We start from the raw sequence: 144179 nt of genomic DNA, 5'->3' as shown, positions 1-144179 counted from the left end.
TGCAGTATTCTGTTATACTCGATGGATTAAATTTTGTCTGGAAACTCTTCCCTCTAGGGCCTCCAACTTCCGCCTTGCTCACTTGGTTTAGATGTCATCATTCCCAAGAAGTGTTTCCAGGTCAGGTCCCCAAAGATATAGTCAGTTGCCCTTTTTTCTAACATCCTGTCCATACTCAGTGGTTACCTCCATTATTGCATTTATTACACTGTATTGTAATTGCCTGTTAATTTGTGCATCTCTGTCCCTCTTCCCTAAAAGACCAACTTCCTAGGACAAAAGACAACCTAAAGTATTCCAGAGACTAGCACAGTGCTTACCAAAAAGTATCTGCTATGCATTTATTAAATTAAGGGACATTCTTCAAAACAATTGCCCTATATTCCATAAAAAAAAAATCATGGTCATAAAAGACTGAGACACTGTCCCCAGAGTAGAGGAGATTAAGAAGGCATGACTCTGATCCTATATTGGATCCTAGACCAGAAAAATAACCTTATTGGGACAGATGCCAAAATTTGAGTAAGTTTGTTAGGTTAGGGGCACCTGAGTGGCTCAGTCAGTTAAGCATCCCACTCTTAATTTTGGCTCAGGTTGTGGCTTCAGGGTCGTGGGATCGAGCCCCATCTTGAGCTACCTGTCTGACTCCATGCTCAGCAGGGAGTCTGCTTCTCTCCTTCTTCCTCTCCCTCTACCCTTTCTGCCCCTGCTCCCACGTGTGCTGTCTCTTTCTCTAAATTAAAGAAATACTTTTTTAAAAAAGTTGGTAGGTTAGTTAATAGTATCATACAAAAACTAATTTCTTGGTTTTGACCACTGTATTTTGGTTTCATAAAATGTTGATGTTTGGGAAGCTGGATGAAGGGCATATGAGAATTCTTTGAATGATTTTTGCAATCCTTTTTTGTAAGCTGAAATTATCTCAAACTGGAAAGTTAAAAAAATTTTAATAGGAAAAACATGAATAGGTAGACTCATAAGTAAAAAGGGATGGAGGGACTGGGGAGAGGAGGAGGAAAAAGGGTATGAAAGCTAAAAGGTAGCTGGCTTTTGAAAGTATAAGTAGAGTAATAAAGGAATATATTTGAGAGCTTTTATAACTGTAGGTGCATCAAATGCCATTTATGACCACACATGCTTAGCATTCTAACTAGGAGATGCTGCTCATGACCACAACTTTTGCAATCTTTTCTTTGCTGTTTATTCCTAAGCTTTGTTCCATATGCTTTCAATTGGATTCAGTTGGATTTAGCAAGCCCTGAGAGCCTGCTATGTGCCAGGCACAGTGATAAGCACTACGGATAGAGACATTGTGATAAGATGCCCATGTTTCTCATCCTCAGAGAGAAACACAATCTACAGGGGAAATAGAAGCAAAAAGAAAACTGAGGGGCAGTACAGTGAGAAATGCACAACTATTCCGAGGACCAACAAGAGGCAACACCATGAGGGCATTATGCTAAGGGATATAAGTCAGGCGACTACTGTATGATCTCCTTCCATGTGGAATCTAAAATGAACAATGCATACATACAGAGAACAGACTGGTGGTTGCCAGGGGCAGCGAGTAGGGAGGTGGGAAAATGGGTGAAGGTAGTCAATAGGTACAAACCTCCAGTTATAAAATAAATAACTCCTGGGGGTGCTCTGGTTAATAATACTGTATTGTATATTTGAAAGTTCCTAAGAGGGGATCCTGGGTGGCTCAGTCGGTTGAACCATCTCACTCTTGATTTTGGCTCAGGCCATGATCTCAGGGTCATGGAATTGAGCCCCAAATCAAGCCTCGGGTCTGACTCCATTCTCAGCAGGGAGTATGCTTGAGATTCTCTCTCGCCCCCTGCCCCTCCCCCTACTCCCGCATGTATACATGCACTCTGTCTCCCTCTCTAAAATAAATAAGTCTTTTTTAAATAATTGCTGAGAGTAAATGTTTTTTATTCTTTAAGTTTTTACATAAATTCCAATTAGTTGATATACAGTGTATATTCATTACAGTGTACAATATAATAATTCCTCACTTCTATAAAATACCTGGTGCTCATCACAAGTCCCCTCCTTAAACCCCTTCACCTATTTCACCCATCCCCCGCTTCTTCCCTCTGGGAACCATCAGTTTGTTCTCTATAGTTAAGAGTCTGTTTCTTGGATTGCCTCTCTCTCTCTCTCTCTTCCCCTTTGCTTATTTGTTGCATTTCTTAAATTCCACATATGAGTGAAATCACATGGTATTTGTCTTTTTCTGACTGACTTATTTCACTTAGCAGATAATGAGAGTAGATCTTAAAACTCATCATGAGAAAAAAAAATATGTAACCACAGGTGATAATGGATGTTAACTAGACTTTGTGGTGATCATTTTGCTACATATACAAATACTGAATCATTATGTTGTACCCTTGAAGCTCATATAATGTTAAATGTCAATCGTATATCAATTAAAATCAGGAAGAGGTCATACAGAGAGGTGCTTACTTTCCTGAGAGGCTACACGGAAGAGGGGATGCACAAGCTGGGTTTTGAAAAATAAACAGGGATTTGCCAGTAGATAAAATTGGAAAGAACATTCCAGGCACAGCATGCCTTAGATCTCAGACTCAGAAAAGTGAGTTCAGCACAGCTAAAATGAAAAGCACCCATAGAACAGATTTTTTTTTTTTAGTAGCTTTATTAGGGTATAATTCACATATCATAAAATTCCCCCATTTAAAGGGTACACTTGAGTGGGTTTTAGTACAGTCACAAAGTTGTACAACCATTATTACTATCTAATTTTAGAACATTTCATCACCGTCCAGTGAAACACCATACCCCGTAGCAGTCACTCCCCATTCCCCACACCCAGCCCTAAGTAACCATTAGTCTACTTTCTGTCTCCACAGATTTGCCTATTCTGGACATTTCATATTAAAGGAATCATAAGGTCTATGGTCTTTTGTGATTCTTTCATTTGGCCTAATATTTTCAGGTTTCACCCATTTTGTAGCATGGCTCAGTACTTCATTCCTTTTCATTGCCAAATAACATTCCAGTACATGAATACTTTGCATTTTGTTAATCTAATCAACTGTTGATGGACATTTAGATTATTCCCACTTTGTGGCTATTATTAAGGATGCTCCTATAAACATTCACATCCAAGTGTTTCTGTGGACATAGGTTTTCATTTCTCTTGGATACATACTTAGAAGTGGAATCACTGGGTTAAACAGTAACTCTATATGGTTGTTTTTTGAAGAACCATAAACTGTCTTCTACAGTGTTGCTCCATTTTACATAGCCACTAGCAATATATGAGGGTTCCAGTTTCTTCCCAACTCCACAATACTTATATTGTCTATTTTTTTTTGTTGTAGCCATCCTAGTGGGAGTAAAGGAGTATATTGGCTTTCTAGGGCTGCTGCAACAAATTACCGTAAACTGAGGGATCTAAAATAACATATTTTTTTAAGATTTTATTTATTTATTTGACAGACAGAGATCACAAGTAGGCAGCGAGGCAGGCAGAGAGAGAGGAAGGGAAGCAGGCTCCCTGCTGAGCAGAGAGCCTGATGTGGGGCTCCATCCCAGGACCCTGGGATCATGACCTGAGCCGAAGGCAGAGGCTTTAACCCACTGGGCCACCCAGGCGCCCCTAAAATAACATATTTATTCTTTTCCAGTTTGGGGGGCTGGCAGTTTGAAATCAAAATGTCAGCAAGGCCATGCTTTCTCTAAAAGTTTTAAGAGAAAGCTATTCCATGCCTTTTCTTGGTTTCTTGTGTTGCCAGCCATCCTTAGCATTACTTGACTTAATAGATGCATCACTTCAATCTCTGACTCTGTCATCACATGAAATTCTCCACTGTATCTCTATGTCTCTTCTCCAGTCTTATAGGAACCTACCCTAATCCAGTGTGACCTCATTCTGACTTGACTACATGTTCAAAGACTCTATTTCCAAATAAAGTCATATTCCTAGGTGTCAGAGTTAGGACTTCAGCACGTCTTTTCGGGGGACACAATTCAACCCATAACAAGTGGTTATCTCACCGTGGTTTGGATTCATATTGCCCTAATGGCTAATGATGTTTTGCATCTTTTCATGTACTTATTAGTCATTTGCATATCTTCTTTGGAGAAATGTCTATTCAGATCCTTTGCCAATTCTTTTTTTTTTAAGATTTTATTTATTTATTTATTTATTTATTTGACAGAGAGAGAGAGAGATCACAAGTAGGCAGAGAGGCAGGCAGAGAGAGAGGAGGACACAGGCTCCCTGCTGAGCAGAAAGCCCCATGTGGGGCTCGATCCCAGGCCACTGAGAACATGGCCTGAGCCGAAGGCAGAGGCTTAACCACACTGAGCCAATTCTTAATTGAACTATTTGTCTTTTTATTCTTGAGTTGCAAAAGTTCTTTATATATATTCTGGACCCTTATCAGATAGATAATTTGCAAATATGTTCTTCCATTCTGTGGGCTATCTTTTCACTTTTTGATAGTGCCCTTTGAAATACAAAAAATTTTAACTTTGATAAAGTCCAATTTATCTATTTTTTTCTTTGGTTCCTTGGGCCATTATAATAGCTAAGAAACTGTTGACTAATTCAAAGTCATGAAGATCTATGACTATGTTTTCTTCTAAGAGTTTTATAATTTTATTGCTTACATTATGTTTTTTATCTAATTAGAGCAAAACTGTGTGTATGGCACAAGATATGCATCCAAATTCATTCTTTTGCGTGTGAATATCCAGTTGTCCCAGCACCATTTGTTGAAAATAATATTCTTCCCCACTGAATTGTCTGGGCACCCTTGCCAAAACATGAAATGACCATAAACATATAAATTTGCTTCTGGATCCTCAATTCTATTCTATTGATCTATAATCTACCCTTCTGTTAGCAATACACTGGCTTGATTGCTGTAGCTTTTGAAATCAGGAAGTGTGAATTGTCCAACCTTATTCCTATTTTTTTAAAGATTTTTTTTTAATTTATTTGACAGAGAGAGATCACAAGTAGATAGAGAGGCAGGCAGAGAGAGAGAGAGAGGGAAGCAGGCTCCCCGCTGAGCAGAGAGCCCAATGCGGGACTTGATCCCAGGACCCTGGGATCATGACCTGAGCCGAAGGCAGCGGCTTAACCCACTGAGCCACCCAGGCACCCCAACCTTATTCCTATTTTTAAAAATTACTTTGGTTATTCTGAGTCTCTTTCATTTTCATATATATCTTGGGATTAGATTATCAGTTACTGCAAAAAGTTGGCTAGAATTTTTATAGGGATTGTGTTGAATCCAGAGATTAATTTGGGGGGGGGAGGGGTATTGTCATCTTAACAATACTAAGTCTTTCAATTCATGTGTATGGATGTCTTCCTATCTATTGCAATATTCTTTCATTTCTTTCAACAATATTTTGTTGTTTTCAATGTGCAAATTTAACATTTATTTTGTTAAACTTATTTTAGGTATTTTAATTTTTGAGGCCATTAAAAATGAGAATGTTGGGCACCTGGGTGGCTTAGTCAGTTAAGCATCTGTCTTTGGCTCAGGTCATGATCTCAGGGTCCTGGGATGGACCCCTGCATGGCAATGGGCTCCCTGCTCAGCGGGGAGTCTGCTTCTCCGGATTCCTCTACTCCTGCCCCTTCTCCTGCTCTCACTTGCTCACTCTCTCTCTCTCTCTCAAATAAATATGATTAAAAAAACATAGGGTACCTGGGTGGCTCAGTGGGCTAAACCTCTGCCTTCAGCTCAGGTCATGGTCTCAGGGTCCTGGGATCCAGACCCACATCAGGATCTCTACTCAGCCGAGAGCCTTCTTTCCCTTCTCTGCCTAATTGTGATCTCTCTCTCTGTCAAATAAATAAATAAAATCTTTTAAAAAAATAAAAAATAAAATGAAAAAGGTTTCTTAATTTTGTTTTCAGATTGTTCATTGCTAGTATATAAAATTAAATTGATTTGTATATTAATCTCGTGTCTTGCAACTTTCTGAATTCATTTGTTATCCTTTTAGTGAATCCCATAGCATTTTCTATATACAAGTTCATACCACCTGCAAATTAAGATATTTTTGCCTTTTCCTTTCCAGACTGGATGTCTTTTATATCTTAGTCTTGCCTAATTCCCTTATGTAGAGCTTCGAGTACAATGTTAAGTAGAAGTGGAAAGAGTAGACATCTTTGTCTTGTGTCTGCTCATAGGAGATAGCATTCAGTCTTTCACCAAGGGTGACATAATTGTGGATTTTTCATGGATTCCCTTTAATAGATTGAGGAAGTTTTCTTCTATTCTTAATTTATTGAGTATTTTTATCATGAAAGATTGTCACATTTTGTCAAATGCTTTTTTATGACTATTGAGATAGTCTTGTGGGTTTTGTCTTTTATTCTATTAATACAGAATATTATATTCATTGATTTTTCTATGTTAAGCCAACCTTGCATCCCTGGGGTGCAACCATCAAACAAGGTTACCCCACCCTCATCTACCAATGAGATCAAGAGGAGGAAGAATCAGATCCAAACTGGGCCAATCAAGGTCCTGCCTCCTGGAATTTGAATCTTAAGCCATGAAATTCAAATCAGTGAGGACTGACCCACACTTATGCCACATCCCCAGGAAATTGTCCTCCTACCTAAAACCCAGACCTGTCCCAGTTTTTATCCAAACAGAGCCACACTGGGCCTAGAGTGAAATAAGTGAGGCATTCACCTGGAGTACAAAATTTAAGAGCCCTCTAAAAGACTCAGTGATCTATTTTTAACTTTCTGTGGAGGGTCTGTACTGTTTTCCAGAGTGGCTGCACCAGTTTGCATTCTCACCAACAGTGCATGAGTGTTCCTTTTTCTCCACATCCTCACTAATACCTGCTAATTCTTCTGTTGTTGATTTTAGACATTCTGACAGGTGTGAGATGATATCTCATTGTGGTTTTGATTTGCATTTCCCTGATGATCAGTGATGCTGAGCATCTTTTCATGTGTCTGTTGGCCATCTGTATGTCTTCTTTGGAAAAATGTCTATTCATGTCTTCTGACCATTTTTTAATTGGATTGTTTCTTAGGTGTCGAATTGTAGAAGTTCTTTATATATTTTGGATACTAACCCTTTATCAGGTATGTCATTTGCAAACATCTTTTCCCATTCAGTAAGTTGCCTTTTGGTTTTGTTGATTATTTCGTTCACTGTGCAGAAGATTTTATTTTGATGAAATCCTAATAGTTTATTTTTGCTTTTGTTTCCCTTGCCTTAGGAGACATATCTAGAAAGATGCTACTGCTGATGTCAAAGAAATTACTGCCTGTTTTCTCCTCTAGGATTTCTATGGTTTTCTTTTTCACATTTAGGTCTTTAATCCATTTTTAGTTTACTTTTGTGTGTGGTGTAAGACATTGATCCAGTTTCATTCTTTTGCATGTGTCTGTCCAGTTTTCCCAGCACCATTTGTTGAACAGACTGTCTTTTTCCTACCAGATACTTTTTCCTACTTTGTCAGCGATTGATTGACCATATAGTCATGAGTTCATTTCTGGGGCTTCTATTCTGTTCTACTTATCTATAGTGTTTAGTTTTGTACCAGTACCATACTGTTTTGATCACTATAGCTTTGTAATATAACATAAAGTCTCAAATTTTGTTGCCTCTAGCTTTGCTTTTCTTTTTCAAGATTGCTTTGGCTATTTGGGGTCTTTTGTGGTTCCATACAAATTTTAGGATTTTTTTTCTAGCTGTGTGAAAAATGTTCTTCGTGTTTTTATAGGGATTACATTAAATGTGTAGATTGCTTTGTGTAGTATAAACATTTTAACTATACCTCTTCTTCCAATCCATGAGCCTGGAATGTCTTTCCATTTCTTGGCATCATCTTCAATTCTTCCATCAGTGTTTTCTTGTTGTTGTTTGTTTATTTTTTAAGTGGGCTCCATGTCCAGCATTGGGCCTAAGGTGGTATATGAATCGTAACTCTGAGATCAAGACCTGAACTGAAATCAAGAGTTGGACACTTAACCAATTGAGCCATCCAGGTGCTCCTCATCATTGTTTTACAGTTTTCAGAGTACAGGTTTTTCACCCCTGTAGTTAGTATTATTCCTGGGTATCTTATTGGTTTTGGTGCAATTATAAATAGGATTGATTCCTTAATTTTTCCTTCTGTTACTTCATTATTAGTGTATAGAAATGCAACAGATTTCTGTACATTGATTTTTGTATCAGGAGACTTCACTGGATTCATTTATCAGTTATAGCAGTTTTTTAATGGAGTTTTTTGGGTTTTCTGTATAGAGTATCATGTGGTATTTACATACAATAGAGTAGTATTCAGCCATTAAAAAAAAAGAATGAAATCTTGCCATTTACAATGACATGGTTGGAACTAGAGCATGTCATGCTGAGTAAAATCACTCAGAGAAAGACATATGGAAAACCATAAATCATACCACATGATTTCACTCATTTGTGGAATTTAAGAAACAGAGCAAATGAGCAAAGGGAAAAAAGAGAGAGAGAGGCCATCCAAGAAACAGACTCTTAACTATGAACTTTCTGTATACAAGGTGGATTTATTCAGATAATTAGAAATTGTTCCAAGAGAATGTTTCTTTAAGGTTGGCATGGAATAGTAATTTAGTCTATGAACTGCATGCTATCTTAACTAAGAAGTGTATGGAAAATGTACCTAGCATGCTGATTTCCTACTCATAAAACTCATGTGCAGATGATTCACAAGTTTTGAATAAATTGCCTTCCCAAGTTCTTCGTCCATTTCTGAGGTGTGTGCTGGACTCTTGGGTCATCATTTCTCAAAGGAATGATGTTGTGTATGCTAGATGAGTCCATAGGCTCATTCCCCAAATCCTATTTGAAAATGGCCACAAATCCAACCTTGAAGATATAAAGAAATAAAAAAATTTTTCTTGAAAAATAATTATTACTAATAAAGTAAATAACAGTTATAAAAAGTTTTTCTTTTTCTTTTTTTTTTAAGATTTTTATTTATTTATTTAACAGAGAAAGACACACCAAGAGATGGAACACAAGCAGGGAGAGTGGGAGAGGGAGAAGCAGACTTCCTGCCGAGCAGGGAGCCCGACGCGGTACTCAATCCAAGACCCTAGGACCACGACCTGAGCCGAAGCCAGACACCCAACGACTGAGCCACCCAGGCGCCTTTAATTTAATTACAAAACTTGCCTTTGAGAGAAAGTATTTATATACAGAAGCTGGGGAAATGGTTGATGTGGAATTCCTTTGGAAATTGTGAAGGATATTTCTAGACACTTTCATGAGCTTTAGAGGCTATTGAGGAATTAAGCTGATTCTCTCATTTCTGAGTTCACTTTTTTTTTAAAGATTTTATTTATTCATTTGACAGAGAGAGATCACAAGTAGGCAGAGAGGCAGGCAAAGAGAGTGAGAGGGAAGCAGGCTCCCTGCCAAGCAGAGAGCCGGATGCGGGACTCGATCCCAAGACTCTGAGATCATGACCTGAGCTGAAGGCAGCGGCTTAAACCACTGAGCCACTCAGGCGCCCCTGAGTTCACTTTTACCTGTGATTTCTTCGTCCAGCCAAGTGGAGATAACTGATAAAATGGTTTTCCATCATCACAATTTAGCTTTGCTTTAGTTCTTACAGCTACAGGTTCTTTTCCCTGGAATTTGGGGTACATAATGCTTCAGACCTCTGACTTTCCTTTTAAGCCCACTTAACACAGTATAAAATCCAACCATAGTAAAGAGAGAAGGCTATCTCTCCTTTTTTGTTGCCTTTTCATTCTCTCAGCCATAGGTTCCCATGTCCAATCTCAGCATAATCAGTATGCTTTCTTAAAAGAAAATAATAGTTTTGCGGTTCTTATAAATCAATGAGTTTCTTTCTCATGAGTCAGTGGATTTCTTTCTTAGTGTTTTATTTTTTTATTTTTGTTTTAAAAAGCACAAACAAAGGCTTCCTGGTTGGTTCAGTCGGGTAGCATCTGCCCATCAGGTCATGATCCCAGAGTCTGGAGTCCAGAGCCCCTGAGTCCCAGGATTGAGCCCCACATCCATCTCCCTGCTGAGCAGAGAGCCTGCTTCTTTTCCTTCTGCCCCTCATTCCACTCATGCTTTCTCTCTCTCTCTCTCTCTCTCTCTCTCGCACACACACACAAATAAGTAAATAAAATCTTTTTTTAAAAAGCTCAATTTTTAACCTAAAAACCAATGTTTTCATCTAAAAGCACTCAAAGATCTCATAGCCCAGGCTTGATGATGGGACAAATAAAATAATATATACACTTAGATTTAGAATTGCTGAAATTGATTTACAATGTAACTAGAATTCCATAGAAGCAACTTCCCCAGTACCAACCTAACTTTATGAGGACTCTTCTATATTTCAAAAATCAAATCAAATTCCTCAGAAAACTGGTGATTAAAGAGGAAGGGAGGGAGGAACCGAGCTCAGAAATCATGAAAACTTAAAGAAAAACAAAGGGGGAAAAAAACTAAAAAGAAATAAATTTGAAAATTTAAGTAAAGAAAAATTTAAATAAAGAAAAATTTAAATAAATTAATGTAAAGACCGCAAAAAAAGATCATGACATCTACAAACAAAGGCAGCTGACCCACACCTTCCAGTTGTAAAGCCCTGCATACTTAGAGTCCTTAGGAAAGGTTTCCAGCTCACCGAAGAGAGAGCGCCTGACTACGTGCCAGAGTACAAGGCAGATTGAGGGAGAAACATAAGCAACCATTTGTTGATTATTTATTTTTTAATCATGCCCTCAAGCATCTACAGATGTAAGGAAGCATGTGGCCTCAGGCTGGAGCTGTTTGCAAACAGCAGGATTGCCTGGCCCAAGAAATGGCACTTGCTGTGGGGTAAAAGCTGCCTCCCTACAACCATGTTTGGTTCGCACCTATGCCCTGCTGAAGTTGGCATAGCACATTCTTCATGGGCATGCTGCCAGCCTAACAGATGGGCACGAATGTAACCCTGCCAAAAAACCAGTGTGTGCAGTGAGCTCACAACTGTGGTTAGATTCCTTTCCAAGGATGTTGCATCTACTTAAGCTGCCCAGCAAAAAAATTTACGACTTACAGGTCTTCCAATGGCATTAATGAATATGTAAATTAATTTTCCAAATTAGTAGCTCTCCGAGTGTGGTTCCCTGGACCAGCAGCATTGGCACCATTTGGCGGACTCCTGGAAATTCAAGTTCTAGGGCTCTACCCTAGCCTTGTTGAATCAGAAACTCTGGGGGTGGAACCAGCTATCTGGGATTTAACAAGCCCCCCAGGGGATTCTAACACACAGCTCAAGTTTGAGAACTGCTGCTCTAAACTGTGTTCTCAAGTGTTTGAATTACTTGAGATTTTTTTTTTTTAATATCAATGCCTAGGGGCACCTGGGTGGCTCAGTGGATTAAAGCCTCTGCCTTCGGCTCAGGTCATGATCCCAGAGTCCTGGGATCGAGCCCCGCATCAGGCTCTCTGCTGGGCAGGGAGCCTACTTCCTCCTCTCTCTCTGCCTGCCTCTCTGCCTACTTGTAATCTCTGTCAAATAAAAAAAAAAAAAAAATACCAATGCCTATGTCTTAGGCCCAGAGATTCTGATTTAATTGGGATGGGGTGCAGCCTGGGCCTCGAGAGTTTTTAAATCTCCCCCAGGTGGTTCTAATGTGCAGCAAGTTTAAGAAGAGTTGTTCTAAGCACTCAGAATATCTCACTCAAGCTTTGAGGAGAAGTTCTTCAGACCTTCACAATCAGAGGTAAGTCTTTATCAAAAGAACGCTCTGTATATCTCTGCTTAAATAATTCTTTGATTGGTCTGTCACTTTATTTTTTAAGCCCCAAGGTAAAATAAAGTTTATGTAATCTGTGGTTTTAGGTAAAGCCCTATCTGCTCTGTGAGTCACTTTCCCGACGACCCTCCCTCACAGCGCCATATTTTAGTTTGCTCTGGATTTCAGATTTCAGGGTGCTCTTTCAATCTCGTTGACATTGACATCTTCTAATGGAGTGTCTCAAAATTCTCATCTACTGGTACTTCACGCCTCTGTCTCTCTCAAATATGGAAACCTCTCCTTCTTCCCAAAGAGGAAGAGATCTGATATCCTAAAGTGTAAGCTTCATCTAAATTGAGATTTTTTTTAAAAAGCCCCTTTAAGCTTCAAACTGACCCAGCATAACTGTAATACTGTAAGTATTTGAGTAAGAAGGGAAGAGTAGAAAAACTTGAAATAAATACCAATTGTCTATACTTTCACTCCCTGTTTCACGTGAAGGTGCACGTGGACACGATCATATTTGCACATCCTGGCAGGGCGAATGGGAGAGGCTGCTGACTACCTGGCCACTCTGAGGGCGAGGGATCGGGATCTCACACACACCAGATTCACTGTTGGGAAGCTCTGAACTGATGACAATTTGATGTCATCGATGAAATCTTAATATACTGAGTGGAAAATGAGACAAGTGTTTGGTCTCCCTTCAATTTTTTAGCCATTAGTCTATTGTAAGATGACGATGATGACCCTTTCCACTACTCCTGACTTTGTTGAGGTACAACTTAACACTGAAAAGAAACAAAGGGAGGTGATAGGTTGAGGGCACTCAGCTTCCTGGGGCGGCATCTCAGTTCTGCCCCCTACCAGCTGCAGGACCTGGGCCAGTAACTCCATCATGTTGTACTTCAGTTTCCTGCCCATCAAATGGAGAAATGATAGTTCCTAACTCATGGGGTGGTTATGAAAATTAAATGGGCAATGTATGAAAGCCCAGGGTAAGCTGTCATTAAGTGGTCACTATTCGTATTAAGAATTCTTATTTGTATTACAGTAATGTTGTGTGGACTTAATACTAGCCTTCGTCTTCATCTTCCTTGCCTTGGTCTCACCTGACTCCAACAGATGGACCTGGTGAAGGACTGGTCATTCAACCATTATAGCAGAGGAGTACAACAGGGCATACCAAGTCCAGGGACATGGTGAGGTATGCTTTGCCCTTAGAGAACAAGGTTCCAGGCTGGATTCAGCACAAAGTCCCTGTGCCATGGGTGGTTTTCTGACTTGGTGGTTCTTAGTTCAGGTGTCTCAACAAGCTAGAAGGTGTTTGGAAATATTTGGAAACATTTCTGGCTGTACATAGCTCAAGAATGCTACTAGCATTGGTACATCTGGGGGCTCAGTGGATTAAGCCTCTGCCTTTGGCTCAGGTCATGATCTCAGGGTCCTGGAATCAAGCCCCGCATTGGGCTTTTTGCTCAACAGGGAGCCTGCATCCCCCTCTCTCTCTGCCTGTCTCTCTGCCTACTTGTGATCTCTCTCTCTGTCAAATAAATAAATAAAATCTTTTAAAGAAAAAAGAATGCTACTAGCATTTAGCCAGTGTTGCTACATTTCCTCAAATGAAGGCAAATCAAAATGGCAGTAGCACCCACACTGAGAAGAAAGTTAGAATAGGACCAGTTAGGCCCCGGTGTGATGACTGGGGCATAAGTCAGGTCACCAGGAGACCTAAAAACAAGAACTAAGAATGAGCAGGCCCATGGCAAGGTTGTTTATAAAGGAATACCCTTCAGATGAACATCTGTGGATGCCTTTACCCTCATGACCTAGTCACCTCCTGAATACCCCCCTACGGACACCATCATCTTTGGGGGTTAGAATTTCAACAGATAAATTTGGAGGAGACACAAACATTCAGACCACTGGAGATTGAAGCAAAATTAGGCAGGAATCAAGCTGCCTCACCTGACTCTGTGGGAGCATTGGATCTAGAATGGTCCTTCAAAGTTGTCTCAAGTTGAGCTGAGATGTCAGTGTCTTTATATTCCTCACTAATCAACCACTGGACACGGGCTGCCCTGGAAAGGGTATAACCTTGGGCAAGGCCATTGTCCTTGTAAGGTTATTGCTGAAGGGGATGACAACTGAAGGCTGTCTGCTAAGAACACTCCTAACAGCTGGGCTAATAGGTTCCATTAAAAGAGGATCTGAATGGCATGTAACAGGGATACTCAACGTATGTAGAGTAACATGGAACCCAGCATAAGTGCCGCAATGCTCTCTTCCAGGTCAGCTTTCAACGTGAGTTCCCTGAGCGAACATACATACCACAAACAAACATAGTCCCACGTTCAGTCTCTGAAACAGGGGAGTTGCATTTTCTCAGAACAATACCCACTTAGCCTTACTTGGAATGGTCTGAAAGAGGGGATTGGACAAAAACCCATGGAACTTTTTCAGACGCTCCAGCAAAACACTGGTTATGACATTCCCTGTTCCTGCATGCTCAAGGCCAGAGTTGGGAAGTTAGTATGTTCAAATTTCTGGTTTAGTTCCATCCCACTGGAATGCTAAAGAGAACCTAACCTGGCTACATTTAAGTCCTGCTGCTCTTTCCTCTCGTCGGTCTTGCCTAAAAGGGACAAAACGCAGCCTCCATGTAAATCCCTGTCATCGAAATTCAGTTGGTAGAAATGGGCTTTGGACACCAGTTTTGGTTTATTCAGTGGTCCAGGCCTCTCTTGAATGCATTTGTTTGGCCTGGACTCTGTGAATCCACCCAGTCTTGGTCAGTCTATTTTTTGCAGGGTCTGGACCATGTCCCTGATCCCCACATGCTCTCTGGGATCCTGTTTTCACCTGAACCGAAATGGTTTCACCCATTGAGTTTCACCAGTATAGCTATTGCCCAGAGACTCTTACTATAGGATCCCGGCTCACCTTATCTAATGCCTTAACTTAGGTTTTGTGATTTGGACTTCCAGTCCAGCTTCCTTGGAAACTGGTCAGGCCAGTCCCCCAAACCCTTAAAAGCTTAAGCTTACTCTCATCTCCTCATAGACCCACTGTTAAGGTCCAGGATGAATGACCACTGGCAAGTTATATATTCTACGAAGCTTTGAAGCCTCTTAGAAGGATGTTTCCAAAGTATTAAGTTTCAGGGGTCATAGTGCTACAATAATTCTATTTTAGCTATATACACATGACAGAACTGAACCAACAACTTCCTTGGCTTCCTTTCATTCCAGATCTTCATCTTTCCCCCCACAGATAGGGTCATTTTCCTTCATACATGAAGGAAGTATTCCTCTAGACATAGCAACCCCTTTGCTAGAATATGGCAAAAGACACAGCTCAACATCTCAGACCCCCCTGGGAACCTCCCACTCGAGTTTGGCTTCCCATCTGGTTTGTGTTCCTTGGGCTGTTGATTGACTACACACTATAAATAGTTTACACTTTCCAGGCTCTTTGGGGTACCTCTAGCTCTCCCAAAACTCTGGACAGTCATTTTGTCACTTACAGGTTTGCTATATACATAATATTCTAATCATTTAATACTAATACTATCCATTCAAAAAAAAAAAAAAAGAACTCTGCACACATTCATACAGACAGAAGGTAGAATAGTGGCCACCAAGGGTTGCAAAGAGGGGATGGTGAGCAGTTATTTTTTTAATGGGTACTGGGGTACCTGGCTGGTTCAGTTGATAGAACATGGGACTCCTGATCTTAGGGTTGTGAGCTCAAGCCCCACATTGGCCATAGAGCTTAGTTTTAAAAAACAAAATGGGTATAGACTTAGGAAGATGATAAAGTTCTCGAGGTGGATAGTGGTGATAGTTGCACAACAATGCAAATGGTCTTAGTTCTCCTTACTCTACACTCAAAAATGGTTAAAGCAGTAAATCTTATGTTATGTATATTTGACCACAATTTTTAAAGACTCAAAGCAGCACTATTATTCTCATATTATTCGTATTCTAGTTAGTTTGGTTGCAGGGGGACAAATATTCCCTCAAGTTTCCGTAAGTAATGGCTGTTTATCATAAGAGTCAGAATGGGTCCAAGATCGCAGAGTAATCAGTGAACAGGGACCCAACTGGAACAGAAGCCCAAAGGGCCCTCAGGGGCAAGAGCTAGGACTCTTCTCTCAAGTGCTCCATCACAAACATGCCTCAGCCTCCCCGTCCCCAGCTTCCCCTCACATGACTTGCTACTCCTTGCACTAAAACCTGGATCCTTCTCCTCTGTCTTTTCTCCTTCTCAAGGCTGCTGCTTCATTATTGCCTCACTTTCTTCACAGTGCACCTTCCTTTTACCCAGATTTGACCTTGGCCTCTATTCTACATTATATCCCATAATCCTTTCTTATCAGTTCCTTTTGATACCCTCCTCACATTTTGTTTCCCAGGTGAGGTTTCCATGAGTAAGCCTGTGATTAGTCTGGTTGTCCTTCATCGAAGAGAGCTTTTTGAGCCAGGCCGCCCCACAAGCTGTTCTCAGTTTATACTGTGGCTCTTTCCTAATACATATGGGAAACAGACTTATCTGGGACAGAATACGGCCACCTTCAACTCCCTCTTTGGCAGAGGTGATAGGCATAAAAAGGCACTGTGACAGCCATGTCCAGTACAACCTCATTTTCTATACTTTCTTTCCTTATGCTCTAGAATAATAACCACTTCCAGGCCGAATCACAGCAACTGCATCTGGGTCAGTGACATCTCCGGTGTCTATTTCAGGGACATCTCTACTACGTGGTGCAGCTACAGGCCACATGACTGACCTAGAGATTACATCAGCAGCAATACCGGCAGAGGCCTCCCTTGCTCTACAGATCACCGGTCATACCCATATCAGAGCGCCCACCCTAGTTGAGTACGCATGCAAGATCAAGTTAAAGTACTTAGTCTGATTTTTGTGGCACATTTTTTACCCCTGCTCGTTAATTATTATGTCCCTAATTTTGGCATAGCAATAATCCAAGAAATTTTTTAGACAAATATTTTTAGACAAATATTTTTTAATTATAAAAACAAATAAGTTTTTAAAAAAACTTTATTAGACAAAAAATTTTTTTAAAGATTTTATTTATTTGACACACAGAGATCACAAGTAGCCAGAGAGGCAGACTGAGGGGGGGGGACTCCCTGCCGAGCAGAGAGCACAATGCAGAGCTCAATTCCAGGACCCTGAGATCATGACCCGAGCCCAAGACAGAGGCTTGACCTGCTGAGGCACCCAGGTGCCCCAAATAAATCATTTTTAATCAGCAAATTATTTTTAGTTCTTGGTTATTAAATCTTATTAACCTATCTGGCACATTTGGCCCATAGCAAGTACCCTAATTATTAATGTTTTCAAAAGCACATAATCGTTTATTGTGCAGGCAACATGGTAAGTAAGATATCTCCAAATTTGGAGATAAAGAAGGCTATTTCTTGAGACATCAGATCTGGCTGGCTGAGTCCTGGAGAGCAGAGGAAATTCATCAGCTGGCTCAACTCCAAGCTCTGCAGGGCTTGAAGCTTCTGGACAAGAAAACAGGCAGAAATGCTGCATTGTGGGTGCCCCCAAGTGGGTATACTTTGATGTGCACGCTGAGAATTTTCTGGTCAGCTCCTTCCGCATTAGGTTGTGACTGTGAAATATTTTTAAAGGTGAAGAAAGCTACCATAGTAGGTATGTTTTTCAGCATCCATCTCTTATTACATGTTTCAACTGAAGCAATACTTAATGATTCAGATTATCACAAATCGTTTATTTTTGAGCAAATATCTTATAGGAAAGTTTTCAAGTTATGCTGCATTTAAAAGTGTGGAACAGAAAAAGGGTGGACCTTAGTGTCAGATAAAACTTCACTTTGAACTCTTAGCCCCTAATGAATTGTGTATCATGGGCAACCCACTTGACATTTATAATCCACAATTGTCTCATTATTAAAATGGGAATTAAGAGTATTTGAGAGAGTACTTCCCTAATAAAGCTGTGTTTTAGATAAGACAATACATGTAATGTGATAAGGACAGTGTCCAGCATATTATTAAGCCCTTAATAAAGTATCATTTATCATTCTTTCTTATAAACAATATTGTTTGATTTACATATGCAAAGTATAATATTTTTTTTTAAAGATTTTATTTATATATTTGACAGATAGAGATTTCAAGCAGGCAGAGAGGCAGGCAGAGAGAGAGAGGAGGAAGCAGGCTCCCCACAGAGCAGAGAGCCCGATGCGGGGCTCGATCCCAGGACCCCGAGATCATGACCTGAGCCGAAGACAGCGGCTTAATCCACTGAGCCACCCAGGTGCCCCAAAGTATAATATTTTTATTGAGATTATTTAAAATTCTAAGAGCTCCCCAATACCTTTTTGATTAAATTAATCTCTTGCTTAAATCAGTAATTTGTGACTTACAGTTGAGAACTGAACAATGTGTATGATTATGGCAGTGAAGAAGGGTGAGGTTGACCTGTATTTCTCAAAACTGTCAATGTTGTAACAGACAAAAAAGGACTAAGGAAATGTTCTAGATTATAACAGGCTATGAGACACAACAACTGAATTCAATGTGCAATTTTAGACTGGATCCTGTATTACAGGGAGAAAATTCTATAAAGACCTTATTAGGACAACTGATGAAATTGGAATGAGGACTGTAGATTGAATAGAAACATTTTATCAGAGTTAAATTTCCTGAAATTGGTAAATAAACTCTGATTATATAAGAATCTATTTTCATGGTTGTATAATTGACATATAACAATATATTAGCTTCAGTTGTATAGCATAATGATTCAGTATTTGTATACAGAGCATCCATCGTCTTGCTCTTAAGAAATACACATAGAAAAATTAAGGGGTATGATGCATGTAACATGTAACCTACTCTCAAATGGTTTAGAAAAAATGTGTAATACATCTGTGTGTATGTGTGTATAGATGATAGATGTCCATGAATATAGATAACTCTACACATACGCTCTGCATGTGTGTGAGTATCTACAGACAGAATAAGAAAGAGAATATTAAAAAGTATAGAAAATGGTAAAAATCAGTGAATCAGGACAAAAAGTCAAGAGTAGTTCCTTGCACTCTAAATTTAGCTTAAAATTTTTTATATAAAATTTTGAGAAGAAGGGCATGTCGGTGGCTCAGTTGGCTGAGTCTGCCTTTGGTTCAGGTCATGATCCCAGGGTCTGGGATTGAGCCCTGCATCAAGTTCTCTGCTCAGTGGGGAGTCTGCTTCTCCTCCTTCCCTTATCCCCCCACCCCCCTGCTCATGCTCTCTCTTCCTCTCTCTCTCTCTCTCAGATAAATAAATAAAATCCTTAAAAAAAATTTGAGAAGATAGTGAAGTAGTCCTCTCAAAAAAATGACTGGTAGGGGCACCTGGGTGTTTAAGTCAGTTAAGCATCTGACTCTTGTTTTCAGCTCAGGTCATGGTCCCAGGGTCATGATCTCAGGGTCATGATATTGAGCCCCAGTCAGGCTTGGTACTGAGCATGGAGCTTGCTTAAGAATCTCTCTCTCTCCCTCTCCCCCTTCTGTCCCTCCTCTCTCCCGCCACCCTCCCTCTTGAAAAAAAAGAATCTGGTAACTATCTAGTACTTTGATACAAACCCACAAAATTATTGCAAATTATTTGGCAAGTTATGCTACATGTTAAGGGAATATCTACTCTCTAAAGATCATTGGACTATATTAACTAATTCTTTTTGAAATTGAGAATTAAGGCATAAATGTTTTACATGAGGAAGAAAAATTATGGGCTTTAAGATTTCAAAGGGACCTTAGAAATCACCTAGTCCAGACTTCTTTCAAAGACAGAAAACCATTCAAATTTCCTTAAAGATACATCACTCACTCTTTTTTTTTTCATTGTCATGGTAGCTAATTTTATTTGTTTTGTTTTGTTTTGTTTATTTTTTTATTTATTTTTATTTTTTGTAAACATATAATGCATTTTTATCCCCAGGGGTACAGGTCTGTGAATCGCCAGGTTTACATACTTCACAGCACTCACCATAGCACATACCCTCCCCAATGTCCATAACCCCACTCCCCCTCTCCCAACCCCCCCCTCCCCCCAGCAACCCTCCGTTTGTTTTGTGAGATTAAGAGTCACTTATGGTTTGTCTCCATCTTGTTTTATTTATTCTTCTCCCCCCATGTTGCATCTCCACTTCCTCATATCAGGGAGATCATATGATAGTTGTCTTTCTCCGATTGACTTATTTCACTAAGCGTAATACCCTCAAGTTCCATCCACATCATCGCAAATGGCAAGATTTCATTTCTTTTGATGGCTGCATAGTATTCCATTGTGTGTGTGTGTGTGTGTATATATATATATATATATATATATATATATATATATATATACCACATCTTCTTTATCCATTCATCTGTTGATGGACATCTAGGTTCTTTCCATAGTTTGACTATTATAGACATTGCTGCTATAAACATTCGGGTGCACATGCCCCTTCGGATCACTACGTTTGTATCTTTTTTTTTAAAGATTTTATTTATTTATTTGACAGAGAGAGATCACAAGTAGATAGGCAGGCAGAGAGAGAGAGAGGGAAGCAGGCTCCCTGCTGAGCAGAGAACCCGATGCAGGGCTTGATCCCAGGACCCTGGGATCATGACCTGAGCCGAAGGCAGCAGCTTAACCCACTGAGTCACCCAAGTGCCCCCACTACATTTGTATCTTTAGGGTAAATACCCAGTAGTGCAATTGCTGGGTCATAGGGTAGTTCTATTTTCAACATTTTGAGGAACCTCCATGCTGTTTTCCAGAGTGGTTGCACCAGCTTGCATTCCCACCAACAGTGTAGGAGGGTTCCCCTTTCTCCGCATCCTCGCCAGCATCTGTCATTTCCTGACTTGTTAATTTTAGCCATTCTGACTGGTGTGAGGTGATATCTCATTGTGGTTTTGATTTGTACTTCCCTGATGCCGAGTGATGTGGAGCACTTTTTCATGTGTCTGTTGGCCATCTGGATGTCTTCTTTGCAGAAATGTCTGTTCATGTCCTCTGCCCATTTCTTGATTGGACATCACTCACTCTTAATTTACAGGTTAAATCACTTGGTCTTCATTTCCTGATGGTTTAAATTATATATAATTCATTATTCTGAAACCTGTAAATAAAGAGAAAGAATCAACTATTTATTCTATCTTTTCTGTCCTAACCATGATATAAGGTGACAAAAATAGATGATATGGGAAAGTTCTTCTTTGTAGAATAATTCCAGCTACTAAATGAATAAGAAATGACAGAAAAAGATTATCACTGTACTTCAATCCTAAGAAATAACAGAGCTCAGAAATAATCATCAATGACTGCTAAAATCATCAAGTAAAAAGCTAATGGTGGGGGGGGGGGTGCCTGGGTGGCTCAGTGGGTTAAAGCCTCTGCCTTCGGCTCAGGTCATGATCCCAGGGTCCTGGGATCAAGTCCTGCATCAGGCTCTCTGCCCAGTGGGGAGCCTGCTTCCTCCTCTCTCTCTCTCTGTTTCTGTCTCCCTCTCCACCTGCTTGTGATCTCTGTCTGTCAAATAAATAAATAAAATCTTAAAAAAATAAAAAGCTGATGGGGAACTTTATAATAGATAAATCAGGCTGACTTCACTGATCGATTTTAATATCAGAAAAAAGAGAGCCAATGTTTATTCTTCCGATCCAAGAGCATGGAATGTTTTTCCACCTTTTTTGGTCTTCTTTGATTTCTTTCATGAGTGCTTTGTAGTTTCTAGAGTATAGATCCTTTACCTCTTTGGTTAGGTTTATTCCAAGGTATCTTATGGTTTTTGGTGCTACTGTAAATGGAATCGATTCTCTAATTTCTCTTTCTACAGTTTCATTGTTAGTGTATAAGAAAGCAACTGATTTCTGTGCATTGATTTTGTATCCTGCCACATTACTGAATTGCTGTATGAGTTCTAGTAATTGCACTACTGGGTGTTTACCCCAAAGATACAGATGTAGTGAAAAGAAGGGCCATATGCCCTCAATTGTTCATAGCAGTAATGTCCACAAATAGCCAAACTGTGGAAAGAGCTGAGATACCCTTCAACACATGAATGGATAAAGAAGATGTGGTCTATGTGTACCATGGAATATTTCTCAGCCATCAGAAAGGATGAATAACCAACTTTTGCATCAATCTGGATGGGACTGGAGAAGATTATACTAAGTGAAATAAGTAAGTCAAGCAGGGAAAGTCGATTATCATAGAGTTTCACTTATTTGTGGAACATAAAGAATAGCATGGAGGACATTGGATAATGAAGGGGAAAATGAAGGGGGTGAATCAAAAGAGGAGATGAACCATGAGAGACTGTGGACTCTGGGAAACAAACTGAGGGTTTCAGAGGGGACGGGAAGGGGGTATGGGTTAGCCTGGTGATGGGTATTAAGGAGGGCATGTATTACATGGAGCACTGGGTGTTATATGCAAACAATGAATCATGGAACGCTACATCAAAAACTAATGGTGTACTGTAGGGTGACTAACATAACATAATAAAAAAATAATTAATTAATTAAAAAAGAAAAAAGACAGCCAGACATATGTATCTCCTAAATGGTGCATATAGAAAGAACCTGACACTACCTATAAAGGCTATTTTAAGAAGAAAAAAAGCTGACCAAGCCTCTAGATCCATCTACCAATTTACAAGAAACATGTTAAATGACACTGTGAGGATAAAATTAGCAAAATCCATAATGCGGAAAATCCCATGTGATAAGCAACCAAGTTTCTTCAACTAATAAATTTAAAAGAAGAGTGAAGGAGAATCCACACGTTAAAACAGACTTAAAAGACATAGTATAACTAATTACAATGCATAGAACTTGTATAGATTCTTCATTTAAGTCAACCAAATGTTAATATTATGAGACAATCAGGGATATCTGAACACTGACTGCGTATTTGGTGATATTAAGATATTATTGTTCAATACTTTAGATATGATAATGGCATTGTGCCTCTATTTTTCAGGAAAGAGTCCTTATAGAAACTTATACTTAAACATTCATAATTTAAATGTTATGACTTCTGAAATTTGTTTCAAAATAATATGGAGCAGATGGGGAAAGAAGTGGTTGAGAGGAAGAACAGAAGAAATGAAATTGACCATGTGCTGATAACTGTTGAAGCTGGGTGATGGGAAGGAATCAATATACCATTTTCTTTACTTAAGAATGTGGTAAAAATTTCTATTACAAAATTTTAAACATTACTTTTAAAAGATTGAAGTAGCTATGTGTTTACTGAAATTGAAATACTACTGATACATACATTCATTGAAAAATCAAAGTACAACCTGTTTGGTTTTTATTATGGAAAAATATATACGTAATGTACCATTTTAATCATTTTATAAGGATTTTTTAATTTATTTGAGAGAGAGAAAGAACACAAGTGGGGGAGGAGGGATAGAAGGAGAGGGGGGAACAGGCTCCCTGCTCTATCCCAGGATCCCAGAATCATGACCTGAGCCAAAGGCAGACACTTAACTGACTGAGCCACCCCTGTGCCCCCATTTTAATCATTTTTAAGTAGCAGTGAGTACATTCACATGTGCAGCCATCATCACTATCCATTTCCAGAACTTTTCAGCATCCCAAACAGAAACTCTATACCCATTAAATGATAATTCCCCATTTCCCCTCCCCTCAGCTCCTGGTAGCCTCTATTCTATTTTCTGTTTCTATAAATTTGCCTATACTAAATACAGCATATGGTTGCCTGTGTGGCTCAGTTGGCTAAGCATCTGCCTTCAGTGCAGGTCATGATCCCAGGGTCCTGGGATTGAGCCCTGAGTCAGGCTCTCGCTCAGCAGAGAGTCTGCTTCTCCCTCTCCCTCTGTGATCTCTCTCACTCTTGCTCTCTCTCAAATAAACAGATAAAATGTTAAAAAAAAATAAGTAAAGCATATAAGTAGAAGCATATAATATTTATCCTTTTGCATTATTTTACTTAGCGTGTTTCCAAGATTCATCCATGTTATAGCATGTATCAGACTTCCATTCTGTCTTAAGGCTGAAAATATTCCAGTGTGTGTATATACTATATTTTGCTTAACCATTCACTTATTGGTGGACATTTGTGTTGTTTCCTCCTTTGGCTATGGTGAGTAGTGCTGCTGTGAACACTAGTGTACAAGCGTCTGCCTGAGTACCTGCTTTCAATTCTTTCGAGCATATACCTAGAAGTGGAATTGCTGATCATACAGTAATTCTATGTTTAACTTTGAGGGTCCATTACACTGTCTTCAGTAGGAGCTACACCAGGTCACTTTCCTACCAACAATGCACAAGGAGTCTGGTTTTTCTACATCTTCACCAATAGTTGTTATTTTCCTTTTTTAAAATAATAGCCATTCCAATGGGTATAAAATAGTATCTCATTTGTTTGCATTTCCCTCATGACTGGTGGTGTTGCATATCTTTTCATGCGCTTATTGACCATTTGTATATCTTGTTTAGAGAAATGTCAATTTCTTTGTCCATTTTTTAATTGGGTTGTTTGGGTTTTTCATTGTGCAGTTGTAAGAGTTCTTTACATATTCTGGATATTAATTCCTTACCAAATGTGTGATTTGTAAATATTTTCTTCCATTCTGTGGGGTATCTTTTCACTCTCTTGACATTGTCCTTTGATGCACAAAATTTTTAATTTTGATGAAGTCCAATTTATCTATTTTTTCTCTTATTGCCTGTGCTGTTGGTGTCATATCCAAGAAATCATTGCCAAATCTAGTGTCATAAAGATTTTCCCTTATGTTTTCTCCTAAAAGTTTTATAGTTTTAGATCTTACATTTAGGTCTTCAATCCACTTTGGGCTAATTTTTATATATGATATAAGGTTGAGTCCAACTATTTTGCATGTAGTTATTCAATTTTCCTAGCACTCTTTGTTAAAAAAAGAAGATACAAGTTTTTATTAAAGAAGTTTTTAAACTATATTCATACACTTCCATGTAAAAACGTTTTTATTAAAGAAGTTTTTAAACTATATTCATACACTTCCATGTAAAAACGTAGTGAAAGGTCTGGCAAAACATACACTATACTCTTTTTTTTTTTTAAGTAGGCTCCACACCCAATGTGGGGCTCAAACTCATTACCCTCAGATCAAGAATCACATGTTCTACCAGCTTAGCCAGCCAGGCACCCCTATACTATAGTGTTAGTAATGATTCCTTCTGGAGAGGAAAATAATTGGGGGAGGACAATATACAAGAGCTACAGTTTTTGCTTTATATGATTTGCTATTGTTTAGATTATTTATAAGCCTATGTTCATATATTACTTATATAACTTTTAAAAGGTAGTTCTGGTGTGGTATTTTTCCTGTTTGTCTTTAAGAGAAAGTTGATTGGATGTTGAAGCATGGGATGAGTAGGCCAAGGGTTGATATTCTGGCAAGCTAAAGGTCCAAATTAAATAAAAGAACGCTGAAGCAGAATTACATCCTGGGAAGGAATTAGCATATCTCAAGGGTAAAGCTGTTTTATCTAGATAATCTGGCAGTAGCAATAGCACACAAAGACAGTTAAGAAGGCTTGGTCTTAATCTTAACCTTCCACCTACCCCACAACCTCTCACCCTGATTTATTTTGTTTTTAAGCTCCAGCTGTATTTGGATAGCATATATTTTGCTGATATACATAGGATGTAACTGAAGACTTCAGACTTTGCCAGAGCAAAGCAACCAGAGGTACAAAGAGGATTTTATGTGGGGTTTTTGAAGGCTGGGAAGTAGACAATTCGGGCAAGACCAAAGGGTTTTAGTAGCCGACTGGCAAGGAGATGGGGGGGGGGGGGCTGAAGGGGGGAGAAAGACTTTTAATTTTACATTAACTAGTGTGTATTTTATTCTAGGGTTTTCACCAAAGAAATATCTTTGGAGAACAGTCCCACAATTGTGTTTAATGAATGAATAAAATGTTTGTTGAATGAATGACACATAAATCTGAAGAAGAGATGAAGACAAGTAGACTAGATAAGAGTAGACTCACACTAGCAAGACAGTGGGGAAAGGAAAGAGAGGACTACATGGAGACTTGCTGCTCATTAAGTCCCTGGACAAGACCCCTGAATGGTCAAGAGGTGTGAATACAGAAGTTTGTGACTTTTACCCTCTAGTAAGCTATCAGTGAAACTAACTTAAAATTGGACTAACACTGCCTCCTCACATTTCCTGGCCCTCCCTCTTCTCCCATTCTGGCCAACACCCTATCATTGATGACTCTCTTCTAGCTGCCCTCTTCCTGTAGGGTTTTATATACCCTAAGAGCAACGTGGAAGCCAACCTAGAGAGAAATTCCTGGCTCTTCTAAAAGTTAGTGTGGTTTCAAAAGTGTTCTGTTACTTTATGCTCAACAGCATCTCAGCAACATTACATACCAACTTCCTGTATCTGCCTGTCTAGAGATACCAATCTTCCATCTGATACAGTTCTGTCCATTTCTTGGGTACCTGGCTCTTTTCTTATCCTCCAAAATTTTAGGTGCTCAGGATGGGCCTGGTCCTATGACCTCGCCAGCTAGCTGGTATACCTTCTGTGCTCTCAGAGATCATGCCATCATCTGTCAGAGCACACCCCTTATGCTCATCTCCCTGACTTTGTTCTAAATTAAGATCTATAATGAATGACCCTTCCCCTACAATCCCAGGCAGTTCAGCTGCCTGAATTCCAAAATTAAGTCCCCACCCCATCTTTGATTTGTCTCTCCAGAACTGATAACCTGTGCCTGGAATCAGACAAGAATCTGACTATATTAGTTTCCTGTGGTTGTCGTAACAAACTACCTCTAACACAAATTAATTATTTTCTGTTTTGGAGGACAGAACTCTGAAGTGGTTCTTACCAGGCTCCACAGAGTCATGATAATCCAAAAGTAAAAAGAAAATAAAGTATTACTTACCATGGTGCACTTCTACCATATAAGACACTATATATATCACATGGCACTAAGGCTGGGAATATGGCCCTTAAAGACCTCACTAGGGCTAGAATAGCGGAAAAGTTTGATAAGCAAGAGTCCTCCCATTTTGTTAGTGTTGTGAAACTTCTTATCTCTTATCCCTAAGCTGAATATCTGGGTCCGTTGAATATAGATGGGTTTAACTTCTTGAAGGAGAATAGGACATATAATTATAATTGATTATCTTTAAAAATAGCTGAAAGTGACATAATGCCTTACAATCACATGCAATAAACTCCATCCAAGATATAAATAAGGTATATATACATGCACACACACACAGTGCTTTAAAGCAAGGATAGCTTGGGGCATCTGGGCGCCTCAGTCGGTTAAGCGCCCAGCTGGTGATTTTGGCTCTGGTCATGATCTCAAGGGTTGGGATATTGAGCCCCAGGCTCAGCGGAAAGTCTGCTTGAGATTCTCTCCCTCTACTCTTCCCCTCACTCACACTTGCACTCTCTCTCTCTAAAATATATAAGTAAATCCTTTTTAAAAATAAAAAATAAAACATGGATAGCTTTCCACAGGCAGATTAAAGTTCGAGTATAATTTAAAAAAGCATTGTGTAAAGCTACATCCAAGCCCATCACTGAGAACTGAAATTCAGCATTTAATAATGCTTCCTTGGGGCACCTGGCTGGCTCAGTCAATAGAGCATACAACTCTTGATCTTGGGATTGTAGGTTCAAGTTCCCCGTTAAGTGTGGAGAACTTAAAAAATAAAATCTTTTAAAAATAGTAATTATGTTGAGACACCTGGGTGGCTCTGTTGGTTGAGCGTCCGCCTTTGGTTCAGGTCATGATCCCAAGGTACTGGGATCCAGTACCACATCCGGCTCCTTGCTCAGCAGGGAGCCTGCTTCTGCCTCTGCCTGCTGCTTCCCCTGCTGGTGTGATCTCTCTCTCTCTAACAAATGAATAAATAAAATCTTTAAAAAATATTACTAGTAATGCTTCCCTTCAGTTTAATTAATTCCAGTACCACAGAGGGAATAATGCATAAATTTTATCAATGATTGTGAATTACTAAAGCTTTCATAATGTACTGGTTTTAAAATATTAAAGTAATTCACACTAATAGTAACCTATCAAATAATACAGTGGTATGTGAATAAAAAGTTAACAGTCTCTCCCTTCTCCAACCATTCTGCTCAAAATTTACTGAGTGCCTATTAATGGGCCAAGCATATTCTAGACTCTGTGTGTGCGACAATGAACAAAACAAAGTCCTTGCCACCATGAACTTACAGTCTAATGAGAGAGTCTAATTATTTACCAAACAAATAATGGCAGGTAGCTATAAGTATTAGGGAGATATAAAAAGATATGTAAGGGATTCAGGAAGGCCTCTCTTAAGAAGAGACTTGAGCAAAGACTTGAACAAAGTGGAGCTGTAAACCAAGTGACTACCCGGCAGAAAGGTGGTCCAAGCTGAAGGAACAAATGTGCAGCTCTGTGAGCTGGAATATGGTTGGGATGCTGAAGGAATAGCAAAGAGACCAGTGCACATGAAGCAGGGTGATGAAGGAGCTATCTTTTTATCCACCTATAGAAACTCTCTGAATCTACCCAGTGTAGTTATGATACCAGCTAGATGCAGTTAAATTCATTTGTTTCATTTACTTTCCCTTTTTAGGGATTTTTGTTTAAATTTTTTTAAAACTTTGCTCATAAATGGTTTGCATCTTTCCAAAAGTGAGATATATTTAAAGAAGTCTAGCTTCTATTTTTATTCCCTCCAAACTGTTTCTTTTCCCATGGGTAACCATCTATGAACCCTCTAGCTTTTAAATACAGGAAATACATTTGTAATTCCTTCCATTTCTTTTTTTTTTAAAGATTTTATTTATTTATTTGACAGAGATCACAAGTAGGCAGAGAGGCAGGCGGGGGGGGGGGAGGGGGCGCGGAGCAGGATCCACTGCTGAGCAGAGAGCCCAATGTGGGGCTTGATCCCAGGACCCTGAGATCATAACCTGAGCTGAAGGCAGAGGCTTAACCCACTGAACCACTCAGGTGCCCCACTATTTCTTTTTTTTTTTTTTAAGATTTTATTTATTTATTTACTTGAGAGAGAGAGCTCAAGCAGGGCGAGGGGCAGACAGTGGGAGAAGCAGGTTCCCTGCTGAGCAAGGAGCCCAATGTGGGACTCCATCCCAAGACCCTGGGATCATGACCTGAGCTGCAGGCAGACTCTTAACGGGCTGAGCCACCCAGGCGCCCCTCCTTCCATTTCTTAGACGCATTAACATCCACCACCCCCACCTGCCTTCTGAGGTAAATGGTAGCATAGTATAAAACTACTGAATGTCTGAGTTTGTGTGTTGTCCTTGCACGGGGACCACGTTAATCTTCTCTGTCTTTATAATGCCATTATAGAGATGTGCTGCGGGAGCAACACTAAGAGATGAATATCTTACATGGGTAAGAGTTCAGAAGCTGGGCTCTGCTGGGAGAGAGATGGCTTCAGTAAGTGCACCATGGGGAAACTTGCAGGGTCAGTAGTCACCATGAAGATACCAGGTACCCACAGAAAGAGCAGGTGGCTCAGGATGGACCAAAGGCCTTGAAAAAAGAAGTGAAAGGAGAACTGCAGACATTGCCTCCCTCACAGCTCCAACTTGGGCTGCTCCAGTTGATGAACTATTCCTGCAAAATTATATTGTCTCAGAGAATGGATCAAAAGAGGGCTCTAATGTTTTGGCTTTTCACTGAATTCGTTAAGCACGTGAAGGTATAAACCCAGGATCCTTCATAAGCACACAAATGTGTTTGAACAAACTCATGTCACAAACCAAAAAATGTTCTTCATTTTCTCTTAGTTGGAATTTTGCAATACTCGAAAGCAAAAGGCATTCTAGAGGTCATTCTAATTTGTCCAAAGAGCCAAAGAGATTATATCTTAGTCAAAAGAGAACAAAAAAATTATTGCAAATTATTTTGTATATACTGAGCCCCTTATATATTATCGAGCAAAAATGTATTGAGTGACTACTATGTATAACACTCTCTTAGGTGCTGTAGAAGACCTAAATATGAATTAAACCTAACCCTTGCCCTTGAGAATCTTACCATCTGTGTCATTTATTAACTTATGACTTCTCAGCTATAAATCCATCCTTTTGCTTTGTTATTTCTAGAGCTAGACTCTGCAAGCATTTCTGCTTTGACAACTGGCAAAGTGTTAGGCTTTGCCAGAAGAGGGCAATGGAAAGACCCTGTGAGGCCAGAGCTGGAGGAAATGACTTTTTTTTCTTCCTGTGTGGAGCCCATGGATTGGTTCCCAAGAGGGGCCTGGTTTTGTGGACCTCAGCAGTCTTCCTGGTTCACTTGTGGCTGGTGCCTCCAGCAAGTTCCTTCACCACAGGGGGGCTATACATCCCTGAGACAGCCATGCCCTCTTCTTTAAATTTCTAAGTTCTTCCTTCCGGTTCACTCATCCTTAGCCAAGGGTAGTAGCTCTTCCGACAGTTGATACTTCTGCACCTCTTAGAAACCACTCTATTCTTCTTAGAGTACCTATTATTGGTTAACAATCTTTATATTACATTTTCTTTGTTCAAATTGCTAAAATGGTTCTGTCTCCTTGCTGGTCCTATGGAACATGGAAAATAGATCTAAATTAACATAAATTCTGTGGGAAGAGGGCTATTTCTGCTGTAATCACAGACGAAAGATCAAAAAGGGTCAAAGATGTAGACCCTCAGTTTGTGTTGTGTTCAGCTGCGTATAAAAGAAGGTTGACCTCAGGGGCTTCAGCAAATAGAAGTTTTTTTCTTGTATATCATGAAGTCCATAAATAGATAATAGCCGCTCTAGCTACTTAAAAAAAAAAAAAAGTTAAGAACTCAATCTCCTTTCCACTTCCAACTTCTCCATCCTTAACGTTCAGTTTCTGTATTCATGGTTGCAAGATTGTTGCTTCACCTCCAGACACTGGATCCATATTCCAAGCAGCAAAAAAAAAAAAAAAAGAGGGAAGGAAAAAAAGAAACAAGACGGTTGAATCTATATCCTTTGTATGCATTCTTAGAGCCAATAACCAAGTAACTTTATCTCACATATCACTGACCATTCTTAACTATAAGGAAACCTGGGAAGTTGAGTATTTTTAAACTGTGAACAGAGTTCTATAACCGAGAAAGAAAGGTAGAACATACGTTGGATAGGCAACTAGCCATATACAAATTAAGTGAAAAATGGGTAACTTATTTACTTTTTTTTATCTATTATTGAAGTATGGTTGACAATGTCATATTAGGTTCAGATGTACAACATAGTGATTCAACAAGTCCATACATTCCTCAGGGCTCACCATGATAAGTGTAAGTCACCATATGTTATTAAGATACTATTGACTATATTCCCTATGCTGTGCCTGATGGATAAGAGGCAAAAGATAGACCTCATCTCATATCCACATACTTTCTCATTTTCTTCCAATGTAACTAGTCTTTCTATATTAATTATAAACTGTGCATAAAATTGTTTTCTTCCTCAATAACTAGCATATCTTACCAGGAAAAAGGATGGAATAATATTTATTATATTAGTATATTGTTTTCATGTAACTCTTCAATATAAATTTTAGCCTGGACCATCTGGACCTCTGAAAGGCCATAAAGTGATACATTTACTTTTAATTCCTTACTAAATCTTTGGAGTTATTTATTTATTATTCTTTTTTTTTTTAAGATTATTTATTTATTTATTTATTTGACGGAGAAAGAAATCACAAGTAGGCAGAAGCAGGCTCCCTACTGAGCAGCAAGCCCAATGTGGGGCTCGATCCCAGGACCCTGGGATCATGACCTGAGCTGGAGGCAGAGGCTTAACCCACTGAGCCACCCAGGTGCCCCTATTATTCATTTATTTTATTCCACTATACTAGATGGCATGAAAAATGGGGAAATAATTTGTAAAGGAATCAAAAATGAAGATTAAGGCAGAAAATTTCTGCACTAGAAAGTTTAAATTATCTGCTTTATTAGTATCCTAATTAGTATCCTAGACAGTGTTAGGTTTTATATAAAGGATACCAAGAAATACTTTCTTCCTTTTTTTTAATTAAAATAACTTATTTATTTATTTGAAAAAGAGAGAGAGAGCAAAAGAGCATGAGTGCAGAGGGTTGAGGGGGTATAGAGGGAGAGGGTGAGGGAGAAGCAGGCTCCTCCATGCAGGGCTCAATCCCAGGAGCCTGGGATTATGACCTGAGGTGAAGGCAGATGCTCAACCAACTGAACAACCCAGGCGTCCTGCAAGAAACATTTTCTAAATGAATCAGCCCATCTCTCTCAGCTGAGCTCAAGTCTGTCTCAACGAGGCACATTTTAAACAAGCCAGTCTCAGGGCACCTGGGTGGCTCAGTGGGTTAAACCTCTCCCTTCAGTTCAGGTCATGATCTCCGGGTCCTGGGATTGAGCCCCACATAGGGCTCTCTGCTCAGCGGGGAGCCTGCTTCCCCCTCTCTCTCTGCCTGCTGCTCTGCCTACTTGTGATATCTCTCTCTGTGTATCAAATAAATAAATAAAAATCTTTTAAATAAATAAATAAAAATAAACAAGCCAGTCTCTTTTCTGAAGGTGTTTCCCTTACCACACACTATAAAACAGAGTTCTAAAATTGTTACTAATTTGTGTTTTTCTCCAATTTTTTATATATCAGTTCAATTTTTCATATACCCCAATTATAATGTAAACTCTTACATTTTCCTGTATGCTCACTATGCTCAAAGAGGGGACACAGTATTTATTTGGAGCTCACCTTGATAGAATGATCCTATAGCATTAGCATAGGTTTAGACATTCATTTTCCTAAAAAAAAAAAAAAAAGATAAATTGGTAACAAATTCAGGCCAATAATATGAAACAAAAATTTTCATAAGAAAAGCAAAATAGTTTTATAACAAAGCCCAGAATATTTTAAACTTACATTTCTGGTTTTCATTTGCACAAATAATATATATATTTTTTAAATCCCACTAATGTGAGCAGGCTGGTGAAAACTTTACAGACTATCAAAATGAAAACCTTCTGGTGTACCTGAGTGGCTCAGTCGTTGGGTGTCTGCCTTCAGCTCAGGTCATGATCCCAGGGTACTGGGACTGAACCCCACGTCAGGCTCCCTGCTCAGTGAGAACCCTGCTTCTTCCTCTCCCACTCCCCCTGCTTGTATTCCCTTTCTCATTGTCTGTCTCTCTCTGTCAAATAAATAAAATCTTTTTTTAAAAATGAAAACTTTCAAAAGCAGATAATTTAAGCATCTTTCCATGTGTCCAGGTTAGAACTACCTTACATAGTTTTGTTTTGTTTTGTTTTTACCTTACATGTTGTTTTAACAACAACAACCCTACTTCACCCCAGAATTTCAAGGAAATGGGAGTCAGTGTACAAGACATGTGCTTCTATCTGATTTGCTCTGAGTTATGCCTGGAATTCTGAACTCAAATTGCCCACATTAAGATGCTGCTGCCTCCTGATTACTTAAAATTTTTTTTCTTTTTTATTTAAAAAGGGACACCTGGCTGGCATAGTGGATACAGTATGCAGTTCTTAATCTCAGGGTCCTGGGTTCGAGCCCCAGTTGGGTGTAGAGATTACTTAAAAAAAAAAAAAAGAAAAGAAAAGAAAGAAAGAAAAGATGCTGCTGCCCCCACATGGATTTCAAAGGAGCGCATACTTTGGAAAACAGTATCTTCTCTTTCAGTTATCTCTTGCTATGTAACAAACCACCCCAAAGTTCACAGCTTCTAACAATAACCTTTTCACTGCTCTTGATTCTGTGGATCAGGAATTTAGGCAAGGCTCATTTCTCTTCCATGTGGTTTTGGCTGGGAAGGCTTGATTAAAACTCGAGAACTCAACATAGCCTCAGTCACATGTCTGGGACACCTCAGCTCTCTCTCTTTTTTTTTTTTTTTAAGATTTTATTTATTTATTTGACGGACAGAGATCACAGGTAGGCAGAGAGGCAGCCGGAGAGAGAGAGGAGGGGAAGCAGGCTCCCTGCTGAGCAGAGAGCCCCATGCGGGGCTCGATCCCAGGACCCTGGGACCATGACCTGGGCTGAAGGCAGAGGCTTTAACCCACTGAGCCACCCAGGTGCCCCCTCAGCTCTCTTTTATGAGGCTTTTTTTTTTCTGTCAAGAAGGTTTCTTAGCACTCAGTAGTCTAACCCATGTTTTCTTGATGGATGGTTGACTTCCAAGGAGAAAATGAAAGCTATGAGACCTCTTTCTAGTCCAGAAGTCACACAGTGTCACTCTCTGGGTCAAAGCAAGTCATAAGATGAGCCCAGATTTAAGGAGAAGGCAAACAGACTTCATTGCTTGATGAGTGGCAACGTCACATTGCAAAGGGGCACAAAGTAAAGGAGGGATTATCACACTTATATTGGGAAAGGATTTTCTATACTTCTCTTTACCACCCCATTCCTTTCTTCTCCATGCCATCTTCACTCAGGTGTTCACATAATACCAAACTGTGATTCATTACTTAACACGATCATCTCTAGGGTGCCTGGGTGGCTGAGTTGGTTAAGCACCCAACTGATTTTGGCTCAGGTTGTGATCGATCTCGGCTCAACTTGTGATCTCAGGGTGGTGAGATCCAGCCCCCCAGTAGGATCCCAGCTGAGTGCAGAGTCTGCTTGCCCCTCTCCTTCTGCTCCTCCCCCCACTCACCCTCCTGCTGGCATGTGCGCACATCTATTCTTTCTTTCTCGCTCTCAAATAAATGAATAAATAAAATCTTTGAAAAACAAAAAACAAAAGACGATCTCCACTATTTAAGAAAAAAATACAGAGAGACTTGAATACTTCAAAAGAAGTCCCCCACGCATCTTTACAGTCTCACTTTACTCCTCTCAGAAGGCACCATTTTTCTTCAAACTTCCTCAGTGCAAATATTCACCCTCTGTCAACATGGGCTGGTATCACGCAAGACCCACTTTGTTAGACACACACACAAACACAGGTAGCACTATCTGTTCTTTGAACACCTAATATTCTTCATAAATATTTAAACTCTAACTGGTTGAACCCACCAAGGACACATTGTCTCCTCTTCTAGAGCAGTTGACCTGCTTATTGACATATTGACAGTCAGAGCCTAGACTTAGACTGAACCTCTCCCTGTCATAGGCACCTAGCCCATGTGCACCCTGGAAGTGATCCTGTTAGGGATCCCAGCTTCCCTCCTGCCTCCTCTTCCTCTCCAACAGTTACTGCTACTGATTTATGGCTGAAGAAACTGAACTTCCCTTAAACCATCTCTGTACACAATTCCATTTAAGATAGCTATTCCTTTACAAAGATCTTTATTAAAGTATAGGATATGTGATGATTAATTTTGGGTCAACTTGATGGCCATGGGGTGCCTAAATTAAATATTATCTCCAGGTATGTCTGCGAAGGTGTTTCTGGATGAGATTAGCCTTTGAATCAGTGGGCTGGTTAAAGTAGACTCAGACTTTCTTTAGTCCCTTGAATTACATTACATCCCTTAATCTTTACAAGCATAGAGCTGGAAGAAAAATTACCTCCCTCACTTCATTACCAAGATGCAACTTTGTGCCCAAAGTCACAAAACTCTTTGATCTCTTCATGTGCTCATTCCCTTGTCCCTGTACTTTAGGTCAGGTCCTCTGCCACTCAAAGGATTAGCCATACTTCTGGAATACTTCTGCAGATTCCTTTAAAGTAATGTGTTCCCGTTGCTGGGGACCCTCATTTCTTCTGTCAAGCAGTGCATGAACTCCTTCCCCACGCGCACACACAGTTCTATTTCACGGAGGAGGAGAATGAACAGGAAGGGGGGTCCCTCTAGGAAGGAGACAGTAACAACTGATTAAAAGGCCAAATCTCGGGGCGCCTGGATGGCTCAGTGGATTAAAGCCTCTACCTTCGGCTCAGGTCATGATCCCAGGGTCCTGGGATTGAGCCCCATATCGGGCTCTCTGCTCCGTGGGGAGCCTGCTTCCTCCTCTCTCTCTGCCTGCCTCTCTGCCTAGTTGTGATTTCTCTCTGTCAAATAAATAAAATATTTTAAAAAAAGGCTAAATCTCACAAGATGTCGACTGGAAGTAAAAGTCGCACTATCCTCTGGCCAGCTCAGATCAAGAGAGAAACAATCTGTTCCGTTCTCTCTGCCAGAGAGAATTTCTTCTTTTTGCATCTCCCTTACCAGCTGTGGCTGTCCTTGTCCTTCCCAACTAGTTGCCAATAAAGTTGTTACAAAGTGACCTTGAGCGTCTTCGCTACTGCCCCCTTTTCCCCGCCTTCTCCATCCGGGTGCCGCCGCGCGGATAAGAGGCGGACCGCGCCTGCGCGTCCAGCGCCACTCCTTCGACCTCTGCCGCCGTCGTTGCCGCCGCCACCTCCCGGGAAGGTAAGTGGAGGGCGCGAGAGCCAGGCCTGGTCGGGGTGGAGCAGCGTCCCGCCAGGGCCCATTCATTCTGCTGGCGCCTAGATGGACGAGGGCCCAGGCCGACGGCGTGCACGGGAGCCCGAGGGACCTGGGTGGGAAGGACAGGCCCGGGAGGGCACTTGACCTTAAGCCCCTTTACCTCCGCAGAAGGGAAGCGGGAGAGGAGCCCACGTCGGCCGTCACCCAGGTCCTCCAGCCGCGCCGCCCCGAAGAGTGTAAGATGTTCGCCTGCGCCAAGCTCGCCTGCACCCCCGCTCTGGTGCGTAGCCCAGGCTGGGCCGGGACGCTGAGGGCGGACCTCTGGGCCTGGAGCGTCCACGTTGTTGAATGGGGCACCTTTGGGCGGGGCACACCAACCTGTGGGGACCGCTCATTCCTCACCCTCTGTGTCCTCTTCTTCCATTTCTGCTAATCTTGGGGCACCTCACTCGGCTCCTCCCGTCCACGAGTGCCGTGGAGAGCAGCCAAGGCCTAGTTGTCAGGCCCCACTCGCTGTAGGTCAAACACTCCCTGCTCCTAGTGCCGGAGCGGCCCCCATCCCCACCTCCTCGCGTACTGTGGGGTTGGGGGTCGGCGCGAAGGTTGGGGTCTCTTAAGGATGTAGGGGGCCTCTGAGGCCTAGTTCACCGCCTCAGCGTTCTCCCTTGCCTATCTGTAGGTCAAACTCGCTGCTGCAAAGGGAGGGACTTTGCCTTACCCTGTGTGGGCGGAGGAACGTGGTGGAGTCGTGGAAAGTCTTTCATCCAGCCTCTGGCTGTTATTTCCATAACCATTTCGGAAGCTTTAGGTGAAGTCAGGATGTGGGGGATTTGTCTTAGAGAATCAGGTCTTGGTTCTGAAGGGATTTTCTGTGACCTAGTGTAGTGGACACTCCAAGGGCAGAGACGCTGAACTGCAATACGTCCGTAGGGTCGAGTATTTCACCGGTTGCCCTGACATTGATACAGAATTGTTTAAGCTGCTTTTTTATTTTATAATTAATGGACATACAGGAATATTTTGGAAGTTTTGGCCCCATATTAACTTATGGGATAATTTAAATGACAAGCGTTTATAGTAACCATTAACTTGTTGGTCCACTTCAAGTTAGCAAAGAATGTGGGATGTTTATTGCTGTTTTTCTGATCTAAATCGTGGCACTACAGTAATTGAAATTTTAAAAACAGTGCTTTGTTTTCAAGCATGTACAAGTTTTATTCAGATTATTACAAATAGGTTATGTAGCACACTTCAAACTCAATTAGCAACTTTAAAATAAAATTCCTTCATGGATTGAAAATAACCAAACAGCAAGATAAGACACAATACAGAAAAGTCATAAGCTTTCTGATAAACTTTTGCTGATGGCTTTTTTAGAACTCAGGGTACAAGAAGGGTCATTGAAGTCTTAACCTACTCTTAACTTAATATTTGGATTTTTTTTTCCTTAATAGATCCGAGCTGGATCCAGAGTTGCATACAGACCAATTTCTGCATCAGTGTTATCTCGACCAGAGGCTAGGACTGGAGAGGTAATAGCAGTAATAATAGAAATTAAATAACCCCACCAAGTAAGTCTTATGATTTTAATTAAAGGGGGGTTAAAAAGAACCTCATTAGTGAATGGTTTGAGGGCAGTCTTTTTCCACCCTTGTATCCAAAAAATAGTGCCGAGGATAAGCCAATGAAAGAAACTTCGCTGAGTTGGCTAAGAAATAGTTAGTATGTGTGTGTGTGTGTCTTGAGTTGCCTGTTTTTAAGATTATACTAGCCAGTTACTGAAAAGCCTACCCTATTAAAAAGCATATTCAAATACACTGTTTCATAATTTTCAACAACTTTACGAAGTATAGATACTGTTATCCCTATTCCACTACATTGGAATTACTCTAAGCTCTTGATTTTCCACTGTGCCACACAAAATCTCCTGTTCAAAAAATCACAAAGAAGTAGTTATCATTTGACAGTGTAGCAATGAAAATAGCTAATTGTGATTACTAATTTAACCCTTGCTTTTTATTTCCTTTTCTCTAGGGCTCTACAGTATTTAATGGGGCCCAGAATGGTGTGTCTCAACTAATCCAGAGGGAGTTTCAGACCAGTGCAATAAGCAGAGACATTGATACTGCTGCCAAATTTATTGGTGCAGGTGCTGCAACAGTGGGAGTGGCTGGTTCTGGTGCTGGTATTGGAACAGTCTTTGGCAGCCTTATCATTGGTTATGCCAGGTAATTTCTATCACCAAATAAGCTATTTTAAGAGCATGCTTGACATAGTTGGAAACTTAGAAAATTAGTGAAATAGTAATAGGTACTTTGTATTAAGTGCCAACTCTGTGTTTGCCTTGTATTTTGAGGGCTTTGCATGCATGATCTCACTTAACCCTCATAGTACTGCTTGGGGATACTCCAGCTTACTTATGAAGGACGAGTATTGCAGAAATACACTGATTGCCCAAGTAGCTAGTGTCAGAAATAAATTTTCATTCTGACTTCAGAGTCTGCACTCTTGATTGTTAAGCTATATTGGGACTACAGTTAACGGCATAGTCTCTTTTATATAATAAAAGTATCAATTTCCATTTTATTTAAGATCTTATTTCTAAACTATCAGATCTTAAGACATATAGAATACACCTTCATGGGAATAGCAAGTATGTCTGAACCCCTCAAAACGGATGAAGACATGAAGACAACCCATTTATAGTAACATAGAGATCACCTCCTACTTTTTCTCTAAATGATTGGGATTGAGAAGAAAATATTGAACAAAGGCAGAGGCAAAAGAGTTCTAGGCAAATACTTTTCTAGGACTTGCCAGTTTGATTCTTTCAGTTTACCAAACATACTGGAATTCAGAAAATATTTCAAAGTAACAATTACATGTGTTGTGTCTCTTTTAGAAACCCTTCGCTGAAGCAGCAGCTGTTCTCATATGCTATCCTGGGATTTGCCTTGTCTGAAGCTATGGGTCTCTTTTGTTTGATGGTTGCTTTCTTGATTTTGTTTGCCATGTAACAGAAATTACTGCTTGAAATGTTGGCATTCATATTAATTACGGATATAATTCTGTGTATCTTACTGTGACTCCGAAAACTGTGGTATTGGTGTCATGGAAATGTACGTTATTTCCAAGGTCATTTCATTAAAGATGAAAACTTTAGTTTTTGCCGTGATTTGTACTGAACCTAAATTTCGATCATCACAAAGAAGAATATGCATTCAAGTAGATGCTATGCAAGTCAGAGGAAACAAAACAGTTGCACCTTGATGAAAACGAGCCAATTTTATGAGAATTCTTTTATATGGTATTCTGCACATTATAATTTGTAGGGCTTCTGGTTACTCGTATAAAGGAGAAATATGTGAGTGTTTTTGGCTTCAATGAGATACAATTAATTAAGCTAAGATAGTAACAGGGATTACAATGCCTGGGAGCAGAATTACCTTCCAAGACTAACTTGGCTGGTCTTACACAGCTGGATCTAAAAATCAATCATATCGGCTTTTTAGGAATTGAAGCCTTGTTAGACTATGGTTGGGGGTGGTTTTTGCTTTTCAGTAATCTCACATTAAGCAAATAGTGTCCATAACAAAGTAGAATTTCTAAGAAGAAAATCTCATTAGCAGCTAGTTTCTTGCTTGAATGAGGCTCTCTTTAGGAACGAAATATCAAGTGGAAAAATTTAGAAGGTGGGGTACTTGGGTGGCTCCAACGGTTGGTTGAGTGTCTGCATTGTGCTCCCCACTCCCCTGAGAGCCTGCTTCTCCTCCCTCTGCCATTCCCCTCATTTACATTCTATGACTCTGTCAAATAAAATATTTTCAAAAAATTTAAAAAGGTAATGAAAACCAAATATCAAAAAGTAAGCTTAATTGGCTTTTTTTTTTTTTTTAAGATTTTATTTGTTTGACAGATAGCACAAGTAAGCAGAGTGGCAGGCAGAGGGAGAGAGAAGTAGGCTCTGCTGAGCAGGGAGCCTGATGCAGGGCTTGAGCCCAGGACCCCGGAATCATGACCCAAGCTGAAGGCAGCTGCTTAACCAACTGAGCCACCCAGGCGCCCCTGAATTGGCTATATTTTTAAAGCCAAAAATTGCCAAAGCATTACTTATCACTAGCATCTTGGGATGCTAGTTGGTTCAACAGCAGTTTAATACTACATGAGTATGTTAGAAGATGTAAAAATTACATCCATAGGATTTAATGTCTAGATCTTGGGAAACAGTTGGGGACAGACAGGGTATGTGCATCACACTAGTGCCATTTCCTTTCCTGGGAATTTTATGTGCTTTATGTAATTTAGTCCTCATGACAACCCTGCATAATTGGGAAGAAAAGATGTACAGAAAAATAGGCTTAAGGTGGGTTAATTTCCAAAATCAGATAACCATTAAGTGGCACGGGATCCAGATTGAGACCTTCCTTGATTTCAAAGACCATGCTTGATTTGTTTTTGTATGTTAGGGCTGACAAAGCTGATTTGGGAAAAGATGTTTTGTTACAGAATATAAAACAAAATTGAAGCATAATCAGCATTGTGGGCTTGAAAAGAGGAAAAGTATGGTGTGTGGTATGGAGTAGATGTGAATAAAAGTGCAGAGCAGCAGCAAGAACCCAGCTCCAGTTGGTAACATGAACTTGTAGTAAATCTCAGCCTAGTTTTATGACTCCCCAGCAATGTTGGGAAGTTTGTTAACACAACTGATACAGAGCAGTGAGGGTTATCAAGGCTGGTTACTGTCAAGAAGAAATGACATGTCAAAGGAGTTTTTTTGTTTTTTTAATATTTTATTTATTTGACAGAGAGAGAGGGAGAAACAGGCTCCCCACTGAGCAGAGAGCCAGATGTGGGGCTCGATCCCAGGACCCTGAGATCATGACCTGAGCTGAAGGCAGAGGCTTAAACCACTGAGCCACCCAGGCGCCCTGGTCAAAGGAGTTCTGAGCAGATAGCAAGCTAGGACATTGTTCAACAGGCTAACCTATGGGCTTCAAACTTGGTAAGGAATGAGTAAAGCCACAATAGGAGTGATAAGCTGAGGGTATTATGGAAAGATGGAAGCATCAGGAATCTCTTCCCACCTAGCCAACGATTGCACTGTCCAAATCTATCTAATTTGACTATATTGGAACTCTGTCCAGTATAGGCAACTTCAGAGGAAGGCTTGAATTGCAAATTGGGGCTAATTTCAATTTCAGTCTTAGAGTAGCAGCTGCCAACCCTCAGCCCCAGGGCAGGCTGCTGTGCACATCTGGAGCAGCTTCCACACAGCTTGAAGGAGCCAGTGTAAGCAAAAAGAAACCTGTCCTCCAAATATTGGTAATTAATGCTTTGATCATTGATTGCTACTTCTGATATAGAAGTACAGATAAAGAGGAAGATGGCCATTATTGCTGCATCCTCCCTTCATCGTTGCAAGCTCCTTCCCCTCCAGCTGAAGTGACTTCCAGCGGAAGGTACCATTCCCCCTTTGTTCTCTTTTTCCCCTTTTGGGAGCCAGACTCTAAAGACTAGGACATTCAAAAACAACTGCATATACAGGGAAAATTAGAAAGTAACCACTCATGCCCAAGAAAAGGCACAGAGGGGGGCGCCTGGGTGGCTCAGTGGTTTGGGCCACTGCTTTCGGCTCGGGTCATGATCTCGGGGTCCTGGGATCGAGTCCCGCATTGGGCTCTCTGCTCGGCGGGGAGCCTGCTTCCCTCTCACTCTCTCTGCTTGCCTCTCTGCCTACTTGTGATCTCTCTCTGTCAAATAAATAAATAAAATCTTTAAAAAAAAAAAAAAGGCACAGGGTCAGAAAAGAACAGACAAAACATTGTTTACACATCAAGCTAATCCTTGGCACAGAGACCGTATACAACAATCAAAAGTAATACTAATAAAATAGCAACAATAAATCCTAGGGAAGGAGAATAATCTGATTGCCAGAGACACCACATTACTCAGATGTCCACTTTGCAACAACAAGAACAAAAAAATCACAAGGCATTCAAAAACAAAGTATGGCCCATTCAAAGAGAAAACAAAAAATCTTGGAGCAAAAGACCTGATGGCAGATCTAGACAAAGACTAAACCATATTAAAGATGATCAAAGAACTAAGAAGGTGGAGAAAGTTTAAAAAATGATGTATGCATGAACTTCCTTATTCCAAAATTACTACCAAGCTGCAGTAATCAAAACAGTGTTAATGGCATAAAGACAGAATAGACCAATGGAATAGAACGCCCAGAAATAAATCCTTGCATTTATAGTCCAATAATTTTTCTTAAAGTTTTTTTTATTTATTTGACAGAGATCACAAGTAGGCAGAGAGAGAGGAGGAAGCAGGCTCCCTGCTTAGCAGAGAGCCTGATGCGGGGCTCGATCCCAGGACCCTGGGATCATGATCTGAGCTGAAGGCAGAGGCTTTAACCCACTAAGCCACCTAGGCGCCCCTGCAATAATTTTTTTTTTTTAAAGATTTTATTTATTTATTTGACAGAGAGAGATCACAAGTAGGCAGAGAGGCAGGCAGAGAGAGTGAGAGGGAAGCAGGCCCCCTGCCGAAGAGAGAGCCCAATGCGGGACTCGATCCCAGGACCCTGAGATCATGACCTGAGCCGAAGGCAGCGGCTTAAACCACTGAGCCACCCAGGTGCCAGGAGTGTCAAGACCATCCAATGGGGTAATGATAGCCATTTCAACAAATGGTGCCTGGAAAACTGCATATTCACATGCAAAAGAATGAAGTTGGACCCTTACCTAACAACATATACAGAAATTAACTCAAAGTAGATGAAAGACTTAAACATAAGACCAAAAATTACAAAGCTCTTAGAAGAAAACTGCAAAAACTTCAGGACACTGGGTTTGGCAATGATTTCTTAGACAAGACACCAAAGACACAAGCAACAAAAGAAAAAAAAAACTAGATAAACTGAATATCATGAAAGTTTCAACATTTTGTGCAATAAAAGACATGCTCAAAAAGACAACACACAAAATGGGAGAAAATATTTGCAAATCCTCTATCGGATAAGGGATTAATATCCACAATATGGAGAGGAGTCCTAAAATTCAACAACAAAAGCACAACACAATTTAAAAATGGTCAAAGGACTCAATAGACATTTCTCTGAAGATACTCAAATGGCTGACTGATAGATGAAAAGATGCTCATCATTACTAATCATTAGGGAAATGCAAATCAAAGCTACAACGAGATACCACTTCACACTATGGTATGACAACTATAAAAACAACAAAACAAAACAAAAATGTTGGCAAGGATATGGGGGAATTGGTTCCAATTCATATTCAAGAACACTTCTGCGCTGCTGGTAGGAATGTAAAATGGTACAGCTGCTATGGAAAATAGTGGTTCCTCAAAAAGTTAAAAATAGAAGTGCCATATGATCCAACAATTCCACTTATGGGTATATTCCCCAAAGAACTGAAAGCAAGGTTTTGAAGAGATACTTGCATTATTCACTATTATAACTAAACTATGGAAGCAACCCAAGTGTCCATCGATGGATAAATGGTATAAGCAAAATGTGGTATATACATGCAATGGAATGTTGTTTAGCCTTAAAAAGGAAAGAAATTCTGATAGATGCTACAATTGGATGAACCCTGAGGACATTATGCTAAGTGAAACAAACCTGTCATGAAAAGACAAACTACTGTTCGATTCACTTAGGTAGTTAGAGTAATCAAAATCATAGAGACAAAAAAGAATTGTTATTGCTAGGGGCTGGGGTGGGAACAATGCGGGCGTCTAGTTTAATAGGCATGGAGTTTCAGTTTTACAAAATGAAAAGAGTTATAGACATGGATGGTAATGATGGTTGCGAAACATTATGAATACATTTTTTTTAAGTTTTTATTTTTAAGTAATCTCTGTACCCAACGTGAAGCTCAAACTCACAACCCCGTAATCAAGATTTGTATGCTCTTCCAACTGAGCCAGCCAGGTGCTCCTCATTATAGATGTATTTAATATCACTGAAATATATACTTAAAATGGTTAAGAGGGTAAATTTTGTTTTGTGTATTTTATGAAAATAGAACAATCAAGGGCCCAGGGAGCACAATATGGTTCAGATCCATTTCTATAAGAGCCAGTAAACAGAGAAGAAATGTAAAGAACTTCAGAGTTCAAGCTCTAAGAGGTAAGGTAGTTCCAAGGAGTGGTAAAAACTTGCTGAGCAGCTGAAGTTAGGTAGAAATGAATGTCACTAAAGTTAAGTTTAAAGAAGGATTATAGATAAATGGGAAATATCATTTGAGAACCAAAAAATATATACTCACTATTTGGTAATTTTAGCCAATGTGGTTTGGTTTGGGTGTTAAGTGTTTGAAAGGAGAAAACATCAGGACTATCTTCTGCAAAGCCTTCTAAGTACATGATTTCTATACCTGAAATTATGAGTTGTTGAAGTCTCTACATGCTAAGCATATACTAATTTGGTAATTTCACAGTATTACTTTATTGAAAATATTATGGACTTAAGACCTAAATACATAGTCCATCAATTACTTGACAAATTCTTTACATTATTAGGACCAAAAAAATTTTTTTTCAGATCTAATACCATCCTCCTCTGCCTCAACAAACATGGCAGTTGGACTTTGACTCTGCCAAAAACATTATTATGCCTTAGCTTGCTTTGATGTACAGATAGTTAATAAGTAGTAGTCAAAACTTATGATAGTATAGGATTTATAAATGGTATCACAATTTTTACAGATTTTTTTGAAGGTAGGTAGTATGAGCTTATATATTCTTCTTTTCCCTCCACTCACCCTAATCCTACCCTCTTCCACTACACAAGCTTACTTGTGCATTCTTTCTGGTGATGTGTATATTAAAATATACTACAGCATTGCTACTCAAAGTGAGGTCCAGGGATCAGCAGTGTTAGCATCACTCCGGACCTTCTCAAGATAGAGGTTCTAGAGCTTCACACCAGAACTTCTGAATCAGAATCTGAATCTTAACAAGGATCCCAGGTGATTGTATACACATTAAGCTTTCAGAACACTGTACTAGAATTCGACAATTCTTCACATGCCTTGACTAGACACCTTATCTTTCAAAAAGCTATCAATTCATTAATTGGGCAGGTTTTCCCCCCCTTTTGGAATGTACTGCTAATCCAGTGACTCTCAAAGTGTGGTCTGAAAATTCTGAGGGCCCTTAGAAACTTTCAGGGGGTTCACAAGTTCTTCCCTTTTCCACTGACATAACCATGTGAGGCTAGATTGTCATCAGAACTTCAACCAAAACAATATGATGCAGCAGATCAAATATGGAGATACAAAAACGCAGCTACTATTAAGTGTGATGTAGTTATTTACAGAAGTGAATACAATGCCTTTCTATTATTGTGTTGGAACATATAGTTATTTTTTAAATGTTATTTATGTTAACATGTTGTTATGGAGTGTGGGTTCCCAAAATCAAAAATTAGAACCACTGGTATAATCTGTCAGTGAGAAAATAGGCTCCAGTATGACATTTCACTTACAATTTTATAGAAATAGTTTTGTAAATGGAGGGTAACCCTCTATCTCTAGGTCACATCCTTTTAGCTGTCTGTTTATAATCTCTAAAAATTGGCCTATATTCCTTGTAAGAATCTGCGTTTCCTTCTCCTGAATGATGCAAGTAATCTATCTTCTCTTAGATGTTCAGTAACTTAGAGTTTCTTTTCCAAGGGAGCTTAAATATTGAAGAGAAGAATGACTTAAGATTAATAGGGACTCATAAATCCAAGGGCTTTTGATTGTTCTAACTATTAGCATGACTAGTATACAACTGATCTTGGCAGAGACTCCTAAGAGGACCCATGGTTGCTGGCAGTGGCTATTTTTCAACAAAAAGCATTTAGTTAGCATTTCCTAGCCATAGAGATTCAGGATCTGCTCATCTTACAGGAGAGTCCCAGGGTTTGCTTTCTCAAATGGTTATATAGTTCAGCTGAGTCTCTCAAATGCTGGACAGCTCGGTATTATTCCTGGGGGAATAATCTATCTAATTCTATCTAAAGCACAGCTCAAAATATTTATCTACCTCTCTAGAGATATTTAACACATCTTTAGCTCTCAAGACCCCTCAAATTGTACCAAGGGAGTAAGCTTAGAATACTGTTATCACGTTCCTGCTTTTTCTCCACAGTACTTACTACTGTTTAAAATGTCATATTGTTTATAAATGTGTTGTGACTCCCCTCCTCTCCCATGAAAGGCTCCTTAAGGGATTGTGTCTTTTTGATAGTTGTAGCTGCAGGGCCAGGAACAGTGCCTGGCATGTTCATGCTCAACAAATACTGATACTCTATGAATAGTAAACTATAGAAACAGAGCATTAGGTTGACATTTAACCTAAGAGGCTATCTCCAAGGTGAGAATGTAACTGGAAAGAGCAAGGTATTATTCTATGGCCTGGGAAGGTCCATATGACCAGGACTTTCTTGGTTTCTGGCTTAAGGAATTCATAGCTTTGCTATTATGTGGGCCTCGGGTTGACAGTTATGGGGTCATAAAGGGTAGACACTGGAATGCCAGACAGAATTCTTTACCCTAGGAGTGGTTCTATTTACCTGCATTGGTAACTTAATAGTGTGTGGAAAGCTAAGTGTAATGATGATAAGCCCTCTTTCAAGCCAGTGGGATGAGAAAGTGGAAGGAGGAGGCATTGATACAAAAGATGGAAAGAAAGTAGGCTCTTAAATTCCATTCTCTTTCTTTGGACTGGTCTCACTGAAGCTGGCATAAACTAAAGTATGATTTGAAGATAAATGCAGCCCTCTAATTTTCCCCCCACAATGCCACACACAATTAATTACAGACCCTTTTGAGACTCAAAGACTCAGGGTGGGAAGTGGACAAGGATCCTGCTTGTACTTGAAATGTTCTGAATGAAAATTCCCATAGTGAGAACAGATTTTAGAAGGTTAACTATAACGTAGGCCATTTCAGGGATGTGCAAGAAAACCCTAGCTTGTCAGAGGGAAAGAAAATCTGCCATGAGGTAGAAGCTACAAAAAAAATCAACTAAAATGTCTAGGGCCATGCTGTCCTCATCACTCTGCACTGGGCTGCATCTTCAGGACACCTGTGAAAATGCAGAGGCTTTCTGTGAGTCCAAGGCAGACATAAAGGATATCCTAGATATCCTGTGTTTTATTTAGCTACAGACAGAAACTTACAAATTAGATCTTCCTTTTCACTCTATTTGTCATATATACATATCTGTGTATTTATATTTTAGTATATTTAAATACTATATACTTGAGTAGGGTTTTAGTTGAATTCTTAAGAACCACAGCAGATTAATGGATTAACAACCACATAATAACTCTTCTGAACAAGGTAGAAATACCATGCTCTGTGGCATTTGGAAGGCTTTGAGAGCAATTAGAGGCCTCCATTGCTTCTTGCAGTATGTAATAATGGGCATTTCTGTGATAGAAATAGTTTTCTTCAAATAGCTTCTTGTATCTAAGGGATACCCATTTTATTCAGAAGTCATGCCGAGTTCTTAGAGGAGGTTCACCAGACCTCACTAATTTTCTTAGGAGTAAGTGGGGGTAGATGTATGTTTGGGATGATAAGATAGGCAAAAAGGGGGTCCAGAACAAATTTCCTGCATTTGCAAAAGACTGTAGAGAATTTTAGAGCTGTTAGGGGATATTGAGGCATGACAAAGAGAAAAAAATTGAAGAGCAAAGTGTTTTAAGAAGATATGGATACTGAGACTTACAAGTTCATGAAATCTGGGGCGCCTGGGTGGCTCAGTGGTTTAGGCCACTGCCTTCGGCTCAGGTCATGATCTCAGGGTCCTGGGATCGAGTCCCGCATCGGGCTCTCTGCTCGGCAGGGAGCCTGCTTCCCTCTCACTCTCTCTGCTTGCCTCTCTGCCTACTTGTGATCTCTCTCTGTCAAATAAATAAATAAAATCTTAAAAAAAAAAACAAGTTCATGAAATCAGAACTGAAAATAATTAACTATATTCATTTGTCTAAGCTGAATGTTTTCTCCATTTGTAGAAAGGTTACAGTAAAGGAACTGTTGTGAAATTACAAATACATAAAGTAAGACACTTTCTAACTACTAGGTTGCCAACATGGTATGGAACATATTTGCATCCTTTCCACCTGTTTTCCTCTGTGATCTCCTTTATTTTTTCTCACTTTAAGTTTACTTTTTAAAAAAAGAAAAGTAGTTAAAACTGCAATCTCACAACAGAGTACAATTTATATTACTATAATTCTCTCTTCTATGAGGACTTGAAAGAATTTCCTTAAAATAACATGTTCCTCTAGTGCACTGTAGATATTTAACTACTTGACAAAAGACTGGAGAAGGAGGGATGAGGAGGAGAAATTTAAAACCAAACCTACTGCCAATTGAAAATGAATAAAAACTGGAGAAAAGAATTTCTAATTTTTTATGTAAGTGAGTGGTAAATAATTGTTTCAAGAAAATCTAATTGATGCAAATTTCTTTTTCAATGCCATAACATTTATAGTTCTTTTTCTCACATTAGACATTTTGAAAGTTGGAGAGAAGAAGCACCATATTAGTGAATACATACTTGTCCTAACAACTTGTGATTGTCAGTTGCACATCTTGTCCATCACCATATTCAGTATCAATAATCTGAGCTGCTGAGGTTTAACTGATACTTAGTGCTCCATGACACAAACACTGCTACAGTGTCACTGATAATAGATAGGGATAGTACTTTCATTTTAACTTGAGAAATAAACAATATTAATATTCTGGCTTCTTTCTGGTCTCTTGAATAATGAAATTAGTTTTAAAAGTGTGAGTTGGCTCACATATATGTCCACAGGCCATAAACTTGCTAAAAGGTTCAGTGCCGTTAGAATTTCACTTTTATGCCAGATACTTATTGAACTGCACATTTATTAATTTTCAAATACAACAACCCCACAACTTTCCAATAATTTCAGTTTCACTCTGATTTGGATGTTTGAGAGTGCATTTTATATTAATACACAAACTTTATTCTTTTTTTTTTTTAAAGATTTTATTTTATTTATTTGACAGAGAGAGATCACAAGTAGGAGAGAGGCAGGCAGAGAGAGAGAGAGGAGGAAGCAGGCTCCCTGCCAAGCAGAGAGCCCCATGTGGGGCTCGATCCCAGGACCCTGGGATCATGACCTGAGCGAAAGGCAGAGGCTTTAACCCACTGAGCCACCCAGGCGCCCCCACAAACTTTATTCTTAATTTATAGTTACATAGTAGATGAAAAAAAACAATGCATGTAGACAACTGGCTTTTAAAAATATAGTTAAAACAAATTTTTGCAGGAGCCCCTGATCGTGCTTTTCATTGTGCATCTTTATTGAACAATCAATATCCCCCAAACTTAACACTGAAATATTGAAGTTATACAGAGAATCATAGAGCAACTTTAAAAAGAAATATTTTGGGGCGCCTGGGTGGCTCAGTGGGTTAAAGCCTCTGCCTTCGGCTCAGGTCATGGTCCCAGGGTCCTGGGATCGAGCCCCGCGTTGGGCTCTCCGCTTGGCGGGGAGCCTGCTTCCTCCTCTCTCTCTCTCTCTCTGCCTGCCTCTCTCCCTACTTGTGATCTCTATCTGTCAAATAAATAAATAAAATCTTTAAAAAAAAAAAAGAAAGAAAGAAATATTTTTCAGGGCACCTGGGTGGCTCAGTGGGTTAAGCCTCCGCTTTCAGCTCAGGTCATGATCTCAGGGTCCTGGGCTCAAGTCTCGCATCAGACTCTCTGCTTGGCGGGGAGCCTTCTTCCTCCTCTCTCTCTCTCTCTGCCCGCCTCTGCCTACTCGTGATCTGTCAAATAAATAAATAAAATCTTGAAAAAAATATTTTCAGCACTATTCTTCTGGGTTTTCAGGAGTATAGCTGTGTCTATTGCAGAAGAGTAAATATGGTCTCTCTTGTCCCTCGTGTTAATCAAATGGTCTTCCTTCACCATCCTTTTTTAAACAGCCACTTTCAAAGCTTGACAGACATTTGTCATTGTAGCAATCTAGTGAGCAGTAGAGTAGTCATATGGGAAGAGAGCCATCTCTATTCCATATTCTAATTTGGTGTCCTTTGGTCATTTGTAAATGTTAATACGGAGTTGCTGATACTTTAAAAGTTTGAAATTGTCTCTATTAAAGTTAATATATTTAAAATCTGTAACTACTAAGTAAAAGAAAATTGATAAAATAGAAAACACCTTATTATGGAAGATTTTCTTTTATAAACAACTCGCACTGTTTTAACTTACGGTTACATAGTGGAGGGCACTGTGTTTCTTTTGGTAAGTTACTTAGAACATAATTATATGCTAATATCCTACACTGTACAAGGCGTTCAGGAGACGAAAGAATCAGTTTCAGTTATTGCTTAGTTAAATTCGAACAAATGCCATCCAAAGTAAAATCTTTTCCTTTTCCTTTCAAAGCTGACTAATCTTGCTTTCCCGCTTTAAGCGCGTAGAGGCCTTGCGGGTACTTTGCTGCAAATTCCACCTCTTATAAACCTGTTTAACGAAAACCCCCAATCTCAGGGTTCAGAGTACCAGTAAAATGGGTTTAGGCGCGCGCCCGTCTAACGTTTTGCCCTCCTTCCTAGCCTGGTCCAGGAAGTGACAGCAACAAGCTCGGAAGACTCATTGCGCTCCCCCTCCCGCCACTCGCAGGCTTTTCCAGAGTTCACTTTACTTCACACCCCGTCAAACCCTTCCCGCAACCCCAACGTCCACCTGTTACTGCGTCCCACACCCACGCCAGTCTCCAGGCCCTGCCAATCACAGGCTTCGGCAGGGGTTACGGCGACGCCTCTCTCCCGGCTCTGAGGTCCCTCCCGCTTCCAAAACTGTTTCCCGCCCTCCGGGCCCTTTGTCCAATCGTCAGCTACTGAGTGTTCTTTGGTTCCCGCCCCCTCCTTCCCCGCCCTACCGAGGTACCGCCCCCTCCCCCTTAAGGCTGACGGAATCACCTGACCCGGAGGAGCTCCGTCAGAAAGAAGGCAAGAAGGGGCGTGTGTGTAGAGGGGAGGGGCTTGAGAAGAAAGGGGGGATGCCGGGAGTGGGGCGGGGAGAAGTTGGGGGGGGGGGTGTTGTCAGTCCGATCTCGCGAGAGAGGACGGAAGCCTGTGGGAGCCCGTGGCCTTTAAAGTGCGGTTCAGCCCTTTCCTCCCGGGGTAGTTTGTAAACACGGCTGAGCTCGGGCTTCCTTGGCGACCGAGAGAAGCGTGAATTAGTGTCCTGGAAAGGTGAGTAGTGTTGGGGAGGAAGCCGTAGGACTGGAGACTGTAGGGATATGGAGAAAGAAGGCACTAACATGGCGACGTCGCTCACCGTAGTCCCCACCCCCAGCTTCCCATCACCTCGGGCGCTCCAGCCTCAGTGCCTAGCCCTCGGGGCGACTGAGGCTGTACTGCCACCTCAGCGGCTCGCGCGGCGTCGGCTTCGGGAGCCCGACGGGCCGGGCGGGACCGTTAGGTAACTGGCATTCGTTGTTCCGGCCCCTCCCCGATCGCGCGCTTTCCTAACGAAGAGGAAAAAGGAATAACGGCTCCTCTTAGACCCCTCCCCCCGATTTATCTCCCCCTTTTCTGGTTAGTTCAGGGGTCTCTGGGCCCCACCTCGGATCCGCGGAGGGCGCTGGGAGATCCCCTTCAGTCCTTGGATTAGCAGGAAGAGGGCCGGCTCTGGTCTCCCCACCCAAGACTCAGTGGTTGGGGACTGTGTGTAGGTGATGGTGGACGGGAGGAGGATCGGGAGGCGCAGCAGAAAATAGGGTCAGGGTCTCTGCCTGTGATGGAACATGATGGAACAAATGGTGTGGAGAACCTGTGAGCTGGAAGTCTTGGCCTTTTCTGTCCTTTCTGCCCCCTCACACTCCCGCCACCCCCCACTTTTTTCCCGGTGGGGCGGGGCTGAGGTGTGGGTGCAGATTGATTCTGGTATTTTCCCCCATTTTTTACCTCCCTGAATGGACTGCAGAGCGTCTGTAGGGAAATAACCTATGCCTTTTATTGATGCCCTAGGGACCAGGGCCGAGAGATTGTGTGTATGTGTGTGTTGTGTGTATTTTCTGTGTTAGCTCGCTAGAAGAGGGAGAAGGCGGAGGAGCTGGGGACTATTTTTGTGTCCTTAGGTAGTGTAAAATTGCCTTTGCTCAATGGGGAGTTTAAAATTGGTTGAAGCCAACAGCAAAACTCCTGTGAATATAATGGAATAAAAGGGATTACACCTCGTGGACCTTCACCTTATTGACTAATACCTATATTATGTGAAAGTTATAATTTCTTAGGAATTTTAAATTATGGAGACTAACAGTAATGTGCATACTTGGAAATCAAAACAAAACTATTCCTCTGAGTGCACTTTTGGTCCTTTGTGAAGAAACCACTGCCTTACTATGTGTAATTTTTAAATAGCCATGTAACCTTGGTCTATTGTACCAGAACTATAAAGGTGATAAGCTTGTTTAAAAGGCAGCCCTGCAAAGTTAAGTGACCTGAAAGACAAATACAGTAGCAGTACATCTTGTAATTAAATTTGTAACACTGACTTGAGGAATCCACTGTTGTCACTTTTCAGAACTGCAGGAACATCTTTATAAAGTGTGTTTTAAAAAACAGAGATGCCCTTCTGCAGATAAAGAAGAGTTAAGGATGTTCTTGAATCTTTGGTCATCAATAATTGAATAACAAAAATCCTAGTCTTTGTAATTTATAAGAATCTTAAAAATTTATGGTGGTTCGTATGCTGCTTTCCTAAAACCTGTTTTATCTTGTTTTGAAAGGATTACTGTTGTTAAATTTTTAATTATTTGAAATATATGGCAATTTAAAATATAGGTGTTTGTATTTGTTGGGAATGAGCTTTCAGGAACTCCGTGTGTGTTTAAGGTTCACATGCCTTCTGTAGATCTGATTGCATTTCCTGGAAATTTTTAAAAAATAACCTTATTAGGATGTTATTTCATTTTTGGGTACTTTACCACAATCTATTAAACATGTAATCCAGAAATTACTGTATTTACTTGGAGTATTTGTTTCATATATTTAAACTAAATTAACTAAATATTAAGGTTACTATGTTAGCTCTGTAACATAATTTGGAGGAATGCTTTTTCTTGGTATTCAGGATTTGAAAGCTTTCAATATCATTTTTAAAGATGTTATACTATACATCAGGTGTCTACAATAACTAACATTAAGTCTCAAGAAATAATCTACATTTTTCCTACCTAAATATTTGTGTTTTGAAAAAGTTCTCTTTTAGTGATTTAGATGTTTTCTAATGGTAAATTGTTAGATCATGTTAGATCAAATGTGTAGATCCTATCTGTGTCATCTTGAGCAGATAATACAATCTTTTTTCAAAAACCCATTGAATAGGGGCGCCTGGGTGGCTCAGTGGGTTAAAGCCTCTGCCTTTGGCTTGGGTCATGATCCCAGGGTTCTGGGATGGAGCCCCACATCCTGGCTCTCTGCTCAGCAGGGAGCCTGCTTCCCCCTCTCTCTGCCTGCCTCTCTGCCTACTTGTGATCTCTGTCTGTTAAATAAATAAATAAAATCTTTTAAAAAAACCCAAACCATTAAATAACAAGAATTGGATAGTAAACTGATCCTTATAAAAAATAAATACATTAGTACTTGTTATACTTACACTTCTCCCACTAATTAAAATGTACTAAAGGAAAATAATAAATCTGCATTGTTATAGTCAGTAATTTAACTTACTATTTCTGTGTTTATCCTTTAACTCCCATCTGTTCCTTGAGAATAGGGGTCTTACCTAAAATACTGCATGTTTTCTTAATGAAATTCTTAATGAAGAGGTATTAATGTTAGTATTCACTATTTATGTCCAGGGAAAAACCGACAGAACATTTTATGTTTTTCCTCTGTTTCTTGAGCTCAAGATTAAAAAGATAGAGTAAAATATAATTTCATAAAAATTTAAGGAAGTTTGTGGAACTCTCTGGCCAACAATAATTGGAATTATTTTACGTATATTACTATAAACGTGTCATGTATTATATAATTATAGATACCTATATATTATATATACTATTTTCATTTTAACAATCTTGAAATGTATTTTCATTTACATTTTTAAATATGTTTAAGTGATGCTTTTATTTTTTTCCCTTCTTGGCATTTTGGCAGTGGTAGTAGAGTGTTACAAACTTTCTTTGTAACAAGAAGGGGTGTAAATAGAGTGCTTTTGGGGCAAAGCTATTCACCCATGTCTGCATTGTCTGTCTTAACAAAGATAGTGATTCTCATTTTTATTCTGTCTTAACACCCAAGGAATAGAAACAGCCCCAACAGTAGTAGTAGCTTATTACTGCAGAGATTCTCAACAAGATAAGTAGGGAAAACAGGGTGGGAATGATTACAATTGGCAAAAAGCCAGTTGGCAAAATACCAAGTGTATTTTGGTTCTTTGGCTGGTAGTGTATATCTTTATCTATACTACTACCTTAAGTTACAAATTCCCTAGATGTTCTTTAGTTTGCTTACCTGAACCTAAACTTTTGTCACTCCAACTTCATAGTTCTTAAAATAGTGTTACTAAAAATCAACCACAAGTTTGCCCTTCTGATAAATAACTTTTCATTATTTTTGTTGCCATCTGATTTCTGTGTATATGTTATAGCTTTGATAGAATTTTATCGTTAGTTACCATTATGTTTTATTTTCTATTTTAAATGGCCAACAGAAAAATGATTGTTTTCAGTTTCTCTTTTAGCAATGAATTGAGCATCCCTATGCGTCTTTTTACTTATTTTGAATTGTTTCTGTAGGATACTAATCTCAAGTGAAATTACTAGGTCAAAGGATATATATTTAAAAAAAAAATTTTTTTTAAGATTTTATTTATTTGAGATAGAACGAGAGTGAGAGAGTGCAAGCAGGGGGAGCAGCAGGCAGGAGAAGCAGGCTCTTACCTGAGGAAGGAGCATCCAATGCGGGGCTTGATCCCAGGACTCCAGGATAATAACCTTAACTGACTGAGCCGCTCAGGCACCCCAGGTCAAAGGATCTAAATGTTTCTATATTGCCAGATTTTTGCCTCTCCAAAGAGTTGATAGAGCAAGTCTACACTGTCAGAATCTGAGTACACCAACTTTATCATAATTTTACCAACTTTGGAGTTGTGCTGATTAATAAAGTAGGATTGCATAATTAGGACTTATTAGAGGGAATAAGTTGAATTATTTAGCAGTTTTGTTTAGTTAGACCATATCAGTCTCAAGTTACTGCTTACCAGTGATCTGTGTGCTGGGACAGATAATGTATATTTTATATTTTCTTCATTTCACTATTTCTCATACAGATTACTTGACAAAGAACTCGACAGTGTAGTAACAGTAATCCTTAAATTTGATGTAGTTTTACATGGTTTACATGCTGGGTGTTTTATGCTAGTTTACTTTGATATAAGAGCTACTTTTTAATCTATAGGTTTATGAGTTATTGAAATTCATTATGGCATTTATTTCCAAATAGGTAATCTTTGAAATGAAGAATGTGTATGTTATAGCCCGATTGAGTTGTTTCCTTAGTGTTGTCTTCTGGTGCATAGTATGCATATAATCAATGTTTTAGGGTACTTATTAGGAGCCAGACTGTCATGGGTCTGCCACTTATTATCTGTATCATCTTACTATCTGTATCATCTTCTCTGTGCTTCAATTTCCTTAATTTTAAAGATAATATTTAATTCATAGCTTTGTTCAAAGAATTAGTGTATATAAAATGCTTAAAGCAGTGTTAGGAACTAATGAATACTTAGAATATGGTGTGGTAATTATTGTTAAAGGACATTCAGAAATAATAACCTACCAAAGCCCCACCAGGTATGTGTGATGTAGCTTGAAGGCAGGACATTAATCATCTCTTTAGTAGCTTTGGCCATAAAGTTGAGTTTTCTGTAGGAACTTATAATTTGTGGTGCAACTTACTATGTTAGAATTTTCATAAATGCATGTGAGAAAGTGTCTCCAATTTTTTGTTCCCTTTGTCCCCAAGTCAGACTTTTCTTATATTAAACTTCTGTAGTATAGCATGCTCATATTTTGAGATGATAACATTGTAACTGTTTGATTTCCATAAAGTCTAATTATCATTTTCTTTCTATTCCACTAGAAACATTTTGGTGAAACCTTTCATTCCTCCCTCTTCATAGTGGAAGAGATGATTAAATAAAATACATTTCTAATGTTTGTTTTTTTTTTAATTCTAAGTTTTTATTTTAATTCTAGTTAGTTAACCTATTACTAGTTTCAGGTGTGCAATACACTATTCAGAACTTCCATATATAACCCTGCACTCGTCACTACAAATGCACTCCTTAATCCCCATCACCTGTTTAGTCCATCCCCTCCACTCCTCATCTGTTCTCTGGTAACTGTCATTTTTCTATAATTAAGAGTCTGTTTCTTGGTTTGTCTCTCTCATTTTTTCCTCCCTTGTTTTGTTTCTTAAATTCCACACACAGGTAAATCATATGGTATTTGTCTTTCTCTGACTGACTTATTTCACTTAGCATAATACTCTGTAGTTCCACCCATGTCATTGCAAATGGCAGGATTTCATTGTTTTTTATGGCTGAGTCATAGTCCTGTGTGTGTGTGTGTGTGTGTGTGTGTGTGTGTGTGTGTGTATGTATGTATGTGTGTGTGTCACATCATCTTTATCCACTTATCAATGGACACTTGGGATGCTTCCGTTGTAAATAATGCCACTATAAACATAAGGGTGCATGCATCTCTTTGAATTAATGTTCTTGTATTCTTTAGGTAAATACCCAGTAGTGCAATTGCTGGATCGTAAGGTAGTTCTGTTAGCTTTTTGAGGAACCTGCATACTGGTTTCCACAGTGGCTCTACCAGTTTGCATTCCCACGAGCAATGCCAGGTGTTCCTTTTTCTCCACATTCTCGCCAACACCTGCTTTTCTTGTGTTGTTGATTTTAGCCCTTCTAAAATGGGTGTGAGGTGGTACCTCTTTGTAGTTTTGATTAACATTTGCCTGATAAGTGATGATGAGCATCTTTTCACATGTCTGTTGGCCATCTGTATATCCTGAGCAAGGAGCCTGATGCAGGACTCCATCCCAGGACCCTTCTGGGATTGTGACGCGAGCTGAATGCAGACACTTAACCAACTGAGCCACTCAGGCGTCCCTAGATTTATTTATTTTATTTTAGAGAGGGAGAGAGTGTATGTTTAGTAGGGGAGGGCAGAAGGAGTGGGGAAGAGAGAATCCTCAAGCAGACTCCCTCCTGAGCACGGAGCCTGACACAGTGTTGGATCCCACTACCCATGAAATCATGACCTGAGCCGAAACCCAAGAATCGGACACCTAACCCACTGTGCCCTTGTATTTGTGTTTCTAGTGTTTTGTTGTGATTTTAGGCTATAAGAGTAGAACTTGCTTACCTTATATCACCTAGGGATTAGAGGTCTGGGAATAATTAAGACTCACTTTAAAAATGAAGTTTAACTTAAAAACTAATATTTTTATTAACGGATATTTTGATATATTGGGTTGGTCTCAATATTGACATATTTATACTTTCATGAATACAATATTGGGAAAAGTCTGAGGTGTTCTTCATGTGTGCCATCAACTTTGAGGAATTTCATCAAAACGCTTATGTACTCTTGGGAATTAGGGATATGTGTGAAGAACATCTGTCATGTCTGCTGCCAGTGGGGCAAAATTAAAAGCTGCTTTTCTCATTAAAGCTGGGCTTCTGTTTTTCACACTTCTGAGGTGTTTGATTTCCTTACATAGAACTGAACGTTATATATCTAATAACCTTATGGGATAACATCAAATTCATGGGTTAAAGACTTAAAGTCTTTTGTTCAAAAGTTGAACTAAACATGTAGTTCTCAGTTTGGGGCTTTAAAGAAGGTAGTAAGATTAGGATTAATTAAGCATTAGGAAAATGTACATTTAATGTCAAAGTAAAATACAGAACTTGTAATAAACTTAATAGATACCATGTAAGCACCATGCGCTATACTATGTATTTTACGTATATTGTTATCTTTTTTTTTTTAAAGATATTTATTTATTTGACAGAGACAGACACAGCAAGAGAGGGAACACAAGCAGGGGGAGTGGGGGAGGGAGAAGCAGGCTGCCCGCTGAGCGGGTATCCTGATGTGGGGCTCAGTCCCGGGACGCTGGGATCATGACCTGAGCTGAAGGCAGACGCTTAATGACTCTACCACCCAGCCGCCCCATCCTTTATTCTTTTCGACAACACTGAAAGCGGTGTATTATTTCTTACCGTTGAGGAACATAGTGAACTCATACCATTTAGAATTTTTCTAATATAGAAAGTCAAAGCTACCTTAACCTTGAAAGGGAGTAAAGTCCTACTAGCTCATAGTTACAGGTTTTCAAACTCTTAGGTTCCAAGTTTTGTTGTTATGACCATAGTGATGTTCCCAGGACCCCAGGATTGCTCTAGAATCGCTTTTTGGATTTTGTGGCTCTTGATCAAGATATAGGAAGAAAATTAAAGCACGGAGTTATGTGTGTATATAAGGTTTTGCTGCCCCGAAGCCTTGTGATACAAGCCTACCCTCCTTACTAACATTTTTACTCACTCTGTTAATGTCCTCTTCCTGCATCACAAATGACCACATATTTTGCATCTTAAGACAACACAGATTTATCTCCCAGTTTTTGTAGGTCAGAAGTCCAGGTGGGCTCAACTGAGTCTTCTGCTTAGGGTCTTACAAATCCAAAATTAATTAGCTGGCTCAGCTGTATTCCATGCTAGAGTGTCCTGGGGGGAAACCCACTTCCAGCCAGGTTCATTCAGATTCTTGGCTAAATGCAGACTCCTTATGGACTGATAACCAGAGTTGGTATTTGCTCTTAGAAGCTGAAAAGCTGGGACGTCTGGGTGGCTCAGTGGGTTAAGCATCAGTGTTGGGCTCAGGTGGCTCAGGTATTGATCCCAGGCTCCTGGGACCGAGTCCTACATCGGGCTCCCTGCTCAGTGAGGAGCCTGCTTCTCCCTCTGCCTGCTGCTCTGTCTACTGGTGCTCTCCATCTTTCTGTTAAATAAATAAAATCTTAAAAAAAAAAAAAGCTGAAAGGCTTTCAGTCCTGTCCCCACCAGTAATGGCAAGACAAGTCTCCTTTATGCTTCTCGTTTTTGTGACTTATGCTACTACTGAATCTCTCAGAATTCAGACAGAGAAAGATTTCTATTCTTAAGGGCTCCTGGATTGGGCCACCTGGATAACCCAGAATAATCTTCCTGTTTTAGGAGTTGTTATCTTTTTACATCTTCAGAGTCCATTTTGTAATGTAATATAACTATTCATAGTTTCCAGGGATTTGGGTGTGGACTACTTTGTGGGACCATTCCACCTATTACACTCATGTGCTCCTGAAAAGAAATTTGATAAACTTTGTACCTTTGCACATTTCTAAGTTGAATCTTAAAAGTTTTCATCTTAAGTTTTAAAAGTTGAAAGAAAGTACAATTTCTGGCTTTTCTAGATACTGACACTATTTTTTGTAAGTACTAATAGTAGTGATTTGATGTCATTTTAAAAAACACTAGAATCTTTAAAAGTTGGAAATTTTCATTATTCCTCTTACTGACCGTCTATTTAACTTCCACTTCTCCAACGTAATTTTATTTGAATCCAGTGGATTTTAATGTTTTAAAGTATTGATATCTTTTCATACCTCTCTGCAATAAATATAAATTGAACTTAGATTATAAGTTTCTTATTGATTTCTTTTCATGGAGCTCTCTTGGGACAGTGTATTTTTTTTTTAAAGATTTTATTTATTTGACAGACAGAGATCACAAGTAGGCAGAGAGGCAGGCAGAGAGAGAGGAGGAAGCAGGTTCCCTGCTGAGCAGAGTGCCCGATGTGGGGCTCCATCCCAGGACGCTGGGATCATGACCTGCGCCGAAGGCAGAGGCTTTAACCCACTGAGCCACCCAGGCGCCCCGGGACAGTGTATTTTTGAACAATATTTTGAGAATGGAAGAAGCAGTCATTAAATGAAAAGTTTTTATTTTCCTGTCATCACACTAAACAGTATATATGAATTCAGAACATTCCTAAACACAGGACAAAATGCCATTCTTAAGAACAGTACTTTAGCAGAAATACAAGACAGGCAAAGACACAAACCTGAGGTTTAATGGTGCCTGAATTAAGGTAGGCTTTAAGACACTTTTTAAATAATCCCCTTGTTTGGTTCTGTGGAGGTTTTACAACCTGGGGCAATGCATGGTAATGAGATTTGGTATGGATGGGAAGTGGGAGTTTCTTTTGAACTGTGGAAGGATGAGGATTTAGGGAAAGTAGATCATTTTTAGGAAAGAAAACATAGGGAAATACAGATAGGAAATTTTCTTACAATTTATCTTTCTCAGGTGTCGTTGGAATGCATTAGTGTACCTTCAGTAATACATAAACCTGTTTGAATACTACCTTGAAAAGACTATCCTCTTCCTGCCTAGGCCTTATCCTCCCACAAGGCCAGAAGCCCATAGAGTCTTCTGAGTCCATGTCAAGAGAGACTTAGTTCCTTTCTCACATGAATATCTACTTTCTGAGCCTTGTTTTTTGACACAATATCTGCTTCCCAGAATATTTACCATTAGCAGTGTTTGCCTCCTTCAGCGGAGCCCATTCCCCTTAACCACAGGTTAATTATATCCAGATATAGGCATACCTTAGAGATATGGTGGGTTAGGTTCCAGACGACCACAGTAAAGCAAGTCTGATGGAGTTTTTGGTTTCCTAGTGCATATAAAATTTATGTTTTCACTATGCTGTAGTCTGTTAAGTGTGTGCTAGTATTATCTTTTTTTAAAAAATTTACATGCCTTAATTTAAAAATACTTTTTTGCTAAAAGAAAAGCCAACCATCATCTGAGCTTTCAGGCAGTTGTAATCTTTTAGCTGGTGTAGGGTTTTGCCCGTGGTGGCTGTTCACTGATGAGGTGGTGGTTGCTGAGGTTGGGGTGGCTATGGCCGTTTCTTTAAGTAAAACATCAATGAAGTTTACCCACAGAGGAACTTTCAAAGTTGGAGTCAGTCCTCTCAAACCCAGTCACTGCTTTTTCAACGAATTTTATGTAATATTCCAATTTTTTTTGTGATCATTTCAATAATCTTCATAACATCTTTCCCAGGAGTAGATTCTATCTCAAGAAAATCACTTTCTTTGCTCATGCTTAAAGAGCAGCTCCTCATTTGTTCAAGTTTTATCATGAGATTGAAACAGTTCAGTCACATCTTTAGGCTCACTTCTAGTTCTCTTGCTGTTTCCACCACATGGGGAGTTAATTCCTTCCCTGAAGTCTTGAACCCCTCAAAATCATCATGAGAGTTGGAGTCAGTTTCTTCCAAACTCCTCTGTTAATGTTGATATTTTGACCTCTTTCCATGAATCACAAATGGTCTTAATGGAATCTAGAATGGTCAGTCTTTTCTAGAAGGTTTTCAGTTTTCTTTGTCTAGATCCATCAGAGGAATCACTATCTCTAGTAGCTACAGTTTTATAAAAAATATATTTCTTAAATAAGACTTGAAAGAATTACTCCTTGATCCATGTGCAGCAGAATAGATGTGTTTAGCAGGCAAGAAAACATTAATCTTGTTACACACCTCTTAAGCGGTTTGGGGTGTTAGGTGCATTGTCAATGAACAGTAACATTTTGAAAGGAATGTTTTTTTCTGAGCAGCAGTTCTCAACAGTGGGCTTAAAATATTCAGTAAACTATGTTGAAAACGTGTGCTGTCATCCAGAATTTGTTCCATTTTTAGAGCACAGGCAGAGTAGATTGAGTGTAATTGTTAAGGGCCCTAAGATTTTCAGAATGATCAAGGAGCATTGGCTACAACTTAAAGTTACCAGCTGTGTTAGTCCCCAACAAGAGAGCCTGTTCTTTGAAGCTTTGAAACCAGGCATGAACTTTTTTCTAGCTATAAAAGCCCTGGATGGCATTTTCTTCCAATCTAAGGCTGTTTCATCTACATTAACATTAAAAATCTTTTGTTTAGTATAGTCCCCTTCGCTAATGATCTTAGCTAGATATTCTACATAACTTGTTGCAGTTTCTGTATTTTTTTTAAAGATTTTTTTTTAAATTATTTATTCAACAGAGAGATAAAGAGCACAAGTAGGCAGAGCGGCAGGGAAAGGGAGAAGCAGACTCCCTGCTGAGCAGGGAGCCTGATGTGGGGTTCAATCCCAGGACCCTGGGATCATGACCTGAGTCGAAGGCAGTTTCCTAACTGACTGAGCCACCCAGGCGCCCCTGCAGTTTCTGTATTAGCACTTGCTCCTTCACCTTCTACTTTTTAAATATTTTATTTATTTATTTATTTGTCAGACAGAACACAAGCAGGTGGAGCAGCAGGCAGAGGGAGAAACAGGCTCTCTGCTGAGCAAGGAGCCTGATGCAGGACTCTGTCCCAGGACCCTGGGATCAGGACCTGAGCCATGGCAGACACTTTAACCAGCTGAGTCACCCAGGCATCCCCACCTTCTACTTTATTTTATTTTATTTTTTTAAGATTTTGTTTATTTATTTGGCAGAGATCACAAGTTGGCAGAGAGGCAAGGCAGAGAGAGGGGTGGGGGAAGCAGGCTCCCAGCTGAGCAGAGAACCCGATGTGGGGCTTGATCCCAGGACGCTGGGATCATGACCTAAGCTGAAGGCAGAGGCTTTAACCCACTGAGTCCCCCAGGCACCCCCACCTTCTACTTTTTAAAAAAAATTTTTTTAAGTAATCTCTACACCCAGTGTGGGGCTCGAACTCAAGACCCCAAGATCAAGAGTTGCATGCTCTACTGATGGAGCTAGCCAGGTGCCCCCTCATCTTGCACTTTTATGTTATGAAGGTGGCTTCTTTACTTAAACCTCATGAACCAACTCTGCCAGCTCCCAACTTTTCTTCTGCAGCTTCCTCACTTCTCTCAGCCTTCTTAAAATTAAGGAGAGTTAGGGCCTTAGTCTGGATTAGGTTTTAGTTCAAGGGAATGTTGTAGCTGGTTTGATCTATTCAGACCACTAAAAGTTCGGTTTTAAGGCTGTTTCATTTATCTTTTGCATGTTCACTAAAATGACACTTTTGATTTCCATCAAGAAGTTTACCTTTGCATTCACAGCTTGGCTACCTGTTTGGTCCAAGAGGCCTAGATTTTGGCCTGTCTCAGCTTTCAACATGCCTTCCTCACTAAACGTAATCATTTCCAGCTTTTGGTTTAATGTGAGAGATGTGTCCCTCTTCCTTTCCCTTGAACATTTAGAGGCCATTGTAGGGTCATTAATTGGTCTAGTTTCAATATTGTTGTGTCTCAAGACAACACAGGGAAGCAGAAAGAGAGTGAGAGAGATGGAGGAGCTGGTAGGTGGGACAGTTAGAATTTACAGACACTTACCAGTTAAGTTTGCTGTCTTATGTGGGTGTAGTCCCTGGCATCCTAAAACAGTTGTAATAGTAACATCAAAGATCACTGATCACAGGTCACCATAATAAATATAATAATAGTGAAGAAGCTTGAAATGTGCAAGAATTACCAAAAGGAGACACAAAGGCATGAAGTGAGCAAATGCTGCTGGAAAAAAATGGCACCAAAAGAATTGTTCCATGCAGTGAAGATTGCCAAAAACCTTCAGTTTATAAAAAATGAACTGTCTGTGAGGCATAGTAAAGTGAAGCTCAATAAAATAAGATACACCTGTATAAGAAATATATATACAGTAGCTAGGGTAGGGTAGTGGTGGTAAAAGAGAAGGCCTTTACATCTGTGTGTTTCAAGTTACCAAAAAAATACTGTTTAATGTGTTTCAAAGTTGTTAATCTTAACATTGCATGCATAAAACATAAGCTGTATAGGCCAGGCCAGGTATAGCTTGCTAGCTTAATCTTCTTGCCTTTCTCTTGAAGTGAAGACCAGAAGTCCATCTTGCTGTTTTCTAGGGTGTTAGTTCCTGGTCTTTTGTGAGCAACTGCTAAAATAAGAGCACAACACTCTGTAGGAAAATCTGAAGCCCTACTTAAAAATATACATTTCCCTGAAAAACAATTTGCAGAAATTTATCTCTGTCTAGAAAATATGAACCTTTACGCAGAGACATTTGTCCTTTGAACTGCTGCTCCATTTATAGTCCTTATTTTACATGTGTATAGCTAAATATCCTGTTCAGGTCCCTTTCCCTTTAAGGAATAATCTGTGTAAAACAGAATTTTGATGCCAGCTTTGAAATGAGAGTCTTTCCAGCTTCTAGTATTCTCATCAGAGTTTTAAACATGAAGACTGTTTCAGCAGCCTTATTCAAGGTAAAGTCCATTCCTTCTTTTCAACAGTCTGCAATAGGGACATCTCCCAAGTTCATACACAGCCTGATAATGAGAGTTCAGTCCTTAAATAATGGTAGAGGAGAGTCTGCTTTCCCTTTTAATCTTGTTCCAGGATGACTGCCTTTTCCTAGTGGAATTGGTAACTTGGTTTTCTGCCAGGTTTTTACCCAGATCCGCTTGGGCACTCCATTACTTACATAATGGTCCTGTGTTAATTGTTTCTGAGTTTTGTGGACTGCATATGTGAGTTTATCCTCCCAAACTGCAACTTAGGTTGTTTCTTTGCTCTTGCATTGTTATTCTGGTCTTCAGAGTTCTCTCTTTTCTCTGTCACCTACAGATTGGCCTTTTATATTTAGAGAAGTTCTTTATGAACACTGGTCTTGCTCCTTGGCCACTGGCAGGACTTTCTGCTTTTGAAAGCTCCCTTCAGTGGACTGCTAAGACATTTCTACAAGGTATCCAACCATCTTACATTTTAAGGTGAGGTGTATGATGACAGAAATGTTGACCAGTATTCATTTTCTTCTTTTTCTTTATTATAGATGCTCCAGTTTTTAACTAAGCATATGATGAAATTAAGAATTTATTTCTCAGCCTGGTATAGCTGTTAAGTTCTGGTGTACGGAATGTAAATAGAAGTTTCCTGTGAGTTGTTGGAAATAGCAGGCTGTTGCTCATCTCATTCTCTTTCCTGCTATCTGATCAGCAGATGTTATGGTTAGACCGTAAGCACTTATTTTAAACCATGAAGGGGACACCACATATTGAGGATGGCAAAACAACAAAATAGAAGGAGCCTAATGATCATGATTTGGGCTTACCTGTGCTTTTATGTGAGAGAAATTAACTTCTGAGTCATTTAAGCCATTGTTAACAAATTTTGAGTTTTCTGTCACTCATAGCTGAACCCAATCCAGCTGATAGAGGTATTAAAAAATTGAGCTGTTTCCAAATGAGAAGCATATGCACTGGGTCCCCTGGATGGTATGGTACAGCCCTGACACAAGAAAAAATTTTTATCTCTAAATAAAAAGTGGAAGAAAAGAAAAAAAAAAATACACACACATATATATATATTATCATCCCCACTCAGAATTTTGAATGTCAGATTCAGCATTGCCATTTCACCTATTATGTATGACTACCCCCCGTTCCCCATTAAAAAGCTTCATTTTTCTCCTTTCACCAGGATTCCATTGCTGTACTTCCATCTTTGAAGCTGTTACACCTCTACGTAGCATTTTGCTAGGAGTTACAGGTGACCACAGGATAAACATCTTCCTGGAGCATTGAAACTTTTAGAGGGAACCTTAATTTTTATATCAGAAAATAATGGCATGAAAGACAAACTTGACATACATTTTTATTTATTTATTTTTATTTTTTTAAAGATTTTATTTATTTATTTATTTGACAGACAGAAATTACAAGTAGGCAGAGAGGCAGGCAGAGAGAGAGAGGAGGAAGCAGGCTCCCCCCTGAGCAGAGAGCCCGATGCGGGGCTCGATCCCAGGAACCAGGGATCATGACCTGAGCCGAAGGCAGAGGCTTTAACCCACTGAGCCACCCAGGCGCCCCTTGACATACATTTTTAAAGTAAATACTTAAACATTTTTGTGACAGAGTTCAACTGCATGAGCCTATTTCCTCAGATGTCACAGAGTAAGGTGTTCAGTCTCTTTTCTACCTCTCCTTTGCCCTAGGGATACTCAGATGGAAACTTGAGAAGCACTGCTTACCTGATTAGAGTTAAGTGATTCCTGGCAGCGGTGAATAAAGCTCATGGCCCACCAGTTAGAAAGGTAAGAGATTTTAAGCTTCTAATGCAAAAATGTTTTTTTAATTTTCCAATTGTCTCTCAAATATTACTGAATTCAGCAGGTGCTTCCAGATTGTATCCTCAGGGTGCTAGTGTCCTACCATATTGATAGTGTTCAGTAGGAAAAAAAAAAAAATTGGAGGTTTAGTAAATTTGGAAATGTTCTTTTGGCGCTACAGTGCATATCCACAAAGAAAAGCACACTGAAGACTTAACATTAAATTGTTTAATTTTTTTTTTTTTTTGGAAAGATTTTATGTACTTGTCAGAGAGCACAGTAGGGAGAAAGGCAGACAGAGGGAAAAGCAGGCTCCCTACTAAGCGAGGAGCGTGCTGAAGGACTAGATCCTAGGAGCTTGGGATTGTGATCTGAGCTGAAGACAGAGCCTCCTAAACTTACCTGATTAGGGAATTCTCTATAGCAAAGGGGTTCCCATATGAAAGTCTCAACTCTTCTAGGAGTTTATACATGATAGTAACAAGAATTACTCCTTGAGGGGCGCCTGGGTGGCTCATTGGGTTAAAGCCTCTGTCTTCAGCTCAGGTCATGATCCCAGAGTCCTGGGATCAAGCCCCACATCAGGCTCTCTGCTCGGCAGGGAGCCTTCTTCTTCCGCTCTCCCTCTCTGCCTGCTTCTCTGCCTACTTGTGATCTCTGTCTGTCAAATAAATAAATAAAATCTTAAAAAAAAAATTACTCCTTGAAGTCTATTCTTTCTTTTTTTTAAGTGCCCAATATGGGGCTTGAACTCAGGACCCCAAGATCTAGAGTCACGTACTCTACCTACTGAGCCAGCCTAAAGCCTGGAAGTATTTTCTGTAGTCCAAAAATATTTTGGATAAAAAGTATTGCCCCTTTGAAGGCTGTACTTGCTAACTGAAATGTCAACACTTATTTGCTTTTGTATTGAGTTAAATCAACTAAATTTAGTTCCATGATTATTCACACTGATCAGAAACATTAATATGAAATTATACAGTCCTCAAATACACCTTTATTGAAAATCTGTGTGTCAGTCACAGTGTGGTGATGTTAAAGTTATAAAATACAGTGGTTTCTCGTTTTAAGCCATTTATAATTTGGGGATATAGCTTCTAAAAATGGAAGGAGAATTTTGGTAGATTAAATGTGATCTGGCATACAAAATCTTTCAAAACATGGTAGTCTAGTGATAGACTTTGTCAGATATATCAAGATATACAAGCAGATTGATTGGCCTGTGCTGTTATATCTGAATCTGAAGGTTAAGATCAAAAGAGAAACCATGTGTAAATGTACAGCTACTCTAATTTGGACAAAATTTAGAAAATAAATATATATGTATAATGTATTTGAAAAAGTAAATTTTTTTGAAAAAGTAATTTTTAAGCAGGAAATTTTTTAAGGAGGAAAGTAAGGCAAACTTTTCTTGCACACTGATTGTGTGTGTGTGTGAGTGTGAAATAATTTTTGAGCTACTTGACCAACTTAAATGTTCAAACCCTCATTTGGTTAGAATTATTTTCCATAAAATGTAATTCCAGGGGCACCTGGGTGGCTCAGTCAGTTAAGTGTTCAGCTTTTGATTTCAGCTCAGGTTGTGCGCTTAGGGTTACAAGAGCGAGCCCTGTGTCAGGCTCTGCACTCAGTGAGGAGTCTGCTTCTTCCTCTCCCCCACCTCCCGTGACTTTTTCTTTCTCCCTCGCTCTCTCCCTGTGCCCTTCCCCCCACATGTGTGTGTTCCCACCCCCTCAAAAATAAATAAATCTTTCTGAAAAAATGTAAATTCCATGAGGCAGGGACTGTGTCTGTATCATTGTACCCTTAAGTGTAGCACAATTCCTATCTTCTTGCATGTACTCAATAAATATTTATTGACTAAATGACTAAGTAAATGAGTGATCTGAATTTCAGTGTAGAGAGAGTGGATGGAGGGTGAGCAGTTACTAAGATGGGTAGGTGGGAAATGAGTGTATTCTAGGCTGAGATAGAGCAGATTAAAAGCCTGCATGAAACTAGAGCCAAGGGATCAAGGAATAGCATAAGACTGAGCTAGAAGGCAGGAGTCAGTCCATATGCAGTGGTCTGGAGGAAGTATTATGGATTTGAGGCTTTATCCTCAACATTTCTTTTCATAACTGGTCCTTTCCTCTCATTTTGATGGGTACTGTTGGTGTGCAAGTCATCCTTCTCTTTTCTGAATTTAGCAGTAGTTTGTACTGACTTTCTTATGCATAGTGTTGCCCTTTAATCCATCCTCCATACTTCTGCTAGATCTTGCAGAAATTCCCCTTTGATTATCTAGTTCCTCTTCATAAAATCTTCACATTTTTTTTTTTTACAGCAGAATTAAGCACACTTATTTTTTAAAGGGACAGATAGTGGATATTTTAGACTTTATAGGGGTCACATATGGTCTCTGTTGCTTATTCTCCTGCCACCCCCGCCCATTTAAAAATGTGAAAAACTTGCTTAGCTCAACATTTTGGCACAGGCCTATATTTATAACCTCAGAGTGGCAGTGGGATGGGGGTGGTGAGGGTGGAATCCAAACTCCTTGCCAGGGTTTGCTTCTCTTTTTGGCCTCATCTCTCTTCACTTCAACCTTATATCCACATGCTTCAGCCATCAGAAATTCCTAAAGATCCCTCAGTGTACTCTGCTTCATTGTGATTCTATACGTTTGCTGTCTTCTCTGCTGAAACATCATCCCTCACTATCTGATGCCTCTACCGTTGAGACTGTACTCAGGCACTACTTCTTCAGTAGTAGCCTTCCCAGACCCTCTCTCCACATTTGGCCATGTGCTTTTCTTAGTTAGTGGTTAGAAACTTAACCAAATGAATTCAGGGGTTTTGTTTTGTTTTGTTTTGTTTTTAAAAAGAGCTCATACTCAATACAGAAGACTTGCATGATTCAGTCACAGAAAGCATAGTCAGGCATTACAGAAACTACTTTCCTTCTTGGCTACATGGTTTGTCATCTCTGTTTTTCTGTGCCTACCCTCTTCTGGGTTTCATTAATTTCTTAACAGTATGAATATGATAGTAAATGTCTACCAGTCTGGAGTATGATTTGGAATCTCTGCTGCCCACCTCTGTTTGGCTGATTTTTTTTTCTTTTTACAAATTTTCTGAAGAGGTAATCTGATTGGTTTTGCTTAGGTGTCTTCCCTGGTTCACCTGAGGCAAGTATGTTAGGGTCATGGATATTATAGGATTGCCCTTCACTGGTAATCTGGCTCTCTCCAGGAGAGTGTTGGTGCTGAGGAGAGATGACCAGCTCCATAATCTTAATCTCCCATGTTCTCATGGTGCCTGTGTATATGTTATTATATGTATATCACTAAATTATACTTGTTTGTCCTTACTAATTTGATTTTGAGGGCAAGGACCGTATCTCTTATTCTTAATATGGCATAAGGTACAAAATAGGCAGATATTTTCCAAATACATTTTATAAAGTAGTTGTATTAGAAATTTTTGGGAATGCTATGCATTGTACCTAACATTTAGTATTATCCATATTTTAGAAATCTGCTTTGAAACTTGAGTAAATGCTTTTACAATAAGAAATTATAACATTTGTAGTCCTGTGGCTAACTAGAGGATCAGTAAAATTAACATTTTAGAATCCACAAATTTTTGGGGTGCCTGACTGGCCCAGTTAGAAGAGCATTTAGCTTTTGATCTCGGACTTGTGAATTCGAGCTCACATAGGGTGTAGAGTTCGCTTAAATAAAAAAAAAAATTTTAAATATTTTTTTAATTAAAAAAAGGCTCTAGAAATTTTTGAAGTTAATCACCCGAAACTGACTTGCTCCCTCCCATTTTTTTTAAAGATTTTGTTTTTAAGTAATCTCCACCCTACATGGGGCTCAGACTCACAACCCTGGGGCCAAGAGTCACATGTTTGACTGACTGAGCCAGCCAAGCATCCTTCTCCTTCCCATTTTTATTTTATTTTTATTTTTTTTAAGATTTTATTTATTTATTTGCAAGACACAAGTAGGCAGAGAGGCAGGCAGAGAGAAAGGAGGAAGCAGGCTCCCTGCTGAGCAGAGAGCCTGATGGGGGCTTGATCTCAGGACTCTGGGATCATGACCTGAGCCAAAGGCAGAGGCTTTAACCCACTAAGCCACCCAGGTGCCCCTTCTTCCCATTTTTAAAGCTTCATTTACCCACCCTATTTTCTACGAAGTAAGTTGGTTTCTTTCTTTCTTGTTTCTAATGGAGATTAAAGAAAAGCCAGGTATTTTTATCAGCTGAATCATTTGAATGATACTATTCCCATGCCATTTTGAATTCTGTTATTAGTGACCTAAAGGATCATCTTACTTTAACACATTCCATATTAAAAAAAGGGACTAATACTACAGATAATTATCTGATATCATCTGAGTTTTTATTCAGGTATGGTAATTGTTCCATCGTGGTTCTGTTTGCTCTTAACCTTGCAGTATAAAAGTGATTTTTCTACTCTTTGACATCCCATAACATGAAAGTTATAAATCAGAAACAAGCAGAGAATCGTTAGAGAATCAATGTTTTGTAGTATTTTTCTCATAACTACTCCTAAACACTACATGACACTAATTATATAGTGGGTATATAGTATGTTATTATAGTGTAAATAACTATAATTTAAACTCCTTCCATAAGTTTTTCCATTTTTAATTTTTTAGTTCAGGAGTTTTTAAGAGTGAGTTGCCAGCAAGATGTCCCATTATACCAAATACTTTAATTTCTACAATAAGACATTTTCCTATATAATACAGCCCTGAAAATCAGTAAGTTAACATTGATATATTGCTATCATCTAATCTGCAAATCACATTTAAATTTTGCCAGTTCCAATAATGTCCTTTTATAGCAAAAATTTTCTGTCTAGAATTCACATTGCAGTCAGTTGTCATGTTTCACTCATCTTTTTTAATCTGAAATAGTTCTTTAGTCTTTGCATGAGTTGGATGACTTGGGCACCTTAGAAGATGAAAGACTAGTTATTTTGAAGCATTTACCTCAATTTGGGGTCGTGTAATATTTTACAGGATTAGATTCAGGTTTTTTATGTATCTTTGACGTGACTTCATAGAAGTGATGCTGAGCATCCTGTCTGAGGACACGATACTGGTTTTCCTTATTTCTGATTTTGTTAACTTGAATCATTTGAGTAAGTTGATACATGCCAGACTTTTGTAATTAAAATATATTTTATCAGGAGATATTTTGGATATAAATGTTCTGTCTTATTGAATGTTGAATTTATTCTTTTATATCAGTGTGAATTAATAGAATCCTATTTTATTCATGATATGATCCATTACTGTCATTATTTATTTTGATTCTGAAATTGTTTTGGATTTGACTACGTTATAGCCAAATTCGTAACCAAGTCCTTGTTAATTTTCTTGCAAAAGATATTCAAGGCCCATCCTGTACTTGCCCTACCATAGCCCTGGAACCAGACAATTCTTGAAGGAGCCCAGGTTCCTTTCGGTAAAGAATGGTATTTAGACATCAAGATCTGGGTGCCTCGTAGGTGTATTGCTTTGAGGGTATCCGTGTTCTCAGGCTGTCAGTAGACACAGCTAGGGAAATATATGAACATATATGGATATATACATACATATTATCATCTATACCTTCGTATCTCTGTTGCTGTACCTTTATATCTCTTTTGAAAGTTAGGAATTCACACCAATATCTCCAATTTTCTTCTGATTACCAAGATTCATTCTGTATAATTACCTTCACCTCTAGTGTGAATTTACCTTTACCCACTACATCCTTGATATATCTGTGTATTCTGTCAACCTCTATGTGTGTATATAATGAATCACCTGTTGCTACCATGCCAACTTCTCCTCGTCATGTAGATGTTCTCCATCCTGGGCCCTGGTATACTATGCTGGACTGGTACCACTTCTGTCACTCACCTCATATGGTTGCCGCCTCCTACTTCCCCAGCTACTCTCCATATCTATAGACAGTTTTCTCTCTGCCTCAGCTCTGACACTCTGGACTGTCTGCTTCCCAGTAGCCTGTCTAAGCTGCTTTTCATTAAGACATCCTTATATATGTTTTTTATGGAGGCTTGACTTTTGTATTTTAAGTTATAAGAAATGGTTTGCTAGTTAATTTCTCCCATTTTATTCTATTCATTTTTCCTCGAAATGTTCTTCTTTACTATTTTCTTATATGCATCTCATATTATGTATGATTTTATTTGATAGTAGATCTGTTGAATAATTCTAAAAGTCCTAAAGGGTCTTTCTACACTACTTTTCTTTTAGATGTGGTTTACATAAAGTTTCTATATGGTTGGTAGGCATAGAATAGCAAGGCATAAGAGTTGATATACATAGTGTATAGCAAGGCATACCAGCTGTCAGGCACAGTATAGCATTAAAAATGTTCTTGACCTTGAGTAAGTTGCCCTTTGGTACCTCATTTGTGAAGGTTAGGTAGTTGGTACTAGATCAAGAATACAGTAAGGTACATGATCATAAATCCATGTGTTAAGAAAGCCTGTGATCTGTATTCAAGAGAGAATTTTGGACTGAGATTTGGTTTTTTAAGAATGGGCAAAGGAAGCATTTCACAGAACTACAAATGATTATATATATGAAAAAGTTTAACCTTATTAGTGTATCAAGATATGCAGTTTTAAAATTAGGGACTTTTTTCACTAATCTGACAAAAATGTTAAATAATATTTATTGTGGGGGCACCTGGGTGGCTCAATGGGTTGGGCCTCTGCCTTCGGCTGGGGTCATGATCCCAGAGTCCTGGGATGAAGCCCACATCAGGCTCTCTGCACAGTGGGAAGCCTGCTTCCCTCTCTCCATCTGCCTCTCTGCCTACTTGTGATCTCTCTCTCTGTGTTGGATAAATAAATAAAATCTTGAGAAAAGAAAAAATATTCATTGTGGGTGCCTTGCTGGCTCAGTGGGTTAAGCCTCTGCCTTTGGCTCAGGTCATGGTCTCAGGGTCCTGGGATCGAGCCCCACATCCCGCTCTCTGCTCAGCAGGGAGCCTGCTTCCCCCTCTGCCTCCCTCTCTGCCTACTTGTATCTCTGTCTGTCAAATAAATAAATAAAATCTTTAAACAATAATAATAATATTCATTGTTGGTATGGATATTGAGAAATGAGGTCTTTACTACTGGTAAAGTAGAAATCAATACTAGATATGCGAGGGCAGTTAACAATGTAAATCAAGAGTCTTATAAATATCCCATCACTTTGACATAGTAATTTTGTTCTTGTTGGTTTTGTTTTTCGTTGTTTTTTTGTTTTTTGTTTTTTTAATTAAGCAGAAATTTTACTTCTAAGCTTATCAAAGATTATTATAAACACAAAATATTCTTTTAAAAGTGTACCAAATTAAATCAAAGCCACATCATCAAAGTAAAATGGTTGTGACATTTAGAATTTATTTAGGTTGGGGCACCTGGGTGGCACAGTTGGTTAAGCGTCCGACTCTTAATTTCTGCTCAGATCATGATCACAGGGTGCTGGAATCCGTGCTCAGCATAGAGTCTGCCTGAGATTCTCCCTCCCTTTCTGTCCTTCCCACTTGTGGGTTCTCTCTCTCTCTCTCTCAAATAAATAAATACTTTTTTTAAAAAGTTCATTTGGGTTATAGTCTTTTCACATTTAATTTTTAATCATTTGCAGTGTTCTGAAAATCACATTTAAACATTTTTTTAAAGATATGAAATAATGTAGTATATTTATTTTTTTAAAGTACAATCACAGCTATAAAGTAGAGAAATTTAAAGAAGACAAAGACCAAATCTGTTTCATACACAGGATTGGGCATTCTAATACATGATATGACATGAATCTTTCCAAACGAGTTTGCTAAGAAACAGCTCCCATGTTTAGTGTTAAAAATACAGCAGTCTTCTCATTTAGAAAAATCAAGACATCATTTGATTAATAAAGCCTATTTTTTTTTTAAGATTTTATTATTTGAGGAAGAGAGAGAGTGGAGTGAGTGAGAACACAAGTTGGGGAGCGGGGGAGCAGCAGAGGGAGAGGGAGCAGTAGACTGCCCGCTGAAGAGGGAGCCTGATGTGGGCCTCAATCCCAGGACCCCAGGATCATGACCTGAGCTGAAGGCAGATGCTTAACTGACTGAGCCACCCAGGTGCCCCAATAAAACCTGTTCTTCCCTCAGTTTTAAAATGCTTGTTGCTTGTCTTCCAGTTATCATAAGATCTCTCTGATAGGAGGAATTTGAGAGGGAGGGTGGGGGGTGGTGGGAGGTTGTGGGGATCAGGGAAGGGAAAAATGAAACAGGATGGGATGGGGAAGGAGACAAACTGTAAGAGACTCAATGTCACAAAACAAACTGAGCCTTGCTGGGGGTGGGGGGGGGTAGGGATAGGGTATTTGGGTTATGGACATTGGGGGGAGGGTATGTGCTGTGCAGTGTGTAAGCCTGATGATTGACAGATCTGTACCCCTGGAGGAAATAATACATTATATGTTAATAATAAAAATCTTTAAAAAATAAAATGAATTGTTTGTCTTCATTTAGAAACTGTAAATTCATGAGGAAAATTATTTTTCTATGGTATAGAAATCCCTGGAACAACAAATTACAAAATATTCCATTTTTTAATGAACAAAAATGTTTTCCCTCCCAAAATGTAAACATCTAGCAAATAAAACAAACATTATGTTTCAGATAGAGAAACACTAGTAATTTGCTTATGGAAGAGTTGTATTTGGTGGTAACATTTTTGTCCGTCTTAAATATAAAAGCACTTTAACAGAAGAATCAGGCCATTTAAGGTCTGTTCCTCCACCCAGTTTCCTTATCTGAATAGAAACTCATCAGTTTCTGTAGAATTTTGGCTATAGGAATAGACCACAGGAAAAGTCTGAAATACCTAAAAGTCATTTGGCTGGAGAAAAATGTTTTCTTAAGATTTGGAAGCAGTCATTCATCACTTTGTACTTAAATGCATTCCTCAGGAAACATCTTCCCTACAAGCCTTTAGAATAAAGCACGGGATTGGGCTTCTGGAAAGAAAGGGTTGCTTCTAGCTGGAGCACCTACAAGCAGGATATTCTTGCAGGCATTCTGCATGCAGTACTGCTGAAGCTCCGCAGACACCTGGGATACCTTGGTCCTCACCATGCCTCTGCCTCCAGCTTGACCTGTTCCATGGGGCCATTGCTGCAGGGCATTTACATTGGCTCTAGAAAACATGGCAGAGGTGCTGGGCTCCTTGATCTAGTAATTTCATTTCATTTCTAGAAACTCCTGTGAACTTTTTTTTTTTAAGATTTTATTTATTCAGGGGCACCTGGGTGGCTTAAAGCCTCTGCCTTCAGCTCAGGTCATGATCCCAGGGTCCTAGGATTGAGACCCACATCTGGCTCTCTGTTCAGCGGGGAGCCTGCTTCCCCCTCTCTCTCTGCCTGCCTCTCTGCCTACTTGTGGTCTCTTTCTGTCAAATAAATAAATAAAAATAAAAGAGTTTTAAAAAAAGATTTTATTTATTCATTTAATAGGGAGAGATCACAAGTAGGCAGAAAGGCAGGCAGAGAGAGAGGGGGAAGCAGGTTCCCCGCTGAGCAGAGAGCCTGATATGGGGCTCGATCCCAGGACCCTGAGGTCATGACCTGAGCTGAAGGCAGAGGCTTAACCCACTGAGCCACCCAGGCACCCTGCCTCTTCTGAAAATTATTATAGATATTGTACATAGATTTGTTATCAAGAATATTAGCTAATGATAAAAATCTAATAATAGTGGTTTAAGCAAAAAAAAAAACCACTAATAAGGAATTAGTGAAAATATGTCATAACCTATATGATGGAATACTATATAGCCATTAAAAATTACATCTAATATTTAATAATACTACTATTTAATGATGTGGCAGAATTTAGGTAATTGTATTTTAAATAAGGCTGTAATCCTGCCTTTACAATTTGTAAAGCTGTGTATCCTTGTACATTAGTAAGACTGGAATATGTACTCTGTGGATTGCTGAACAGTAAATGGTGATATTTTAGGTGAATTTTATTTTTTCTTTTTGCTTTTCTGTATTTTTATGGGAGCAAATTTAAAGTTCCTTACTATGTCTTAGTTCAGTACCTGAAGTTCAGTTCATATTATCAAATAATGGTGACCTTCTTCTGAACCCCAAACTTCTACCTTAAAGGTTTTTTAGAATTATGTAAGACTCATCATTTATGTGGGATACCTAATAGTAGAAATTGCTGTGGCTGTGTTGTAACAAAATTCAAAGTGCACCAACTTTCAAAGTGTACCTTAAGTTTGGGGTTCTAAAATAAAATTCGTAAGAGCAATGAAATAGAGAAACATTTTGGGGGGAACATGTACATGTTTATACTATGCAGTTGTCTTAGGAACCTGGAAAGAAGTCTGCACTGCATGGTTGATTAGCTTATGTGAACTCCCTCACAATCCTGAAAGCTTCTTGAAAGCAGATACCTATCTTAGTTCACCACCATATCCCTGGCATCTGGCAGAGTGCCAAACCCAAAGTGTACACTCAAATATTTGTTGGTTGAAAGAGAAAAGAGTAACTCTGTTGGCACTGTATCATGGGGGCAAGAAAGATAAAGGACTATTAGAAGAAGACTTAAAACTGAGATTAGAGAAATCAAAGGACGTTAAATTTTGTCTAGAACCCTGTTGTGTATTCTTTATGACAGCGATTCTCTTACCAGTATAGGTTTGGATGTTTGCCCGGGAATGGTGTGGTATATTAACAATTCTCTATAGTCATCAAATTCTCCAATAACTTAGAGTTTAACAAAGCCTCCTTTTCCCTATGAGCATATTTCCAACTTTGCTGTAAAAGGGAGATGAGCCTTCGGGCACCTGGTTCAGTTGGTTCAGCATCTGCCTTTAGTTCAGGTCAGGATGGGATGGAGCCCTGCATCAGGCTCCCTGCTCAGCAGGGAGTCAACTTCTCCTCCCTCCACCCTTCCCCAACTTGTGCTCTCTCTCAAATAAATAAAATCCATATTTAAAAAAGAAATAAGCCTAGCTGTAGAGGCTTGAGATTCAGTTTAAGGAAGAGATAGCATTTAGGCCTCGTCAAACACCATCATTTATGTCTCAGGGTCCTTCAGCTGTTGTATTTATAACTACTTCAGTTAGGTTTTAGAAAATAATAAGGAATGGGAATTTTTGTTGGTTGGCTAGGAAATAGGCTGATATGTAGGTAAGGACCTTCTTTTGTAGACAAAGGGGGCAGTTGTAATGGTGGGGAGTAGAAAAGATGAGAGAAAAAAGGGTACCAAGGGCTCATTCCCTTACAAAGCATTTCTGGAACTTTCAGTTTAGTTCCTGCACTACTTGTGTATTCTCATAGTGTGTTAACTTTTATTCTTACCAAAGGAATTGAAACTGTATTACTGTAGTCCTCTTTCTTCTGCTAGATTAAAAGTCTCTCAGGTACAGAAACTCTTTTTTCATCTTTGTGTCTTGGGATATATTTGGTGTTTAAATGTTTCTTCAACTTAACTGAATTTAAATTTTGTTTTGATTTTTCATAGCAATGTAAATTGTATTTTACTAGTTTTATAAGAGTTTTTTGAGGTAGACTAAACTTACTTGAGTTGTTCATATCATATGGGTATTCATTCCTTAATATTTAATGAGTAAATGCTGCTGTGAGGTAGGCACTGTTTTAGGTAGTTAACCCAAAGATAAATTCCTTGCCCTCATTAAGCTCAAATTCTATGGGTAATGACAGAAACATAACTTTTATAGATTCCCTTTGGATTATTTTAGTGTTCTTTTCCGTCTTCTCACAGACAGCATGATAAAGTTGGATGTGAATGGAGGAATAGAACCCTACCAGATACAAGTTTTGCCTGGAAACCAGGGAAAAAACTTTCTTCTTCTATCTGCTATACCAAATCACCCATATCTCAAATACTCAGAACTGTGGCTATTTATACATTCCCCCAGAGGAATTGTCCAGTTTTTCTGAGCAATACATTCTTGATAACCACATTTACAAGCAAAATTATGAAAAATAATTTTTTTCTCTATTCATCCGTGTCTTACTTGAATAAGCATATAGTTACTCTTCTCCACTGGATGGAGTTTCAGTGAATGTAAGATGAGGTATTTGCAGAATTATTTATTATTACTATTTTTTCAGCAATCTCCACACCCAGCATAGGTTTAGAAGTTGTAACCCTGAGATCAAGAATCGCATGCTCTGGGCACCTGGGTGGCTCAGTGGGTTAGGCCTCTGCCGTCAGCTCAGGTCATGATCTCAGGGTCCTGGGATCGAGCCCGGCATCAGGCTCAGCAGGGAGCCTGCTTCCCCGACCCCCACCTCTCTCTGCCTGCCTCTCTGCCTACTTGTGATCTCTCTCTCTCTCTCTGTCAAATAAATAAATAAAATCTTAAAAAAAAAAAAAAAAAGAATCGCATGCTCTTCCAGCTGGGCCAACCAGGCCCCCCAAGCAGAGTTTTTAAAGTGGGCCACTGACCTGGATAGTTTCAACATGTTGTACTTGTTCTTTAATAATCAGAGATGCATAGGTGGTGAAAATCAGTTAAGCATCCGACTTGGTTTTGGCTCACCTCCTAATCTCATCGGTCATGACATCAAGCCCCGTGTCGACTCTGCTCTCAGAGGGCGTCTGCTTGGATATTGTCTCCCTTTGCACCTTCTCTCTCTTTTTCTCTTTCTCTCAAATAAGTCTTTTTTAAAAACCCTAATATCAAATAAATAAGTTATAAGACTGTGGAAGAGGGAGATGCTTACATAGATGAACTATATTATGGGACAAATAGAATTTTGATAAATTAGGCTGAGAACTTGATCATTTCCAAGACTATATTTTAAGAAGTTAAAAATTTTCCAAATAGATATTCTAACATGCTACATCTCCTCTTTCTCATCAGACTTCCAAAGTCAGGAATTTTACTCTTTTAATAGTTGCCTTTCAACCACTGCCCTAAGGATTGGATTAAATGATTTTTCTCCTTTTACCCTCTGTGATGGAGTTGGATATATACATACCTATGTTTAAGTCATTAATATGGATATTCATATTGTAGGAGCAGTATTCTTACCTCTTATAAAGATTCTTAAGAGTGACAGTTTGGGGGCCCCTGGGTGGCTCAGTCGGTTAAGCATCTGCCTTCAGCTAGGTCATGATCCCAGGGTCCTGGGATCAAGCCCTGCATCAGGCTCCCTGCTTATCGGGAAGCCTGCTTCTCCCTCTCCCACTGCTTGTGTTCCCTCTCTCGCTGTGTCTCTCTCTGTCAAATAAATAAAATTTTTTTTTTTTTAAAGTGACAGGGTTTGGGGTTGACAGTAGTCCAAAGAATAAAATTATTCAGGTGTTTTTATTTCCTGTGTTTCAAGAAGTGTTTAGAAAACTATTTATAACAGTGTGAAACCACTTTGTTTTTCAGTATCCTTGCCATGAAAAAGAGGACGTGATAAGTTGTTCAACTTATGAAATTCAAGTTACATGTGAATTCTGCCAGGTATGTATGCTGTATTTGGTATTTTTACCAATTTTTCATATTTTAGATCATAAAAATTTTTATAGTCATTTTTTGATAAATATTTCAGTATTTCTTTTGATAATTAAAAAGAACCCCACTTACCCAGTATATTAGTTTAGCAGCTAGTCCCATTATGTCTTTTTTTATTGAGACCTCTGGCATTAATGAATCAGAAGTGAGGTATCTTTTTTTTTTTTTTAAGATTTTATTTATTCATTTGAGAGGGCCGGAACAGGGGAAGGGGCAAAGGGAGAGGGAGAAGCAGACCCCCTGCCGAGCGAGGAGACCTATGAGGGGCTCAATCCCAGGACCCCAAGATCATGACCTAAAGGCAGATACTTAACCAACTGATCTACCCAGGCACCCACTATTATGTCTTTAAATTATCAAATAGAACATCAAGATGTGCCTATGACAAACATAAACATACTTTAGGGTTTGATTTCTAGAGTTCCAAATAATACTAGTCCCATGGGATGTTCTATGAAAAAGCATTTTGAATTGCAAATGGATGTGGCTAAAACGCCATATTCTAGGTGCTTCTCTAGTCATTTCGCTTGAATATACTAAAGGCTCTGAAAATTCCTACAAAAGAGAAAGTACTCCAGCATTTCCCAAATCTGTTGGATTACATATGTTTTTTCTATAACAGCTATTGTCATCCCTGTTAAATGCTTTGGGAAACATTGCTTTGAATGGTTAACAAGCTAATGTTGAAAAAGGAATAATGTTTCCAGATTTTTAATTGAGTCAAATACAAGACAAAATTTAAAACTTACAAGTTGTTGGAAAAAATAACTGAGAACTTTAAGTCTAAATCAGATATAGGAAATATCTCAAAAAACTCAAAAATTTCTTTTTATAGTTATTTTTGTTCAAATCAGGATTCAAAGAGGATTTACATTTGGTTAGTATATTTCTTTTTTTTTTTTTTTTAAGATTTTATTTATTTATTTGAGAAAGAGTGAGCACATGAGTGGCAGGGATAGGCAAAGGGGAGGGAGAGCAGACGTCCCTGCTGAGCAGGGAGCCCAGTGTAGGGCTCAATCCGAGGACCCTGGAATCATGACCTGAGCCCAAGGTAACCCTTTAACCAACTGAGCCACACACGCACCCCTGGTTAGCATATTTATTAAATCTCCTTTAATCTATAGCAGTTTCCCCCTACCTCCTCTCTTTTGTTCTCCACATTTATTTGTTGAAGTGACCAGGTCTTTGTCCTATAGAATTTGGCTGACTGCATCCAAGTAGTGTTGACAGGTTTCTCCTGTATTCCTGTAGCAAATCTAGAGATTCTTGATTAAATTCAGGTTTGACTCCCCATACTGTCCACACACAGACATAAATGCACACACACACATGCACACACGCATGCACCGCACGCATGCACGTATACCACCCCAACCCCTGCCCAAGAACACTCTCTTGCTCTCTATTGTATCATATCAGGAGGCACATAATTTCTGATTGTCCCACTCTTAGTGATGTTAATTTAAGAATGACCTGTGAGTTCTTTATCAAGTTCCTGTCACCTTTTTTCCTAATGGTTATATGATGTGACCTAGATCCGTTATTTCATTGGGTATTAAAGTGGTGATTTTCTATAATTATTTCATTTTTTCTTCACTTAAACTGTTGAACAGAAAAGACTTAGCTTGATAGACCAAAGTTCCTAACCTTTTTTTTTCTGTAGTGTAAAATGCATGTTACATGTATTTGCCTACTCGTTATAAAAAGATGGAAGGGAAATAGGGCTAAAAGATCAGTAAAAGTATTTTATTTCACATGAAAATAGAAAAGGTAGTAAGCTTAGTGAAAATCATATAATATTACATTTAAAATTATTCTTTAAAAATCTGTACTGGGGTGCCTGGGTGGCTCAGTGGGTTAAGCCTCTGCCTTCGGCTCAGGTCATGATCTCAGGGTCCTGGGATCAAGTCCCACATCGGGCTCTCTGCTCGGCAGGGAGCCTGCTTCCTCTCTCTGTGCCTACTTGTGATCTCTGTCTGTCAAACAAATAAATCTTTAAAAAAAAAAAAAAAATCTGTACTGTATGGGTGCCTGAGTAGCTCAGTTGGGTTAATCATCTGCCTTTGTCTCAGGTCATGATCCCTGGGTCCTGGGATCAATTCCACATCTGGCTCCCTGCTCATTGGGGAATCTGCTTCTCTTTCTGCCTTTCCCCCTGCTTGTGCAAGGTTCAAGTGCTCTCTCTCAAAAATAAATAAATAAAATTTTAAAAACAAATAAAATAAAAGTCTATACTGTAAAACACTAAGCCATTTCTTAATATTTATTATAGGCAATACAAGGACCTGTGGAATATGAGTGATGACAAACCCTTTCTATGCACTGCCCCTGGATGTGGCCAGGTAATATATAAATTACTTTAAAGCATTTTGTATGTTCATATTTATTAAAACATTGATGAAAGTTTATGTTATCATTAAAAGGATTCTCTTACAATTTTTGTAAAATTCTGGAGTTAGAATGTAAATTACCCAGAAAAGTTTTGGTAAGAAATTTTGTCTTCAATAGTACAGTTTTTAAAAACAATCTAATATGGAAAGAAAAAGTTAGAAGTCTTTAAATGGAAAGGTGGATACCTAGACAAAATCCAGGGCTTAATAGTATATTTTACTATTTGACCGTTGACGATTTGACCGTTTACCAGTTGACCATTACTGGTTGAAAATAATTGTAAATTGCTTAATTGGAAATCAAGTATACATTATTTTATTTGAAAATTATTTTACTTGCTGAACTCTTACAATATTAACTAATATTTACCTCTGACAGTGTCACTAATGTATTAATGTTCTTAATGTAACTAACATCTTCAGAGCATGTATGAAAGCATTTTCAGAAAATAATCTTTCCACATTATATCAAAAAATAGTATTTCAGTGTTTTTAACAGACCATTAATTATTAATCTATTGCTGTTATAATAATTCTAACTTTAAAATAACATAGACACCAAAAAATGAAAGAATAAATTTAATGTAGCCAGATTACTGAGTACTTAAATATACGAACTGTAAATCATAAAAAAGCATTAGTGTTTCATTGGTTCTTACTTGTTTTCTTTAGTTGATGTTTTAATTGACATATGATTGATGTACAATAAACTGCACGTACTTACAAAGTCAGTTTCATGTTTTAATGTATATATGCTCATGAAATCATCACCATAATTAAGATAAAGAACGTACCCATCACCCCAAAAGTTTTGTCATTCCCAGTTGTTACTGCTTCTGCCTTTGTAAAACACTACTCTGCCATATGTCCCTATAGCCTGGTTTGTGTTTTCTAGAATTTTATGTAGTCATACGGCATGTACTTTTTGTCTGGCATCTTTTATTCCTTATAATTAATTTGCAGTTTCCCCATGTTATGTGAGCAATAGTTAATTCCTTTTTGTTGAGGAGTCATTATTACACAATTGTGGATATTGGACTTATTTCCAGTTTTTACTTATTACAAATAAAGGCAGTATAATTATTTGTGTACAAGTCTTTGGTCTGAATGCATGCTTTTTTTTCTCTTGGGTAAATGTGTAGAAATGAAATGGTGGGATCATATGTTAGATACTTACTTTGAAGAAATTGCCGAACTGTTTTCCAAAATGAACGCACCACTTTACATTTCCACCAAGAGTAAGAGTCTTGTGCCATTTCTTTGACTACATTTGGTGTTGTCAGTCTTCTAATTTTAGCCATTTTTCACTGTGTGTATACTGATGTATCATGTGGTTTTAATTTGCGTTTCTTTGATGAGAAGATGAGCACTTGTTCATGTGCTTGTTGGTCATTTGCATTATTTTTTGTGATATATCTTTCAGATCTTTTGCTGTTTTTAAAAGTCAGGTTGTCTTTCTTTTAATTGCTGACTTGTAGTTCTTTATATATCCTGTATACCAGTCCATCGATAAGTTTCTCCAAGTCTTTTGTTTGCATCTTAATTTTAATGATAAAAGCTTTTGCTCAACCGATCTTTCTAATTTTAATGAAGTCTAATGTGTTAATTTTTTTCTTTTTATGGCTGTTGCTTTCTGTGACTTATCTAAGAAATCTTTGCCTACTTTTAAGTCACAAAGGCATTCTCCTTTGTTCTTTCTGAAAGCTTGTTTTTTCCTTTAGGCCTGTGTTTCCATCTTGAATTACTTCTTGCATATGTATATACTGGTATGAAGTAGGATTTGAAGCTCACTTTTTTTTCCCATGTGGTTTTTCAGATATTCCAGCATCATTTGTTGAAAAGACTTTTCTTTCTCCATTAATTTGCTTCAACTCCTTTATTGAAAATCAAAGTGTGGTATAAATGCAGGTCTCTTTCTGAGCTTTCTACTCTGTTCCTTCCATCAGTCTGTCAGCTTTTATGCTAGTACCACAATGTCTTGATTACTCTAGCTTTACAATAATGCTTCCAGTCAGGTAAGGTAAGTTCACCAATTTAGTTCTTTTTGAGATTTTTCTGGATAGTCTTTTAATTTTAGTCATTATTTGTGAGGGTATAGTGGTATCTCATTATGATCTTAATTTTCATGATATATCTAAAAATGCTGAACCAGGGTAAAGATAGGAAGTTAACCAGGGTTGGTGCTACTTAGGTTTATCAGGGAATACCCTCTGATAAGATGACATTTGAATTAAGACATGAAAATGTAGGAGCAGACCTCTGGAGGAAGTTTTTCAAACTGAAGGAACAACAAATGAAAGTTTGGAAGGAGGGAATGGGTTTGGGTGTGTTTAAAAAAAGGACGACTGTTGTGGCTAGAGCGTGTAGTGACCCACAAGGATAAGAGTAAAAGATTCTGTCAGGTAGAATAAGAGTCCATATTCAGGAGGGCTTTGTAGACTGTGATAAAGTGTTTGGGCTTTATTCACAGAGCAATGAAAAGCCATTACTGAGGTAAGAGTGGAAACAGGGAGTAGAGACTGACATCTGTCAGGTGAGAGATAATGGTGGCTTTGTCTAGGTGGTAATAGTGGGCAATATAGAGAAATAGACTGATTTGACATGTATTTTGGAGCTATATTAGATACTCATTTTTTTCTACAAATTTAAGCTAAAAAAACTATATTTCCCAGAATTTTTTGTGAATAGTTTCCTAGGAAATCGACAGTTCAAAAAAAATTGATTTTAGAGGGACACCTGGGTGGCTCAGTGGGTTAAGCCTCTGCCTTTGGCTCAGGTCATGGTCTCAGGGTCCTGGGATCAAGCCCCGCACCAGGCTCTCTGCTCAGTGGGAAACCTGCTTCCCCCGCTCCTTCTGCCTGCCTCTCTGCTTACTTGTAATCTCTCTCTCTCTGTCAAATAAATAAAATCTTTAAAAAAAAAAAAAAGAAAAAGAAAAGAATTGATTTTAGAAGCACCAATTTGGTGGTGGTATTTTTTTTCATAAATATTGCTATTATTCCAAATTTGAATTTTACCTTTAATGCACTTAAATTTAAATTTCCTAATTTAAAATTTAAATTCCAAATTTAAAATTTTTTAAAACATGTTTTGTTAGTGTTATTTTGGAGAGAGACCTATAAAATTAGGGCAAAGAATTTTAACTTTTTTCTTGCTATTAAAAGTGTTTTTATATGTCTCAGTCACTATTAGGTATTTCACAGAAAGAGTTCTGTTGCATTGTTTTAAAGTAATGTTCCATTGAATTTGGTAAAAGAGACAAAGTGAGATAATTTAGTGAAAGATTAACATTGTAACGCTTCTATTTTATTTGTTAATATCTTTGCTTTGGGTGATGCTTTCATTGAAAATTATTTCTTAGGTAGAATGTTTATGCATTATAAACTGTTTTACAAAGGAGTTGTAAATAAATAAATAAAATATAAATAAATAATAAATGTAAATAAATAAAAAGATTCATTTTATTTAGGTGACGTTTAACTGGAGGTGTGTAAGTGTGTGTGTGTGTGTGTGTGTAGCTTCCTGATGTTGAACAGATTCCTTTAAACTAGTAAAAGAAGCAGTAAAATGAGCTGCTGGCCTTACAGCTTTACAACTTAGTTGTACCTATTCTGTTAAATAGGAAAAAAATGTGTATCATGGATGTTAATGCATGTATTAAATGCAGAATGACTGACTTCTTAGGAAGTTAGTTCTGGTGAGTGTTCAAGCCTAAAAACAGATTTCTCAGATATCAGAGCTTAAATTCATTATAAAATTTAAGCTCCCTTCCATCTGTCCGGTTACCCTTCCTTTTTAACTTTATAAGAGGGATGGTTACCCATCCTACCTTTCTTGACTGCCTGTTTATTCAGCTGTATGCTCTAAGTCTTGTTGTTTAACAAAACACTGTGTATTTTGCATTGGAGTTGTGCTGTAAATTGCCTGGAAGAAAGAAATTATGAAATATTTAATACATTATTACTAGTAGCAGCATTATAATTTTTCTACAAAAATTATTTTTAAAAGAAACCTTTAATTTGACTCAGAAAGCAATTCACATAGATTCTGCAAAAATTTTATCTTAACATGTAGTAGTAGCTATTTATAAGCATTTGTTGAAAAAATTTATTTCATTCATATGTGTGTGTGTGTGTGTCTTTTCCTCATGACTGCCTTTGGACATGATGGCCTTTGACTTTTTTTTTTAAGTTCCTTGTTAGAGGTAAATCAATTATTTCAGATGATAGCTAAGGTTAAACTCTTTTTTTTTCTTTTTTTTTTTAAAGATTTTACCTATTTATTTGACAGAGAGAAATCACAACTAGGCAGAGAGGCAGGCAGAGAGAGAGAGGGAAGCAGGCTCCCTGCTGAGCAGAGAGCCGGATGCGGGACTCGATCCCAGGACCCTGAGATCATGACCTGAGCCGAAGGCAGCGGCTTAACCCACTGAGCCACCCAGGCGCCCCAGGTTAAACTCTTCTTACCAAGTTCCAGTTTCAGTGTATTTTATCCATGTACATCAATAATATCATATGATCAAAAAATCTCTTAATGAATAGCATTTTGGTAAATTTGATCTATAGATCATGTAGGAAACTTTGTGAATTCATATTTCTTGCATTCCCCTTTTAATATTCACATGATCCTGAATTTTTTTAGGGCCTTTTTAGCTGTACCTTTTCACTCAGGATCAGTCTTAGTGCCATTTTCGTGTTTTGTACAATTCCATATGTGATTGCTCTTTGATTTGGATATTTGTAGTCAAACCAGTCCAAGCAGAGAACAATTGTAGAATAAATTCCTAGGAGATAACTTTCCAGGTTCTTATCTATTAATTAGACCTCTGAAAAAATGTGTTTATTCACAAGTGTTTAATTATTACCTTCATGGAAAAACTGCATTATTAGGTTTTTTTTTTTTTAAGATTTTATTTATTTATTTGACAGATCACAAGTGGGTGGGGGGGGGTGGGTGGGAAGCAGGCTCCATTCCAGGACCCTGGGATCATGACCTGAGCCAAAGGCAGAGGCTTTAACCCACTGAGCCACCCAGGCATCCCCATTATTAGGTTCTTTGGACATAAAGTGAATCTTTTTTTTTTTTTTTTAAAGATTTTATTTATTTATTTGACAGAGAGAGAGATCACAATTAGGCAGAGAAGCAGGCAGAGAGGGAGGAGGAAGCAGGCTCCCTGCAGAGCAGAGAGCCCGATGCGGGGCTCGACCCCAGGACCCTGAGATCATGACCTGAGCCGAAGGCAGCGGCTTAATCCACTGAGCCACCCAGGCGCCCCCATAAAGTGAATCTTGATTTAAAATACTGTTAGTGTGGAATGTAATACATGTATATTTAAAACTAATGGAAAATAATGAAATGATGCCTACATTATTGTATAAACTCTACACATATATTCATTCTCTAAGAGCTGTTATTTAACAGTCTATTTTAAGAAGACAACTGCTTCTTCCTACAAATTGGGGAAGGATTCTTATAATGATAAAACAAAGGAAGATAGTACTTGGGTAGGATAGAGCTGGATTATTTTAAGATGAACTGCTTTGTTATCATATTGGTTGTTCTTTCTTTGCTGGATTATAAGCAGCATTTTTTTTAATTTGGTAACTAAAGAACCTGATTTAATTAATTTACTTAATTAATTTAATTAATTTACTTAATTTGTCCAGGAGTAATATTTCCATAAGAGAAGGAATCTGGTGTTTTTTAAAATACTGTATATTTTAAAGTGCACACACAAGCTGGGGGAGGGGTGGGGGAGAGGAAGGGGAGAGAGAGAATCTCAAGTGGACTCCTCGCTGAGCATGAGCCCCCCGCCCCCCCCGACAATGACACTGGGCTCAGTCTCACGACCCTGAGATGATGGCCTGAGCTGAAATCAAGAGTCAGATGCTTAACCGACTGAGCCACCCAGGCACCCTAGGAATCCCATTTTGATAGTTTAGGGGAACCAATTTCAAATATATGTAATTTTAACATCCCCATTTATAAGGATGTAGAGTAGAGAATTTATGTTTCTTAATTTGGCATTTTATAATTAATGCTCTGAAAGAACAAAATTTAAGTGCTCCTTATTTTCAGTTGTTGCTTAATAAGGAGCATCTTCATAAAGGTTGATATCAGACATTTTAAAATGAACTGCTTTGTTACTGCTTGCTATTTCATCACTGGATTATAAAAAAAGCATTCTTTTTTAGTGTGGTAGCATAAAGAACCTGATTTACTACTTAATTTGTCAAGAGTAATATTTTTATAAGAGAATTCTTGTTTTAAAAGTGGTAAGTAACCTGAAGTCTGTGTAAAACAGTACTTCCTTCAAAAGTCACTGAACCATGGAATACATATTTCTACTATAATATGGCAAAAAAAAAAAATAGGGGTCTATTTTTAGTGTCCAAATGAAATTTATATGAAGTTTCTTTGCCTCAGGTTTTATTTTTAAACACTCTCAAATGATTTATGTGACTTAATACATCAGTATTGCTTATTCTTGGGTAATGGGTTTTCTATGAGTATTTGAAGTCTTGTATGCTTATCTATACTAACAATAGATTCTTTTATAGTTAACAAACTATTTCATTGTTAATGGTGGTTTTACATGTTGTGGAAATGAATTTCCTTATCATTTTACTTATTTGATCAAATTTAAAATCTTAACTATATTTTAAAACTTTTTGCCACAGCGTTTTACCAACGAGGATCATTTGGCTGTCCATAAACATAAACATGAGATGACACTGAAATTTGGTCCAGCACGTAATGACAGTGTCATTGTGGCTGGTTAGTATATGCTTTTATTAATAGCTTATATACATATTTCACCTGGAATGTGCACAATTTTTGTGTATTCTCTGTAAATAATATAGTCTGGTGATACTCCAATTACTTCATTTACAGTAAATGTTGGCAACATGTATTTTACCCATTACATTTCCATGTTTCCTTCTGACCATTCATTTCACTTTTCCGTGTGGTTTTTCAATGTAGATTTCAGTGTATTGTGGAAAGTAGTTAGAACCCCAGGAGCATTTATCACATCTCCAAAGTTTACATTTAATTGATAATTGAACTAATGTGATGTTTAGTCAGTGTTTCTTTTAGCTTTTTACAACCTGGTTTGAAATGCTGTGGGAAGGTAGGAAATGATCAAGCTCCTCCTGTTGGAGAAAGATCAGGTAGCAGACTTGTTCACTGAATTTTGTTTATATTTCTTTTGGGACTAAAACATCTGTGTTAGTAAAAATACTCTCAAGGGACCTAAATTCAGTCAGTGCCTCTTTTGTGTGTTTTGATCCTGTGAAGATACAGTATCACATAAGCAGATTATTATCTTTCACAGCATTTGAAAAGAGAAAATTCATGCATTGTTTTAATTATCCTTTCATTCTGTATTAGCTGCCCCTTTTTGGGTATTTAAATATATATGTACACACATTTATGTATATGGACACACACATAATATGCATAGTTCTACTGCATTTTGTATGTTTTAAAACAAAGTTTTATATAAAATGTAATATATAAATTTCAGACCCTTTTGTATCATAACCACAGAGTCACATAAGTATTCAAAATCAACTGTAAATTATTCTTTTGTCTTTTGAAGTTTGGGTTATACTATTTATCTGGAATTAGTCCTGAAATCCGAGTATTATTAGTATTTTGAAATAATTACCCAACATAAAGGTTGAATTATCATATGCAAAACTTTGCAGAGATAATGAGGCAGATGGTTTTTCCTGTACTTTCAGTATCATGATTTTTATAATGAAAAAGTTTGAGTTAACAAAGTTGGTAATTTTTCAAAAACTATTTAGGAAAAATGAAAGAGCATGTTGAGCATTTCTTTAGTTCCGTAAGTAAAAGGAAGCAGAAAAGAGTGAGTTATGCACTTCTTTAGAATATTGTACATCAGATATTAGGAGCTGGAACCCAAAAAAGTAGTCAAACAAAATAACAACAGTCTAGGCAGTTCACTCTCCTAGGCATGAAAGGTCTTTGCTTGTCTGAAATTTATTGCACTAGACCAGTATCTGTAACTTTTCAACTCAAAAATGTTTTGAGATTGGTTTCTAGAAATTTCCTATTAGTTTACCTTTATTACAGTAGAAGAGTAGAACACATTTAAACACAGCACTTGACCATTTTTTTTTTTAACTAACATGTTGAAATTAGTAGTTTAGCATTACTGTGTAAGTGTAATGCATGATGTGTATGGTATATATTTGATGATCAATATCCATAAGCTACTGCATGTTTAAACAATTGTGCCTGTGTTGACTTTTCTTTTCTCACACCTAATCATTCTAGTAGTCACTGGTAACAGTGGTTTATGCATATATTTTATTTGTAAGACTTTTCTCTTCCTTTACCACACATTAGGAGCCTTTTGTTGAGCTGAGATAGACGAACCCTTTGGCTGTGAACGGAGGAGACAAATTTCTATTCAGTTTACTAATTCACCTATAAAGAACTTAAGCTGATAGGTGTACTCTGAGTCCTTGCTGTAATACAATTTCAGAAGTCTTTTTAGGGTTAGTGGGTATGTATGTTGTAGACTAATAGGTAAAATGATGCCTTTAGTAATTTAGATAATACTAGTAGTGTTTGAGATAGGCTTACATTGTACCTAATATGTATGACATATAGGTCATTATAGTGTTAAATATATTTATATGTAGTAAGCATGTTATATTCTAGATACATGTGGGGCAAAGACGAAATAATACTAATTACTGCCAATTCTGGGGACATAATATTTAACAAATATATGAATTTTTAAATTTTATATAAAATCTTAAATTAGGAGTCATCTTTATACTTTTATTTAGCTTAGACTAGATTCCTGATAAAACCTGTAACTTGATGCTCTGTGCCACCAGCTTTTATCAGTATGAATAAATAGCCTGGAAAATAATAAGACAAATAGACAAAATCCATATAAAAATACTATTTTTTGTTCAACATGGACCCTAGCTAGTATTTATTCCATAACCAGTACATGTGTTAATGTATATAACGTGAGTACATATTCAAGTATAGTTAAAATATTTTACATTGTGAGAAAGTAGAGTTGACTATTCCTCTATTGCCTGGAAATTAAAGTAGAACATTCCATAAATATGTAACTCTTATATAGCCCATAGTTCAAAGCTTAAAAAAATCCATTAAAATAGAAAACTGGCTTCTGTGGATAGTGATAAAAGAGGGTTTTGTTTTGGCTTGTTTTTGTTTTACGGCTCTTGCTTTAACCTTTTTCTTCCTTGTAGTATTTTGGTCTACCTATTAAAATTCTGTTTCATCTTAAGCTTGCTTTCCTAATAGATTATGAACACTAGTGGAAGGTCCAAGCTAGAGTGAATGAATATACATGCTCTTGTCCTAGTTTTCCCCAAACTGCATGTATTTTAAACAATCATAATTTTTAATAATACAAATTTTTAAAAATTCTTACTGCCTTAAATAATGATAGTAGTTGATCTCTGAGTAGAAGATGCTTATGTCATTCTATTAAAAGAGAAGGTCTGGACTAAGGAACAAGAAGGACTTTTTTCATACTTTTATGGTTCATAAAGTTGGAGGAAATATCTGGAACTGCAACAAAATCTTAACCTAATTTGGTTTGCTTTAAAGGGAGAGGTCTTTCCAAAGAGAATTAACAGCTGACTGAACCAATCCTGCTAATTTGTTAAGTTACTAGCTATATTTTAAGGTCCTGTATGATATTTAAATCTATGTGGTTGCTTCTTGACATTTATTTCAGATCAGACCCCAACACCAACAAGATTTTTGAAAAACTGTGAAGAAGTGGGTTTGTTTAATGAATTGGCAAGTCCATTTGAGAATGAATTCAAGAAAGCCTCTGAAGACGACATTAAAAAAGTATGTTGTTAACCATGAAATTAAAAGTACTTCTAACAAAACAATTGTCCTAGCTTACACTTCTTGCTTTCTTATTTTACATACACTGATTGGCATTTATTGAACTTCTGACATTTTCTTTAATGTTTATATTTTAGATGCCTCTAGATTTATCCCCACTTGCAACACCCATCATAAGAAGCAAAATTGAGGAGCCCTCTGTTGTAGAAACAACTCACCAGGATAGTCCTTTACCTCACCCAGAGTCTACTACCAGTGATGAAAAGGTTAGAAATTTATATTTTTGGTAGAAACACGAACGTGGTGTAAAAAAACTATCCCAAGTAAAGTTAAATATTTGATTTACCTAAAATATTAATATAATAAGTTGTACATAACTGAGAATCAGGTTATAATAGTCTTATATGTGAAAGCCTGTGAATACTCATAGAAACTTCAGGGAAAGAAGATGTCACCTTTATAGATAATTGGCTTTTTATTACACACAGAAAAATTATAGGGGAGAACAGCAGTTATTTTAGATAAAAGTTATTTTCTTAAGGCTACAAGAATTTATAAAGTGAATTTAGTTTTTGGGCTTTGCTATTTTATTCTTCACCAGTTTTATATAGTGACAGCTTTTTCTTTACAACTAAAAATTGCTTGAACCAGGGTTACTTAGGCTTTTTAAGGGCTAAACGAATAGTTACTCATTATCAGCAATGGGTCTTTGGTATTACCAACTAAGATGATGATGATACTCTCTCAGTATAAGCCTTTTGTAGGTGGTTTAGGGCCTCATTCCTGGATCTTGAATACCTTGGTAACTTGGGACCCATGGGCTATAGTGTGTGTTGAGTAACCATTATTGTGGTTCGTTCGTTCATTTTTTTTTTTTTAAGAGAGAGGGAGAGGAGTGGGGAGGGGCTGAAGGAGGAGGAGAGAATCTTCAGCAGGCTCCATGCCCAGTGCAGAGCCTGACAACAGGCTCAATCTCAAAACCCTGAGGATCATGACCTGAGCTGAAATCTAAGAGTTGGACGCTTAACCAGCTGAGTCACTCAGGTGCCCCATGGGTATTTCTTGATCACTTTTTATTCATAAACACTTACAGTGAACTCATGGGGCACTGTGTGTGGCACAATGAAGAGGCAATGACAGTGTTTTTCTAGATGACTATATTCTTAAAACCGTAAATGAATTAATGGACTTCTGTCATGGCAAGGAATCTAGAAGTAAGGCAGAAAAAGTAACTATCTACTTAGGAATAAATGCTTTGACCTTAGATGTTTTGTGGGGTTTTCCCCCTCACTTCCTAATTATAGAAGTGAGTCTCATAAAATCTTTAAGAATACAGAAAAAATATGAGGAAGAAAAGCAGAATCACCTGTTAGCCCATAATTGAGTGATACAAATTACTAATATTTTGAAACATTTTTTCATAGATATATGCATGCATTTTCATTAGAAGGATAGATGGATACAAAGAAAAACTCAAAGATCCTAGTTTACTTTTTAATTTTTTTAAAGATTTTATTTATTTATTTTTTGGGGAGCGAGAAAGCGAGAGACAGCACAAGTGGAGGGCGAGGGAGAAGCAGACTCTCCGCTGAGCAGGGATCCTGATGTGGGGCTCGATCCTAGAACATCAAGATCATGACCTGAACCAAAGGCAGACCCTTAACTGACTGAGCCATCCAGGCACCCCTATTTTTTAATTTTTTTTTTTTAAAGATTTTTTTTTTTTTTAATATTTATTTGAAAGAAATCACAACTAGGCAGAGAGGCACGCAGAGAGAGAGGAGGAAGCAGGCTCCCTGCGGAGCAGAAAGCCCGATGTGGGGCTCAACCCCAGGACCCTGGGATCATGACCTGAGCCGAAAGCAGAGGCTTTAACCCACTGAGCCACCCAGGCGCCCCCCTATTTTTTAATTTAAAACAAAAATTAAAAAAAAAAAAAAACTTTTAAGTAAGTGGTACACCCAATGTGGGGCTTGAACTTATGACCCCAAGATCAAGAGTCATATACTCTACAAACTGAACCAGCCAGGCAGGCCAATCCTAGTTTACTCTTATATTGTGCTTTAGACATTCAGCATTAATGAACACTTTCCCATGTCCTTAGAAAATTTCCAAAATACTAAGTTTTAATTGTTTTATTTTTTACCATTATCTTTTTTTTTTTTAATATTTATTTTTATTTGTTTATTTACAGCATAACAGTGTTCATTGTTTTGGCATCACACCCAGTGCTCCATGCAGTACGTGCCCTCCCTATTACCCACCACCTGGTTCCTCAACCTCCCACCCCCCCACCCACCCCCCTGCCACCCCTTCATATCCCTCTGGTTGTTTTTCAGAGTCCATAGTCTCTCATGGTTTGATTATCTTAATGTATCAAATTATCCTGTTCTTTTTGGACATATAGATTGTTTCCATGTTTTCACAGTTACAGGAAATGCTTTTAACTCTGTGATAGAAGTATCTTTTTTTTCTAAAGAGCTTTCTAGTCCCTTTACACTCAACAGTTTTTCCCTCTTCATTGTTGCTTTAGCATATTTCAAGGATAATTCTTCTTTCTGCATTCCTGTCTCTAGCCTCCCCCTGGGCAAGGCATAGTCTATTTGGGCCTCCTTCACTTCTCTTTCTCACTTTTCTTCTTAGGTGATCTCATCTACATTCATAACTTATAAAAACAACTACATGCTGATGGTTCTCAAACTTATATCAACCAAGGTATCTCCTGGATTTCCATATTCATTTCTGACTCCCATTGTGACATTTCCCTTTCTATGTCTAATAACCATCTTAATATATCTAAGTCAGAGCTCTTGATTCTTTCCCTGTCTCAGTAAATTTTCTCTCCATCCCATCTAGTTGCTCAAGCCAAGAATCCTTAATTCCTTTCCTCTTCCTTTTTTTAAAGATTTTATTTCCTTGAGAGAGAGAGATCACAACTGGGGGGTAGCAGAGGGAGAGGAACGAGCAGACTCCCTGCTAAATGGGGAGCTTGATGTAGGGTTTGATGTCGGGACCCTGAGATCATGACCTAAGCCATAGTCAGACCTTTAACCCACTGAGCCACTCAGGTGCCCCTCTTTTTCTTCACATCAAAACAGCAGCAAATCTTATCAGACATACCCCCTGAATTATCCTTAATTTATCTTCTTCAGTCTTCAGGGTTACCACTTTACTCCACACCATCATCATCTTTTTTTTTTTTTTAAGATTTTTTTATTTATTTATTTGACAGACAGAGGTCACAAGTAGGCAGAGAGGCAGGCAGAGAGAGGGGAGAAGCAGGCTCCCTGCTGAGCAGAGAGCCCGATGTGGGGCTCAATCCCGGGACCTTGAGATCATGACCTGAGCCGAAGGCAGAGGCTTTAACCCACTGAGCCACCCAGGCGCCCCCCCATCATCATCTTTTATGTGGATTATTAACAGTTATATTCTAACTGGAGTTTCTACTTCCATCTCCAATTTTCTATAGATTGCTTTATTTATTTTCATTTATTTATTTTAAAGGTTTTATTTATTTGACAGAGAGAGATAGTGAGCAGTGGGGGATGGTAGCTACCTGAGATTAGTAAACACGTGTACTGTTGTTAAAACTTTTCAAACCATTTCTGTTACTGAATTTGTATCAACCATAAACCCAGTCTCTCTGGACCTGTTTCCTCCTTTTAAGTATAATGATGGAGTAGGACTAAGTAATCTCTCCTAAATTTTAAGCTCTATAATTCCCTGAGACTGAATTATATTTTTACTTTTTACAGAAATTCTCATGGAATCAGAGCCAAGTTGCCCAGCCTATTTCTGGATTGATAGAAAAACAAGTTGTACTGGGGCTGGGGCGGGGACACTCTGATATTTTTAAATTAAAATATTGAACATTGAGTTTGAAACTTTATAGCCACTTCCAAAATTTACTTTTGGGGGAGGATATTAATTCTGTCGATGCTTTTAGAAGTATGTTATATTCTGTTCACTCTAAATTACATGGATTGACTTATATTTTTAAATCCCACCCTTTCTCTGTCTCATTATTAAATAGGAGGTATCATTGGCACAAACTGCACAGCCCACATCAGCTATTGTTCGTCCAGCATCATTACAGGTTCCCAATGTGCTGCTTACAAGTTCTGACTCAAGTGTAATTATTCAGCAAGCAGTACCTTCACCAACCTCAAGTACTGTAATCACCCAGGCACCATCCTCTAACAGGCCAATCGTGTAAGTGAGGATTTAGGCCAGTCATTGAACTATTTATGAATTAAGTTTATCTTGTCAGAATTTTTCTTCAGGCATTTAATTATTCAAATGTGGCCTTAGTTGTGTGTGTGTGCGTATTCATCTGTATGCTTTGAAAAAGTACTGGGTTGGGTTTTTTTTTCCTTAATATTGTTAGATTAGAAAATAAATATTTGAAATTTAATTTGGGGGGAGGGGCAGAAGGAGAGGAAGAGAGAATCTTAAGCAGGCTTTATGTTTAGCATGATGCCTGATGTGAGGTTCAATCATACAACCCTGAAATCATACCTAAACCAAAATCTAAGAGTCATACACTTAACCAACTGAACCACCTAGGCACCCCAACTAAAATTTAATTTTAAAAACAAATCAACATTGAGTGTGATTTTAAGGTGGTCTCTTATTTTCCTGCTGGTTCACACAAAATACAAAAATTACTCCATCAGATGACATTTCTTTCTTTTCTTACACATATCTCTCAAGCTTTTTTTTTCTTAAGATTTTACTTTTAAATAATTTCTACACCCAGTGTGGGGCTCATACTCATAACCCCATGATCAAGAGTCGCATGCTCCACAAACTGAGCCGTCAGATGCCCCTCAGGAGCTTCTGATAAAAATTTTTCTCATTAAAAAAAAAAAGTTTCTCATTTAACATTGGAGATTGTCCCAAGTAAATCCATAATTTTTCCTTTTTTTTTTCTCTGTTGTTTTTTTCACACTGCTTTATACATTATACATTTAAGATGCAGTTAAAAATAGTAAAATTTTACAGTTTGCTTTGCAGTGGCTAGGAAATTTCTTTTAAAATGATATGATAATAGGAGTAAAAATACTCTTGTATTTTTGTAGATGACTGATAAGGATTTCTTATCTTTAATATTCCTTTTTCTGTTTTTCTTAGTCCTGTACCAGGCCCATTTCCTCTTCTGTTGCATCTTCCTAATGGACAGACCATGCCTGTTGCTATTCCTGCATCAATTACAAGTTCTAATGTGCATGTTCCAGCTGCAGTCCCAGTAAGTTTGAGATTCAGACTCTTTAAATCATTTCTTCATACCAAAACTGACATTTGTAATCAGAAAATATACCTAGGGCTGCTTGATTGGTTTATGAAACTGAACCCAACAAAAAACTTATTAGTGCTTAGTAGTATTTTACTCATTTTTAATAGTAGAATTTATTTACCTATTTATTAAAGACAAACATAATAGGTTAGACAATGTTTTTCCATCTCCAAAAATTTTGTTTTCCATGTATTATTAATATTAAGAAATTTAATCCTTATTTAATCCATTTTTAATTTGACTAGGTTTGTAGAATTCAAATACTAACACAAATTTTTGTCCTTCAGGAAAATATTTATTCTAGAATACATGTCCAGTAACTCCTTATTTTGATTATTGTAGGAATTGTTTATAAGAACACTCTTGTGAGCTTTTATGTTCAGGTTGGGTTTACAGCATTCCTTTGCTAGCTCAGGCGTGTGAAAATCTAAACACTCTAAAATAGTAAATAGTCCTTCACTTTGCTAATACAAATGTCTCTGAGAAATTGACCATTTTGAAAGATAAATCAAGATGTAAGATCCAAAAGAAAAGTTACTTGAGGAGCATGTTAAATATATAAATTTTGAAAGTCACGACAAGTTAAACATCTACTTGTAATACTTAATAATTCAGTGAATATTTAAAAGCACATTCTTTTGATTAAGTTAGAAATAATACGATTTGTATTTTTCATAAAACAATTTTATTCAGACTCTTCAAATGTGTCTTCATTGTTCAGGTTTTTATCATTAGGATCACTTACTAAAACATCTAGCACAATTTTCCAAAACACGTTATTTTTATTTTCACCTGAGTAATTTCAACATAACACTTTCTGAGTGTGTCTTCCTAGAAAATTCACCCAAGCCTTGATATTCATTCATGTAGTAAAAAGACAGTTTCTTTTTTTACCCTATACATAGATATTTCTGATCCATACAATATAATCATTTATTGTATCGCTCTTAAAAATTGTTTTTAAAAGTCTGCCTACAATAACTTCCAACAATTCGAGGTTATATCCCCATACAAATTATTAAAATTAATGTGAAATATTTACTTTCTTATTAACACATTCTCCCAAGTAACCTAAGTTTTGAAAATTAGCATTGATTGAAGTAATTGTAAAATAATGTATCATCTTCAGACAGAACTTTACTGTTCAAAATGCCTTGAGTGACTTTATAAGGACTCAGATATTAGGTGACTACTTCCTCTTTTTTAGGATGTTTTTGAAGAGAGAAACATTCTTGGCCTTGTATTTGAGATTATGATTATCTTGTTAAATGTAAATGTGATGAAAAAAACTGAAATGAAAGTGGAGAGATAATTTAGCTATATAATAATTAATTACTCAATGTTAATATTAGGTTTTTTAAAAAATGAAGAAGTCTGTTCCAGATTATTATTTTTAGAGAAATTATTAAAGGTAACCGGGTTCTTCCTTTATCATTATATAGTATATTAATGTATCAATGAACCATGATTTATATATTTTAGAAATTACATATATACCTTTTAGAAGAGCAAAATTCATTGTGACATTATTTGTCAGCCTCATTGTCACAAGTTTTGATGTTTTTTTCCTTTCACATCCAAATGGCAGTGTGACAGATCTTTGGGAGATTTTTCATCAATTACTTTGAATATTATGAGTCCTATGTAAGAAGAAACCATTTAAAAAATTGTGAAAATTAAAGATTAGAGAAGCGTCTTGGAAATTGACAAGTTTTAAAGGATAAATCAGGACAGAAGATGAATAGGGATTTAAGGTTTTCTGGTTCTGAACTTATGGTTTTTATAGCCATTGTGCAGATACAGCACAGTCATTTTGAATATATTCTCTAGCAATTATTTTTTAATATGTTTTGCATAGCTTGTTCGACCAGTCACCATGGTGCCTAGTGTTCCAGGAATTCCAGGTCCTTCCTCCCCTCAACCAGTACAGTCAGAAGCAAAAATGGTAAGCAAGATTTTACTTGTTCTGCACATTTCTTGAGCCCTTTTTGAACCGATTTGTCCATTAAAGCCTGCTTCAGATGTACAATATAGATTTTATAAAATTTTATAAAATTTTTTAATTTTATTTTTTATAAAATTTTATAAAGTATCACACTATAGAAGAACTAGAAAATTTGGAGAAGTTTCCATTAGGTAGTGACTAGTTAGTGGTACTTTAAAATAAATGGATGGATTTGGAAGTTAAGTTCTAATTCTTGTCATTGGTTTGTAGCTTTTATTTTGGCTGTAGCTTTTGAAACAAAATCTCCTCCTGGTGGTGGCTAGGAATATTACAGCTGAAACTTGATGTAATCATCTGAAGGCAGTACAGAGGGTTTTACAGTGACACAAATTAGTTTAACAGTGTTAATAAGAATTCTGAAATCGTATACAAGTTAGCAAATGTTACACATAATGTATAAAGAAAAACTACATTTTTGAGTTGTGTTTTGACACTAAGAAATTAGTGTTGCTGGGCACCTGGGTGGCTCAGTGGGTTAGAGCCTCTGCCTTCGGCTCAGGTCATAATCCCAGGGTACTAGGATCGAGCCTCACATCAGGCTGTCTTCTCAGCAAGGAGCCTGCTTCCTTCTCTCTCTGCCTGCCTACTTGTGATTTCTGTCTGTCAAATGAATAAATAAAATCTTAAAATAAAAAAGAAATTAGTGTTGTTTAAGGAATGAGCTATAGATTAGGAGACAGGAGACGTGTTTTAATTTTAATCCTAACTCTGCTATTCACTACTCTTAATCAAGCCACTTTAACTTTGAGGAGATTCAGTTTCCTTATTTGTAAAATAAAAAGATTAAACTTTTATTTCTAGAGTCTCTCTTAGCCCAGATTCCATAAACCTGCCAAATTCCTTAGTAAAAAAACCTAAAACTGCCACTGCTTTTTTTTTTTTTTTTTTTCTCTTTAATCCATGTAATTCTCCCTTCTATAGCCTCACACACTTCAGGGCTTCTTAACATCAGCTGATGACTGCATCCTTAGAAAAATCAATAGATCTTTATTAGACAGCTGTTATTCAAGTTCTGTCCTAGGTGTTTTATTACCAATATAAATTTGTATAAAAACTATTATATATTGCAAAGCTTTAAGTTTTTTACCTCTGTTCTCCATTATAGCAAATAATCGATCTAAAATTGGCATGTGATGACTTTAACAATAAAACTTAATACACCATCTGAATGAACAATGGTTGAAGAGTGTAAAAATTAGCTGGTTATTGATTGTGGGGAGAGAACTTTTTGAAAACCCAAGAGGGAATTTTTTTCACATAACAACATGTTTAGCTCAAAGCTTTGGAAATACTAAGATGAATCCTCTTCACTTAATAACAGAGAAGCTTCATTGGGAATGTTTTTTACACTTCCTACTTTAAACATACTATACTAGTGAAAAATTAGCTGTACATTGCATCTAAAAATACATCTACGTATTCAATGTATTTTTTTTCCTAACAAATTAAATCTGATTTGTTCCTTTTGAATTAAAGAAATACTTTGGGCTGTAAGAAGAGTAGGCCATATTTGTAAAAACTATTAAACTTAATACTTACTTCAGTAATTTTTCCTTTTAGGTCACCAGGAAATTAACAAGAATAAAAGTGTTTTGTGTGTTTTTATATTAGAAAAAAATCAAAGCTATAACTTTAATAAATTTATATATGGAGAACAATCATTGATTGGAGGCATGGGGAGTCATAGATTGCCCCACTTAAATTTAACAGTCCAATTAAATTTATTATTAGAATTTTGCTAATGTAAAATAACCATATTTAGGTGATTGCCTATTTTAATTGGGGTAGTAAATACGATTGTCCTGTTTTAATTAAATAAAAAGACTCAGAAATTAGTCTATTTCCTTTTTTTCTTTAACTTTTCATTATGGGAAATCTCAAACATATACAGAGTAAACAGTTATGGTATAATGAACCCCCATGTACCCATCATCAGCTTCAATTATTAGCAATATAACTGCCATTCTTTTTTTTTAAGATTTTATTTATTTGACAGAGAGAGAGATCACAAGTAGGCAGAGAGGCAGGCAGAGAGAGAGGAGGAAGCAGGCTCCCCGCGGAGCAGAGAGCCTGATGCGGGGCTCGATCCCAGGACCCTGAGATCATGACCTGAGCCGAAGGCAGCGGCTTAATCCGCTGAGCCACCCAGGCGCCCCTATAACTGCCATTCTTGTTTTATCTATCCCTCAGACCATTCCCTACCCAATTCAATTATTTTTTAATAGGCCCTTCTTAATGTAAAATTTATATACATTGAAATGAACCAATCTTAACTTTGATATTTAAGTGTATTAATGTAACTCACACTGTTCTCATGGTATAGAATGTTAATATCTACCCAGAAAGTTTATTTTCCTCTCCAGTCAGTACACCTTCCCAGCTCTTCTGATCTTTGTCACCAGCAATTGGTTCTAAAATTTCATACAAATGGAATCTATATATATTCTTGTGTCCAGCCAACCATATGTCTTTGAGATTTATCCATTGCTGAGTATATCATGATTTGCCTCTTTATTGCTGAGTAATACTCCATTGTACAAATTACCATAGTTTCTTTATCCATTCTCTTGTTGGTGGACACCTGAATGGTTTTCAGTGTTGAGCTTTGTGAATGAAGATGCTGTGCACATTTTTTTTTTAATTTATTTGATAGAGAGAGACCACAAGTAGGCAGAGAGGCAGGCAGAGAGAGAGAGAGAGGGAAGCAGGCTCCCTGCTGAGCAGAGAGCCTGATGCGGGACTCGATCCCAGGACCCTGAGATCATGACCTGAGCCGAAGGCAGCGGCTTAACCCACTGAGCCTCCCAGGTGCCCCCAACTCTGCACATTTTTATATAACTCTTTTTATAAATGTTTACTTTCAGTTGGTCTATCTACTGAAGAGTAGAATTGCTGAGTAAGAAGGTAGTTGTACATTTAACTTTGTAAGACACTGCCAGACCCTTTGCCAGAGATACACATTCTCACAAGCAGAGTATGGGAATTCCAGTTGTTTCCACATTTTTGCTAGCCTTTAGTGTTTTCTGTCATTTTCATTGTAGATATTTCTAGGAGTTTGTAGCAATATCTCATGGTTTCAGTTGCATTTCTGATTTTGCCAGATGCTTTTTGTGGTATCTTCTGCTGATTTTTTAAATTGGATTGTCTCTTATTATTATATTATAGGAATTCTTTGGATATAATAAATACAAAATTTTTGTTACATGTATCTTACAAATATTTCTCTTAGTCTGTAGCTTGCCTTTATTTTTTTTATGGTGTATTTGTATTATCATTGATTGCTACTTTTATCTCCAGTACTTACTTCCTTCTGGTTAATTGGGCTTAATTTGCCTGTGTTTTTTCAGCAAAAGTGGAAGCTTAGATTATTGATTACATCTTTTTACCTTTCCCATATAGGCATTTAAAACTTTAAATTTCTTTTTGTTCACAAGTTTTGATACGCTAGATTTTCATTATCATTTATTTTCTAATTTCCTTTGTGATTTCTTCTTTCAGCTGTGGGTTATTTAAAAATATATAATTTCCTAAATATCTGGAGGCTTTCTTTTTATCTTACTGATTTCTATTTTATTGACATTGTGGTCTGGGAACTTAACACCTTTGGTATATTGATTGTCCTGTGTTTCCATTTTCTAATATATCATACTTATTGGACTCATTTGTGAAAATAGACATTGCCATTCTATCCAGGTAACATGAACTGGTAACAAAATAATGATTGCCTGGAATGCTGAGGGAGTTCTGATTAATTGGGTTTTTTTGGTTGTTGTGGCACAGAAATTATTTCACATCTCACCATTGGCTTCGTGTTTGTGTGAGTATGTATTTTTAAATATTTCACACATGGAGAGCAAGAGAGGGAGAGGGAGAAGCAGGCCCCTCGGTGAGCAGGGAGCCCAGACTCCCCTGAGATCATGACTGAGATCAGCAGAGCCAGCCAGGCACCCTGGTTTTATATTTTTATCAGATATTACTAGTCTGTTTCCCCTATCTTAATAACATAAAAGGAACATTGTTGACTATCTGTTGGAATTTTCTTTTCTTTTTAAGATTTTATTTATTTGACAGGCAGAGATTACAGTAGGCAGAAAGGCGGGGGTGGGGCGGAAGCAGGCTCCCTCCCGAGCAGAGAGCCCAACGTGGGGCTCGATCCCAGGTCCCTGAGATCATGACCCGATCGGAAGGCAGAGGCTCAACCCACTGAGCCACCCAGGCGCCCCTATCTGTTAGAATTTTCAGTGCTTACATGTCATCATCAACTGTACTTACATATTGCTCTAAGTACAAAACCAATCTACCAACATTAGGAAATAACCTGAAAATAGTTCAGTTTTTGTAGTTTGATTCATCTTCATGTATTTTACCTTTGCCTCATTTAACAATTATTTATTTCAATTGTTACTTATTTAATGAACATTTCTTAGGTACTAAGAAATTAAGCAGATATGGTCTTAAATCTTGAGATTTTTCTTACAAACGGTTCTGGTGATCATCAAAATTCTTTTTACCTTTTTAAGGCCATTAGTCATGTTTTTCAGCAGTTAGAATTATATCAGTGATTTTTGTTTTTTGGTTTTTGGAGCCCTTGATGATAACTTTTGTGAACAAAAATAATTATTCAGGGACTATTTAAAAAAAATACTAGGTTTATTTATTTATTTATTTTTTAAAAGATTTTATTTATTTATTTGACAGACAGAGAGGCAGGCAGAGAGAGAGGGGGAAGCAGGCTCCCCGCTGAGCAGAGAGCCCGATGATCCCGGGATCATGACCTGAGCCGAAGGCAGAGGCTTCCCAGGCACCCCAAATATACTAGATTTATTAAAACTACCAATTCAAAAACTTAATTCTTCCTTGAATTCTCAAGGCCAATTTATAAATCCAGTTATATAATGGTATTTTTAAAGGTCTTCAAATATAATTAATCTTAAACATGCTAAACTTAATTTTAAACTTAATATATCCCATTTTCTCTATAGGCCCCTCAATTATCTAACAAACTTCCCTAAAAACTTTAATAACTTTAAAGTTTGATTAAACTTCGAGTGGGGTTTGGTTTCTTTAAGAGGATTGGTTAGACTATGTTTGCTCTTCCAGCTGAAGTCATAGACTAAATTTTTGCCAGTCTGCTATCCATCCTAGTAAAACTTACAATTTCTTCTTTCATGCTTGAGTTGGATTTTGCTTTGTTGTTGTTTTCAACTCTTTAAAAATATTTAAACATCCTCTCCATTTGATTCTTCATCTCTAAGGATTTATTTGACCAATATTATTATAATCTCTTAATGACATACTAAATAGTATAGTAGCGATTCTGCTAAAATGACATGTGGCTCAGAAGATATTATAAAAGATGTTATACAAACCTAATGGTAACCACAAATCAAAAACCAGTAGTAGATATGCAAAAAAAGAGAGAAAGAAATCCATGTATATCACTAAAGAAAGCCAACTTACAGTGAGAGAAGAGAGCAAGAGAAGAAAGAAACAAAAGATCTACAAAAACAAAACAAATGACAAAATGCCAGGAAATACATATCTATCAGTTAATACTCTGAATGTAAATGGACTAAATGCTCCAAAGAAATAGGATGACAGGATGGATAAAAAAAAATACCATGTATATGCTGCCTATAAGAGATTCACTTCAGACCTATCGCAGTTTGAAAGGGAGGGGATGAGAAACATTTATCGTGCAAATGGATGTGAAGAGAGTGCTGGGGTAGCAATACTTTTATCAGACAAAATAGACTTTAAAACAAAGACTATAGCAAGAGACATGGACATTATATAATCATTAAAGGAACGATTCAACGAGAAGACATAACAATTATAAATACTTATGCACCCAGCATAGGAGCACTCAAATACATAAAATGATTAATAACAAATATAAAGGAACTAATTGAAAGTTCATTGATAGTAGGGAACTCTAACACCCCACTTACATCAATGGACAGATCATTTAAACTAAAAATCAGGAAACTGGCTTTGAATGATACATTGGACCAGATGTTTTAATAGACATATTCAAAATATTCCATCATAAAATAGAATACACATTCTTTTCAAGTGCACTGGAACAGAATAGATCATATATTAGGCTACAAAAATGTCTCAAATTCAAAAATATCAGAGTTACACCATCAGTCTTTTCCAACAATGTAATGAAACTGGGAATCAATCACAAGAAAAAATCAGAAAAGAACACAAATATAACATGTTTCTAAACAACAAATGGGTCAACCAACAAATCAAAGAGGAAGTTAAAAAAAAAAAGTACATGGAGACAAATGAAAATGCAGTGGTCCAAAATCTTTGGGAAGCAGCAAAAGCAGTTCTAAGAGGAAAGTTTATAGCAATATTGGCCTATTAAGAAGCCAAAAAAAAAAAAAAAAAAAATCTCAGATAACCTAACCTTACTCCTACAGGAGCTAGGAAACAACAAACAAAACCCAAACCCAGCAGAAGAAAGGAAAATAAAAATATTAGAGCTGAAATAAATGATATAGAAACTATTAAAAAAAAAAAGATGAATGAAATCAGGAACTGGTTCTTTGAGAAGATCAACAAAGTTGATAAATCTGTAGCCAGACTCATCAAAAAGGGAAGGGGGAGACTCAAAATCAGAACAAAAGAGGAGAAATAACAACTGACACCACAGAAATACAAAGGATTGTAAGAATATTATGAAAACTTATATATATGTCAACAAACTGCGCAACCTAGAAGAAGTGGATAAATTCCTAGAAACATAACTTCCCAAAAATAAATCAGAAAGCAACAGAAAATTTGAACAGATTGATTACCAGCAATGAAATTGAATCAGTAATCAAATAACTCCCAAAAAACAAAAGTCCAGGACTACTCAGCTTCACAGATGTGTTCTACCAAACATTTAAAGAAGAGTTAAAACCTATTCTTCTCAAACTTCTCCAAAAAATAAAAGAGGAAGGAAAACTTCCACATTCATTCTAGGAGGCCAGTATCACACAGCTACCAAAACCAGGTAAAGACACCACACATACACACACACACACAAAGAGAACTACAGGCTGATACCTCTGATAAACATAAACATAAAAATCCTCAATAAAATGTTCAAATTCAGTAATACATTAAAAAAAAATCAGTCACTGTGATCAAGTGGGATTTATTCCAGGGATGCAAGCTTGGTTTAACGTTTGCAGATCATTCAGCATGATACATCACATCAATAAAAGAAAGGATAAAAGCCATATGATCATTTCAACAGATGCAGAAAAAGCATATACAAAGGACCACATTGATTTGTGATAAAAACCCTCAACAAAGTAGGTTTAGAGGGAACATAACTTAACATAATACAGTTCTTATATGAAAAATCCACAGCTGACATCATAATGATGGAAAACAGGGAGGTTTTCCTCTGAGGTCAGGAACAGGACACGTTTTATTCAACACAGTACTAAAAATCCTAGTCACAGCAAACAAGAGAAAAGAATAAAAGGCATCCAAATTAGTAAGAAAGTAAAACTTTTCACTATTCATAGATGACATGATGCTATATATTAAAAACCCTAAAGACTCCACCAAAAAACTACTGTAACCAGTGAATGAATTCAGTGGGTTCAGAGGATACAAAATCAATGTACAGAAATCCATTGCATTTCTGTACACTAATAATGAAGCAGCAGAAAGAGAAAATAAGAAAACAATCCCATTTACAATTACTCCAAAAATAATAAAATACCAAGGAATAAATTTAGCCAAAATCGTGAAAGACCTGTACTCTGAAAACTATAAAGCACTGAAGAAGTTGAAGATGATGCAAACAAACAGAAAGATATTCCATGCTCATGCAATGATTGGAAAAACAATTACAGTTAAAATGTCTATAGTGCCCAAAGCAATATGCTGATTTAACTCAGTCCCTGTCAAAATACCAGCAACCTTTTTCATGGAACTACAACAAAACAATCCTAAAATTTGTATGGAGCCACAAAAGACCCCATAGCCAAAACTTTGTTTGTTTGTTTTAAAGATTGTATTTATTTACTTGAGAGAGAGAACATGAGAGGGGAGAGGGTCAGGGGGAGAAACAGACTCCTACGGAGCAGGGAGCCCAATGCGGGACTCAGTCCCAGGACTCCAGGATCATGACCTGAACTGCAGGCAGTCGCTAAACCAACTGAGCCACCCAGGTGCCCCAAAGCAGTTTAAAAAAAAAAAAAAAATATATATATATATATAATGTATTTATTTGTCAGAGAAAGAGAGTACACAAGCAGGGGGAGCAACAGGCAGAGGGAAAAGCAGGCTTCCCACTGAGCAGGGAGCCCAACTGAGCCACCTAGGCATCCTGCCAAAGCAGTTTTGTTTTTTTTTTTAATTAAAGATTTTATTTATTTATTTGACAGATCACAAGTAGACCAAGAAGCAGGTAGAGAGAGGAGGAAACAGGCTCCCTGCTGAGCAGAGAGCTCAATGCGGAGCTCGATCCCAGGACTCTGGGATCATGACCTGAGCTGAAGGCAGAGGTTTTAACCCACTGAGCCACCCAGGCGCCCCTGCTAAAGCAGTTTTTAAAAAGAACAAAACTGAAGGAGGTGCAATTCCAGACTTGAAGTTATATAACGAAGCTATAGTGATCAGAAAGTGTGGTACTGGCACAGAAATAGGTCAGCAGATCAATGGAACAGAATGGAGAGCCCAGAAATAAACCCACAGTTGTATGGTCAATTAATCTTCAACAAAGGAGGCAAGAATATATATTGGGGAAAAGTCTCTTCAACAAATGATACTGGCAAAACTGGACCAGTTTCTTTCATCATACATAAAAATAATCTCAAAATGGAATAAGGACCTCAATGTGAGAGTTGAAGCCATAAAAATTCTAAAAGAGCACAGGCAGTGATTTCTCGGACATTGACTGTAACGACATATTTCTAGAGTTTCCTGAGGCTAGAGAAAACAAAAGCAAAAGTAAACTGTTGGAACTACATCAAAATTAAAAGCTTCTGCACACCAAAGAAAACCTACAAAACAAAAAGCCTACTGATTGGGAGAAAATATTTGCAAGTGACAGATCTGATAAAGGCTTGGCATCCAAAATATATCAAGAACCTATATAACACCAAAAAAAGACAAATAATCAATAATCCAGTTTAAAAATGGGCAGAAGACGTGAACAGACATTTCTCTGAAGAGGACATACAGCTGGCCAAGAGACTCATGAAAAGATAATGTCACTCATCATCAGGGAAATGCAAATCAAAACCACAATGAGATACCACCTTACACCTGTCAGAAGGTCTAAAATCCAAAACTCAAGAAACAAGTTGGCAAGAATGTAGGAAAAGGGCAACCTCATGCATTGTTGGCAGGAATGCAAGCTGGGGCAGCTACTGTAGAAGCCAGTATGAAGGTTCCTCAAAAAATTAAAAATAGTACTACCCTTTGATCCAGTAGTCTCACTACTGATAATTTACCCCCCCCCAAAAAAAACAAAAAAAACCCAGAAACCCTAATTGAAAGGGATATATGCACCCCTTTGTTTATTACAGCATTATTGTTACAAGAGCCAAGTTATGGAAGCAGCCTAAATACCCATCAGTAGATGAATGGATAAAGAAATGGTATGTATATACAATGGAATATTACTCAGCCATAAAAAGAATGAAATCTTACCTTTTCCAACAGTATGAAAGATCTAGAGGATATAATGCTAAGCAATATAAGACAGTCAGAGAAAGACAAACACCATATGATTTCACGTGTATGTGGAATTTAAGAAACAAAACAAATGAATAAAGAAAAAGCACAAACCCAAAATCAGATTCTTAACTACAAAGAACAAACTAATGGTTACCAGTGAGAAGGGCCAGAGGGTGAAATAGATGAAATTGAAAGTACACTTATCTAGATGAACGTGGAGCAAAAATGGAATTGTTGAATCACTGTATTGTACACCTGAAATGAATATATAACTTAACTACACTGGAATTAAAATTAAATACAGTGAAAGATACATTAAAAAATAAGTCATGTAGGAGAAATGGCATTAGAACACAAGAATGACTAGCACACTACAGCTGAAGAGAAACTTATTTGTATCCTAAGATAGCCAGGGATGCTTTTATGGGACCCTGATTTTCAGATGTCTAGTGCTTATAGGTAGACAAATATGCATTGTTTGTGTCTACTATAGATATTGAAATGGATCCTTTTATTGCTAAAAAAATTTCTTCAGAGCAGACTTTTTTGGTTAGAACTTTTAAGTCTTCGGAAAAGTGAGAATGTGGTAAGAAAAAGAAGTGTAGGTGAGGATCCATGAATACAAGATTATCTAGTATTTTTTAATACAACAGAAAAATTCCTAGCATCTACTGTCTTCCAAAGAATTGCTGTTGACCTCACCAAATTTAGGTTTGGGGGTTTTGTCATTAAGCATGTAAACAAGAGATAGTTTCCATCTGTGTTACTCTTGTAATGTAACAACTTTCTTATGTAATATTTGTAATCAAAAAGCAACTTGTCTGAATAAGAAAATATTAACCATTTAGGAGTTTTGTTAAGATTTAATAAAGTATTTTGGTAGCATTCTCCACAGTCGTTCCTTTAAGTCTTGTGTGACAAACTGAGAAATACCTTTGCACACAGTGGGTAGCCAGTAGGTTTTCTGCAGGGGGTTTCTACTGAGAGCTGACAGAGGGCATCTTGGCAACTGTTTAGAAACCTACATTAACTTAGTTGGGCCCTGCATGGAACCTCATGTTCAGCAGAATTCTTCTGACCTGCCTCTGCATGCCAGGCTAATCAGCAAACACCTAATGAGCCCACTCCAAAGAAACAGACTCTCTCGCAACCTACTTCATTTTCATATGTTCTCTGGGGGTGGGGAGACAAGGCTTCATGAGGACTGATGATGCTGCAAAGACCACAATAATGATAATTAACTTGCTGAATTTAGAAGATTATGCTGTTAATTAGTTGCAAAATAAAGATAAGTAATAGAGCAGCAGATGGTAGGATAACACCCAGGAGAAGGAGGGTTATTACTCTGATGAGCTTTTGTGGCACATATGAAATATGGATCTGACTTTTTCATAAATTGTTTCTAGAGAACATTATGTTTTTTCTTTGAACTATGATGGAGTAGTTTGTTCCTACTAAGTTCTGACAGATGTGATAAAATTTGTTTTCAGGAGTGTGAAATATAACCTAGAGTTTGAATAGCAAATTGTTTTTAGCAGATTACTTCTTAAAATGAGGACATAGTTTCAGTCAGCACAACGAACTATTCATTCTCTGACACAGTTTATATCTAAGAAAAAAGTTCTCAATGTAGTAGTTGAATTTTATGTTGCTAAAAGTTAATTCCAAACATTTAAACACTAGTCTGCTTAGAAATATAGTAATAACGATATTTTAGTTTTTTTCCAGCAGTGTCTAAAGTTTAAAATTGAAATTATGCTTCAGCTTTATTGTACATGTTGGGAATACAGACATTTTGGATCTCAATTTTTTTATTATATTAAATTTCTGTATGGAGAGAAATATCTTATTGACTGCTGATATACTTAGAACACTTCATATAGGCAAAAGCTCTAGTTTGGCAAAACTTTGAAGATGTGTTCAGTGAATTAGGAGTTAGCAGAATATCTGATCCTTGCTCTGCTTCTGACTTACTCTTTGATTCTGGAAAGTAACTTCATTCACTCTTTGGACCTTAGTTTGTCTATCTGTAAGCTGCTGATTGGACTAATTGATCATCAGTATATCTTCTAGTTCCAAAATTCTATTGGAAAAAATATCTATGGTATTTATATATGTTTTCATTGATATTTTTGAACCACACTATTTGTCGTTCTTTAAACTGTCTCTGACAAATACATATGGGTGTTGTAGATGGGTGGTTGTAGATATCCTTTTATTATAAAATTTTCACGAATCCTCATATTTAGTGACATCTTTTTTTCACCTAACCCATTCTTAATTTTTTAGCATATGTCTATTTTTTAACTGCTTTTTAAAATACATATATATGTGCAGTTCAGAACAGGGTAAATTAACCCTTGAAAATCTTTTTCTTAAATTTTGTACCCAGTGGCACACTTTTTCTAAGTCAGACCCATTGTAATCAATGTAACAGCATGGAGCAAACATTAGAGCTTCCTCACGGGGTGAGTACTGTATACACTAGGGCAGTCAAGAGAGGATAATGAATGAATACTGATGCTGCTTTTAAAGTGCTCTATAAGGTAGTAACTTGCCCTACTAAAGATTATTCAAGAGAGTGATGTTTATGTACTTCAGACTCCCATATGTACAGTTACTGTATTTCATTAATTCTAAGAGTTAAGCTCTTCACTATAAAACTTTAAATGCTCTTCAGTTCTATGTTTTCTACCTAAGGACTTAAAAATGTTTTATCAACACATAATTTACCAAGCTTTACATCTCAACTGCTACTTGTATTTATGCACATTTTATATCTAGAAATGAAAGCCCTGTAACCTAACACTATAGACTGGATGCTGTTTACTGTATTTTGATGTGTAACATGCTGTTTTTAAAAGATTTAATTATGCAGACTGACCACCTCACCTGATTTTCCTCCTTTGTTCTGTTTATAATGATCTGCACTTTCAGACTCTGTTTTAAGTTCTTTGACCACTTTGCCTAAGCTGTAGTTCTGGTTGCAGCCAACTACTCCTTTAATCCATTATCTAACTTTAGTTTAATCCACACATGTCCTTATTATCCCATCAGTCATAAGTGTCTCAATTTCCTGCGTCTTAGCTATTTCTGTGACCCTGGCCAAATGATCTCTGGTTTCCTAATCTGTAAAGTAGGGACACTGTCCTATTAGAAACTCATTGAAAAAATACTGATAACAAGGATGAATTTCAAGTGCATTATGCTAAAAGAAGCCAAATTCAAAAGGCTGTTAACATTTTATAATTCCATTTATATGACATTTTAGAAAAGGCATAACTTCGGGGATCAGAAAACAGATTAGTGGTTTCTAGGGGCTGGGGAGGGGCTGAGAGGAGAGAAGTGTAAGGGAATTCGGGAGAATAGTAGCACTGTTCTGTACCTGATTGTAGGGTGGTTACACAACACAATGCCCTTGTTAAAACTCTAGAGCTATGCACAAAAAAGACTTCTTATATGTAACTTACACCTCAGTAAACTTTTTTTTTTTTTTTAAGATTTTATTATTTGAGAGAGCAGGAATAAGTGGGGGTGGGGAGGGCAGGCTCCCTGCTGAGCAGGGAGCCCAGTGCAGGTCCTCTGTACCAGGATCCTGGAATCATGACCTGAGCTGAAAGCAGACACTTAACTGACTGAGCCACCCAGGTACCCCAATAAACTTGTTTTTTAAACTACTGACTGGCTTGTTTTTAAAATCATACCCAGAATCTACAATGTATAGCAGTAGAGAAAAAATGTGCAGTAATACTTGTCTAGGTATAATTACTGCCTTGGGAAATTTTAGTGACCTTTTCATGTATGCTTTAGTTTTTCAGGGGTCTGGATCACTTAAAGATGGTAAGGAGATATACATAAATGAAAACAAAGAAATTACAAATTTGGGTATAGTTGTAAATTTTCTTAGTTGTTCTTAGTTGAAGTAAGTGAAAGCAGTTGTACTAATGTCATCTGGGGACCTCTTTCAGAAGCTCTTCTCTCTTTCCTACCTGTATCAAATTTTGTGATGAAACTTTATTGTGGGCTTAAGGACTATATCTCATTTATTAAAAACAATATCAGCAATAATAGTCCCAGGTCTTTCAGGTCCCTTTCATTTCTAAGATATTACAGTATGATTATCTTATGCTAATTATTTCATGTTTATATATTTTTAACAATAAAACTACCCCAAATATCACTTGTGCCATTTTTGCCAAAGAATCCAATTTCTGTCAGTTAACAAATACATGTGTTGCTCAGTTATGTAGCAGATCAGTTTATCAGTTGCTTAAAAGTGGTGCAGAGAAAGATAAGGCAATCTCTGTTCTTGGAAGAGCTTACTAACTCAAAATCTTACCTCCCCACACCCCAAAAAAGAAAGAGCTTACTGTCTGATTGAGGAGATAAGTTATTCACATATTATACCTTTTTACTAGTAGAATAATAAGCTTTATGCAAATTGCATATTTATTAAGAGATAGCCATAAATGTTTAGGGTCTCCTCCTAACACTAGGTTATTCATACTCTGACAGTGGATCAGGAACAATTCAGTTAACTGGCAAATGGAACATAGTAGAGGGGATAGATTTGGAACTAAATCTTCTTACTGGAGACAGGGAAGACATAACAGAGGCAAACCTAACTGTAGGTTCTAGGAGGAGGTTCAGTCTGACAGTTAATATAGTGGCCTAAAAAAACACAACATCAGGTTGTTGACCAAACAGGCACTGACATCAGACCATCAAGCAGAGATCAGTTGGGCGCAAATTTGGAAGAGGTTTAAGTTTAAGATGTAGGCGGAGCCTGGGAAGATGGAGATACAAGAACGAAGTAGGAGAAAATAGGTGAAAGTGTACGTAATTAACTTGTGTGCTTATTTTAGTTGAGCAGAGCTAAATATTTTCAGTCAACAGTGTTTTTATTTTTCACTCTTTTCTCGAAATTTGTTAGGGAACAGCAAAGTGTAAAATCCTCTAGTAGTGCCATACAGACTCAGGAAAGCTTCTCAAAGTGTTTATCTTACTATTTGTAATGATAAAACTAATTTTAGGGGCACCTGGGTGGCTCAGTGGGTTAAGCCTCTGCCTTCGGCTCAGGTCATGATCTTAGGGTCCTGGGATCGAGCCCCACATTGGGCTCTCTGCTCCGCGGGGAGCCTGCTTCCTCCTCTCTCTCTGCCTGCCTCTCTGCTTACTCGTGATCTCTCTCTGTCAAATAAATAAATCTTTAAAAAAAAAAAAACTAATTTTAAAGCCAAGTGTATTCTTGCATTCCTTAACAAATATTTTGTTGTTGTTGTTAACCAAAGAAATTGTTGGGAGTTGGAATTGAGTGGAAAGCAGCGAACTTTTTTTTAAATTGGTGTTTGCATTTCAGAGATTAAAAGCTGCTTTGACCCAGCAACATCCTCCAGTTACCAATGGTGATACTGTCAAAGGTCATGGTAGCGGATTGGTTAGAACTCAGTCAGAGGAATCAAGACCACAGTCATTACAACAGCCAGCTACATCCACTACAGAAACTCCGGTATGTGTGTTTTTATCATTAGTACTTTATCATCCTTTAAGAAACAAATACAGTGTAATTTAAATGACCATTGTATATACTTTGAAAAAAAATTATTTCTGGTCATAATTAAAAATATACCAGAAACCTTGGGAAAAGGTAGTTCAGTATAAAAGTATTGATACCCCAAAATAAATAAGTAAATAAATAAGATAGGCAGTTGTTACTGATCAAGACACCGTGAAATTGCTTCTGTGGGTATCTGTGTTTCTTGGCCTGACATGGCATAAATATCCATCGATACTTTTTAAATCATTTTTTTGTTGATTGTATTCAGCAAATAATGTGTGCTTGTGTGTATGTTTATTACATTACTAACATAAATCAAATGATTCTTGGATGAAAATCTGAGATACATTGCCAAAGGAGCGGATATATATGCTTTATGGAAACTGTTTATGCTGGAGGTCCTTTTCATTTATTTCTAGTTTGTGACTGCATATTAGATGACTAATATGTCTGTTATGTCTGTAGTGCATTTCTCCATGGAAGGATTACTGTATTTCTGCTAAATGTTTTAGAACTCTATTTAGAACTTTTAAGGTAAAAGGTACTTAAAGATACTTAATACTAGCATTGGCATTAAAAAGCAAAACTTTGCAATTAAAGAAACAGGTAAATGGCAAGTTTTAGATTGCCTCATAATTGTAACTTTTTAGATAATTGTATTTCATCTTCACAAAATTTAGAATATAGTGGAATGTAGGCGCGCCTGGGTGGCTTAGTCATTAGGTGTCTGCCTTTGGCCCAGGTCATGATCCCAGGAGTCCCACATCGGGCTCACTGCTCATTGGGGAAGCCTGCTTCTCCCTCTCCCACTCTCCTGCTTATGTTCCCTCTCTCACTGTGTCTGTCAAATAAATAAATAAAATCTTTAAAGAAATAAGTAATAAAGTGGAATGTAGTTGTGGTAGTCATCCATTAAACAACTTGGAGCAAGAGAGAAGGAAAATAAGTGTGTATGTTTTAATTTCATAATTCAGAGATTAGCAAACTGACTCAGGGCCCAAATCCAGGCCATGGGTGTTTTTTCATGTGGTCTGCGAACTGTGTGTGGTTTTCATATCTTTAAAATTTATTTAAAAGAAATGAATATATTATTTATTTATAGTAACTAAAGTTTACCTCAATCTAATTTTTATTTGTATCCTTATATTGGATGGGAGCTTCTTGAAGGCGGGACTTTATCTGTGTTTACCGTTGTATCACTACTTTCTGGGTACTCCCTATGTTCTTTTTAATAATGAGGAATGAATGAATCAATGGAAAGAGGGAGAGAAGGAAGAATACATCTTTTTTAAGTGGCCCTAAATTCTTGTTAGGTGTAAAAATATACAAACGTAACTGTATTAGTTTCTGCTTATAATACTTGTGATTAGTATTTGTGTAATAACTGAGTTGTCAATTTAAAAAAAAAAAACTGTTCTTTCCTATTCAGCCAAATAAGTAAAAGAAAAAAAACCCTGCTATTATCAATAAGTTAAGAGGACGAAGAAAAGAGAATATTTCAAGGTTGCCATTCTTGAAGCAAGCCATAGAAATATTTTTCTAAAAGATTAACTTACAGTTATGTACGTAAAAGAAATGATCTAATACTTAATCTTTATTACAATTAAAATACAGTATAAATTAAATTGCCCTGAGAATTTTTAATCCTAGTTATTTGGAAAAGGAATTAAATGATAACGTATGTTTTTTGGAGTTTGTAGAGTGAGAAGTAGTTTGGTGATTTCCCTGCGGAACTTGCATTGAGCTTATATATAAGACTTTTGTGTATTATGTAGGTAAGGAGAAGATAGAAGTATTGTTTATTCATACCATTTTGGAATATACTTATAGGTAAAAGATTGTTTTCAGGCTTCCTTGGGTCATGTGCCTGTGGTCACAAAGTGCCATTTCCTTTGCACTATTTCCAAGGGTTCATTTCCTGTCTCCCCAGTTCAAGTGTTCTGTGGCATAATTTTGGGATTTGAGAGAGGCTTGAACATACTGTTCTATAATCCCAGATGCGAGACAGTATCACTAGTGACTGAAAACTGTCTTTGGCTGATCTGAAATAACTAGGCTGATGTGTTGAGGGGCAGGGGGAACCAATAAAAATTAAAATCTGGACTCCTGTGGAATTCTGCCAACAAGGAGAATGAATTAATGAATTAATAATCACATGAACCTGACCCTAAATCTCAAAAACAGAAGAAAAGCTGAGTATACCAAAATATGTACATGTGGTAATTCCATCTTACCTGCAGTTTAGCTCCCAAGGTTTCAGTTTTTCATGGTCAGCCATAGTCCAGAAGTAGATGATCCTTCTTCCGACAGATTGTTGGAAGGGTCATTAGTAGCCTAGCACTATGTCATAATGCCTTTATCGTTCACCTCACTTCACATCATGACAGGCATTTTTTTAAGTTAACATACAATGTTATTATTTGCCCCAGGGGTACAGGTTTGTGAATCCTCAGGCTTACACACTTCACAGCACTCATCATGACATAGGCATTTTATCTCGTATCACAAGAAGAAGGGTGTGAGTATAGTACAGTATTTTAAAAGTGAGAAAGACCAGGTCATTCACATAACTTTTATTACAGTATATTGTTATAATTGTTCTATTTTATTAGTAGTTGCTGTTGATCTCTTACTATACTTAATTTTATAAATTAAGCTTTGTAATAGGTATCGATGCATAGGAAAAAACATACTGGATTCAGTACTGCCCATGGTTTCAGGCATCCACGGGAGTCCTAGAACATATCCCCTGCTGATAAGGGAGCACTACTGTACTTTTACTCCTCAACTTTTTACTCAATTTTAAAGAAACCAATTTTTAAGAGAAAATTTTACTATTTTTTATTTTTAAAATTGTATTTAAAAAATAGCAAGTAAATGGTTTTTCATAGTGAATTGAGTAAATTATTAAATTTTTTTACTTTAGTACTTTATAATTTTTCAAAGGACTGTATTCTACCATAATGTTAAAAAGTACACTTGGAAAAATAGAAGATCTATACATGTTCATTTGTATTGCATTTTCAACTTCTTCATTTTATTTCCTTTTTTTTTTTTAAAGATTTTATTTATTTATTTCACAGAGAGAGAGATCACAAGCAGGCAGAGAGGCAGGCAGAGAGAGGCAGGGAAGCAGGCTCCTCACTGAGCAGAGAGCCTGATGCGGGGCTAGATCCCAGGACTCTGAGATCATGACCTGAGCCGAAGGCAGAGGCTTTAACCACTGAGCCACCCAGGCGCCCCTTCATTTTATTTCTATATAAATGAAATGTTATGCAAACTTGAAATATATTCACTATGATAATGAATTAATGAGAATTTTATTTTAGCAGTACTTATTTATTTCAAGGAATTTGTTAAAGCACAGGGTGATATTTCATGTCATCTCAAAATACTGATATAAACAGTGAGACTTAGAAAACAAAATTAATAGATCTTCCTCTTCTGCCACTCTTTACTACCCATGTTCTCACTCATTATATACAAACATAAAAAGCTTCCATTTATGTTTATTACAGGCTTCTCCAGCTCACACAACTCCACAGACCCAAAATACGAGTGGTCGTCGAAGAAGAGCAGCTAATGAAGATCCTGATGAAAAAAGGAGGAAATTTCTAGAGCGAAATAGAGCAGCAGCTTCACGATGCCGACAAAAAAGGAAAGTCTGGGTTCAGTCTTTAGAGAAGAAAGCAGAAGACTTGAGTTCATTAAATGGTCAACTGCAGGTATGGTGCATATATGTAAATTTGGTCTTTTTTAATAATCGTGAACTTAGTTCTCCCTGTTTTTTCCAGTTAGCCCTCCAGACATTTTAACAAACAATAGTGGGTGTGTATGAAATCTACAGTAAAGCATAGTTCTGTAAACCTATTTGAATAATGAGATAAAGTAATACAAAACTTGCAACACTGACACAATAAGGAAATGTTAGATGTTAAGTTTTTACTTGTGTACTATGAAAGTACCAAAACTATATGGCTTGAAGTTTGTAAAGTTGTGGTATATAAAATTCAAAGAATCTTAAAATTTAAACTGTCACTGGTATTTCACTTTTCTAGTTTTTTTGGTTTGTATCACAACTGTAAAGTTGCTTCAGTAATATTTTTAAGTTCTTTGGTTCTTTGAATTGTAAGTTTTGTTTATTTAGAGTGAATGTAGTGCTTAGAAAAAATGTCAGATTGACAGCTTTGGAAACTGAAGGGCTCTAATTATCCACAGAACAGATACAGTATGGCTAGTGATCACTTCATACTCTCTGCCATTGTGCCCCAGATGGGTTTCTTAGGAGCCTCATGGAATAAAAAGGTTTTAAGACTCCTTTTTCAGTCTTATGCCAAGATTTCTGGTAATGGTGTCAGAGAGCACTAAGATTATTTCCTTCATTCTGATTTTTCTTTCTTCCTTTTATTTTTGTTTTGTTTAAAGATTTATTTATTTATTCATTCATTTGTCTTAGCAAGGCGGTGGTGGAGAGAAAGAGAACTAGGGGAGGAGCAGCAAGAGAGGGAGGAGACAAGAACCTGAGTGACTCTCCACTAAGCATGGTGACATAGGGCTGGATCTCAGGACTCTAAGATCATGACCTGAGCCGAAATCAAGAGTGGAAGGCTTAACTTAATGAGCCACCCAGGTGCCCCACCTTTTGTTTTGTTTTAATGTTGTGAATATTCTCCAGGAAAATCTTGTAAACTACCATTTGATGAGCATCAGCTAGAAAACTGATGTTAATGAGTTGTAATCGTTACTGGTCAGTCTTCTGAATTAGCCATTCCCAGTGAAAAATGAATCTTTCCATATAATCATAATTGATGTTGAGACTTGCTGACTTGTTAGATCTATCTTTAAGGATGTCACCAATATAAACGTCTGTTAAATGCTTAGGAAAAAGTTTTTAACATCAGACATAGCACTTACTAATGTAAATTTTATAAAAATTGTTTTATATGTGAGGCAGTCATCTTTTAAAATTCCATATTGTGCTTTAGATCTTGCTGCATAAGCTCTAGAACAAGTAAATTGTCTTGCAAAATTTATTTTTAGCCATTTTATTTTAACCATTTAGAAAAAATTTAAACATGATTTATAACATCACAGATATATATATAGATATATATACACATACATACATACACACACACACACATACACTAGGGTATTTTAAAAAATACTTTCTTGGGCACCTGGGTGGCTCAGTGGGTTAAGCCTCTGTCTTCGGCTCAGGTCGTGATCTCAGGGTCCTGGGATAGAGGCCCACATCTGGCTTTCTGCTCAGCAGGGAGCATGCTTCCTCTCTCTCTCTCCCTCTGCCTGCCTCTCTGCCTACTTGTGATCTGTCTGTCAAATAAAAAAAAAAAATCTTTAAAAAAATACTTGTCTTACCATCATCTGATAAATTCTTACTCAAGAACTATTTTCATAACTTCTTAGGAAAAAAACTTCTGATTTTTTTCCCTCTTAAATAAAATGAAACAGATTATAGGTACTAATTTATTTATGCTCAAAAAATGGCTATTCTTTTGCCAGGTCTCTCCCAGATTATGAATTACTAGTTTAAATTTTCAAATACTCATGTTACATTAACAAAATGATTTAGGCGCATCTGTTTTTTTATGTTTGTATTCTTAACAAAATTATGCTTCTGAATGACTTGGCTATTTTTTAGTTGTCATTCTTAGCCTCAATTGCTTTACCCATAGAATAGAGATAAGTATCAGTTGATCCTACTTCCCTGAGGATTTTTTGCATAAATCAGTTGAGTTAGAATGAATGCAAGTATTTTTAAATACATAAATTTTAAACCTCAAATTTATCAATATTTTCCTTTGTAATTTGGCTTCTTGTCCTTTTTAAGAAGTAAAAATGTTTGAAAACTATACTGTACAGGGGTATAGAAATATACAGTATCATTTACAGGATATTCTTCAACTTTAGGTGGGCCAGTTTTCTGCTTTGACCCAAGTCATGGCCGTATTAACAGCTTTCATGAGATACTGCTATTTCCGTAACTGTATTGCAACCCTGGTCACCATTACTAATAGCAGCAGTGCTTTGTTATTTCAGAAAACCTTGAAAAATTCAGTATTCAAGATAAATATAATCTTTGTTTCATTCATCTCCTGTTTTTTCCACCATACAAACTATGATTAAATGTTACTATTGTAAAATATATTTTTGTATTTAATCTCGGTAGACATTTCTTGATTGGAGGAATAAAGGCAGGATTTATCATCTAGGTTAAAGTTAACAACACATCATTTCCAACATGAAACTTTTAAATAGAAGTCAAATTCAAGAAATTCCTAAATTAAGCTCTACAGTTGAATATAACATTGGTTAATACCTCAAATTACAAACAGAAAAGTAAAATCTGTATCTTTAATCATTGAAAACTAAGTGATGATGGAATCATGGTAAGATAAAGTGTTCTTAATTTTAGAAGTGCATATCAGAATTTCAATATATGAAATAATGTGTTATCTTTTCTTTTTTTAAGATTTTATTTATTTGAGAGAGATTTATTTATTTAAGATTTTATTTATTATTTGGGGGTAGGTGCAGAGGGAAAGAGACAAGCAGACTCCACACTGAGCACAGATCCTGATGGAGAGCTCAATCCCATGACTCTGAGATCATGACCTGAGCAGAAATCAAGAGTCGGATGCTTAACTGAGCCACCCAGCATCCCCTAAGAGATGCTCTTTAAAATACTTTTGCAAAAGAAGAAAATGAAGTTCATATGTATGTGTTAACCTGGAAAATTAGAATACATTGTTAGGGATAAAAGGAAAGTTGTTGAAAACAGCCCAAATGTTGAAAACAGTAGATGAATAGATAAATTATGGTATGTATATATAGTAGAATATTATTCAACCATAAAAAGGAGTGAATGTGGATGAACATGCTAGAATGTGGATAAACTCAGAACATTTTTCCTTAAGTGAAAGAAGCCAGAAACAAAGCCACCTATGACTCCGTTTATATGAAATATCTAGAAGGGGGTTGCCTGTTTGGCTCAGTTAAGTGTCAGACTCTTGATTTGGGCTCAGATCACGATCTGAGGGTAGTGAGATCGAGCCCATCACTTTCCATGTGGGTGTCTTGTCTGCTTGAGATTCTTTCTCTTTCTGTGAGAAAAAAAGGAAAATATCAAGAGAGAAATTCGTAGAGATAAATGCAGATTGATGGTTGCCAGGTATGGGGGCAGGGGGAAGGGTGGTAGAAAATAGAAACTGGTTAATGGGTAAGGAGTTTTACTCTGGACTGACAGAAGTGTTTTATAACCAGATTGAGGGAGGTGGCTGCACAACATTGTAAATGAACTGAATGCCACTAAATTGTTCACTTTAAAATGGTTAATTCTAGGGGCACCTGAGTGGCTTATTTGGTTGGGTGTCTGCTTCTGCCTGGGTCATGGTTGGGTCATAGTCTCAGGGTCCAGGGATCAAATCCTGCACCGGGCTCGTTGCTCAGTGGCAAATCTGCTTCTTCCTCTGCCTGATGCTCCCCCTGCTTGTGCTTGCTCTCTCTGTCTCCCTCTCTCTCTCTGACAAATAAATAAAAAATCTTTTTAAAAAATAAAATGGTTAATTCTAGCTCATGGGCATGTCAGATTCAGTAAGTTACTCAAAAAAAAATAGTGTACACTAAAATAGCACAACTCTGTTTCATTAATAAAAGGTTTATAGTTAGATGTGTAGATATGGAAATTGGTATAGGAATGAATCCCTAATTGTAAGTAGAATTTTAGGAATGACAGCTACCAGGAGTAAGTTGTGAAGAAGCTGTTGAGAACATGAACAGTTTGGTAAGAAAAGTCCTTCAATTATGACTTTCTCTGTTGTTTTAAGTGCATAAGTGATTTTTATTTTTTGTTGCTTTTTAGTTATCAAACAAAAACAATTTTAAAAAGTGACAGATTCTGGTTTTCAGAATATTAAGAGTTAATAACATGCTTATGACAGATTCAGGCAGAAAAAATTTCAGTCTGCCAACAGCAAAACCGTTAACTGTGAAGAACAGAATGACTTGTAAAGAAAATTGAATGTCAGAGAAATAATTAAACTCTACTTTATGTGAAAACATTCATCAGTTCTACATTTCCTTAATAATCCATCACGTGACATACAGGCTTAGCTAATCAGTATAGTGGGCAGTAATGACCCATGGTTACTTATATATTACAAATAAATTTTAACAAGTGTTGAGGTGTGACTGTACATATTTTTCCTAAATACATATTAGGTTTTAAAGAATATTAATTATTCAACTCTCTTGCCCCGCTCACTGAATTTAATTATATTTTAGCTTTCTAAAATTGTTGCTAAAAAGACAATTTCATCAAATTGTATTAGAGGCACGGCAATCTAGACCAAAACTTGGATACTGTTGATTATCAATCATTATGTTTTTAAACATAATATATGATTGGGGCACCTGGGTGGCTCAGTGGGTTAAAGCCTCTGCTTTCGGCTCAGGTCATGATCCTGGGATCGAGCCCCGCATCGGGCTCTCTGCTCCGCAGGGAGCCTGCTTCCTCCTCTCTCTGCCTACTTGTGATCTCTGTCAAATAAATAAATTAAATAAATAAATAAATAAATAAAATCTTTTTAAAAAAAGATAATAGATGATTTTATTATCTTGGAAAGAGTTTTCACCTCTTTGTGGCTTTTTCAGTTACACTCATTTTTGAATTTTGTTTTCAGCTTACAAATTCAGCATGTTTCCTTTGTGAACAAAGGCAGATTCTTTACTAATAGTAGCTCCTTAACAGTTACTCTTTGTATAAAACTTGGGAGTTTTTGTTGTGGATTTTGCTTTTAAAACAGGTATTGCAAAATGTGTGTGGCGTAGAAGCTCAATAAATTGAAGGGAAAAAGAAAAAAAGCATTTTTCCATAGCTGGATATGTGAGGAGTTTTCACCGATAAGTTAATGATAACAAAAGAGGTTTTGTTATTGCTCTATTGACTTAAAAGGGATCCAAAAAAAAAAAAAAATCAACTTTTATTTCTGATACCCACCCAAACAGTATTTTATTTATCATTTGAAATATAAAGGAATGATGATAATTGGAAGATGCTAAACCTGTTTGTTTTAATTTCTGGGGGGAAAAAAAAGTATTCTACGCTATCACTGCCTTTCTTCTGTTCCCCTGAGTTTTAACCAGGTTCTAGAGAGGGAGAAGGTAACAGTGATGCCACTACTACTTCATACATTTTATTATGAGCCTGAGACCTAGTACTTCTTTTTACTAGGCCTTACTAAAAATCTTTGAGTATTTACTTCCCTATCTGCCATACTCATAGAATAAGTACTGTTACGAAGATCAAATGAGAGAGAGGGTATAGAGAAATCTGTTACAACTACAGTATGCAAATGCTGGTTATTTATTATTCATTCTGTCATTAAGCATCTATTGTGTGCAGGGCATGTTATTAGACATAGGAGATAAAACAGTGAAAAAGACATTGTCCTTACACTTACAGAATTTGTGGTCTAGCAGAGGAGACAGGCACAAAACAAAGTATGAGAATACTCTGAAGGAGAATAAGAGAAGGGTCATTCCCATTCATTTTGCAAGGTATTTCCTTGCAAATAAAGTATTAAGAAACCTGTCATTTTTTTTTTCTTTGTTACAGACGTGTGTTCTCCATTATAAGGTTTTACATCCATGACAGTCCTTGGAACTGTGTGATGGGAATCTTGATACTTTGATTTTTGTGAAGACTAAACATGAAGAAAATCATGTTTTTAGCAATGAGAAACTCTCCAAAGAAGAAACTGTCCAATATTATTTCTTTTATTTTGGGGGTAGTGGCTGAACTAGAAAGTCGAAGATCATAAATTAATGGAATACCAGGTCCTCAGTCTATGGCCAGGTATCAGTGAAATGCTTTGATAGATTAATCAGTTGGCTGATTTGGTCTGTCATGATTTCATCAGTCTAATCTGCTTCATATAAACTGTTAAAAAAATTTTTTTTTTGTTCATAGTATATAATTAACCTTTGAGTAGCTATAGATGGAATGGAGCAATGGTACAGACAATGCCAAAGTAATTTACATTTTATTTTAGACCAGAATAACAATTTTTCCCAGCATCTGCTTTATCTTACCAAAAATGTTTACCTTGACCAAAAAAATCATAATATGGTTTATGCTAAATGTCTATGTAGGATATTTAGGAGAGAGGGCATTTGTGATTTTTAAAAAATTCTGTAATTGAGATGACATAGTAAAATATGCCAATTATCATTTTATGTCTGAGAAAATTAACAGTGTGGATACATTGGTGAAGTTGTTGGTATAAATAATGAAATTAGGACCTCTGACCAGTTTTATATTATTTAAGCAACTTCATTTCACCTTTCTTTGGAAATTTTTTTCCTCCCCCTGAACATAGAATTACTCATAGTTCTAAAATATAACTATGTACTTAGTCTGTAGTAGGCTGTATGCTGTACTCTGGGGATACAAAAAGCAAAGATAATCCCTACCCTTGAGAAATTCCCAATCTAACAGAGGTGGCAAACAAGTAAACCAAAAATCAACAATCCTGTGTAGTAAATGCTATGTAAATGTACACGTGCATGTGCATACGTGTCTGTGAGGACAGAAATGGACTTCTTTTCCTATCTGAACTTACACTGTACTGATTTCACTCTTTAAAATGAATGAAAAATTAGCAAGGCAAGAAAAAGGAGAGGAAGACTTTTGTAGGTAGAGACAACACTGTGTATTTTCAAAATTTCTATTTGTATAGGTCAAAACAGTTTAATTTTTTTCTCCATAGGGTCAAATAATGTGAAAGGGTGGTCATAGGCACCAGATTATAAGAGATTATATACTGTGAACTAAAAATACATATCAAGGGATGCCTAGGTGGCTCAGTCAGTTAAGCATCTGCCTTTAGCTCAGGTCATGATCCCTGGGTCTTGGGATCAAGTCCCACATCGGGCTCCTTGTTCAGCAGGGAGCCTGCTTCTCCTTCTGTCTGCTGCTCCCCCTGCTTGTGTTTTCTCTTTCTCTCTGTCTCTGCCAAATAAATAAAATCTTAAAAATAAATAAACAATAAAAATACACATCCAGCCCTCTTTCATATTACAGAAGTTAAAGAGAGAAACCTGTTAGGAGTCTCAAGATCAAGCTGACAGCAGAGAGGGAAAGATTTTGGGTATTATGTATTAGATTATTCATAACCTGGTTTCTCATTTTTGGTGTCATTAATAAAGAGCTGTAAAATTAGTATATTGACACTGACTGCAGTAGTCCATAGAAATGAGTTTTCGAAACAACTTATTTTTTAAAAGCAAAATTCTAAACTCTAAAAATTCCCCTTTTGTATTTTTGATCATTGTACACCCATTCTTAACCTCAGATACAATTTTGTAAACACAATTTAGCCTTTATTTAATGTTTAGCTTTACTGTAAGCATCAGTTTTTGTTCTGTGCCTTAATGTATTGTTGCAGTTTGTTGTGATAGGGGTGTGAGAAACTAACCAACAGACTTGCTTAACTTTTTATTCTTTGAATTTTAATGTTTCTGTCATTGATCACTTAAGGAGACCTAATGAGTCTAATCTGCTAAATTATTTTTACATTCAGCTTTCTGGTTAGGAGACCAAGAGATGGAAAACAAAGTGCCTGAGGTTTTAGAAAAGTACAATGCTTGTTATATTTTTTAAATTTTGGGTTCATAGATGAAATCTGAATACTTAAGGTTAATAAAAGTTCAAATAAGTAGTTTAGTGGTATTTCTAAATTAAGAATTCCTTACCATTTTATTAAATCCACATTATTTCTAACTCTTGAATGTTAGTAATTATCACTAATTTATGCATCTTTAATATTTGAGGGTGACCAAAAGGAATTAAGTGGAATCTCTTAATTTGGAAGTTTTATATAGAATTTACCGGATTAATGCATCCAAAACAACAGCTGAAGTGCTCATTTATTTTAATTAACATATAATGTATTATTTGGCCCAGGGGTACAGGTCTGTGAATCATCAGGCTTACACATTTCATTGAAGTGCTCATTTTTTAATAAGGACTACACCAGGGGTGCCTGGGTGGCTCAGTCAGTTAGACCTCCAACTCTCAGGTCATGAACCTGGGCATCATGGATCAAGCCCCACATCAGGCTTAGCTTAGAGTCTGCTTGGGATTCCTTCCCTCTCCTTCCTCTGCTCCTCCCCTCACTTGTGCCCTCTTTCTCTCTAAAATAAATGAATAAATAAAATCGTTAAAAAAAAAAATAAGGGGGCGCCTGGGTGGCTCAGTGGATTAAGCCGCTGCCTTCGGCTCAGGTCATGATCTCAGGGTCCTGGGATCGAGCCCCGCATCAGGCTCTCTGCTCCACAGGGAGCCTGCTTCCTCCTCTCTCTCTGCCTGCCTCACTGCCTGCTTGTGATCTCTCTCTCTCCGTCAAATAAATAAATAAAATCTTTAAAAAAAAAAAAAATAATAAGGACTAGGACAATCCACCATTAATTTGTCAGATTTAAATTTAGATGTGTACAAATTACCTAGATCGGGGAGATGCTAAACTGTTTAGATATTTCATCTGCTTACATTGTTTCCATGTCCAACACAGTGCCTTGCTCCATTTTAAGTATCCATGATTCTTTGGTTATTGTGGTTTCCCCTGTGGAGCTCTTCATAGTTTCTGGAAAACTAGAAACTTGCCTAATTGAGTTTCCAGGATAAATTTTTCATTTTCAAGTGCAGAGTCAGTGAAATTCATTCTGACTCCCTTGATGTTTCTAATTTTTCAAATAATCAAAAGAATATGCAGCATAAGTAAAAAATACCTTTTATGGGTAACCTGTAATACATAAGCAGTCCCAAGGCAAATGATAATATAAAAACTTCAAAATATGTTCTCCAAGTCATGTCATTATCTCGTTTAAATTTTTATACAAGTTGCAGTCTTTGTAAAAATGCTAAAATATGCAAACTGATGTGTACTGATTAAACCTATTTAGGCAGTATATTTTGTTTATTCTTTGGTATTTTGTTAAAGATAACCGATATTCTTAATTTTCACTTGTTATGAACAGTAAGAAATGTTTAGTCTGATGCTGTTAAGGTACATAAGTTGTTTCTTCTCCAGAGTGAAGTCACCCTGCTGAGAAATGAAGTGGCACAGCTGAAACAGCTTCTTCTGGCTCATAAAGATTGCCCTGTAACCGCCATGCAGAAGAAATCTGGCTATCATAGTGAGTAATGTTCCATTACCTATAGCCTTAGGCAACATCAGTGAAACACTGCAAGAGCCAACCGAGCTACCATTAAAAAAAAAAAAAGACTGCAGTTCTAATATTTAATATTAAATATCAGAACTTGCGAGGTTATTATGGAATGGGGAATATACTTTATAGAATCGAGAATTTTTGAATTTTCCTATTTCTAGCTTTTTTCCTAGGGGTTATTATACACCAACAAAACAAGTTAATAATTTAAAATGTACTGTATGTACTGATGATATTTTGGCTTCCCAGATTAGCATTTTTGTCTTAGAATGACAGTGAAACACTACTTCTTTACCAGCCCTCCATTCAGTAATGTTTTTTTTTTTAATGAACTGTCTTCACTTAAGTATAGAGTACCCGTTTACAGTATCGGGTCCTTTTGTTCTTTATTAAATATCAGCACTGTGCAATTTTTATATTGTTTCAGATCTTTATATTGAGTCTTTTAGTCATAAAAATGCTAAAACAGAACACCATTTAAATTATCTGCTTTTAAGTTTTCTCTTACATGTTTTCCCCAAAATGAGATTCTTCTTTTTTCAGCATTTTAGAGGTTAATTGTGCTTTTTCCTTCTTGTAATGTCCTTCTTTTTTGATAAGATGCACAATATTGGAGCCAGCTGTTACTCTTGAATAAATGGCCAATTTTGTCCATCGTACACAAATTTGTAACAAATAACAGAGCTGGGGATGCATTAGGCAACATTCATAATATATAACCCACAGCTTTCCCTTTTATGATTTAGTGATATTTCAGGATATTTGTAAATGTGAAGATTGTTTCAACCATATGTATCCACTTCATTTTAATTTGCCAGTGTCAGTAATTCAAAAGAAAGAAACATTTTGTATTGGATGCAAACAGTTCCTCAGGTGCTCACGATAAAACTTAATGGCCACCATCTTTACTTGTAGTCATTGTAAGCAGTTTCATCAGAATAGGCAATATTTTTTAATTTAAAAGATTCAGTAGATTTAGCAACTCTCTACTGCCATATATATTTAGAACATTGATTTTTGTCAGTTTTGAGCAAATCTCAGTCCTTTGATATCTAGTCATTTTCACGGGATGGTGAAACACATTGTGGAATAAATTGGACCCATATAGAAATATGTTTGGGGTTTGTATTAACAATGATTGCTGGAAGGATGAAACCATTATGGCTCCCATCTGACTTAACAACATAATTTCCTATAGAAGCTACTGAGTTCAGCATTATGCATATATGATTTTCTTAACAAGAGAGCTCTCTTGAATTTTGATAGTTCAAAAAGAAATATACAAATTATTCTACAAAATTAGAAGGAAAATGAATTTTTCAGTTACATCCAACTAAAAATTTATCTCATCTGCAATTTTTTAATCTTAGATAATCTGTTGGATAATCTCAACAGTTTTATCTCTATAATCAAGGAAGCGTATGCTGAGTAAAGGCAAGCCTTTTTCATTTTAAGCAATAATTTTATAAAGATGGTTTTATAAGGATTATAGATGATGAGTTTATATGCCATTCATACCCTTAAATAAACTGAAAGTCTATATTAATAAGTTTTGGTTTTGGTTTTTTTTTTTTAAGATTTTATTTATTTGACAGAGATCACAAGTAGGCAGAGAGGCAGGCAGAGGGAGAGGGGAGGCAGATTCCCTGCTAAGCAGAGAGCCCATTGTGGGGCTCAATCTCAGGATCCTGAGACCATGACCTGAGCCGAAGGCAGAGGCTTAACCCACTGACACCCAAGCACCCCTAGACTAATAACTTTTTAGGGAATATGCATTATGCTAGGTTATATAGACTATAAGAAATGAATAAGACATTTTTGATGTTTGGAGTTATTCCTACCTTTTTTCTGTCTAGTCATCTAGATAATCAGACTGAAGTAAAACTTTAGTTTTAGCATAGAATTAGTTCCCTTCACCTCTTGGGAGGTAACTGGGTTTTGTAGAAATTTTTAAGTAATTTCTCTTTTCAAACTTGAAGTCTTAGGGAAAAAAATGATTTCTCTGTTGTTTAGTAGTCAAGGTATTTAGATTGACTACTTAAATCTTAGAGAAAATGTGGGGAAATTCAGATACCTAACACTGTTCATGTTGTAACACACAGCTATTGCTAATGTTGGTGAATTGTAATAGTTAACACATTCAAAACATTTGTGAAATTAAGGTTTAACAGAAACTAAGGAATATTACAGAATCTTTCAGGTAAAGGTGACAGTATAAAAGCACACACCGTAGAGTTTCTCAGTTCTAAGGCCCAAAGTCCCCACCTTGTAGGATGAAACCCCTCAGTCATGGGAAAGCCCTGACAATTGGGGTCACATTAACAATCAAATGGTATAAAACGTGAATGAACATATGAGTACATTTTTAATGTTTGGATTCTATGAAGAATAAAACATGAGTGGATCTTAGTACCATTAATTCATATTTTCTAGATCTCTAGGCATAATTAAAATGGTATTTTACTTGTTTCCATAATCTTAAGTGGGAAAGAAAGCTTCTTGGGCCCTAAGTATAATTGAGAGTTTATATTTTCATTAATGAAAATATGTATGAACATAGGTAGAAAACTTCATAGTGTGAATTGTCAAACAGCTGGGGGTTTTGTAGCTTTTGAGCTGAAAATGGCTCTTGGAGTGCAGTAAGATCTCAGTCTTTCTAGTGCTTGTGATTATACTAATGATTTTTCTCTCCTCACCTAGAATTGGACAAGTTTTCACATTATAAAGATATTTTATATATGTAAAATTTATAATTATGTCCTTTATAAGGGAGTACCTGATGCTTTGTACAGCCTAAGGTTTTGCTTTACCTAATTCTGAAAGTCTGGAGATAGGCACTTGTCCTTACAGTGTACTATTTAATTTTGAGTCCTTCCACTGCATATTTATATTTCCTTATACCGTCCATCACAGATCAGCCTCTTTATGTTTGAAAGAAGGCATATCCCTAGAACTTAACATTGAGGGAAAGGTCAGTTTGTTTTCCTGTTGAAGAAGAGAGGTAAAATAAAGAGAACTTTTCAGTGTTCTTTTCAGTTAAAGTGTCATTGCCAGCGTTTGGATTTTTCTGAACACATATATAACTTGTTTTGGCTCTTTAACTGAATTATAAATATTTTATAACATTTGTTATTGCTTCATCAGAAAAGTGTCCTTTCTGCTTTATATAATTTTAAAAGGATTATTGATAGGTTTTTTTATTGTATCTGGAGGTCAGAGTTTTATCTTGAGTTGTGATTTTGCATTTATAGCAGATTTATAGAGAAGATGGGATTCTGTCTAATTAACACATTTTAAAAACTGCTTTATAAAATTGCATGGATTTAAGGTAAACTTGTCAAAATTCTGTTAAGTACTGTATTTAGAAAATTCTCAAAATGATGAATTTTATTTGAACTGAAGTCTAGCTGGCCAGGTTCCTCCCCTTATGTCTTCTGTATCACAAATCATGGGATAAGTCCTGCTTTAAGGGTCCAGAGGCTTTTAATAATTGACTTTCAGAATAGGCACCTGGCTATTAGTAAGCAGGCCAGTTTACATTGTCAGATTTGAGGGAAAGCCTTCTTGTTACTTTTAAGCACTAAATAAAAAGTTATTTTAATGCCAGGTGAAAAGTACAAAAGAATACATCCAGTATGATACTGTTTTCAGGATGTTCAAAGATAAACAAAGCTAAATAATATTGAAGATACGTACCTATTTGGTAAAGCTTCAAACAAAAAACAAGGGAATGGTTAAAGAACCATCAGAATGGTGATTACCTTTGATGAGAAGAGGAGTCTCCAGGAAACATCATTGTTATTGGCAGTGTTCTCTTAAGTTTGGGATGAGGATCACAGTTACTGGTTCATGTTATCATTGTATCTCCTAAGTTACATACACTATAATTGCTTGTGTGTTGTGCATATCAAATTTTTCACTAACTGAAATTATTAGAATCTATCCTGTTAAAATGAGAAAGGTGTAGGAGATTCATTGTTCAAGCCTAAAAGTTGGTAGCTTTTCATAAAAACTTAGAAAGCCCCTTTCTGAATATCTTTTTCATTGCAGTGTCTAGAGTTTTATATAATTTTTTATTTGAACCCCAATTAATTCATGCAGCTATAACAGCTGGTGGCATTTAGAGTCTAAATACTGCTTATTCTCATGTGGATGCATCATTAGAATCAGGTGTTGTAATCACCCATCACTGCACTAGATGGAAAGTCAGCCAGAATAAATATAGTTCTGGAGAATGCAGAGGGAATAATTTGAAAATGTAATTTGTATGTAAGAATTCATTTTGTTTATGCATGTGGTTATAAATTTTTTTTATTTTTTAATAAGAATGGCAGGTAGGCAGACAGACTGGTTTTGTTAAATGTGTTACTTGGTGTTTGGTTATATCTGTAAGCACAAGGCTATCTCCCAAATTCCTTCCTGACTTCTTAACACTGTTCAGTAAATACCTTAACTCTGTTCTGTGAGGCACACAGAGGCTTCCCTGTGCCTGATTGTACCTTCCTCTGACCTGCTGTGGTAAAATGGCCTGCTTCAAGCTTAGAGCCACCTTTCATTTATTCAGACCCAGTCATACCAACTTAGCTCAGTAACCAACTTTGTAAAAGTCTGACTTTTACTCTGTATATTGACAAATGACTGACACATTCTTACAGATGTCTTTAAAAAACAGTTAACTTCTGTTTTTTCCACCCAGCCGCCGATAAAGATGATAGTTCAGAAGACCTGTCAGTGCCAAGTAGTCCACATACAGAAGCTATACAGCATAGTTCTGTCAGCACATCCAATGGAGTCAGTTCAACCTCCAAGGCCGAAGCAGTGGCCACCTCAGTCCTCACGCAGATGGCGGACCAGAGTACAGAGCCCGCACTTTCGCAGATTGTTATGGCTCCTGCCTCCCAGTCACAGCCCTCAGGAAGTTGATTAAAAACCTGCAGTGCAGCAGTTTTAGATACTCATTAGTGACTTCAAAGGGAAATCAAGGAAAGACCAGTTTCCATTTATGCGAAATCTGTGGTTGTAAATTTTTTTTTTTACTTGAAATTAAATTTGGCTCTAAAGTTGGTGTAGCAGCAGTTGATGATCAGACTGAACAACAGATTTTAGTCTCTGGAAAAAGACTGATTTTGCTTTTTTTATAAATATTGTTAGATTTATTAATTTTCTGTGCTCAATGTGTAAATTGTATTATAATTCATTGTGGTTTATTTCATTTTTAATTTGGTGGTGTTTTAATAAATGGGGGTGTTACTGAATCTCTTCCCACTTCCATTTCTTTTGACCACCTCTTAATCCTCAACTGTGATGGTAGTATTGTTTATCATTTATACCAAAGTTCTGCATAGTCCCTATTGACTTTGTAATATTAACAAGGTCATAAAGCACTAGCAAGAGAAAGATAGAGATTTGCTTTTAATCTTTTTGCCTTTTATTTTGCACATTATGCAAAAGGAAAAACATTAGAGAACACTTTTTAAGTGAGTGAAACATGGTAAGAGACATACGATGCTTTTATGCACACTCTGAAACTAAATCAAGATCATTAATCGTGTGTTTTCTTTAAGATTTTAAGTAGACATGAATTTTGGAATCCTTTATCATTTCAAAATGACTATTTTTCGAGTCTTAAATTCAGTATTTTAAACCCTATGTTTTGAGGCTGTTAAAAATATGAAATTATATAATCTATGATACAGGGTTATCCAATATCTTAATAATTTTTTGAAATTAGGTTTTGGTTTTGGTTTTTTGCAGATTTCAGGTTACAAACTGAGAAGTTTATGCATAATCAAGTATGGTATGGTTGCCAGAAAAAGCCTAAAAATTACTTAGAAAATTTAAGACTGTTTACCCCCATTGTCTTGTACTTGCAAGCTAAGTTGTACTTATTCTTGTGAAAGCACTGTCATCTTTTAGTAGCAAATTTTGATAACGTTTCTCGTGGGAAAAAAATCAGTATCTATCTTTAGAACAATGTAATTATAATGTGGGAAGCAAGAGTGGATGAGAGTGAGTGTGTGTATGTGTATGTATGTGTGTATGTTTCTTTCAATAGTTTATGCCAGCAGTCTTTGCTTGAATGTTTAACGATGCCTTCAGTGTGATGCTGGCCAATAGATGATTGCAATTTAAAATGTCATTACTGTGCAGGCTTGGATAACTAACATTCCATGATGTAGTTTGTTTCTGATGAGATGATTGTAGGTACACTTTTCTCATTATCCAATCATCTGTGGGATACTGAGTTTTCTAATGTGCCATTATCTATTTTTATTCTGCAGTTATGTTCAAAATACAGTACAATATTTTAAAATAGACTAAATTGTTAAAAATAAAGTAGTAGATGTGTGTAAGACAACTTTGTAAAATAGTTATGGTCCTACCCAGTAGCAACTTCTGGCATTCAAGCAGGATTCCATTATGTAAATATCTGTAATGCATTTATAATAAGTTGTGTAGTTTGTTCTGCATCTATACTACACTATTTACAAACGTCTCAGTGCCATCTCCTAATGAGACTGACATTTAAAAAACCTATATCAAGTATCCTTGATAATTCAAGGAAATATCCCACCTGCCTAAGTTCCAAACTGGGAAACATTAAAATTATACAAATGACATTTCAGGACTTTTAGGTATGAAGATAATAGGATTTTTATTGTTTGGCTTATTAGCATTTTTAGTTGATAATCCTACTTCTAAATTTTTTTTATTTTTAACTGATTTTATAATTTTAAAGTAATGAATTTCTAATCGTGACTTTGCCGTAGTTATGCTAAGGAGTTGATCTCAAAGGCACAAAATATGAATTCTGCAAGAAGGCTATTTTTTATTGTAGTTTGGATGGGTTAGGAAAAGCCTCAATTTTTTCACTCTCCTAAGTCCTTCAGTATATTTTTCTTTTATTATTTATGCAAGTTAAAGTTTTTTGGTAACAGGAATTCTTGCAACTGTAAAATAAAACTACATAGATGTAAGAAGTCATGTAAACGGTTAATGAACTTACCAAGGTTAGCAAAACTTTCATTGTAAATCAGTCTGTACTCAGCAAATAAAAATCATTATTAGTTGTATAAACACAAATTCCATTTTGACTTTCAGGATGTCACACTACTTCTGTACCTAGCATTTTGAGTCCTTATATTTGCAATGTTACACAAACTGTACTACTTTCTTTTATGTGCAGTTTGCATGAGTAAACCATCAGAGAATAAATTCTATCTTTAAATTATGTTCATAATTTGCTTGTCCTTACCTATCTTTCATAAAGTAAGGTCACCTGATAATGATACGGTTTTGTTTTTTTTTTTCCTGCAGGACGTTTATTATCTGAAAAGAACCAGGTAGTCTTTCTATTTATATGATAAAAATTCATTCCTTCTGAAAGACTTTTCAACTGCAGGGTGCTCAGGCCTTGTTCTTCTCTGCATTCATTAAACCCCATTTGTATACAGTGAACCTTTAATCTTCCCCAACCTGGAACATTCCCCCAACTACAGCCACACACAGATCTACCAGCCTTTGGCATTTCTTGGCGACTGCCTAACAAAACATCTTGAACATGATGTGTCCAACATTGCGTCTCAACTGTAGTTCAATATGACATGTCCAGCACTGGCTCTTCATCATCCCCCACCTTCCCTGCAAGAGTGCTTCTCCAGCAGTCTTTCGTAAGGCACTGATGACAGCTCCATCCTTCCAGTTACTTAAGCAGGGACAACTGTTGTTACCCTTGATTCCTCTTTTCTCACAGCCCACCTCCAAACTATTAGGAAACGCTGTTGGCTTTTCCTTCAGAACAGTCGAGAATTCAGCCACTTCTCACCCTGTTCATTGCTATCGTCCTGATCCTTGCCCTCATTTTTTCTCACCCAGTTACTGTATTTGCCTTGTAACTGTCTCCTTGCTTCCACCCTGCCTCCTGTAGCCCATCCTCAGTATAACAGCTGGAGTGGTCCTTTCCAAATGTGAATCCGCTTATAGCATTTCTCTACTCCAAATCCTGGCGCCAACTCCTCACTGCACTCAGAGCTAGAGTCCCCGTGTTGTTACATCTCTGAACACATGTACAACTTCGTTTTATTCGGTGAATGACTGCTTAACTATCGGTGTGTCGGTCATTCTGGGCACTTGGAATCCACCAGTAGCCCAAACAAAAATCCCTGACTTTGTGGAACTACATTCTAAAGAGGAGGGTGGGCAGGAAGGTGTTGGGGAAAAACAGTTAACATACTAAATACATTGTATATTGTATTAGAAGTGGCCAGGGCAAAGTGTTTAAGAAACAGAGGCTGGAGAGCATGTGAAGTAATATTTCAGTCTTCTCTTTCAGGTTGAGCCAATCTGAAAAGATGCAAAAAATCACATGGCCAATTTTTACATTAAGGTACACATTCTAACAAATGTACTTAATCTGGATTACATGATTTTAGATGAAAGATTTCATGAAGACAAGGTGATGTTCTCCTCTAACAGAATTTGATGAAATACTGAAAGGTCAAACTCGTGTTGGCATTGATTTGTCTCAGAGGACAGAAAAATAATCTTGTCTCTGGTGTGTATTTAATGTTAAATATAGTTTATTAATTCTACATCTCAGACTGTATAGCAATTAATGCTTGACACTTAAGAATTTACTTGTGAGAGTAGAACTATGAGGGAATCCTGTTTACTTCTAGGCCTTCATTTATACATATGCACAGACAGACGGAAAAAAAATTCCTAGAAGGAAAACATTTTAAATCTGACATTTCTAGAGTATCTTGACCATAGGATAATGGTTACTTTCGAAGGAAAGTTACACCATTTTGTGTCTGATGTAGTTATGAAAAATAATTTCTGTAAACTATTAATAAATACAGATTTATTCCCTAATTCTCACATGGCTTTAAAAAAAAGGTCTTTCCAGACAGTAGACTGAGACATGGTCATTCATTGAGGCAATTTAGGATCTTAATAGATCCTAGAAAGTTAATATCCTTCTGTGTGGAGAAAAATGCACATAAAATTTAGAACAAAGGTTCTATTTAGAACAAATGGTAGGAGAAAGCTTCCTACCATTTAAGTTAATGGTGAGTTCCCATAGGAAAAGCACAATCATGAAAATATTTCAGAACTAAAGGATTAGTTCTGAAATAACAAAGGCCTTGTGACATTGGAACCTACAATAAAAGAGAAAATATACATGGTTTTATTCTATTGTAGCAGTCCAAAGCACCAAATCAGATGTTAGTTATAAAATTATCAAATCTGTCATGGCACTCTAAAAGGGTTTTGTTATTCAACAGTGGGCCAGTGAGTTCCATCTTTCCCCTTCAAATATACATGAAAATTTTTCCAGTGGCTTTCAGAGAAGAGGAAGACATTGGTACAACCTGGTCATGGTCACAATGCCTTCCCTTGCCTCTTTATTTTGCATTAAATTTTATATTTAAGACCATTCCTTGAGCTAGAATTTGTTTGACAGAATAGTTGCCATGGCTCTATCATGCATTACCTCAATTATTTGGAAAAGTATTTGAGTCTGAATCTCATTTTTAACTGTCAGTTATGTCAAATGAAGGTTGGTTTACTTAGATTTCATTTTCAGTGAAAGTAGACCCCCCGACCACCACCAAAAAAAAGAATATTCTCCCAAAAGAGGACATTTTACAATTATTTTTTGCTAATTGTTTAAAAGCATGTACATTATGAAGAGATGTGGTTCCTATAGCCTGACAGAAAAATTAAGCAATAATTATTTAATGGGGTTTACCTAGCAGAATTTAAGATAATAGTCTATTGTAAGTTTCTCAGAATTGGGAACAAATGCATTGTTTATGAGGAAGTAAAATTTGCCAATACATTTGTCTTCAAAAGTAAACCCTTTTGCATTATCCATAATTATTGTTTGATTTTTTCCTACCAATTTTTTTTTTTAATTTAAACATGTAGTTTAAATATGTAGCAAATGTTCTTCTGTCCATTTTGGGAATTGTGCTTGTTAAAATTGTCAGAGGGTCTAATTAAATAACATCAGTGAAAAATAAAAAGTAATATAACTATCCTAGCATTAATTAATTTGGACATTTAAAAAATTAATCAGATAATTATTGACTTTCCCAACTGCCAAATTTTCAGGGAAGTACTTCTTTTACATCTCAATTTATTCAGCTCAGCTAATGGTTTCTGAGGTGACTTCCATCACCATGAGGCAGTCTGCTAAAGCATAAACATCCTTCTCAATAGCTGAAGTTAACATTGCAAACAAAGCTCTAAAGTTCTTTCCCATGATATTAAAGGTAAGTAAAACTGGCTGTAATTCTTTTTTATGGACTAGCATGTATTTGTGACAAAGTAACATTAGATAACAATTTTGAAGATGTTTCCAGTATCACTTTCATTAATGTGTTTTATTTGTAGATCCTGTATGAGTGCCTCAAAAGTAGTGTGCTGTTGTTGAAATGACATTGTTCTTTGAGAACTTGCATAAAAGACATCTGTATGCCTGCTATAACTAGTAGTCTAGATTATAGAAGGCCATTAAGGTTGACTGGGGCTACAAAACCTAGCAAACCATTGACTTTCAGAAAAGGGACATTAGGAAAGTGTTTTAAGGACCAGACAATAGTAGGAAGGCTGGCCCACATGGAAACCGGCTACCAAGTTGCAGTAATTCAGGCATGAGTTGTAATAAGGACTAGGGAAAAAGGGCCAATAAGTAGCAAAAGGAATCGGTGTAGGAAATATTTTGCAAGAAGTACCTATAGAATTAATCGACTAAAAGGGAGATGATGAAAAGCAAAGGAAGAAGACTCCATCTTTCAGGCTTGAAAAGACTAGTGGTGTCACTTACAAGAATAAGTAAGTTGGGAAAGGGAGCTAATTTGGGAACAGTGGTTGTTTAGTATTTTGGAGATTAAATGTCCAGACTACACCAAAAAACTGCTAGAAGCTATGAATGAATTCAGTAAGGTCACTGGATACAAAATCAACATACAGAAATCTGTTGCATTTCTATACACTAATAATGAAGTAGCTGAAAGAGAAGTTAAGAAAACAATTCCATTTCTTATTGCATCAAAAAGAGTAAAGTACCTAGGAATAAACTTAACCAAGGAGGTGGAAGACCTGTACTCTGGAAACTATAAAACATCAGTGAGAGTAACTGAAGATGACACAAACAATTGGAAAGATATTGCATGCTTATGGATTGGGAGAACAAATACTGTTAACATACTACCCAAAACAATCTGTAGGTCTAATGTAATCCCTATCAAAATATCAACAGCATTGTTCATGGAACTAGAACAAATACGAAATTTTTTATGGAACACAAAAGACCCGAAATAGCCAAAGCAATCTTGAAAAAATAAAACTGGAAGTATCACAATCCCAAGATTTCAAGAAATACTCCAAGGCTATAGCAATCAAAACAATACAGAATGGTACCAAAATAGACACATAGATCAAAAGGACAGAATAGAGAGCCCAGGAATAAACCCACAATTACATGGTTAATCAATAACAAAAAAAGCAAGAATATACAATGGGGCAAAAGACAGTCTCTTCAAATGATATTTGGAAAATTGGATAGCTGCATGCAAAAAAAATGAAACTGGACCACTTTCTTATACTATACACAAAAATAAACTCAAAATGAATTAAAGCTCTAAATGAGTGACCTTAAACCATAAAAATCCTGGAAGAGAGCATAGGCAGTATTTCTCTGACATGGCCATAGTGACATTTTTTCTAGATATGTCTTCTAAAGCAAGGGAATCAAAAGCAAAAGTAAACTGTTGGGACTACATCAAAATAAGAAAGCTTCTGCACAGCAAACTATCAACAAAACAAAAAGACAACCTACAGAATGGGAGAAGGTATTTGCAAATGATATATCTGATAAGGGAACAATATCAAAAATATATAAAGAATTTACACAGCACCCCAAAGCAAATAATCCAGTTTAAAAATGGGCAGAAGATGGGGCGCCTGGGTGGCTCAGTGGGTTGAGCGTCTGCCTTCAGCTCAGGTCATGATCTCAGAGTCCTGGGATCAAGGCCCACATTGGGCTCCCTGCTTGGCGGGGAGCCTGCTTCCCCTTCTCCCTGCCTCTCTGCCTACTTGTGAGCTCTCTCGATCTGTCAAAAAAAGTAAATCTTTAAAAAAAAAATGGGCAGAAGACATGAACAGACATTTCTCCAGAGAAAACATACAAATGGCCAACAGACACATAAGAAGACTCTCAGCATCACTCATCATCAGGGAAATGCAAATCAAAACCACAAGAATCAAAACAAGTGTTGGCAAAGATGTGGAGGAAAAGGAGCCCTTTTGCACTTTGGTGGGAATGCAAACTGGTGCAGATACTGTGGAACACAGTATGGAGTTTCCTCAAAAAGTTAAAAATAGAAATACCATATGATCCAGTAATTCCGCTACTGGGTACTTACCCAAAGAATACAAAAACACTAATTCAAAAAGATAGATACACCTGGATGTTTATTGCAGCATTATTTACAATAGCCAAATCATGGACGCAAACCAAGTCCATTGATTGGTGAATGGATAAAGAAGTGGTATATGGGGGGGGGGGGGGGAGTGGGGTCCCCGTGGAATATTACCCTGCCATAAAAAAGAAGGAAATCTTGCCATTTGCAACAACATGGATGGATCTAGAGGGAGGGCGTAATGCTAACTGAAATAAAAGAGAAAAACAAATACATATTTCACTCGTGGAATTTGAGAAAACAAATGAACAAGGGGAAAAGAAGCAAACAAACAAACAAAAAAAAAAAAAACACTCAAATATAGAGAACTGGTGGTTACCAGAGAAGAGGTGAGGGGCAGTGGTTGAAATAGGTGGAGGGAATTAAGAGTACCCACCAGGATGAGCACTGAGTAATGTATAGAATTGTTGAACAACTATATTGCATAACTGAAACTAATATAACACCATATATTATGCTGGAATTTTTAAAAATGTAAATATCCAGTAAGCACATAAAAATGTAATAATAGTCTCTATTGAGTATATTGTTCACTAGGGTACCTCCATTTATCTCATTCAGGCATCATCAAAACCCTATGATGGTACTGTTGTTTTAGTAAGAAAAAAGAAGTGACAACAGATTTAGAAGTTGATAATTAAAATCCTGAGACTGAATTAATTACCTTGAATTATTTGAAAGACAAGATGTAATGGAAGACAGGCAGAAGATCAAGTCTTGAATATTACCATATAATAGGAGAGAAAAGGCAGAGTGGTCAGAAGACCACTAAGATAGTATAATTCCTTTCTGTGGTGCTCTGCAATATATTAAGTACTTTTATAGATACTAATATATTAGAACCTCTGAATCGTGAAGATGGCATTACCTCATTTTATTTTTTTAAAGATTTATTTATGCATTTTGGAGAGAAAGAGTGCATGGGGGAGGGGCAAAGGGAGAGAGATTCCCAAGCAGACTCCACACTCAGTGGGGAGTCCAACGTGGGGTTCAATCCAACAACCCTGAGATCATGACTTGAGCCAAAGTCAAGAGTCACATGCTCAAGCAACTGAGCCACCCAGGCTCCCTGTCCTCATTTTAAGTAAGAAATCAACCTCAGGGAGCACCTGGGTACCCAGTCATTAAGTGGCTGCCTTTGGCTCAGGTCATGATCGCAGGGTCCTGGGATCAAGCCCCACATTGGGCTCCATGCTCCGTGGGGATTCTGCTTCTCCTTTTGCCTACCACTCTGCCTGATTGTGCTTGTTCTCTCTCTCTCTTTTCCTCCCTCTCTCTGTCAAATAAATCTTAAAATCTTTTAAAAAAATTAAAAGGTCAGTGTATGTTAATTGTAGACTAGAAGCAGAGAATAGTAAACTCATATCAGACCTGAAGAAATCATACAGTGTATCAAGAGCTAAGGAGATAGGAGAGGTTGTGAGACAGTAGAATAAGAAGCTGCTACCTGAGTCTAATAGGAATTCCAGAAGAAAAGAATTTAAAAAATGGGAGAGATTATATTCAAAGAGATAATGACAATATTATCTACAATAAATTAAAGACATGAGTCCTCAAAGTCAAGAAACAATTTACATAAATTTAAATCTCTTCTGGACACATCACGTTAATACTTTAGAACACCAAAGACAAAGAAATCTTAAAAGCAGAGGAAAGATACTGTCCCACAGAGGAAAAAGAACCAAAAAATGACAATGGACTTAAAACAAAGGTCAGAAGAAAAGGCAATAATATCTTCAAAGTGCTGAAGAATCCTTGCTAATTTCTAATACAAGAGTATTATTTCTCTACTTGGTGTTTTTGAATTTTTCCCAGAAGAAGTTTAAAAAAGTTTTTAAAAATTGAAAAACACTGAGAGATAAATGACAGTCAACCCAGAATTCTGTTATTTAACTGTTACTTAAGAGTGAAGGCAAAGATAAAAGATTGAAAACCCAACATGTCAAAACGTGGCTTCCTGCTAAATTAGTACATACAGTGCATAGATGGAAGGAAAAGAAGAAAGGCTAAAAATGGGCTAACAATCTAACTTAAGTTATGAAAATAATAACAAAGAATACTTTAACCCACTTTTAAAGATTTATTTATTTATTTGACAGACAGAGGCAGGCAGAGAGAGAGGAGGAAGCAGGCTCCCCACTGAGTAGAGAGCCCGACCTGGGGCTCGATCATGACCTGAGCTGAAGGCAGAGGCTTTAACCCTCTGAGCCATCAGGTGCCCCACAAAGAATACTTTAAAAAGGATAATTTTTAAAGGATAATACCAGTGGAAATGTATATTTTTAAAAAATGAAAGGAATAACAACACCCAGTGTTGGCTTTCAGAAAGGAAGGAAGGAAATGACAAAACCCTGGGGAAGAAGTAGTTTAAAAACTGAAAGAAAGGATTATGGCTGGTGTACTTTTCTGTTTATAGTGTTCTATTTGAATAAAGACATCTGGTGACTCAGTCGGTTAAGCATCTGACTCTTGGTTTCAGCTCAGGTCATGATCTCAGGGTCCTGAGATCCAGTCCCATGTTGGGCTCCACACTCAGTGTGGATTCTGCTTGTCTCTCTCCCTCTGCTCCTCCCTCACACTCACATTCGCTTTATGTTTCTCTCTCTCTCATAAATAAAAATAAAATCTTTAAAAAAAAAAGAATCATACTTCATGATTAAGTGGGATTTATTCCAGGCATGCAAGTCAATGTGATAGGCCACATTAAAAAATGAATAGTAAAAATCACATGATCATCTCAAAAGATGCTGGGAAAAGCATTTGACAAAATTCAGCATCCATTTATGATAAAACCTCTCAAAGTGAGTATACAAGAAAAACTACCTGAACATACTAAAGGTCATATCTGACAAGCCCACAACTAACATCATACTCAGGAGTGAAAAGCTGAAAAGTTTTTTCTGTAAGATCAAGAGCAAGGTAAAGATGCCAGTCTGCTCTTTTATTCAACATAGTACTAGAATTCCTAACCAGAGCAACTAGGCAAGGCAAAGAAAGAAAAGGCATCCAAATTGCAAAGGAAGAAGTGAAATTGTCACTACATACAGATGACATACAAAACCCAACCTTAAGACTCAACCAAAAGAAACCTTTGAGAACTAATAATTGAAATCAGTAAAGTTGCAGGTTACAAAATGAATACACAAAGATCTGTTGCATTTCTATACACTAACAATGGAGAAAGAAATTAAGAAAGCCATCACTTTTATAGTTGCATCAAAAAGAATAAAATACCTGGGAATAAACTTAACTAAGGAGGCAAAAAACCTATATGCTGAAAACTGTACAATGTTGATGAAAGAAATTGAAGACACAAATAAATGGAAAGATATTCTGTGCTCACAAACTGGAAGAATAAAGATTGTTAAAATGTCCATACTACTCAAAGCAATCTGTAGACTCAATGTAATCCCTACAAAATTTCATAGAAATAGAAAACACAATTCTAAAATTGTGGCAACAAAAGACCCCAAATAGCTAAAACAATCTTGAGAAAGAAGAGCAAAGCTGAGGCATCATTATCCTTGATTTTAAATTACATTACAAAGCTGTAATTGAAACAGTATGATATGTCATAAAAACAGACACATCAATGGAACAGAATTGAGAGCCCAGAAGTATGGTCACGCACGTAAGGTCAATTAATTTACAACAAGGAAGCCAAGAATATACAATGGG

The 144179-nt window shown here is 37.3% G+C and overlaps 2 protein-coding genes and 1 long non-coding RNA gene across 6 annotated transcripts; 2 read left to right on the top strand and 1 right to left on the bottom strand.

Annotated features, from left to right (window-relative positions):
- Positions 1–20747: 20747 nt before the first annotated feature.
- On the bottom strand, positions 20748–37622 carry LOC123951084. Of its 2 annotated transcripts, XR_006820340.1 has the most exons (4): positions 36557–37622; positions 32538–32587; positions 29192–30707; positions 20748–20911 (listed from the first exon to the last, which is right to left on the bottom strand). It is a non-coding gene; the product is annotated as an uncharacterized LOC123951084 (long non-coding RNA). The 2 variants fall into 2 exon arrangements; XR_006820339.1 differs by lacking the exon at positions 20748–20911 and having other exon boundaries at positions 28895–30707.
- On the top strand, positions 36037–39340 carry ATP5MC3 (ATP synthase membrane subunit c locus 3). Its single transcript, XM_046019742.1, has 5 exons — positions 36037–36160; positions 36347–36458; positions 37633–37710; positions 38213–38406; positions 39081–39340. The coding sequence occupies exons 2-5, from the start codon at positions 36420–36422 to the stop codon at positions 39193–39195; spliced, it is 426 nt and encodes a 141-aa protein (XP_045875698.1). The 5' UTR covers positions 36037–36160; positions 36347–36419; the 3' UTR covers positions 39196–39340.
- An 11963-nt stretch (positions 39341–51303) lies between these two features.
- Positions 51304–135241, top strand: ATF2 (activating transcription factor 2). 3 transcript variants are annotated; one of them, XM_046019329.1, is made up of 14 exons: positions 51304–51447; positions 66275–66373; positions 79808–79882; positions 82206–82275; positions 89004–89100; positions 92084–92202; positions 92340–92468; positions 96236–96414; positions 97336–97450; positions 99357–99443; positions 114562–114711; positions 118278–118484; positions 127872–127977; positions 132707–135241. In XM_046019329.1, the coding sequence occupies exons 3-14, from the start codon at positions 79851–79853 to the stop codon at positions 132931–132933; spliced, it is 1518 nt and encodes a 505-aa protein (XP_045875285.1). In that variant the 5' UTR covers positions 51304–51447; positions 66275–66373; positions 79808–79850; the 3' UTR covers positions 132934–135241. The 3 variants fall into 3 exon arrangements, with proteins under 3 accessions (XP_045875285.1, XP_045875286.1, XP_045875287.1); XM_046019330.1 differs by lacking the exon at positions 66275–66373; XM_046019331.1 differs by lacking the exon at positions 89004–89100.
- Positions 135242–144179: the final 8938 nt, after the last annotated feature.

Source organism: Meles meles, chromosome 9 (genome assembly GCF_922984935.1).
Source record: "Meles meles chromosome 9, mMelMel3.1 paternal haplotype, whole genome shotgun sequence".
Taxonomy (NCBI): domain Eukaryota; kingdom Metazoa; phylum Chordata; class Mammalia; order Carnivora; family Mustelidae; genus Meles; species Meles meles.
This window is presented reverse-complemented; position numbering and strand designations above follow the sequence as displayed.

Coding starts and splice junctions, on each gene's coding strand:
- ATP5MC3 (XM_046019742.1), top strand. CDS start 36,420: ATGTTCGCCTGCGCCAAGCTCGCCTGCACCCCCGCTCTG. Junction 36,459..37,632: donor TCGCCTGCACCCCCGCTCTG/GTGCGTAGCCCA, acceptor TTTCCTTAATAG/ATCCGAGCTGGATCCAGAGT. Junction 38,407..39,080: donor CTTATCATTGGTTATGCCAG/GTAATTTCTATC, acceptor TGTCTCTTTTAG/AAACCCTTCGCTGAAGCAGC.
- ATF2 (XM_046019330.1), top strand. CDS start 79,851: ATGAAATTCAAGTTACATGTGAATTCTGCCAG. Junction 89,101..92,083: donor TGACAGTGTCATTGTGGCTG/GTTAGTATATGC, acceptor CATTTATTTCAG/ATCAGACCCCAACACCAACA. Junction 97,451..99,356: donor ATGTTCCAGCTGCAGTCCCA/GTAAGTTTGAGA, acceptor TGTTTTGCATAG/CTTGTTCGACCAGTCACCAT.